The following is a 109,786-nucleotide window of genomic DNA, read 5'->3' on the forward strand; positions in this document are numbered from 1 at the left end:
ATATTTAAGGACCTGAGTTCCATTCCCAATACTGCACCCACCCCGGCAGCCTCAACACACACACACACACACACACACACACACACACACACACTCAGAACCTCACTGACATTTTTGTTTGCAGCTGACTGGTTACCAGAAGGGGGAATTTCCTCATAATTATGTATATGCTTCATTAGTCTCATTAAACATGAATACTGCCATGTTTGAAAAAAAAAAAAAACGCTCAGGTTTTCTCAGGGAGGTAGCTCACACTGTAAATGACCCATCATAAAGACCCACACCTTTCCACTCCTGATAAGGGAAAGGTGAAGGTCCAGCTGTGTCACACATTTCCTCTAAGTCTGAATAATGTTGGAACCAATTGTTTCCTCCCTCGGCTGGTTCAAAGGACACTGTATTTTTTTTCACAGTGTCAAATGCTCAAATTGTACACCAAGTAGATGACCAATAAATAGCTATTAATGATCATGACTCAACCATTCTGGAAGTTATTAAGGTAAGGCCAGTCACCCCACAGACCCTTGTTACCATATTCTCCCAGAGAGTGCTCTTTCCATCCCCCACTACCAAGGTTGCCACCAACATGTCCTCTGCAGGGGAGAACAGTCATTTATTAGCCCCTTAATCTTTCCACTAACTTTCCAAAATTCGCACCAGTTAGGCTGATTTCCCTTTTCTCTCTGACAGCCCCCCAGGCTAATTCCATGGTGCCCTGTATTTCCATTAGCCTCAGTCAGTCCTAGAAGAAGGAACTTCTCGGTCATCCAAGATCATCACTGGAAACCCTTCCTGCCACCTGTGTCTGTCCTCAAATCTGCCCAAAGCCCTCTCCCTTCCCTTTCCAAAGTCTTTCACTGCGCGCTTTGCAGCTCTGTATCTGTAACTGTCAAACATCCTTGCTGTCTACATCTGCTTCTTTGGATGTTTCTCTGAAGCTTTTTTTTTTTTTTTTTTTTTTTAACTTTTCTCCTCATATCACAAGCACCTGAGGGCCAGAGGTGGTATAGCAGAAGTATAGTAGATTTTTCACTTGCCATTTCTTTTCTTTCTTTCTTTCTTTCTTTCTTTTTTTTTTTTTTTTTTTTTTTTTGGTACTGGGTATTAAACTCAGGGGCACTTCACCATTGAGCTATGTCCCTGGCCCCCCCCTTTTTTTTTTTTTTGAAATAAGGTGTCACTAAGTTGCTGAGGCTGGCCCTGAACCTGCGATCCTCCTGCCTCAGTACCCTGCTTGCCATTTCTTTTTTTTTTTTTTAATATTTATTTTTAGTTGTAGATGGACACAATACCTTTATTTTACTTATTTTTATGTGGTGCTGAGGATCAAACCCAGGATCTCAGACATGCTAGTCGAGCACTCTATCCCTGAGCCACAACCTCAGCCCCCACCCCCTGCTTGCCATTTCTAAACTATTTCTTCACTTTGAACACCCAGCTCCTTTGAAAGTCCCTGTTACCACTTCCCATCCTTTTGGCTCTCCTACTCAAGGACCACAGTTCTTCAACCTCCTCTGACAACTACTACTCTCAACCTTGTCCTCTTCCCTTCCACCCTCTGCTTAGGTTCCACGGCACATCATTTTCATCCCACTTTTGCAAACACCTTCCTTGATGATTATGCCCCTGTTATGATAGAAATATCATAATGACCTTGAATGTCCCATTCGGGTTGAATCCCAATAACTACCCTATGGAAAGCTGCCCCTAGCCAGATGCAGTGGTGCACTCCTGTAATCCCAGCGGCTCAGGAGGCCAAGACAAGAGGATCATGAGTTCAAAGCCAGCCTCAGCAAAAAACAAGGTTCTAAACAACTCAGTGAGACCCTGTCTCTAAATAAAATACAAAATAGGGCTGGGGCTCAGTGATTAAGTGCCCTTGAGTTAAATTCCTGGTACAAAAAAATAAAGAAAAAAAAAAAGGAAATTAAACAGTGGAAAAATCTGGCAGATATGACCTTTTCCAAGTGATCAAGGTTAACATCACCAGTAATAAACCACATTGATATCATGTATCTGCTGATATGACTTGATGAGAAGGGTGTCACATGGCTGGGCATTCTTTCCCCAAACTCACAACCTCAGTTTACCCAGGGGAAAAAAAAATTTGTGGGACATTCTACAAAACACCTGACTCATACTCTTCAAAAGTGTCAAGGTCATGAAAGATAGGAAAAGACTGAGAATAGATTAGAGAAGACTAATGGGATGACTAAATACAATGTAAGATCCTGGATTACATCCTAAAAGAATGAAAAGACAACAGTGGGAAAACTGGGAAATTCCAAATAAAGTTTGTAGCTTAGTAACGCCATACCAATGTTAAGGTACCAAGGTCATACAAAGTGTCATTAGGAGCGACTTGGTAAAGGGCCTGTACTATATTTGCAACTCTGATAAATATAAAATTATTTCAAAATAAATAAAAAATAAAAGCCCCTTGGACTAGAGGTATAGGGAAGTCAAAGAGCACTTGCCTAGCAAGCACAAGGTCCTGGGCTCCATCCCCAGCACCATCTTCTCAGGGCCAGCCTCTTTTCTCTGTGGCAGTATGTGGGGTATTTTGAAACCCTCTTCTAGTTTATTCCGACTTTATTTGGCCAACTGCCCTTCCATCTTCTTTCTTTCCTCCTCCACCCCGCCCCACTTTTTTTTTTTTTCCTGGTTGCTGGAGATTGAACCCAAGGCCTTGTGCTTGCTAGGCAAGCACTCTACCAACTGAACTATGTCCCCAGACCCCTCCTGTTTTTAAGAGGGAGTACCTCAGGGTTTAATCCTGAAACTCCTCTTTTTCCTATCTACACCATCTCCCTAATTATTCTATTCTTCCTTAGCTTTAAAGTACCATCTGTATTGGGCTGGGGATGTGGCTCAAGTGGTAGCGGGCTCGCCTGGCATGCGTGCGGCCCGGGTTCGATCCTCAGCACCACATACCAACAAAGATCTTGTGTCTGCCGAGAACTGAAAAATAAATATTAAAAAATTCTCTCTCTCTCTTTAAAAAAAATAAATAAATAAAGTACCATCTACAGTGGCTGGGTTCAGTGATAGAGGTCTTACCCAGCATGTATAAGGCCCTGTGTTCTAACCCCAGCACCACAAAATAAAATAGGTAGGTAGGTAGGAAGGAAGGAAGGATGGATACTACATATGTGAAGATGACTCCCACTTCCATACTCTACTTTGACATCGCTATATAATTTTGGGGGGAGGGTTGCTAAGGATAACCCAGGGACACTCTACCACTGAACTACATTCCCAGTGCTTTTTAGTTTTTATTTTGAAATAAGAGTCTCACTGAGTTGCTGAGGGTCTTGCTAAATTATCCAGGTTGGCCTTGAATTTTTGATCCTCCTGCCTCTACCTCCTGAGTTGCTGGGATTACAGGCATGTGACATTATGTCTGGCTGTGTATATCATTGAAGGGACAAAAGAACTTCCCTCGAGTCCTTTCCGCCTGAAATCCTCCCCATGTCAGCAAATGGTACTGTCATTCTCCCACAGCTGCTCAAGCTAAAAATCCTGAAAATCTTTGATTCTTCTCTTTTTCTTATACCCACACATGAGTATTAGAAATCCTATTTGCTCTAACTCCCAAAATTCATCCCTTCTATATTGATACTTCTCACCATTGTCACACTGTTCTTGCCCAAGTTAACATTACTTCTCACTTAGTGCAACAGCCTCTTCATCTCCATCCTTGCACTTACAATCCATTTTCTACAAAGCGCCCAGAAAAAGTGTTCTATTTACAGTATAAATCATGTCTGGCCCCTGCCTCTCTCCCTAGTTAGAATAATAACCTTGATATTCCTTACCTTTCAAACTTGGCCTGAGCTTACTCCTGCCTCAAGCCCCTCCTCCCTTGGTCATCAAATTCCAGCTCCATTGACCTCCTTTCTGTTCTTCCAGTGTTCTGTGTATATACTATACTTTTTCTATCTTATCAATAGCTATGTTGAGACATTTTGTTGAATGTGTTCCTGAATCGAGGTACCGCTATCATTTAAGGAAGTGGCTCTCAAGCAGAAGTAATACTGCCTGCTCTGGAAGGTAGGAGATGTGTAGAGGCTTTTTGAGATTGTTGAAGTGACTGAACGCATTGAGATGCGAATCTTGAAATTCTATGAAGAATATCCTGTCGAAAATTCCCTTACTGCTCCATGCGGTGACACCCATCTAAGGTAATCTTATATCCAGAAAACCATGTAGGCAAGGATATGCACAGGAACTTTTATTTATCAGAGTCCCAAAGTGGAAACAAGCTGATGTTCACCACGAGAGAAGGAAAAAAAAAAAAAAAAAAAAAAAGTGGTATGTTCGTATAATGGAATGCTGTTCAGTAATTAAACAACAAAAAAGACTGGGGGAGGTGGACCACGCCTGTAATCCCAATGGCTCAGGAGACTGAGACAGGAGGATTGAGAGTTCAAAAGCCAGCCTCAGCAATAGCATGGGGCACAGTCTCTAAATAAAATACAAAATGGGGGCGGGGGTGGGGGTGGGCTGGGGTTGTGGCTCAGTGGGAGAGCACTTGCCTAGCATGTGTGACACACTGGGTTTGATATTCAGCACCACATAGAAATAAATACATAAAATAAAGGCATTGTGCCCATTCATAACTAAAAAAAAATAAATACAAAAATACAAAATAGGGCTGGTGATGTGGCTAATAACATCATGAATTTCAAAAGCATTTTGCAATATTTTTGTTCAATCCCAGTACCAACCAACCAACCAACAGGGGCACAAAGTTAAGTAACTTGCTCAAGCTTTTTCCAGGACAAGAATTAGGATCCTGTCTTTGAGTCCCTCTGCCACGTGGGCAGGGCAGACTCTTCCCCTGCTGGGATCATACAAGAGTCCCACAAAGGCAAGATGCTGCAGATCTTCCTATGTGTGTTTGGTTAAATTCTGTTTCAACATCTTATGTTTTAAACACTGACCTTACATCTCCCTCCACTGCCCATCCATGTGAAGTGGATCCTTGGGCAATGAATCATTCTATAAAAGCAAAAATTGGGGGGGGGGTGCTGGAGATTGAACCTAGGAGGGCTTAACCACTGAGCCACATTCCAGCCCTTCTATTTATTTATGTATTTGTTTGCTTATTTATTTTTAAAACATCAAATTGTATACTTTATTTATTTATTTTTTTGTGGTGTTGAGAATCAAACCCAGTGCCTTGCACACGCCAGGCAAGTACTCTACCACTGAGCCACAACTCCAGCCCTATTTTTTATTTTTTGATGGTGCTGGGGATCAATCCCAGGACTTTATGTATGCTAGACAAACACTCTACCAAATGACCTATACCCCCAACCCTTTATTTTTTATTTTGAAACAGGATCTTGCAAAGTTACTTAGGGCCTTGCTAAATTTCTGAGCTGGCTTCAGACTTGCAATCCTGCCTCAGCCTCCAGAATTGCTGGGATTACAGGCGTACACAACTGTGCTTGGCAAAATAAAACAATTTTAGGGTGGGGTTTGAACTCAGGGACACTCAATCATTGAGCTACATCCCCAGCACTATTTTGTATTTTATTTAGAGACAGAGTTTCACTGAGTTGCTTAGCTCCTTGCTTTTGCTGAGGCTGGCTTTGAACTCGGGATCCTTCTGCTTTAGCCTCCCGAGGTGCTGGGATTACAGATGTGCACCACTTCGCCTGGCAAAATAAAACAAAGCTGGAAAAGCTGGGTGTGGTGGCACACGCCTGTAATCCCAGCAGCTCAGGAGGCTGAGGCAGGAGGATCCCGAATTCAAAGCCAGCCTCAGTCATCAACTTAACGAGGCACTTAGCAACTCAGTGAGACCCTGTCTTTAAATAAAATACTTAAAAGAACTGAGGATGTAGCTAAGTGGGTTAAACCTCCCTGGGTTCAATCCCCAGTACCAAAAAAAAAAAAAAAAAGGTGTGTCCGGTGGGGGACTGGAGATAAAGCTCAAAGCACCCTGGGTTTACTCCTCAGCACACAAAAAAGGAAAACTCTGAGATGGTGACAATAGGGCATTAAGTGCAGGACCCTTCTACCCATGGGGTCCTATGAGACTGCCCAGGTTGTACATCACGCAGTCATCCTTGAATTCTAGAACAGGCAAACTAACTGACAATGGTGGTGGAATCAGAATTGGGGCAGGAACTGGAGAAGGCAGGGATTGACTGAGAAGTGGAGAATGGAACTTTCTGAATGGAACTTTCTGAAGTTATGTTTACCTGGGTAGAATCTGGATCACAAGAATATGCATTTGTCAAATTCATTTATGTGGGGCTGGGAATGTGGCTCAGGCAGTAGCTCGCTCGTCTGGCATGCATGCGGCCCGGGTTCGATCCTCAGCACCACATACAAAGATGTTGTGTCTGCCAATAACTAAAAAATAAATATTAAAATTCTGTCTCTCGCTTTAAAAAAATGAATCATTTAAAAAAATTCATTTATGTTACACTTAAAATTTTCCTTTTGGGGCTAGAATGTAGCTCAATGGCAGAATGTTTATCTCACCCGCACAGGGCACTGGGTTTGATCCCTAGCACTGAAAAAAAATTTTTTCTTTCTTACAAATTTTATCTCAAAGGGAAAAAAAAAAGATTCTAAACAAATACTGTTCTCTAGGTGATGATCTATATACTATGTATTTAGGGAGAAGTATACTGAAGTCTACAACTGACTTTGTTTTTTGGGTTTGTTTTTTGGGGCACTTAACCACTGAGACACATCCCAGCCCTTTTTAAAAAATTATTATTATTATATTTTTAGTCGTAGTTGTCAGTATATTTATTTATTTATTTATGTGGTGCTGAGGATCAAACCCAGGGCATTGCACTTGCTAGGCAGTGCTCTACCGCTGAGCCACAACCCCAGCCCCTTTTTTTTGTTTTCTTAGGAACAAGGCCTAAGTTGCTGAGGCTGGCTTTGAACTCACAATCCTCCTACCTCAGCCTCCTGAGCTGCTGGGATTATAGGTGGGCACCACTGCACCCAGTTTACAATTGAGTTTTTTTTTTTTTGTTTAATTTTTTAAAATTTTGTTTTTTTAAAACAAAAATATGGACAACATGCCTTTATTTTATTTGTTTACTTTCATGGGGTGGTAGGCAAGCACTCTTCCATTGAGCTGCAGCCTCAGCTCTACAACTGACTTTTGTTTTGTCTTTGTGTTGGTGGGGATTGAACCCAGGGCCTTGTGCATGTGAGGCAAGCACTCTACCAACTGAGCTATGTCCCCAGCCCTACAATTGACTTTTAAATGCATCAAAATAATAAGACAGACAGATAGGTACATGATAAAGCAAGTGTAGGAAACATTATTGGTATAAAAACTGGGTAGGTATACAATTTCATTGTAAAATGTTTTCAAATTTTATCTACGTTTGAAAATTTTCATATTAAATAGTGAAAACATGTATACATCTAATAGAGTTTTCAACTACATGAAACAAAAATTGACAGAACTGAAAGGAAATAATATAATGATAAAAAATTTGGCCACAATATCCCCAATTACACTTGAATATTTTAATGTTCCACCATTCAATTCTAGTAATTGACATAAGTGGGCAGAAAGTTAAAAGAACTGAACAATACTTCTAACCAATTTGACCTAGTTGATAATTTACTGAACACATCACCTACCAAAATACTCATTCTTGTCAAGTATATATAAAACATTAAACAACATGTACCATATGGTGGGTTATAAAACACTTTTTTTTGGTGTTAGGGCTGGAACACAGGTCCTCAAGCAAGCTAAGCATGTACTCTGCTGAGCTATACCCAAAGCCCCATAAAACAAGTTTTGGTAAATTTAGAAGGATTAAAATCACCCAGTTTGTTGTTGAAATTAATAGCAAAAATATATATGGACAATCCCTAAATATTTGGAAATTAAACAACATATTAAGTGATCTATGGATCAATGAAAAAATCATAAAAGAAACTAGAAACCATTTGGAACTGGATGATAATTACAAAACAACATACCAAAATTTATAGGCAACAGTTAAAGTGGTGACTAAGCTTAAATGGCTATGATATGGGGAAGAAAGATCTAAAATCATCTAAGTTTTTACCTTAGAAAGTTAGAAAAAGAAGTTAAGTCCAAAGTAAATAAACGATAGAAATAATAAAAATAAGATTGAGGACTGAGGGTGGTCAGTGATAGAGTGCTTGCTTAGCATGTATGAGGCCATGGGTTAAATTCCCAGCACTAAAATAAATAAAAAAGCAAAAAAATCAATGAAATAAAAAATAAAAAAGTAAACAAAAATCAATAAAACCCCAAATTAATTCTTTTTAAAAATATATAAACTTATAAATCTCTAACCAGACTGACAATATAAAAAGGAGGGGTGGTACAAATTACTCATAAAAGGAATAAAGTAAAGCACATATGTACTTATTCTACAGATATTCAAAACACAGAGGGGAATATGACAAACAACTTTATCTCAATAAATATGTCAATTTAGACACAATTAAAAAAAAATTTTTTAAACACAGACTGCGGACTGTAGCTCTGTGGTAGCATACACACGCTTAGCATGCTCAAGGGTCCTGGGTTCAATTCCCAGAACCAAAAAAATAAATAAACAAATAAAATTCAAGCAAGATTTTTTGCAGAAATTGATAAGATGATTCTAAAATTAATATGGAAATACAAAGGAGCAAGGATAGTCAAAACAGCTTTGAAAAACCACCACAAAAGGAAAAGATTTCTGGGCTGGGGTTGTAACTTTGTGGAAGAGAGCTTGCCTACTGTGTGTGAGGCACTGGGTTCGATTCTACAAATAAATAAAATAAAGGTGCATCCACAACTAAAAAAATATTTGAAAAACAAAAGGATTTCTATTATTAGATTATAAGACTCAGTAATCAACATAGCATAGTACTAGAGCAAGGGCAGACACATAATGTGCATGAAACAGAATTCAGAATTCAGAAACAGACTTTATATATGGTTAATTTTTTTTTTTTTTTGAAGTGGGTATTGAACCCAGGGTCGCTTAACCACTGAACTACATTTAATTTTGAGACAGGGTCTCGATAAGTTGCTGAGTGTGGGCTTTGAAATTGTGATCCTCCTCCCTCATTCTCCTAAGCAGCTGGGATCACAGGTGAGCACCACTGCAAAAGGCTAAAAGCATTCTTTAATAGTAAAGAGAAAGTCATTATTAATATCTCCAGTCTATTGCCACCACGCCCAGTTGGCTATCTTTTCTTTTTTCTTTTGGTACTAGGGATTGAATCCAGGGAACTTTACTACTGAGCAACATTCCCAGTTCTTTTTATTTATTTATTTGTTCGAGACAGGATCTCACTATGTTGCCCTCAAACTTTCAGTCCCTCTCCTCAGTCTCCTAAGTGGATTACAGGTGAGATTACAGGTGTGCACTGGGCTGGCTTTCTGCTTGGGTTCTTAGTCGATAGGATGCAGAAGCTGAAAAAGCTTAACTACAAATTTTAATCTTGTCATATTTCTTTCTTAGTCAAGTACTATTTATCAAACTGACTCTTTACAAAATTAAAAAAAAAACAACTACCCATAAAATTGAGAATAATTTTAAGAGTATTATTGGGTGCAAAAATCCTACAAAAATATTAATAAACGTTTTAAAATATGGTGCTGGAATTACAAAATGTTCAAAATGAAAGCATAAAATGGTAGTAATTTTCAGCAGTGAATGACAAATTGAGAAGGCATTAAAGAGCTAAAAAAAAAATAAACAATACCTAGGATGTTGCGAATCAGAGATTGGTGATTGGTTTTGTCATTTAATAATCATGTTTACTCAGTTCACTTTATTGAAATGAATAATTTAGTAAACAGCTGTCAAATTTTAAGAGAGTGAGTTCCTCCTTGATTAGGTAATTGATTTAGCCCTGACAATGGAACACTGTGCAAATAGAGCCACAATAACCAGTTACATTATTCTTGAGAAAAGCATGTGTAGTTAGGGGAGGGAGGTTCAACTTCCTGAAATCATCCCAAACTCAGCAGGCAACAAAAATCTGGTTAATTGGTTCCTGATTTATTAGTAATATTCTTTTCATGGAAACAAGTTGCTCAACAGATCACAACGTACCAAAACCAGATCTGGCAGCTCAAATTTAGATTTAAAAGGCTGACAGGGTTTTCTTAAGATGTCAACCATGGCTGGGGTGGTAGCAAATAAATGCCTGTAGTCTCAGCTACTTGGGAGCTGAGAGGAGAGGATAACTTGAGCCCACCATTTAGGAACCTAGACAGTGAGACCCAGATGGGGTGGGGTGTGGGGTGTGGGGTGGCTTGAGATGCCAATCATTAAATAATTAAATAGTTTATTTAATGTACCAAGTAAAATTCAAATTATAGAGGTACTTATAGCTATGATTATTTACATTAATCAATTTTCTTACACTTAAACAGGAGAGTAAAACTTAAGTTATTGTTCAATAAAAGCATAATCTTTGACTTAACATAGATTATGTAAAAACTAATCAAATTTAGTTGAATCTTTAAATTGCTTTTTTGTCTCTCCTCTCGAGAATTCTTACTCCCAGGATTTAAGCAGATAAAAAGTCTCTTTTCAACAGGTTATAACGATAGTACAGCTTTAAAAAAAAAAGCATTAAAACAATTATGCTTTAATAGTTATTAAAAACTTAAAATATTACAATTATTTTAAGACTAATAATACAGTTTGAATTCATTTGCATTGAAATATCTTTTGTGTCCACTTGCCTACATTTAGCTTTCTCTAATATTAATCAAAACTAGCCAGGCGCGATGGCACACACCTGTAATTCCAGCGGCTGGGGAGGCTGAGAATGAAGAGTTCAAAGCCAGCCTCGGCGATGATAAGAATCTAAGCAGCTCAGTGAGACCCTGTCTCTAAAGAAAATACAAAATAGGGCCGGGGATGTGGCTCAGTGGTGGAATGCCCCAGAGCTCAATCCTGGTAATAAACAAACAAACAAACTGAAGCAAATTTAATTTCCCAGCATTTGCCTCCAAGGGAAAACCTTTTCATCAAGATCCCAAAATGTTTATATGAAAAAGGATTATTGATAATTTTAAAGAACACACGAATCTGTCATCGTCAGGGAGCCAGGGAAACTCTGTCTTGTTTCGAAAAAAGTATAATAAACTGCCCGGTAAAGCTCAAAGGTCATCTTTTTTATTGTGCTCCGGGTGGTTCCCGGTTCTTAGTTTCTCTGCCACTCTCCCCGCCCCCGCGTCCCCCCACCCACCCCCTTTCCCGTGTACACTTTGGTAGCGTTCCTTCGGAGGAAAGGAAGCCTCAGTATTTTCAAACCTACTCTGGAGCCACCAAGAGTCCTATCTTCTTTCCCAGGGAGCAAGCACCTGGCAGCCACACGCGAGCGCGCACCTGGAGTGGGGGCGCCCCCCCCGCCCCACGGCCGCGGTGGGGATGGGGGATGGGAGCCTGTCCCTTGCCCCGCCCCCCAGGAGGTGACTCACTCCCGGCCCCCGCGGGCAGAGTCGAGCGGCCCCGGGAAGGGGCCGAGGGGCGGGGCCGCCAGGTGCCGCAAGTCTGCGCTCCACCCCGCCGCGTCCAGAGCGCTCACTCCTCAGGCGAGTTCGCACCTAAGTCCGGTCCACCGACGCGGATCCGCGCGCCCCAGGCCTCGCGCGCCCGGCTTTCTGAGCCCTAGTCCCTCCACCGAGTCGCGGGACGCCGCCGCACCCCTCTTTTCGACGCGCGCGCAGTATGGCGCGCCCCCAGGTCCTAGCGTTCGGACTCCTGCTCGCAGCGGCGACGGCAGCGGTGGCCGCGGCTCAGAAAGGTGAGATGCGCACCTGGAGCGGAGTTGCGCAGTTGGGCCGAGCCGGGCCGGGCCCGCCGGGACCTGGCGGCTTTCGGCGCCGGAGTCGAGAATAACGAGGAAGGGACCGAGAGCCCACGCTTTGCCGCCTGAAGACCGGACGGCGCGGGCAGCGCGCGGGTCCCGGTCCTCCGCACCGTGGAGGCGGTGAGAAGGCGCCCGCCCACTCGCTGCGGACGGAGGGAGCAGCCGCCCTTTGCACTTGTCTCTAGAGAAAGCAGCCGGGTTGGGGCGAAGGGGCCGGCGGGGATCCGAGTGAGTAGGTTGGATCGCTCCTAAGGCCTCAGTACCTGAACCTCAAGCTGGGGCGCGCCCACCTCCCCGGCCCCAGCCGACTTTGGATTTGAAACCAGTCGGGTCCGGTAGCGGAGCCTTTGTGGCCGCTGCTATTCCGCCCGCCTCCTCCCGAGGCACCTGCAGCGGGCCCCGGATGTGGGCCTCGGGCGGGGACAGGTAACTGAGAGCCGCTATGCACCTGCGCGCGGGAGACGAGCCTTCTGGGACTTGACCACCAAACGTGTTTTCCCTTTTCTAAAAATAATACGAGCATAAACCAAGTTTGTTGTAGGGAACGCAGAAATAAAGATAATTGCACAGGGTAAAAATCCCGTAATCCCACCACCTCGAAAATCCCATAATTAATAATTGGGTATATGTCTATATATCTAAAGGCCCCTCCTTTAGATGTTGCTCTAAACACTGCCCTAAATCTAGACATGTAGGTTTATATCTCCCCACGCCCCTCATAGTATCCAGAGTTTTCCATTTCCTTTAGTCTTTAAAAGCAAGATTTAAATGGTGGGTGAACATTAGGATGGTCAGTATCCAAATGTTAGAATATAGTTTAGTTTGATTCCAGTTCTTCTTGCTCTGAAATAGCTTGGCTGTGGTTGTTTGATTTATCTGTAAGATAGTATCTAGAAGTAGGGAGAATTGGACAAAGCTCTTAAGTAATGTTTTTCTACCTTGAATCTTGAGCTGAATAGTTAATCTTAATTGCAACTTAAATGGGAAAATTAAAACCAATTGGAAACATGGGATATGAAGTGCTGATATAAAAATTATTTTATTTGTCATGTGTTTTAAATGTTTGCACTATCTTAACTAGACAGATAAAAGGATTGGATGGGCTAGATGTAGTATCACAGCACGGAGATCACAAACTGGAGACTGGCCTGGGCAATTTAGTAGATCCTGTCTCAAAATAAAAAGGGAGGATATAGCTTAGTTCTAGAGCATCCGTGGGTTCAAACCCCAATACTGTGCCAAGAGGAAATGGTGGAGGGGCCAATTTGAAGTTAAAATGAACTTTCCAGGTAGTCAAGGATAAAACAATTAAACTGACATCCCTACCTCAATGGGTGCTTAGTATCACTTTGAGAATGGGATACTAGGGTTTGATGTAGTTAGGAAACAAACAAAGATGCACCCACATTCAATCTAAAGTGTAATTTTTCCAAGATAGAAAATGTTCTAGCTGGGCTTGGTGGCACATGTCTATAATTCCAAGGACTCAGGAGGCTGAAGCAGGAGCATCACAAAGCCAATCTTGGCAATTTAGTGAGACCCTGTCTCAAAAAAAAGGAAAAAAAGGAAATGCTCTGAATGTTAAATATGTTTCTATCGAAGCAAGCATCCCTTAAGAAAATGGGGTAGAAGCCAGGTGTGGTGTTGCACACTGTAATCCCAGTGACTCTGGAGGCTGAGGCTGGAAAATCACAAGTTCAAGGCCAGCCTCAGCAATTTAATGAGACCCTTAAATAATTTAGGGAGAATCTGTCTCAAAAAGGGGTAGGGATGTAGTTCAGTGTTAAATTGACCCTGAGTTTAAAAAAAAAAGGCAGTAACTGAAAGGCAGGGATTAACAGGATAGAAGAAGGGACAGAGCTGAAAATAAAAGTATAGCAAAGGCAGAGCTGATAATGACCTTTGGCGAGCTGTTTACCAGCATTGTGTAGCTCAGTGATAGAGTGTATGCTTGGAATCCTGGATTCAATCCCAAGCACTGCAAAAACAAAAATAAAAACAAAAAACAATTGTTTAAAAAATTGAAATGGGGATCCCAGGATGTACTCAGCGTTAGAGGGCTTGCATCGTGTGTGAAAGGCCTTGGGTTCTATCCTTAGTACTACAAAAAAGAAAAGAAAAAATTGAAATGAGATGGAGTACAGATTAGGCTATCTGTGTGTGTGTAATGTATACAAACTGTGTAGCAGGTGCCAGGCAGTTAGGAAGCACTTAAATTATAGCTGAAAAAACATTTAGGACCACTTTTTTTTTTTTTTTTTAAGAGAGTGAGAGAGGAGAGAGAGAGAGAGAATGAGAGAGAGAGAGAGGATTTTTAATATTTATTTTTTAGTTCTCGGCGGACACAACATCTTTTGTTGGTATGTGGTGCTGAGGATCGAACCCGGGCCGCACGCACGCCAGGCGAGCGCCCTACCGCTTGAGCCACATCCCCAGCCCTAGGACCACTTTTTAAGATTTTGTGTCCCTGTCACTTGGGCATTACTGTCGGAACATTTAGCAAGGACATCAGAGTTGATAGTTGGATTGGATGCTGAGGCTGGCTTTGAACTCATGATGCCCCTGCCTCAGCCTCCTGAGCCACGCTGGATCCACATTTTAAATTACATTTGTGGGACTGGGGTTGTGGCTCAGTGGTAGAATGCTCACCTAGCATGTCCAAGACCCTGGGTTCTATTCTCAGCACCACATAAAAATAAATAAGTAAAAGGTATCATGTCCAACCACAACTAAAAAAATAAAATTAAATTTAAAAAATTATATTTGTTTGTATATGTGTGTGTCTGTCTGTATGTATGTAATATTTATTTTTATTTTCTAGAATGTATCTGTGAAAACTATAAGCTCGCTACAGACTGCTATAAGAATGAAAATGATGAATGCCAGTGTACATCCATTGGTACAAAAAATACTGTCATTTGTTCCAAATGTGAGTAAAATACTTTTACTACTGCCTTTAAGCATATCTTTTTTTTTTTTTTTTTTTTGGTCCCAGGTATTGAACTCAGGGGCACTCGGCCACTGAGCCACATCTCTAGCCCTATTTTTGTATTTTATTTAGAGACTGGGTCTCACTGTGTTCTTAGTGCCTTGCCATTGCTGAGGCTGACTTTAAACTCTCAATCCTCCTGTCTCAGCCTCCCAAGCTGCTGGGGTCACAGGTGTGCTCTTTAAGCTTATCTTGATAAGAGGTTTTTTTTTTTTTTTTTTTTTAATTGATATGCTTCAAATTGGAAAGGGTTTTATTGGCTCAAATCTGAATTGTTTTATTTTGTCATAATTATTCTACATCTGAAGCTTCTTATCTTCAGCAAGTAATTAAGTGTGGGAAAATGGAAATATGAAATAATCTTTGGCCTGGGAGTTTAGTGTTAGATTAAAAAGCGTTTTTTTCCCTGGGCATGTAAAACTATAGTTATTTTTCAATTTGACTTTCAACTTTCTTTTCAGTGGCATCCAAATGTTTGGTGATGAAGGCAGAAATGAATTCCTCAAAGTCTGGGAGAAGAGGGAAACCGGAAGGGGCGATCCAGAACAATGACGGGCTGTATGACCCTGACTGTGACGAGAAAGGGCTCTTTAAAGCCAAGCAGTGCAATGGCACTGCCACGTGCTGGTGTGTGAACACTGCTGGGGTCCGAAGAACTGACAAGGACACTGAAATTACCTGCTCCGAACGAGTGAGGACCTTGTAAGTGGAGCTGCCCATATTACTGGTTTTTTGCTTTTCAGATTTATTAAGTTTGTTTTTGTATGTAAATATGATTTCATGGTTTAGAATTCAAAATATAGGAAAGGGTGTATCCCTTTCCATCCCATCCCAGGCCCCCATTTACCCAGTATACCTGCCTAGAACTGTGTCATCAGTTTATTCCATCACCTTCCAAAGAGAATATATGAATTTAATATGTAGACAAATATATATATATACATTTGTGTGTGTGTGTGTGTGTGTGTGTGTACACCAGGGATTGAACTCAGGGGTGCTTAACCACTAAGCCACATCCCCAGCCCTTTTGTTTTTTTATGTAAATGGTAGCATACTAGGCATAATTTTCCTTTCTTATTTTCACTTAACACTGTTCAGTATTTTAATGTTGGAATAGTGTTAAATGTATGTAACTTAAGCTATTTCCATATTTGCTCATTTATTGTGTTGTGAAAGTGAGATAGGAGGGCTGAGGCTCAGTGGTAGAAAGACCCTGGGTCTAATCCCCAGCACCAAAACAAAGATTGATGGGGAGTGATGGTTGTCTCCAGGATTATTTAATGGAAAGGAACAGAAACACACTCAAGCTGGCTTAAGCTAACAAAACTTTGTTAGAAGGAGCTGGAAACTGGAAAGGTGTCAAGCCCCAAATCCTGACTCTGTAGTTCTTTCTTGTGGAGACGCATGGTCAATTTTCTCTGGTTCTTTCAGTTCCCTTTTGTCTTTTTTTACTTGAGAAGGGCCCAATACAGCTAGCTTAGCCTTCACTTTCATGTGACTTTATATGTTGTAGCCAGAGGCCAGAGGGTCAATATGAGAAAGGGTGTTCCCTCTGGATTGGTTCTGTATGATGGATGTATGAGAATGAGGGAAAAAATTATGAGCATATTTACTTTCTGCAACAATCCTTGTTCTGTTAGCTCTCTTGTAATTCCACTTGAGAATTTTAGCATTTTTTTGTTTATTAGGAAAATAGTATAAAAGATTGAGTTATAGACCATTGTCACTGTCTTTTCACTTTACAGCTGGATCATGATTGAACTGAAACACAAAGCAAGGGAAAAACCTTACAATGTTCAAAGTTTGCAGACGTAAGTGCAATTACACGGATCCTATTTCCTTTCAGAATTGCTTCTCAAATCTTTTTATTCTGCACCATTAGAAAAACTAAATTTAAATGCCTTTTCTTACTTTCTTGAAATAATTTTTTGAAATAGATTTGCAATAATTGTGCCAGTATTTCCTCACCAGTTAACAATATGCCCCATTGTCTGTTAAGTGAATGCACTTTATATCTATCTGTGCATGTACAGGTATTTTTCCTAGAACTATTTGAGAGCAAGTTGTAGGTGTCATGTCCCTTTCCCCTACTTGAATGTATTGTTTCTTAAGGGAAAAAAAAAAGGCGTTGTCATATATAACCACTGTATGATGATTAAAGTTAGGAAATTAACTGTAATCCCATATCATGCCAGTTTTCCCATTGATGTTCTTTGTAGCAAACTCCTCCACCTCATTACTGGGATTGAATCCCAGGGTGCTTTACCACTGAGTCATATTCCCAGTTTCTTTTATTTTTAAAAATTTTTTGAGACAAGGTCTTAGTAAGTTACTGGGGCTGGCCTTGAACTTGGAATCCTCCTGCCTTAACCTACCTGGTAACTGGGATTACAGGTGCCGCCACACTGGGCAGGGTTTACATTTTTGATATGAAAACTATACAAGTGATCTTGTGTCCTTTACAGTACTCACTTCAGAAGGTCCATAATGTTACCTAGTCCCTTCACTGGTAATGTTAATTGCTTAAAGTGATGTCTACCAGGTTTCTCCACTGGTAGAGTTAACATTTTCCCCTTTGTAATTAATAAACTGGGCAGATTCTTGGATACTGTGTGAATGTTTTCTTTTTCTATTCAGACTGGCTCTCAACAGTTTTGGTAACAATGAATGATGCAGCCTGAACCAATTATTATTATTATTACTTGCAAAGTATCATGAAATTTTTAGCACTTCGGGGCACAGTGGCTTGGGGCTGTAATCTCAGCGATTCAGGCAGCTCAGGCGGCTGAAAAATGAAGATCAGAAGTATGAGGCCTGCCTGGGCAACTTAGCAAGACCATGTCTCAAGAAATAAAAAGGATTAGAAATATATGTAACTCAATGGTAGAGCATCCCTGGATTCAATCCAGTAATAACCAAAATAATAATACCAAGAGTAAAAATAATAAAAATTTTGAAATGATGACTGTAGACTTCAAGCCATCTGCTTGGTTAGAAAGCACAGCTCCTTCTTCTTGCACAAAAGTTTTTAAAAACACAAATTTTTAATTATTTACAGTGCAATTCAAGAAATGATGACCACTCGGTATCTACTGGATCCAAAATTTATCACAAATATTCTGGTATGATTTTTTTTTCTGATAAATGAGATTTAACAGAAAGTTGGTGGGACATAAGGGCAGATGGTGTAGTAGTGGTAAACGCATTTGCGTAGCAACGTAAGTCCTGGATACTTAATGTGAAATTTCTGTTGATATTTACCTTCCGTAGCCTTTGAAAACCCAAGTTTTGCTGTCTTATTCCCTTGGATAATTTTTTCAATTATTAGTGATAAATTTACCTAGTAATGGAAAAGAATATTTCTGCATGTAGATTACAGAAAACCAAACACTGAATATTCTATTGAATGTTGATATTTTCATATGCTTTTGATTACACTAATAATCTGTATTTTCTACTGTTTCCCTCAGTATGAGAATAATGTTATCACTATTGATCTGGTGCAAAATTCTTCTCAGAAAACTCAAAATGATGTGGACATAGCTGATGTGGCTTATTATTTTGAAAAAGATGTAAGTATAAACTTTATTCATGTGTTCAGAAATATAATGTGTGGGGCTGGGGTTGTGGCTCAATGGTAGAGCATTTGCCTCACACGTGTGGGGTACTGGGTTCGATCCTCAGCACCACATAAAAAATATAAAAATAAAGATATTGTTTCTGTCTACAACTAAAAAATAATATTCTTAAAAAAGAAAGAAAATGCTTATTAAAAAAAAGAAATATAATGTGTATCATGCTTCAGTGGAGTCAAGATCTTTTATTACCTTTTTCTCCACATGTAGTTCAACCTTCTCTCTGATTCTTAGAATGAAGTTTGTTTTCCTTGTCATTCATATATTCCTTTCTTACTTGTTTGTATATTTGTATGTCTATCAAATTTTTCTGCCTAGATTATTTCATCTTCTTCCTCCTCTTCCTCTTTTTTTTTTTTTTTTTGTTATAGTGCTGAGATCAAACCCAAGTCCTTGAGCATGCCAGGAAAACAGTCGACCACTGAGCATACCTGCTAGCCCTCTTCTCTCTCATACTTATTATTACCTCCCTAGTAGTTACTTTGGGTGTATATTCTCCCCTATTCAACTAATAATTTACATGGGCCAGAGTTTACATTTCTAAAAAAGCTATGTTAGTTGGTGTGATTGAAATGTTTTATTTACAAAAAGTTTTGTTTAAACTTTTATGATAATGAGATATTTCTGTTGAATCTGAGATTTTTTTTTTTTTAAATCCAGACTTGAGTGGGGTACAGAGATAGAAGGACAAATACATGAAATAAGATTGGTTATATGTTGATATTTTTTAATTTGGGTGTTAGCTTCATTATATGAATCTGATTTATATGTGTTTGAAATTTTCCTGTAATTTTTCAAAGATTTCAGTGGGTCAGATCATTGTTACTGAAACCATAAAGATTTTGGCAGCAGTTCTTTGGTACACAATTGGCATGTAATTTAATTATAAGTGGCTGAAATTGGTTTGCTTAGATGTTTTCGTTTTTCTCCTTTTTGTTATAGGTGAAAGGGGAATCCTTGTTCCGTACATCAAAAATAGACCTGAGAGTAGATGGGGAACAACTAGAACTGGATCCTGGTCAAACTTTAATTTATTATGTTGATGAAAAGGCCCCTGAATTTTCAATGCAGGGCCTAAAAGCTGGTATTATAGCTGTCATTGTGGTTGTGACAATAGCAGTTATTGCTGGTATTGTTGTCCTGGTAAGTACAGAATAAGTAAAAAATTTCATTTAAGGATATAGCTTTTTTTTTTTTTTTTTTTTTTTTTTTAATACTGGGGATTGAACCCAGGGGCACTTAACCACATCCCTAGCCCTTTATTTTTGCATTTTATTTAAAGTCCGGGTCTAACTGAGTTGCTTAGGGTCGCACTAAGTTGCTAAAGCTAGCTTTGAACTTGTAGTCCTCCTGCCTCAGCCTCCTGAGCTGCTGGTATTATTACAGGTGTGCATCGCTGTGCCCAGCAAGGATATATTCTTTTACTTACTTTTTTTGCTCCCAATATTGGGGATTAAACTCAGGACCACATGTATATGTTTAAGAATATATTCCTTTCTTTTTTTTTTTTCTAAGTACTAGAGATTGAACCCAGGGGTATTTTACCACTAAGTTGCTTAGGGTGTTGCTGAGTTGCTGAGTCTGGCCTTGAACTTCTGATCCTCCTGCCTCAACCTCCCAAATTGCTGGGATTACAGATGTGCACCATGTCATGGGTTTTCAAATATATTCTTAAAAGTTAAAGCTGAGGGTGTAGTTCATTAGGAGAGTGCTTGCCTTGCATCCATGGAACACAGGGTTTGATCTCCAGCATGGCAATAAAAGGGAAAAAAAGTTAATTAAAATAACTGCAGGGCTGGGGTTGTGGCTCAGTGATGGAGCACTTGCCTTGCGAGGCACTGGGTTCAATCCTCAGTACCACATAAAAATAAATAAATAAAGATATTGTGTCCACCTACAACTAAAAAAAAATATTTAAAAAAATAAAACAAAAAAATCTGCTGACTGGCCATAGTGCACACACCCATAATCCTAGCGTCTTGGAAGACTAAGGCAAGAGGATTGAGAGTTCAAAGCCAGCCTCAGCAATTTAGTGAGGTTTAAAGCAACTTAGCAAGACCCTGTCTCAAAATAAAAAAGGGGATAGGGATGTGGCTCAGTGTTTAGATGCTCCTGGGTTTGATTCCCTGTTCAACAAACAAGTACCACATTCGTGTTCTAAAACATATTAAATAAAGCAAAATTTTTATCCACCCCCGCTAATTTTATAATTCTGTAGTGAATGAATGTCAAGCAGGGCGGTTCATCAGTAAATTTCATCAACACAACAGAATTCAGAAATAGATTTGAGGATATGTAGGAACCTATATATTTAAATTTTTGAAAAAATTTTTTTCAGTTATAGATAGATACAATACTTTTGTTTTATTTATTTATTTTTATGTGGTGCTGAGGATTGAACCCACTGCCTCTCACATGCTAGGCAAGTGCTCTACCACTGAGCCACAACCGTAGCCCTGTATTTTTAATTCAGTAGAGTAACCCTGCTCCATGTCAATAAAACAAACGTTGAATTCCTATTTCACCCCACCAGGGCACAGGCCATGCCCAACTGTGTGTGACAAGTGTATGCAGAGCCTAGTAATGTAAAAGGAATGGGCAGAAAGATAAATTTCAAGAAAATTTAACTTAGAAAATGTTTCTATAACTTTGTGATAAGGAAAACCATCTAAGGCAAGAAATCTAAAATCCATAAAAGACTATATAAGTTAAACTTTATTTATTTATTTATTTATTTATTTGGTACCAGGAGTGTTAACTACTGAGTTAACCACATCACCATCCTTATTTTTTGAGATAGGGTTTTTTAAGGTGCTTTGGACCTTGATAAGTTACTGAGGCTGGCTTTAAACTTGCCATCCTCTTGTCTCAGCCTCCTGATCTGCTAGGATTATAGGCGTATGCCACTGAACCTGGCTGAGCTGGAACTTTTGATCTTCCTGCCTCAGAATATCCTGAATATCTGGAATTCCAAGCATGTGTCAGCATGATTGACTCAAAATTAAATGTTTGTGACGTTTTATATGTCAAAAAATATTATAAAGTAAAAAGTGTGAAGCTGGGCCCCATGGTCACACCTATAATCCCAGGTACTTGGGAGGCTGAGGTTCCAGACTAGCCTGGGTAATGTAATGAGTTTCTATATTAAAAAAAAAATCAATGATAGACTGGGAAAAATATTTATGATTATTAAAAAATTGATATTATGCATAGTATGCAAAGAGATCCTACAAATTGATGAGGAAAAAAAGGGATGGCAACTGGTATGGATAGACAATTTATCCATAAATAAATTGTTGGCAAAGCCAACATGAAAGATTCATAGAAATCTATTCGTCCTGTAGAAATGAAATTACAAGTTGCAAAAAGGAAGCACAAAGTTTGTCTTGCAGTGCTGTTTGTAAGGCTGAATCTGGAAAATAACCTGAGAGTATATTAGCAGGAAGATGCATGAGTAAATAGCAGTATTCCATGCTATGTTCTGTTGTCAATGAGTTCAGTCTAGCTCTTTTGATCTGGAAGATCAAAAAATCTGTTCCAAGATGGAATTGATATAACAGCCCATATTTAGACCCTCAAACTTACATATATGTGTTTGTTTTAATATGGAAAAAGAAGAATGTACATCACACTCTTGAATTGCACTAAAAGATGATTCACTGTTTTCTCGATATATTTTTTGGTTCGTTTCAATGGTTGTGGTGCACTTTTTTTAGGTTAGTAGTCAATTTTTCACTTAAGAAACATGTTAATAGAGTTTGAAATTGTCGAGATGGGATTATGGTACATTAAAAGCACATACATCAATCTAGACTTTAATGTTTGAGTAGCAATACTAAAGTAGTAATCATTTATCTCCCTTTCAGGTTATTTCCAGAAGGAAGAAAACAACAAAGTATGAGAAGGCTGAGGTAAATGGACTGTCTATGTAATTTTAAAAAAACCCTGTTTAGTCTCTCATTCCTTAGTAGTAATTGTTCTTTCCTAGATACAGATGGATCTCATTTATACTGAAGGTCCTTAGGATCTTAGGGACAATCCTTAGGGTCTGAGAATGAACTCTTACGTCTTAATGTATGAGTTTCATGGCAGACCCCCTTATATTGAATTCTGCTTCACTAGTGTCAACATTTAAAGGAATCTTTTAGAGCCATATTCTAGTGGAGTCATATTAGAAAAGCTCCTTGTGGTTAATGATCTGATTTATTGTGTCTGTATCAATAGGTAATAATAATTTAAGATGAATTTAATTTATCATAGTAAATCTATTACATACTAACTAGTTGTCCACACCAGGGTGAAGTCAGTATCAGATTGTTAGTGTGTTGCAGTCACTTGGAATTGGATGTGAACACATTTGTCCTTGAATTCTATCAATAACATTTTCTGCATATTCACCAATTTTTGTATATTTGCATATTTATTTGTAGTTGTATAGGTGCCACTTACTAATATTTTATAAAATAACAAAAACAAATGTAAAAGAATATTGAAAAAAATCTTAATAAAACCAGAAAGTTCTAACATTTTCTTCCTGTTCTATAATAGATCATCTGGCTTATCTAATTGGCGATCATAGGCCCAGGGGACTGTCCCTCAACTGAATATTGACAGGCAAAATGATATAATATATAATTAAGAGCAATATAGACCTGGGTTTGGCCACTTACTAACTAGACAGTACAACTTCTTTAAACCTCCATGCTTTCTTATCTGAAAAATGGAAATAATAGTACAGACCTGCTATCATTGTTGTTTCAGTTCTACCCCTAATTAATAGTGAGATCTGGGACAGGTCACCTAATTCTGAACTCCAGTTTCCTGCTAGGCACGGTGGCTCTTGCCTGTAATCCCAGCAATTTGGGAGGCTGAGGCAGGATGATTACAAATTTGAGGCCAGCCTCAGCAATTTAATGACACCTTGACACACACACAAAAAAGGAAGGGGCTAGGAACATAGTTCAGTGGTAAAGTGCCCTGGGTTCAGTCCCCAGTACTGCTCTCCCAAAAAAGAACTTCAATTTTCCTCACTTATAAAATGAAAGATCAATAATAGAAAATGATGCTGAGTACAGTGGCACATGCCTGTAATCCCAGTGGTTTTGGAGGCTGAGGCAGAAGGATCTCCATTTCAAAGCCAGCCTCAGCAACAGCAAGGAACTAAGCAATTTAGTGAGATCCTGTCTCTAAATAAAAATAGAAAAAAGGGCTGGGGATGTGACTCAGTGGTCGAGTGCCCTGAGTTCAATCCCTGATACCCCCATCCCACTCCTACCCCCTGCAAAAAAATAATATGATTTGATTCTTCTTTGGTATAAAAATAGCATGCATTTAGTAAAAATCTTGTCTATTCTTAAAGGTCTAGTTTATTCTTTTCCTAGTTAACATTGGCCATTTTGATTCGAATAACAGCTTGGATAATGCCTATAATATGTTTCCTTGTAATATAACTTTCTCTTTTTTATTTACATAAATGAGTCATTCATTTAAAAACCTAAATGAATAGGTTTTTGAAAAACTATTTTACAATGAACAAAATTATTTTAAAATTTCTGTACTTTCCCCCTCTGTTTCAGATAAAGGAGATGGGTGAGATGCATAGAGAACTCAGTACATAACTACTGTAATGTGAAGATTAACCACAAGAAAGGAAGTTATCAAAAGAACTCAGATTACGAACATATGAAGATGGAAAAAAAAGGAAGACCTTTGAGGGTTACTGTTTTGTTGGTTAACATATATTTGTAAAAATTAGCTTGTATTCACAATATAAGCAACTTGAAATTGGCATTATCAATCTTAAAATTTGACCAGTGTCTTACATGTACAAATCTAATAATATAAAACCAGGTACTTTGGCTGAATAGGTAAAATTATTTATGCTTAATATTGAAGAGTGTGCATTAAATATGCTTCCACAGTAGTGTTTGAATGATTTGTGATTGAAACTGCCTTTCTATTTACTTTGACACTTGTACATAAACTTTTTTTATGAATAAAACATTTTGAATTTCCTAACTTTGTTTGAATCAAATTTTCTAGCATTTACCTCTGATAAATAATTGCTGAGGATGTAGCTCAGTGGCAAAGTACATGCTTAGCATGCTCAAGGCCCTGGGTTCAATCCCCAGCACCAGTAACTAAAACAAAACAAAAATGCTCTGAGTGCTAATTACAAGTTAGAATTCTGCATAAATATTTACATGTGTAATATATAACACATGACAATATAGAACTTTTACATAGAAAAATAATTTTATTCAGAATGAATCTTAATGTTCTGTTTTTTGGTCTTGTGTGTTGAGGAAGAATTGATGGAGAATATTGTAAATTATTACTATGGTTGAGTTAGAGCAGCACTCAGTACACGCTGTATCAATCTATCTATTTTTTTTTTTTTTTTCTGGTACCAGGGAGTGCCATATTCCTAGCCCTTTTTATTTTTTGAAATAGGAGGTCACTAAATTGCTTAGGGCCTTGCTAAATTGCTGAGGTTAGCTTTGAACTTTTGATCCTCCTGCCTCAGTCTCTGAGCTGCTGGTGTTACAGGCATGTGCCTCCGCTGCTTGGCCCCATTATCAATATCTTAACATAATAATAAACAATTATGGTTCAAATGCGGGCCTTCACATCAGTACTAGGAAAGGATCCTTTCCTTCTGCAGTGCCTCTCTAGTGCCCTCTGCTGACCAAGCTTCAGATCCACTTTCACAGAGCAGGCAAAAAATAAAAAGGGTGAATTTCATTCAGGCTTGCCCAACTACCTGTAATCTAGGGACTCTGGAGGCTGAGGCAGGAGGATGGAAAATTCAAAGCCAGCCTCAGCAAGAGCAAGGTGCTAAGCAACTCATTGAGACCCTTTCTCTAGATAAAATACAAAGTTGGGCTGGGGTTGTAGCTCAGTGGTTGAATGCCTCTGAGTTCAATCCCTCATACTGCCCCCTCCACCCGCAAAAGGGGAAGTTTGAAAGGGGCAATAAATCACTAACTGGCACATTCTTCAACACATTGCTTTCTAGTCTGTCCTATTTCTTCTGAAGATATTCTTACTAAGGTTGACGCTGACTAATTAGCAATGAATATTCTCCAAGGTCTGTCACTGTGCTGAATGTTCACTGATTTCTTCTGGTTATTTTTCTCTTCCATTGACCATATCGATACTGATGTTCCCAGGATTTGTCCTTATTTCTGTCTTTCCTCCTAGAGGACTTCATCCATTCTCTCGACTTAGTTACCATCTGACTATATGATAACAGATGCACAATTCCCATTTCTGTTCATCTTAAATTTTAGACTGTTTCAATGATGTCACATCTTTCTCCATAAACCTATTTCATCTCTCCCTCTTTTTCCCTCCTTTTTTTGACTTAGATGCATGGAGGGTCTCATGCATCTTAGTCAAAGTGCTGTATCACTGAGCTACATCCTCAGCCCCACTTTATTTATTGTTTTCTCAAAATCAGTTAATGCCCACACCATGAACCAAGTCCAAAGTTCCTTTCCTTTTCACCTCCATTCTTCTAGTTGCCAGACCCTGTGATTCTCCCTCAGAAATGTTTTTTTCTAATGTCTTAAACATTTTCACTGATCTCTGCCACCAATTTATTGCATCTCTCCTGAACAATCTAGTGACCAGAAAATTATTTGCCTAAAGTTGTTTTTTCCCCCCAGTTCTGTATATAGAACCTCATGTATGCTAGGCAAGCATTTTATCACTCAGCTATATCCCTAGTCCCTTGCCAGTTATGTTTATAAATTCAGTTTTCCAAGTGAGATGGGGAATTATATGAAACTTAAGTAAGACACAATTATTTAACATAAGAGTTTATCATCAGCAGTTAATACATCTATATGGTTGAATAAACAGATACTGTTAAAACAACCTCTTATACAAAATGATTACAAGCACATATTCAATTCTAATTTGAAGCTGGTCTTCAAGCATGCCAAATCCTCAATGACATTTTGTAGGAAAAAATATCTGGAATCATCAGCTATCTTCTAAGTCTGGTTAAAGGTCATTGTCCTCTGTCAGGGCTAATAGCCTGCTGGACGAATTTTCTAGACTTTATGCCAGTTAAAGTCTTACCAGAAATGGTAATGACTTCCTCAACAGGAACCATAGGTAAAAAACTTAAAAAGTACCACACAACTTTACTGGGCCTGGTGCATGCCTGAAATCCAGCAACTCAGACGCCGAAGTAGGAGGATCCCAAGTTTGAGGTCAGTCTCAGCAAGTTAGCAAGACCCTGTCTCAAAATTAGAAAAACAAGAACTGGGGCACAGTGGTGCATACTCGTAATCCCAGTAGCTTGGGAGGCTGAGACAGGAGGATAACAAGATCAAACCCAGCCTCAGCAAAAAGCAAAGCTCTAAGCAACTCAGTGAGACTCTGTCTCTAAATAAGATACAAAATAGGGTTGGGGATGTGGTTCAGTGGTCAAGTGTCCCTGAGTTCAACCCCCAGTACTGCCCCCCGCCCCAGCAAAAAAAAAAAAAAAAAAAAAAATGGGGATGTTGCTCAGTGGTTAAGGCTCACTGGGTTAAATCTTAGGTACCAAAAACAAACAAGCAAACAAAAACAACTTAGGAGACGGAAACAGGAGGATCACAAGTTCATGTGCAGCCTGGACAACTTAGCAAAACCCTGTTTCAAAAAATACAAAGAGGCTGGAGATATAGGTCAGTTGGGAGAGTGCTTGCCTTGCATGCACAGGACCTGAGTTCAATCCCCAGCAGCATCAAAAAAAAAAAAAAAAAATAGGGAGCCTGGTGCAGTGGCTCTGGAGGCTGAGGCAGGAGGATCATGAATTCAAAGCCAGCCTCAGCAACAGGGATATGTTAAGTAACTCAGTGAAACCTAGGCTCTAAATAAAATACAAAAAGGCTGGGGATGTGTTTCACCGGTTAAGCACCCCTGGTTTTAATCCCTGGTACCAAAAAAAAAAAAAAAAAAAAGGGCTGGGGATGTAGCTCTTTGATAAAACACACCTGGCCTGAGTTCAAACCTCAATACCACAAAACAAAACAACAACCCCCAAATCAGTAGATGTTGATAAAATGTCTGCCACTATACTTATTATTTTCTGTACTGGTGATTGAACTCAGGGGCACTCAACCACTGAGTTGCTAAGCACTTCACCGTTGCTGAGGCTGGTTATGAACTTGTGATCCTCCTGTCTCAGCCTCCTGAGCCGCTGGGATTACAGGTATGTGCCACCATACCTGGTACCAATATTATTAACTGTGAATAAACATACATAAGTATCATCCCTGTCCTTTTCAGGTGTACAGTAAGAAAGGCAAATATATTCCTAAAACAACATGGTAAATATTGTAATAAAATCTATGAATTAAGTGGGACGTTGGAGGAAAATGCAAATAATTACACTTGTGGAAGCTGAGCAGGCTTTCCTAAGATGTCTGAGTTGAGGACAAGAGGAAAATCCAAAGTGGGCAATACAATGGACTGGGGAGGGCGAAGTGTGTGAGGAACTCACAAGGTGCAAAGGAAAGGAAGTTCTTGGGCGCAGATCAGAGTTAGGGAAAGAAGAGGGGAATGTTGTTGCCAAGTTAGCCACGTTGCTGGGAAGGTCACATGCAGTCCAAACTTTCTTCAATTATCCAAAGCATTTGAATTTTAACCTGTAGGCCATTTGTTTCTGAATTGAACTGATTGTCAGGAATACTCAAGAAGCTGATTTATTTTTGTTTTTATACTTAGGGGATAGAATCCAGGGGGCTTTACCCCTGAGTTACATCCCCAGCCCTTTAAAAAATAATAATAATAATTTTTGAGACATTATCTCACTAAGTTTCCCATGCTGGCCTTGAACTTGGGATTTTCTTTCCTACTAGAAATTCTAAACCTCCTAGAATTGCAGGGAGTATAGGCATTCACCATCACTCCTCCAGACCACAGAAACTTTTTTAAAAAGACTGAAAGGCCCTTTCTCCAGACATTACAACTCATTATAGGTGAGTGGGACTCAGATATGTGTTTGAAAAGCTCCTAGGGTGATTTTGCTGCAGAATATTTTGGGGCCCCTTCTTTGGGGGAAGAGTGACCACTTAAGAGTGCGATACCTGTAAGTATGGCCTTAGGCCTTAGCCTGAGCAATTCCATTTTAAAACTCCATTTTAAAATAAACCTTCAGTCTCACTAGGCAAGCCTACAAAGCTCTCCAATATGTCAACAGGTATAGCCTGATAAAAGCAAGTCACTTTTCACAACCCTGGTAAGAGTCAGGATGAAGTCACATGTCATTTGTTGTAACCCTGGTAAGAGTCAAAAGTGTAATATCAGGGCAGAAATCACCAAACCATATGTCCTGACTCTAAATGCAAGATATCACTAAGAAACCTGGTGAGGGCTGGGGATGTGGCTCAAGCTGTAGCGCGCTTGCCTGGCATGCGAGGGTCACTGGGCTCTATCCTCAGCACCACATAAAAACAAAATAAAGATGTTGTGTCCACCGAAAACTAAAAATAAATAAATAAATATTTAAAAATTCTAAAAAAAAAAAAAAAAAAAAAGAAAGAGACCTGGTGATAGGGACCCAAAGGGCGACCAGGAGCTCCCAAAATTTAGTATAAATGATGGAACAAATGAACAGACTCTGGAGCCAGCTGACACTGATGCACACAAGCTTGAGCCTGATGAGGACCTAGACTGACATCCCAACTCTTATCATCTGCCTAATCCTCTGCATTGTCCTCACAACTCTCAAAACTCTACAGCAGCCTCTTGACCCTGGTAAGGACAGCGACATTGTCTTACAACAGTGTCCTCAGCTAGCCACCAACTCCACACCAGGAGAAGCCTCTACGGGTTCCTGACCTGGTTGCTGCAGTCCGAGGGAGTGTGCATCTGCTGGACTTATGATCTAAGACTTAAGACTCTAAACCTAGCACTTAAGCTTAGCATGCAGAGGGAATGTCTGTAATAGGTCTGTCATGATTAAGTGTTTGCAGTGCTTAAAAATTAACTTAGAATTTTTCCCTTTGAATTGATCATGTCTATTGCAGTACCCAGCATTAAGTGTTATTTCTTGATTAAGAACCTATAGAGCGAAAGTGTATTGAGTGATTTTCAATAAAGCATTGAAAAAGGGCATAGCACTTGGACATTCTTTCTCTCTCCCCTTGACTGCAGATGTTACACCTTTGCCTACAGCGACAATACCTTTCTAAGGTATTAAGTCAGCAGAAGGAATACTGACTTCCTCCAGGTCATTGCTTAAGGTTTAAAAATATTTCAACCCCCTCACCTTCTGAATTTTTTCTTGCCCAAACACTTGGCAACATTTAGGTTATCTACTACATTACCTGAAACCATTCATTAGAAGGTAAGCAGAACAAATGTTTTGAGTTTTCTACTTGCTGGTGATCCCAGAACCAAGAACACTATGACATCTTTCAGGCCTTATAAATGTTTTTCCTTTTTTCTCCCCTTCCTTTCCGGGGAAGAGCACTGAACCCAGAACCTCCCACATGCTAAGCATTCTACCACGGAAAGATAGCCCCCAGGCCCAACTTAATTTTGAGGGGGAGTGGCTACTGGGGATTGAACTCAGGGCGCTTAACCACAGACCTTTTTTATTTTTTGAGACACGGCCTAGCTAAATTGCTGAGGCTAGCCTCCAATTTTGTGATCCTGATCCTCCTGCTTTAGCCTCTAGAGGCACAGGGATTAAGGGCGTGAGCCACCATGCCCCGCTAAATCAATGTTTTCCAATGAATTCAACGGATGGGACAATGGAAAAAAAAATCTGGCTAACAGGGAGCAGTAAAAAGGCTGTGGAGTATAAACCTGAAATATTGACGTTGGCAGTTTGCTTAGAAAGGAAAAGGGAGAAAGTCCCGGGAACAAGTTTAAGAAACATACTGAGAGAAGGAAGACTAGGTTTTGTTTTCAAGCTTCTTAGTGATTTTATTACCAAGCTTCAAGGCACAAAATAAACTCAATAGCTTCCCATCTGGTCACCGCCTACCCCAGCTGCCCGCCCACCTGGGCTGCTAGGGGCGCACCCAGGAAAACCCGGAGAACTGTTCTATTTTAAGGATTCGCGTCCGAGGGTCTGCGGGTGACCCCGCAGGCATGCGCAGTAAGCAGAGTCCTCAGCGTGCGCGGGAAGCTGGACGGCGTCCGTTTATGATTGGCTACCGCGGCGGACTCCCACCCACCGAGGTGCAACACTGGATGCTGATTGGACGCGGCCTCAGAGGCCGGACGCCGCCGGGGGGCGAGGGAGGGGAGGCGGGAAACATCCTGGTGGGTGCTGGGTCGTGCTGCTGCCTCCGTTCGCCTGTAGATAGGTTCCGAAATGGCGGTGCAACCGAAGGAAACGCTGCAGTTGGAAAGCGCGGCCGAGGTCGGCTTCGTGCGCTTCTTCCAGAGCATGCCGGAGAAGCCGACCACCACCGTACGCCTCTTCGACCGGGGCGACTTCTACACGGCTCACGGCGAGGACGCGCTGCTGGCTGCCCGAGAGGTGTTCAAGACCCAGGGGGTGATCAAGTACTTGGGTCCTGCAGGTGAGACTGGGCGGCGCGGGTTCGAGAGGACCGGGCTCCCGGGGCCTGTGGGCGGCTCCCGTGCCCCGTCGGGAAGTGGGCGGCGGGCAGCTTTCCTGCGCCGAGCTCCGGGGGTGCGAACGTTGCTTCCCCCAAAGGGAATTCCGCTTTCTCCGGTGCCTGCACCGCCAGGGAGGCGCGGCCGCGCACCTGGGCTCCCAGCGAACCCTCCTGGAATGTTTCTGGAGCCAGGTGCTCGGTTGCATCTTCCCGCAGTCTCGCGTCGGCGGGATGGATGTCTGTAACTGCAGCCAGCAGCCCAGGAATGCGACTTACAATGGTGGAGGTGTTGATAACACTTCATTGTGTTGCCCACTTCATTTTGCTCACAACGACACGCCATTTTTATCGTTAGTCCCGCTCGGGGACCTGTAATGGACCGCTTCAGGTGAGGGGAAGTGTGGAGAAGCGGTCACCACTGCGAGCTCGTGCTGGAGTCGGGCTCCTTGGATCTGGTTGAGGCGCTCTCGCTTTATTTATGGCTGTGTGATCTTGAGGTGGTCCTGGAAGCTGTGTGCTTCAGTTCAGGATTCAGTTCTCTCTCTCTCTCTCTCCTCCCTCCCTCCCTCCCCCCCCCCTCTCTCTCTCTCTCTCTCTCTCTCTCTCTCTCTCTCTCTCTCTCTCTGTCACCTGGCCTTACCTGTGCAGCATCATTTCTTCCTGAAGGGCTACAAACTTTTCACTGTGTGTGGCTGGAAGTTCTAGATGGTTAATCTTTTCTCCCTTGTTTCTTTGCTATTTCTTGGAGTTATGATAACGGAAAGAACATTCTGGGAGAATTAAGGAGTTCTGTGCTGATCCTTATGCTGCTACGTGGAAATGGGATGTGGCTGGAAAATGTTTTATTCATTAGATAGCAATTTGTTGTCAGGGTTATGGACGCTAGGTGAAAAGACCGTCTTCGCTCTCACAGAGCTCCCTTGAGCGGCCAGAGAGGCAGAAATAATCGCAGTTCAAAGTGAAGCTAAGATGGAAGTGGAGGTGAAGCCCATAACATGTTGGTCAGCAGACATAGAAGCAGGATCACCAAAGACTGGAGACACCAGAAGAGGCATTACCCAAGATGCCAAATTTCACTTTAGACTTGGTTGACTGGGAGTTTGCTGGGGAAGAGGGCCCTGAAACGTTGATTGGTATTACTGGTGTAGGAAATTATGGGTGCAGGTAGATGGGATCAAGATCATGGACTGGGGATGTGCCTCAGTGGTGGAGCTGTTGCTTGGCAAGTTTAAGGCCCTGAGTTTGATTCCCAGCACGGGCCGGGGTGGGGGGGGGGGATCACAAAAAGCTTTTTCTTTTTCGTGTGTGTGTGTGTGTGTGTGTGTGTGTTGCTGAGAATGGAATCCAGGGCCTCTTGCATGCTAAGTAGGTGCTCTAACAGTGAACTATATCCCCAGTCCATGAAAGGGTTTTTTATGTTGTAGGCAATGAGAGATCTGAAGACTTAATACCCAGTAGAGTGTTGGATCTCTTTGGCTATAGTTTGGAGGATGGGTCAGAAGGGGGCAAGTGTAGAAGCATACAAGGAGTTAAAAGACCACCCAGGAATAGTTTATGGGTTGCTTCATAATTAATTAATGATGGTCTAAATTGCTTTTTAATTTTAAATTAGCTATGTTGGAGTTAGAGTAGTTTTTAGCATTTGATGTAAAAAGTCTCTCTCTTTTTTAGAACAGGGGATTGAACCTAAGGGGTGCTTACCTATAGAGTCATGTCCCTGGCCTTTTTTATTTTTAATTTCCGTTTATCTATCTATCTATTTATTTATTGGTACTGGGGATTGAACTCTGGGGCACTAGAACACTGAGCCATATTCCCAGCCCTTTTTTGTATTTTATTTAGATACAGGGTCTCACAAAGTTGCTTAAGACCTCACTAAGTTGCTGAGGCTGGCTTTGAATTTGCAATCTTCCTACTTCAGCCTCTCAAGTTGCTGGCATTATAGGCATGCTGTACCACGCCTAGCTGATGTGAAAAGTTCTAAACTTACTCCTATAATTTGGATCACTGATTTTTCTAAATACCTATTCTAATGCTTGGCTTTTTATTTTTTTTTTTCTCCCTTCTCTTTACTGGGGATTGAGCTCCGGGCACTTTTCCACTGAGCCAAATTTCTAGCCCTTTTTATATTTTATTTTGAGACAAGGTCTTACTAAATTGCTGAGGCTGGCCTTGAACTTGGAATCCTCCTGCCTCAGCCTCCCAAGTGCCTGGGATTACAGGCGTGGTTTTTCTGATTTACATTATGAAAGGAATTATGGGTGCTGAGTATTACATCTGTTTATTGGGAAGAAAATGTAGTATGAACATTCAGAAATCTTATTTTGAAGCATAGATTTTTTTTTTTAACAAAATGCTTTTATTTTGTTGCCCTTGAAGATTAAAATGTTTTTTTTTTTTTTTTTTTTTTTTTTTTTTTGCTGGGATATAGCTAGGTGGCAACAGTGCTTGCCTGGTATGCCTAAGGCCCTCAGTTTAGTCCCCAGTGCTGCCAAAAACCAACCAAACAAAAAACAGTGTTTTGCAGGGATGTTTTCTTAGACTAACCTAGATGGTCCCTTCATCTTAATCATGTTGAGAATATGGCAGGAGGTGAATTTAACTTTCCAAAGAGGTCAGCAAAGAAGTGTGTGTTATTCTCAAGGATCTCTTTCTTACATTAGAGACTAAATTCTGCAGGCATATTTAAATATTGTTCTAGTCTTTATTTGGGCAGTATAATAAGAATTATAAAATGATTTGGAACTTTATTACTAGAAGTTGACAAAAGTAATTGAAAAAGGGAGGAAGTCCAGCCCAAAAAAGTCCATTGTTTCCCAAAGCTGGTAAATTGTCCGAAGTGAAATGTAAGGTTGGAATATTATTCAGGCTTAAAAATGAAGACCCTAGCTAGGTGCGGTGGTGCACAACTGTAATCCCATTGGCTTGTATGGGGCAGAGGCAGGAGGATCAGAGTTTAAAGCCAGCCTCAGCAATTTAGCAGGTGTGCTAAGCAACTCAGACCCTGTCTCTAAATAAAATACAAAAATAGGGCTGGGGGTGTGGCTCGTTGATCAAGTGCCCCTGAGTTCAATCCCCAGTACCAAAAAAAGAAAAAGAAGACCCTGAATTTTTTGACATGTATGAAACTTAAGTACATTATGCTAAGTGAAATAAGCCAGGCACAGAAAAAAAATACTGCATGATCTCATTTACATATGGACTCTCAAAACAGTCAACTACATAGAAACAGTGGAATGATGATTACCAGGAGCAGAAAGGAAATGGGGAGTCAGAGGGTACAGAGTTGTAGTTATACAGAATTAACAACTAGAGATCTAATTTGCTATCTCTAGTGATCCTAGAGGACTATAGTTAATGTTGTATCTTGCAGATTTACCAAGAGAGTAGATTTTAGGTGCTTTCCCCACAAAAGTAACTGTGAATTAATGGTTGTGTTAGTTTGCTTGACTATAATAATAATTTCACTATGCATATGTATGTTAAAATGTGTTGAGACACCTGTTTGTAGTCCCTGTAATCCCAGCTACTCCAAATTCAAGGCCATCCTGGACAACTCAGTCTCAATATACAAAAGGGCCAGAGATATAATTCAGTTTTAAAGTACCCCCTGAGTTCAGTCCCCAGTACCACGAAACAATGTGTTGTATACAGTTTAAGATAATGAACAGAAGGAAATAGTTCTTTAAATTATTGCACTGAATACTTAAAATCCATCCGTATCTGTCCTACCAGGAGATTGACTTCCCATATTATTTTTGCAACCCTTAATGCATCTAAATTTTCTGCCCCAAAGTCTTCATACTACTTTGTTCTCTCTGTTCTCCCTCCTTTGACTCATAACAATTGTTCCTCTTTTTTTTTTTTCTAAACTTTTCTGCTGTTTATTCTTAGTTCCATTCCATGGAAAACAATTTTCTGTTTGTTTCTGGTCTCCTCATCTGCCCAAACCTAAAATCCAATACTCTTTTGAGAAATCTTATTCAGATTTGTATACAAACCAGAGCATTGGTATCACTTGGGTGTTTGTTAGAGTTTTGGAATATGAGGCCCCACTCCAGACTTGCCAAATTGGAATTTTCATTTGAGGATATCCTCAGTGATTTCTATACATCCCACTTTTTGAGGAGCCTTTTAGAGTAGAATGATTTCCTGGTTGAGGCTGTACTTCCAGTTTTGACAAATCTTAGACCTGTCATTCCTCCTTATTTTTTTTTAATGCATTTTTCTTTTGTTGCCCAGGCTGACCTGTAACTCAAGATCTTCCTGCCTCAATTCTAGAGTAGCTGGAATTACAGGTGCATGCCAAAACATCCAGCTCTTTTCCCTATTTTCTCTTTCAAATGGTACTGAGGATTGAACCTAGGGCCTGGCTATGTAAGTGTTTTTTCACTAAGTCATGTCCCCAGCCTCATAGTAAATTTTAGAATATTTTCATCTCTTTAAAAGAAACCCATACCCTTTGTTAGTTAGTCCCTGTTTCCCCCCAAAATCTTTCCAGCCCTAAGCAGCCAGTATTTACTTGGCATGTAAATGGAATCATATAGTATGTGGTATTTTGTTTCAAGGTTCATACATGTTATAATTATATTTCATTCCTTGTGTGTGAGGGTACTGGGGATTGCACTCAGGGACTCTCTATCACTGAACTACATATACCCCCAGCCCTTTTTTATTTTTTACTTTGAGACAGGGTCTTGTTAAGTTGTTCCAGCTGGTCTTGAACTTGGGATCCTCCTGTCTTAGACTCTGGAGTAGCAAACATGTGCCAGCACACCTTATGGATTTTTTAAAAATGATTTTTTGTCACAAGCACAAGAAAACTTAGATGGAGTTCAACTAGTTGGATTAATGGAACAATCAGTCAGTCTGGTTTGCCTGGGACTGATGGGTTCCTGAAACAGGACTTTTCAGTAGTGAAGTTGGGGAAGGCTTGGGCAAATTCAAATGAGTTGTTACCTTCTGTGCTATGCAAAAGTGGGAAATAATTTAAATGGGGCCTGCCATTGCACGCTGAGGTTCTGATGCATAGTGAATGCTGGTTAGGATATTTAAATCTGCTGCAGCCTAGATAGGCCTCTGAGAATTTGAGTATTGGTTTTGCTGAATGATAATCTAGAAAAGATATTTGTAATTTTCATGCAACTTGCTTTCTAAATGCAAACTACGGAAACAGCAGATCTGTTCAATTCCAAGAAAATGTGGGTTTGTTGAACTTACTGAGATGAAAACTGAGGCCTGAAAAGTGCTTTGATAAGAATTTGAATTAGTTGATTGTTATTTTTTAAATTGGGAGATTTCATGAAAAAAATTCATATTGTAAGAGTCTTTTGAAAAATCTGGGGCTGGGGTATGGTTAAGTGGTAGAGTGCTTGCCTAGTGTGCTTAAGGCCCAGGGCCCAGCACTGCAAAACAAAAATAAAAATCCGCCAAGTTGGAAACTTTGGACAGAAATATTCCTGTACTTCAGCAGTAAAATGGTACTGAATAGCTAGCTGTTCCCTCTGACCTAAAGAGTCCAGAGTCTTCCTTTATCACCTTTTTGTTACAGGTCCCATGTTACTTAGGTCTTTGTTGAAGCTATATGCCACCTATCAGATCTGTTATCTTGGATCTCTGTTGCTCATTTGTTATCTGCCTGGTCTGTAGATATTGCAGTTTGGATTAGATTATAAGAAATGTTTTAAGGGACCAACCTAGAGATTTGAGATTTGAGTGAATTTTAGGATGTCTGTTGGCAGTAGGGATTTCTGTCTGGTATGTAAAATTAATTACCTGATTGGGGCCTAAGCTATGTCCCAAATTTTGAGTACAAATCTTTTCCTTTCCTTTTCTTTTTTTCGGGTCCTCATTCTTTCTCCCTCTCACTAGAGATTGAACTCAAGGAAACTCAACCATTCTATTCCCTGCCACAGTCTGTCTGGATTGCATACAGCTTTACTAGATTCTAAGGCTGATTTTGAACTTGTAGCCCTCCTTTTTCAGCCTCCGGAGCCTCTGGGATTACAGGCATGTGCCACTATGCTCTGCTGCCATTTATTTATTTATATTTGTATTTGTATATTACCCCCAGTCCTGCCATTATCTTTTCATTTTTGGTGGTGATGGTGGGGCTACAGAAATTGAACCCAGGGAAGCTTACCACTGAGCCACATCCCGAGCCCTTTTTATGTTGAGATAGATGGCCTTGGAACTTGTGATCCTTCTGCCTCAGCCTCCCCAGTCACTAGGATTAGAGGTGTGAGCCATCAGACCCAGCAGCAAGTGTATACTCTAATAATTCATGCTATCTGTATTTGAAAAAAACTGAACATCCCTCCTTAGCATTGAACCAGGGTCTCTCTACCACTGAGCTACAATCCTAGCCATTTTTATTTTTTATTTTGAGACATGGTTTCACTAAGTTGCCCATGGTGGCTTGGAATTTGTGATCCTCTTGCCTCAGCCTTCCAAGGCAAGGATTATAGGCATGGGATACCTTGTCTGGAGAAAATTTAGTATTCTACTTGACAGTGTGGGTGGTTTTATTTATTTTACAAAGAAATTGATATCTGCCAATCAAACATAGCTGAAACACTTATTTTTCATGTAAGACTGTGTCTCCACTGTGGAACTATTAACATTTTGGACTAAACAAATAACTTGATATTGTGAAGAGTGTCATTTTAAATTTTTTTGTGGTTGTGAAACTGGAGTTTCTCTACTTCTAAGCTGACTGGTGGGTCTGCCTAAGCTGTAAGCCTCTGCAGCTCAGAAAGTCTGTTTCTTCTCTATTACCATTAAGTGACATGTTGCAGCTCTTAATGGCAGACTGTGACTTCCAGTGTTTCAGCAGACCCCAGTAGCTCACTGCCAATTTCTTCTTTCTGGGTTCTTATCTCACGAATCGGAAGAATGAAATCCTCAGGCAAGGATGAATGAGTGTAAGAGTAGGACTTATGCAAGTGTAAATAGAAACAGAACTCTAACAGGGCAATAGGGATCTGATAGGGGTTGCTGCTTGAGTGTGCTAATCTGGGGGTTTATATTAGCACTTGGGACACTGCTATTAGTCCATATTTTTGCTAATCAGGGTTTAGAAAAGTACTGATACTATTGGTTAACCATTGAGTTTGAACTTGCTTTCCGGTCTGCCCCATTTCTGTGGCTGCTCACCTGCAATCCCAGCTTCCTGGGGGTTTGAGGTTGGCGGATCATGGATGCTTGGGGTAGCTCCAGTGCTGGGTGGAGCAGGTAATAAATTGATTGGTGACCTGGATGTGTAGGGGACAATAGTGAAAGAAAGACTTTGCAGTACTCCTTTGAACCTTTGAATTTTGAGCTATGTGAATGAATAATGACTTTTGGGGGTGGTGGGGGTGGCTTTGCACATGCTAGACAAGTGCCCTATCAGTGAGCTACATTCCCAGCTCTTTTTAAAATTAAAATTTTTTAATTTTGAGAAATAGACTAGTACTGAACTTGGAATCTGTTTGTCTCAACCTCTGAAGTAGCTGGGATTTCAGTTGTGGGCCACCATGCCCAGCCAGCTTTTGGTGTTTTTGTTTTTGTTATAATACTTGGGTTTGAACCCAGGAGCACTTCACCACTGAGCCTTATCCCTAGACCTTTTTATGTTTTATTTTGAGACAGGGTCTTGCCAAGGCTGGCTTTGAACTCGTGACCATCCTGCCTCAGCCTCTTGTCACTGTTCCTGTTTCATAAAAGGGCCAGGGACGCTCTCCTGGGTTCAGTCCCCCCATACCAAAATAAAACCACAACTACAAAAAGTTGGCTATATGCACGTACTGATTCTTTCGTCTTTATATTTCTTCCAGAATTTTAATTTGTAGACTCCACAGGACCAGGGGAGTTAAGTCTTTTCACCATTTTATACCCTTTATCTGCTGTAGCTCCTGGGACATACAGTAGTTCCTCCAGAAACAATTAATTGAGTGAGTTAGTTACCCAGGGCTGGAAAGATTGTTAGGTGCTTGAACACTTATCAAAATTATAAAAATTTATTTATTTATTTGTTTGTTTTTTAGGAGCAAAGACTCTGCAGAGTGTTGTGCTTAGTAAAATGAATTTTGAATCTTTTGTAAAAGATCTTCTACTTGTTCGTCAGTATAGAGTTGAAGTTTATAAAAACAGAGCTGGAAATAAGGCATCCAAGGAGAATGATTGGTATTTGGCATTTAAGGTAATTATCTTCCTTTTTAATAAACCCTTTTTATTAAGGGTAGAAAAAATTGTGAAGTATTTAACTAGATGTTTAATATGTTAGCCAGGTTGTGATGATAAAATGCTTTGAGAAACTTTCATATAATTTAGCATGTGGTTGTTAAAAGGTTACAGTTCATGTGTTTGGAAATTTAGTAGCTCTCCATTATAAGATGTTTTTGAATGCTCTGAACCTTGTCATAGTTCCTTAAAACTATTGATAATATCCTGTACATAAAGTTGAATTCCAGCATTAAACAAGGATTTTATTTTACTGTAATTAAAGAATAGCAAATAATTTGCATTGTCTCACTTATGTACACTTGTTACACATTTGTATCTTTGTATTTACTCTGTTAGAATGTATATTTATATAAACATGGAAATTTTGAACGTTGATCATATTTGAGCACTGTCACCATGCTTCTAATGCCTTCAAGGAAATTAGTGCAACTGATCTTCCTTACTTATCTGAAAGTATTGTGCACACACAATACTTATATAAAGTGTTTTCTCAAATACTGGAATAAATTAATGTTAAAATTTGGGGAAGGTGAGGTTTATTCTTGAAAGGAATGAATGTGTAGTAAGAGGGACAGTGCTCTGGATTATAGCAGATTTCATTTCCTCTGTCCCTAATGTCTAATGTATGGCAAGTCCTTCAAACTTCTCCTATATCTGTACCTCATAAATGGTAAAATTACAAGTTTTTTAAAGATATTTTATGGTTTTAAATTTCTGTGAGCCCCCCCCACACACACACACATTGTGTCATATAATATTCAGTATATTGATGAAGCTGCTTCAAATATAGTGTAGTTCAATCTTCATTCCATATGGAAAAACTTAGCATCCCACATTGTAGACTTTGCTAGGAATTTTTATTTTTTTTTTTATTTTTAAGTTTTGAGGTATTGGGGATTGAACCCAAGGGCCCTTTACCACTGAACTACATCCCTAACCCTTTTTATTTTTTATTTTGAGACAGGGCCTCACTAAGTTGCTTAAGCTAGCCTCAAATTTATTGTCCTCTTGCTTTAATCTCCTGAGATTATAGTTATGTACTACCATGTCCAGCTTGGTCCAGATTTAATCAGCAATCCATAATTATAAAGAATTAAGAAATATGAGAAGATAAATGAGCATCCTGATTATGATGCAAAAGAAATTAAAAGACTATTTGTGGCTACTGATTGCTTAAATTTGGCTGTTACTGTGCTTATTTGAAGAATTGTGATTATCGCATGTGTAATACATATTGAGTATCCCTTATCTGGATGTTTAAGACGTGAAATGTTTTAGATTTTGAAATATTTTCATATAATATATTTTTGGAATAAGACCTAACTCTAAACACAATTTGTTTGTCTTTCATACGTGTATACTTTTTACACAGAGTCTGAAGGTAATTTTATACAAAATTTTAAATAATTTTTTTAAGTATTTTTTTTAAAGAGAGAGAATTTTTTAATATTTATTGTTTAGTTTTCGGTGGACAAAACATCTTTATTTTATTTGTTTGTGGTGCTGAGGATCGAACCCAGCGCCGCGCGCATGCCAGGCAAATACTCTACCGCTTGAGCCATATCCCCAGCCCTTAAATAATTTTTTGTGTAAACAGTTTTATGGTATGGAATTTTCCATTTAAGGCACCATGACAGTGCTCAAAAAATTAACAGCAACCTAGGTTTAGATATGTAGACGCTTCCACTGGCAATTAAATCAGACCATTAGTTAGCTAGTACAGTCTTAAGGAGATATTTTTTAACCTTTTTGAAATATTGAAAATAAATCAAGGATCCTTTATTTGGAAATCATTGATCTAGGAAAATCTCTGCCTTTTACAGATAGATAAACTGATCTAGTGAGGTGACTTTCCAAGGTCAATACTTAAGCTGGTTATACTGCTCTTATATATTATATAACTATTGTGTGAAAATATGAGTATATGTATATGAGTATATATATGGGTAGTTTGGCAGAGTGTAGAAATTTAAGCAGAATTAAAAGGTTACTGGTTTGAGTACCTTTACAACTTTGTGTATATAAATCCAGTGGCCACACTTAAAATTGAAAATCACTTTTGAAAGAATTATTTTTAAATGTGCCCAGTTGTTGTGAAAACAGCTGAAAAGGGGGGGATGTTACTTTATAAAAAGTGTAACAATAATTTGAATATGTGGTGATGAGCAATTTTTAAAAAATTAATAAAATTAATTAAGGTTGGACAATCCTTGTTTGCAAGTAAGATTTTAAAAGTATTGAACAGCTTCTTAAAATTTTTCTTTATTTTTGCATAGGCTTCTCCTGGCAATCTTTCTCAGTTTGAAGACATTCTGTTTGGTAACAATGATATGTCAGCTTCCATTGGTGTTGTGGGTGTTAAAATGTCCACAGTTGATGGTCAAAGACAGGTTGGAGTTGGGTATGTTGATACCATACAGAGGAAGCTAGGACTGTGTGAATTCCCTGATAATGATCAGTTTTCCAATCTGGAGGCTCTCCTGATTCAGATTGGACCAAAGGAATGTATTTTACCAGGAGGAGAGACTGCTGGAGATATGGGGAAACTGAGGCAGGTAAGGAATTGGGTCTTAGTGACAGGGAATCTAAGTCTAGGAAATGTTCTTTGGTTCACAATTTGCTGTTTTATTTTTCAAAAAACATAATTTAAAAGTCTCCTTTTTTTTTTTTTTTTTTTCTTTAATGGTTTGAGACAGGATCTTGCTAGTCCTTAGGGACCTCATTAAGTTGTTGAGGTTGGTGTCGAACCTATAATCCTAGCCTCCTGAGTTGCTGGGATTATGGGCATGTGCCACCCTGTTTGGCCTTGATGTTTATCTTTGAAAAAAATTTAGTTACCTTTAAGAAGATATCAGGCCAATATGGAAATCTTTAGAAAAGAAAAAAATGACAAAGTTTAAGAAAAGGATATCAAGCTAGGTACCATGGAGTATGCCTGTTATCCCAGTGATTTGGAAGCTGAGACAGGAGGATCACAATCTCAAGGCACAGTAAAAAAAAAAAAAAAGGCTGGGGGCCGATGGGGATGTAGCTCCGTGGTTAGTGCTTGTCTAGCATGAGGCTCTGGGTTCTATTTCCAGCACCCAGAATAAGCTCTTGTAAGACTCGTTCTACCTAACATCTTTTCCCTTTTTCATGTCCTTTCTGCCTTCCTTCATTCCGAAAAAGTAACCATTACAGTAACTATTATTGCATGATATATTAAATAAATAGCATGTAGTTCTTTAGGATTTTTTTGCTTTTAGTAAAGCTGGGATTCTAATCCATTCCCTGGAACTTGTTAAACAAGAGCTAAACATGAGTTACACCCTCAGACCTAGTATTACATTTTGATATTTCATGTAGGACTTTTAGTCTTTTATTTTACTGATTCTTTTTATTTTAACCAAATTTTGATCGTTCCATTTACATAGACATAATTGTTTAGTTTTTTTTCAGTTCTGGGAATTGAACCCAGTGGCTTTTTTCACTAAGCTACATCCTAAGCTCTTTATTTATGTACACATATATGTGCACATACATGCATACTGTGTTTTGAGACAGGTTCTCCTTAAGTTGTTGATTTACTGATGCTTACCTTGAACTTGTGATCTTCCTGCCCCAGCCTCCCCAGTAGCTGAGATTGTAGGTGTGTGCCACTGTGCCTAGCCATTTAGATATTTTTATTTTATTTTAATTAATTAATTTTATTTAATTTTTGTGATACTGGAGATTGAAACTAGGGGTGCTCTACCACTTAGCTATACCCCCAACTCTTTTTTTTTTTTTTTTTTTTTTTAATATATCTGGGATTGAACCCAGGGGCACTTAACCACTGAGCCACATCTCCAGCCCTTTTTATTCAATTATCTGTTTATTGGTTGGTTGGTTTTTTAAGATCTATTCTTAAGTTTTAGGTGGACACAATATCTTTATTTTACATTTACGTGGTGCTGAGGATCGAACCCAGTGCGTCGTGCATGCTAGGCGAGCACTCTACCACTGAGCTGCAACTCCAGCCTCCCTCCAGCCCTTTTTAATATTTTAAGACAAGGTCTTGTTAAGTTGCTTAAGCTGGGTTTGAATTCGTGATCCTCCTGCCTCAGCTCCAAAACCACTGGTATTACAGACTTGTGCCACATTGCCTGGCCGGTTTAGATATTTTTAAAAGGCTTAAGGAATTTTTTTTAGTTTGTAGGCCTCAAATACCATAAGAACTTCTACAGTATAGCAAATCTATGTTAAACATTTTTAGCACAGATAATATCTAATGCAGTTTTCCATGAGTAATTATATCGTACTTTGGGTCTGTAATTTTGAAAGTGTTATAGCCACATTTCTTCAAATTTCCATTAAACTTTGTATATTAAAAAAAGTATTATTAAGTAATAATGCCAATGGCTATCACATGTGTAAAAGTTAATATGGGGCTGGGAATCTAGCTTAGCTGTATTGTGCTTGCCTAGCATGAGCAAGGTGCCAGGTTTGCCCCAGTACTCTACCCCCCAAATTAATATGGATTAATATCTATTAAACGGTTGTCACTTTATATTTGTCAGTGTTAACAGCTTTTCTTTTATCATAGTATTTTATAGTATTTCTTATAAAATAGGTTATTCAGAGAGGAGGAATTCTGATCACAGAAAGAAAAAGAGCTGACTTTTCCACAAAAGACATTTATCAGGATCTAAATCGGTTGTTGAAAGGCAAAAAGGGAGAACAGATGAACAGTGCTGTCTTGCCAGAAATGGAGAATCAGGTATGTTGATTATAAATGTAAATTTATTCTTAAATTATAATAGTCACTTTTTAGAATGTTAACTCTGTGCACTTGTATCAAAACCTAAACTGTATATCATTGATATTTAAGCTAATTTCCAAGGAAATGACTGGAAAAATTTAAACATAACCCTAAATATAAGTTAATTATATTTAAATGACGCATATCCCTGGGGTATGGAGGGATTTTAGTAGTTTCACATGAGAGAGCTTGATCACTATGACTTGAGGGCAAAAGGGGTAATATTTCCCATCTCAGCTTTATTATTTACCAGCTCTTGGTGTCTTCAGTAAATTACTTCACCTTTCTGAGAGAGCAGTTTCATTATCTGTTAAATTAGTTTATGGAGATTAGTAGGTAATAAAACTGGAAGTTTGTACAGTACATAACAATTGGATAATAAATGCTGCATTTAAGCAATTGAACTGAAAAATTGGCTTGAGTTGTATATGTTCATTGGTGAAATTGAAGATGCTACAATGTAACTTTCAGTTGGAGTTTCTGTTGCTGGTCAAATCTTAGAGGTGTGCATGGCTTTAGAGATGTATTTTTAAGGTAAAATATTGGAAAGTCTTGACTGGATATTTGTGGATTCCTTGTAACAGCCCATGCGTTAGTTATAAACTTTAGCAAATAGAGATAGATAAATGTTATTAAGTAGGAAAAATGGGTACATTAACAATGAAGCTGATCAGTTTGATGTATTCAACTTTTTGTTTTCTGTTATAGTGATAACTTGGGCAAAAGGATATATATAAATAATTTAAACTTACTTTGTTTAAATATACATATGGGGGGGTTAGGGTTGTGGCTCAGTGGCAGAGCACTTGCCTAGCATGTGTGAGGCACTGGGTTCTATTCTCAGCACTTCGTATAAGTAAATAAAGGTCCATTGATAACTATAAAATATTTTTAAAATAAATGAATATCCATATAAGAAAGTACTTATACCATAAGTATATAACTGAATTTTCTTAAAACTGAGCATACCTGTACATGAAACAGAATAATAGTAGAACCCTAGAAGCTCTTCTTATGCTTCCTTTCCCTACCAGGGATAACTCTGGTTCTGATCCTTAATGGAATAGATTAGTTTTGCTTTTTTTTTTGAACCTAGGAGTGCTTAACTGCTGAGCCACAACCACATACCTTTTTATTTTTATTGAGAACAGGGTCTCACTAAGTTGCTGAGGCTGGCTGTGAACTTTTGATCATCCTGCCTCACAGTCTACCAAGTCACTGGGACACCACACCTGACAGTTTCTCCTTACCCTCCAAAGGCATAGAGAAGTTTATTTAGGAAAGTAGATACATATTCAAGAAGAATGGGGCAATCTCAAGAGAGACGCCTTTGGGGCAAAACAAGGAATACACCTTCTTGAGTGCTGGCTATCTCCAGAGGGAGAGAGCCCACGCTGGCAGTTTTGCCTATTTTTGTAGTCTATATAAAGGGAATCATGACTTTCTTTCAAGTCTATTTTTTTTCCAGTCAGTATTAAGTTTGTAAGATTTATTCATACTGTTGAGTGCAATGGATGTGTTCAGCAATTTTGGGGGGGTGGGGGTGGTGGTTACTGGGGAATGAACTCAAGGGTACTTGACAATTGAGCCACATCCCCAGCCCTATTTTGTATTAAAAAAAAAATTTTTTTTTTTTTTTTTTTTTTTTTAGAGACAGGGTCTCACTGAGTTGCTTAGTGCCTTGCTTTTTGCTGAGAATCAGAGGGTGTGCCACTGTGCTTGGCTTATGTTCAGTTTTATTGTTTTGTACTTCATACTGGAAACTTGCCAGCGTTTATCCGTTTTAGTGTTGATGGGCATTTGAGTAATTTCCATCTTTTACTGTTTTATTATTTATGGTACTCTGGCTCATGCATTTTAGGCAAGTGCTCTACCACTGAGCTACATCCCCAGCCCTTAGCTATTTTAAATAATGCTGGTATTTCAAGTAATTTTCACTTTCTAAAAACTGCTTTCTAATCTTCAGAGATGTATTTAAACTTTTTAAAATATTTATGTTTTAGTTGTAGTTAGACACAACATCCTTATTTTATTTATTTATTTATGTATGTATGTATGTATGTATGTATGTATGTATGTATGTGGTGCTGAGGATGGAACCCAGGGCCTCGTGTGCTAGGGGAGTGCTCTACTGCTGAGCCACAACCCCAGCCCCATATTTAAACTTTGATTTTCTTGGTTCATATGGGGGAGGAACACCAAGGAAAATGATAATATTCAGAGTTTATTTTCATTCTTCATTTTTTTTTTCTTTTTTTTACTCTCTAGAATTAGTCCTACTTGTAAAGGAATCTTTCATTTTTAATTCTTAATTTTAGGTTGCAGTTTCATCATTGTCTGCAATAATTAAGTTTTTAGAACTCTTATCAGATGATTCAAATTTTGGACAGTTTGAACTGACTACTTTTGACTTCAGCCAGTACATGAAACTGGATATTGCAGCAGTGAGAGCTCTTAACCTTTTCCAGGTAAAACGTGTGTGTTAAAATTATTGAATAGCTATAAAATGTTTTCCTTTTGTAAATACTGAAAAATCTTATTAAGGAATGTGAATGTTTTGAAATATTATTATACTTAGAATATATAGGTAATTTTAAATTGCTCTAATTTATTTTTCTACTTCCTAGCTATATGTAGATATTTGTCCTGGCATTATGAGTCATTTTGTATATTAACGGAAGTTCTTTAACATTACATTTTGAGATGTTTTTATGTCTAAAATTGCAGTAATTATAAGTGATTTTAGTTTGAGGGGAAATGTATAGCTGAAAATACACAAAAACAGGTTGAAAGTTGATCTCAGTAGAAGGAATTTTTGTTGAAATTTCTCATTTTATATTTGAAGAGTATTATATGTTCTTTCTCCAAAATTGTTGAATTATTTTTCATGGCATAGTTTATTTTTCATTAATGGAGTGTGGCATTATTTTATTTTTTGTTCATAAGGGTTCTGTTGAAGATACTACTGGCTCTCAGTCTCTGGCTGCATTGCTGAATAAATGCAAGACTCCTCAAGGACAAAGACTGGTTAACCAGTGGATTAAGCAGCCTCTCATGGATAAGAAGAGAATAGAAGAAAGGTATAACTGGTGTGCACTTGTGTCACCTTCAAGTAATTGCAGTTATTTCATATGAAGCCACTTCTCATGTGTAATTTTGCCCCTGTATTTTATCATTTAACTGCACAGAAAGCTATTTATCAATAGAATATTAATCACTTAGATTAATTAAAGAACTTATTTCCTTAAATAAGGTTTTTTAAACTCTAAAAACATAAAAATTTATTAGGTTTTTTTTTTTTTTTTTTTAAGCATAAGAGCCAGTTTGGTTCAAACTGAATTTTAGGCAGGTTACTCAATGTGTACTTCATAGGGTCGTTAGGATGTGTATAGAAGACTTTCTTTTAAAAAAATTTTTAAAAAATTTTTATTATGGGGGGTAGAGTACCAGAGAGTGAACTCACATCCCAGCCCTATTTCGTATTTTAGAGACAGGGTCTCACTGAGTTGCTTTGCGCCTTGCTGTTACTGAGGCTGGCTTTGAATTCACAATCCTCTTGCCTCAGCCTCCAGAGCCAATGGGATTGCAGGCATGAGCCACCATGCCGGGCTTATTCTTTTTAGTTATACACCATAGTAGAATGTATTTGACCTATGAATTTTCAATAGGGTCTGACACATGGGAAGCATTTACTCTTCTTTATTCTAGAAAGGATTGAAGGTGTCCTAAACATATATTTGAAAAAATCTTTGAGGCTAGGGATATAAGTTCAGTGGTATAGTACCTAGCATTTGGCCTAGAGTTTGATCCCTAGCACTGGGGTTGAGGGTGGGAAGAAGTCTTTGAAAATGAAGAAATAAAAAGATGATTCCATGGGGCTGGAGTTGTAGCTCAGTGGTAGAGCGCTTGCCTAGCATGTGTGAGGTACTGGGTTCGAATCTCAACACCAACATTTAAAAAAATAATAATAAATAAAAGATTAAAAGAAAGAGGCGAGGGGTGTCTGCAGAGCCGTGGAACAGCCTTCAGTCACTGCTGCCATGGGAATGCAGGTGGAGACCACCTCCCCTGAGTCGGGTGCACCTTCCCGAAGCGTGGCCAGACCTGCGTGGTGCTTGAAGATGGAAAGAAATTTGATTCTTCCCAGGACTGAAATAAGCCCTTTAAGTTTATGCTAAGCAAGCAGGAGGTGATCCGATGCTGGGAAGAAGGGGTGGCCCAGATGAGTGTGGGTCAGAGAGCCAAACTAACCATCTCCCCAGACTATGCCTACGGGGCCACTGGGCACCCGGGCATCATCCCACCACATGCCACTCTGGTCTTCGAAGTTGAGCTTCTAAAACTAGAGTGACAGAGTGGGCTCTTCTCTCAGCTCCCTGTTCTTGGATCTGCCTTGGAGGCATCCAGTCGTGCAGGTGAATCCTTGGGGAACTTTCCTTGGCATCCTACAACACTTTGTATAAACATCTACCCTGACTGAATATGTTCTGTCATGTTCTGTCACTCAGCTTTGCTTCTGACACCTCCATTTCCTCTTCCCCTTTATCCTTGTATGTGTGTTTGCCTAAACTATATGCCATAAACTTCAAGTTAGTCGTTTTGTTTTTATTTTGGGGTGAAGATTCAGTCTTTTGGATCTAGGTTTCCATTTAAGTACCTTGACAGGTATTAACAGCACAAGTGATGGGTTAACTTTAGGATAGGAATTGGTGTTAGGGGGGATGAGGTTTGCAAGAATATTTTATTTTGGGGCATGAAATTTTTATCTATTATATACAAAACATTCTTGCTGCTGCGCTGCAGAGCCATAGTAGATTTGAGACGCTGTGGAGGGCTGAGCTACTCTCCAATGCGAGAAGTGTCCTAGTTGAAGTTGGACACAGTATCTTTGTTTTATTTATTTATTTTTATACAGTGCCGAGGGTCGAACCCAGGGCCTGGCACGCACTAGGCAAGCACTCTACCGCTGAGCCACAACCCCAGCCCCTGGTTTTGGGTTTTTTAGGTCCCCCCACTTCTTTCTTTCCTCCATCTTGTGGTTTTTCTAATGGATTTTAGAACTTTTGTAATAACGAAGTTATTCAAGTTCCACTTTGTAAATTTTAAGAACTTTAATTGAAAGTTTAAATTGAAGGTATTATTTATAGGCTTCAACACCCAATGGAAGCCCAGCCTTTGTGACACATCCTCGAGTGTTCTCAGAAAACGCTGCTGGCCACTGCAGCTTCAGCATCCCCTCTCTTTTGATAGTTTGCTCTCTGCCAATCTCCAGGTTTCCTGTCTTTTTGTCCCTCAGCCTCTTACCCTTCTCTGTCCAGTGTAATGATTTGGTGAGAGAAATTGTTGCTTTGTCCTGGCTTCCCCCACATCATATATGAGTTTCAAATTTTGCTATTGCAATAAAATTACTTTATGCTGGCTTTTCTGAAGGAAAAAAAAAAGATGAATATGCTACTCTAATATGACTAGTGCTTGGATACAGTTTAGTACAGTTTAGTCTTTGTTTAGATATTTAAAAACTTTTAAATGAAGTATAATACACATAAGAGCACAAATCCTAAGTGTATATATTGAATTTTCACAAAGTGAACATATCTGTGTAACAAGCCAGGTCAAGAAAAAACATAACTAGCACCCCCAATCTGCCCATTTTTCATGTTAATTACCATCCCTCCTTATTCTAAGAGTAACCACAGTCCTTACTTCTGGTATCACAGATTGATTATTTTTGTCTGTTTTCTTTAAATAATGTAAAGTTTCTTTTCTCTCTTTTTAAAATTGTTTTTAAAGGACATGAACGGTAATTAATTTCCAAGGTAATGGTCGTTGTATTTAAAAAGTGGTTTTCTTCTGGCTTAAACTATAGACATGGCTAGTAAACCTGAGATGTCACTCACATATTACTACTATAGTAACATTATTTAGAAGGCAAGCTATGAAAATCTGATCCCTCCCCCCCATAAGTAAAGTTACTTTTGTAGAACAAAGTAATAATTTCCAAAATCTGATTGTCTTGTTTTGCCATGCTGAGGATTAAACCCAGGGCCTCATGCATGGTGGCAAACATTCTACCTTTGAGCTATACCCTCTGGTACACATACCAAATCTGGTAGTCTTGACAAGTGGAGGAGACTTATTTATTAGAAATAACATCTATGAGGGTAGCTTTATAAGTTAGAATTTTATCTGCTAACTCAAGTGTATGGTAAAAGAAATACTTTTTTTTCCTTCTTGGTGAGAATTTTTTTTTTTTTAACCAGCAAATAGGAAAGCCTGTGATTTTTCAAGGCCAAGTATGGAAATTCCACAGAGTAGGAAGATCAAGTTACATTCTTGTTGTTTGGACAATTTCCTTATTTTTATCACCCTTTCATAACTCTACTTGATGTGGTAACCCCATATTTCTTAGTTTAAGCCATTCTGGTAATCCTCAAATCTGTTTTGTCTCTAAATCTCTTGATCTTCCTTTAGGAATACAGGGGGGAAAATCAGATTTCTCTTTTCTTTCCTCGCTCTCTCACAATCCCTCCCTCCCTCCTTTCCTTTCTCATCTGACCCAAGGCCTTGCACAAGTTTTTGTTTCTTACTGTCATTGTTTGGGGTGATTTTTCAGGAGGGAAGGTACTGGGGATTGAACCCAAGGGCACTTTACCCACTGAGCCACATCCCTAGCCCTTCTTTTTTGGGGGGTGGGGGTATTGGGGATTGAACTCAGGGGCACTAGACTACTAAGCCACACCCCCAGCCCTATTTTCTATTTTATTTAGAGAGAGGGTCTCACTGAGTTGCTTAGCGTCTTGCTTTTTGCTGAGGCTTATTTTGGACTCAAGATTCTTCTATCTCAGCCTCCTGAGCCACTAGGATTACAGGTGTGCGTCACAGTGCCTGGCCCTTTTATTTTTTATTTTGAGACAGGGTCTTGCTAAGTTGCCAAGGGCCTTGCCACGTTGCTGAGACTGGTTTGAACTTGGGAACCTCCTGTCTTAGCCTCCTGAGTGACTGGGATTACAGGTGTGCGCCACTTTATATGACTTTTTAATTACTGTAAAGAGGTTAGGATTTAGCAAGGGACCCTGTCTTAAAATAAAAATTTAAATGGGCTGGGGATGTAGCTCAGTGATTAATCACCCCTGAGTTCAATCCCTGGTACCAAAAAAAAAAAAAAAGACTAAGAGAAGGTGGAGAGTGATTGATACTGGTGTTTACTATGTCCCTGATACTTTGTAAGCAACCTACATTTGGTTTTAATATGGTGGAGAGTAGGTTTAAATTTCCTGGCTGATTCTAGAGCCAGCCTATTCCCTTTTTTTTTTTTTTTTTTTTTTTCAGTTGTTGATAGACATTTATTTATTCTTATGTGGTGCTGAGGATTGAGCCAGTGCCTCACACGTGCTAGGCAAGTACTCTACCACTGAGCTACAACCCTGGCCTTCATCCCATTATCTTTGTACTATATTACTCCTATCAGTTCTATTTAATTTGATTCCAATTGTATTTTTTTTCCTTACAGCCTTATAAATATGTTGTCCTACATTTTCAGTAAACTCTTCTAAAGATAAACCAGGTATACTGGTTTTAAAGAAATGACAGAACATTGGCTTTAAAAATATCTAAAATTTCATGGTTAATTTCATAATTAGTTGAAATTTCAGGGATTAACTGATCTTAAAATCTTACCTTGTATACCAGTCAATTTGTAGGTGAGTATTGTTTCAGTTTGTATACAGCTGAGATATTTCATTCAAATTGATAGGTATAGGATGTTATGTCAGTTGTAACTTTGACACTTCTGAAATTGTGATTTGCAAGTGGCATTGTCATGGAAACAGCTGAGCAGTCTTCTTTTTTCTTTTAGCTAGAAACATAAACTGACACTGTAATTATTTCTGAAATGGTATACTGAATAAACTTGTGAAACTAGCAATTTATTACATGATATCTGAACCAAAGACTGAAGGGGAGTGTATATTGCTTTGAGGGTTTTTTTTTTAAAGAAGCTTCCACAGTTTCTTTGCTTAAGGGCTGGAGATATAGCTTAGTCGCAGAGTGTATGTGTGGCCTTGGGTTCAATCCCCAGCATTGCAAATAAACAAATTAAAAAAAAAATTCTTTGTTCATTTTACTTTTTTCTTAGTGCTCTTATTGGAACTTTATAAATGAAAATTGGGAAATAACTTGAAGTTCATTTTTTAAGTTAGAAATTGCCCAATTTAAGGCTGACATATTCCTTTGGATATTATAATTACTATATGGCTTTTTAATTTGGTGGCTTAGGAAAGAAAGGAGGAGGATGGTTGTGAAATTTTGAAAATTGTTAGAAAATGAGTGTGTAAAGTCAATTTTAGAGAATTTGTCCATGGCAAAGACTTAATTCATGATAAAGATTTGTTCAGGATAAAACATTTTGAATCATTTGGAAGTGGTTTGAATGCCTTTAAGATCAGTTAGCATAAGCTAGAGATATCACCTTTATTCATGGGCTTTGGGGAAATAACACAGAGGAAAAAGATTATGTATCTTCAGTGTAGGAAGTTTTTGTTCTCAGAAGTACTTGTCAATGGTGCATCTCTTTGTTGGTTTTTTAATTTGTTTAATCTTCATATTCCCTGTCTTCCGGTTCACAATACCATCATCCTGGGGTTTTTTAGAACCCCTCTCCCACTGGTTTTCTGTTATTCAAGTTTGCTTATAGTTTTTGGCTATTTTTAAGATTCAAATGAGAAGTTATATTGTTGCTGTTTGAGAGAAAGAAGTTTATAACATTGTTGGCAAACAGATTTGTAAAAGTATAAAAGTACATTTGTGGTTCTTTGTTAATGGCTCCTTATCATTGCTGTCTCAGAATTTAATTATGATTTTTTGGAGCAGGGATCAAACCCAGTGGTGCTTAGTCACTGAGCTATATACCCAGCCCTTTTACAGAATATTTTATTTTGAGATGGGGTCTTCTTGAATTGCCTGGGCTGTCCTTGGGATCCTCTTGCCTCAGTCTCAAAATGGGATTACAGTTGTGTGCCACCACACCCAGCATTTAACTTTTTATTTACTTAAAAATGTCTGCATGGTCATTGTTTTTTTTTAAAAAAAAAAGACAAATAAGAAAAGCATTCACTCTACTTGCTCCATGGTGGTAGTCACTTTTAACAGTTTAGTATATCTCCTTATCATCTAGGTCATGCACATGTGCGTACACAGAAAAAATAGAAACCTTAAATAATATCGGGTCATGTAAATACAACTTGCTTTTCTTTCTTATCTTTTTTTGTCATCCTGGACATTGAACCCAGAGAATAACCCTGAGAATGTCCAAGGGTTATAGGAGTTTAGAGAAGGAAGAGAGAAAACAGATGAGGGTGTAGGTCAGCCAGCAACGGGTTTCTTTCATTCTTTTTTTTTTTTTAAACCTCCCCTTGCTTTATTTAATATTTATTTTTTAGTTGTAGTTGGACACATTAATTAATTAATTATGTGGTGCTGAGGCTTGAATCCAGGGCTTTGCATGTGCTAGGTGAGTGCTATAGTGCTGAAGCACAACCCCAGCCCCTCGAAATAATTTTGATGCTGGTGATCCTTGAATCAAACTTGGAGAAACCCAGTTAAAGGCCGTGACTTAGCTAGGAATTGGATTGTGTGACTTAATTACATCCATTATTTGCTCTTTTTGTTTTTTAAAAATATCTAGATGCCATTGAAATCTTTTGGAGAACTGGATGTGGTGGTACATATCTCTGATCCCAGATACTAGAGAATCTAAGACACGAAAATCTAAGTTCAGGGCCAGGCTTGCAGCTTAGCAAGACCCTGTGTCAAAATAAAAAGATGAAAGTTGTAACTCAGTGGCATAGCGCTTGACTAGCATGTACAAGGCCCTGGGTTTGATCCTCAGTGTTATAAAAACAGAAAAGAAAAAGAAAAGCTTTTTGGTTTTTGGTTTTGGTACCAGGGATTGAACCTAGGGGTTTAACCACTGAGTCACATCTCCAGCCCTCTGTTACATTTTATTTAAAGAAAGGGTCTTGTTGAGTTGCTTTAGCATCTGACTAAGTTGCTGAGGGCTGGCTTTGAACTGATGATCCTCCTACCTTAGCCTTCCAAGTCACTGGGATTACAGGCATGTGGCATCACTCCTGGCTCAAGTTCCTTAAACTAGTGGTTCTCAAAGTGGAACAGTTTTCTCCCCATACTCCAGGAGATGTTCATAAATGTCTAAGATAGAAGCCAAGGATACTGTTAAATAAGCACAGAATAGGCTGTTACAACAAAGAACTAACTAGTCTGAATTGTCAGTATTACTGAGAGTCAGAAACCGTGCTTTCAGATATATGGTCATTATATGATTACTCTGAGGATAGAATATTTTTTCCCTCAAATAACAAGCTGGCGTGAACATTTTGATGCATGAATTATAAACTCTGATGGAGAGATCAATAAATAGTTTAGAGGTTAGAAAGCTGATTTGTTTCCTTTTCCTGTAGTTGTTCATCAGACAGCATTCAGAATCAAATAATTCATTGTACCCATGGTCTCCAGAAAGCTTCTCTAAAGCTATTGCTAGAGATATATAACATGTACAGGAATTTTTTATTTTTTTAATTTTTTTCTCTTCTCAGTACCAGAGACTGAACCCAGGGACATTTAACCACTGAGCCACATCACCGGCCCCTTTTTATATTTTATTAGAGACAGGGCCTCACTGAGTTGCTTAGGGCCTTGCTAAGTTGCTGAGGCTGGGTTTGAACTCAAATCCTCCTGCCTCAGTCTCCTGAGTCACTGGGATTATATGTATTCGCCACCACACTGGGTGTTTTTCTTATTCTTTTTCCCTTTGTTCTTGAGTTTGAACCCCGGTCCCCTTGTATGACTAACCAATTGCTCTACCACTGAGCCCAGTCCCAGGAATAATTTTTCCTATCTTGTGTTAACAATTTGCGTTTCATCTGTTAGTTAAGTAATACATACAACAAAGTAATACATACAACATTGTTTTTCAAATGGCAAGTTGTGACTCAGAGGTGGGTTGGAAATTTAGCATTGTAGGTGATAAAACAAGTTTTTTTCTTTCTTTGAGTCCTGGAATCAACTCAAGGTCTTCAGTATGTCACTAACACTGAGCTACACTTTCAACCCTGAAGAGCATTTTTGACAAGAAAATGAAAATAACAGCACATTACAGTAGAAGTAGCACATTACAGTACAAGTAGAAGTGGAAAGCCTCTGATTTCTGACAGATTTCAAAAGCAGTATGTACTACATATTCTAGTTTTTGAAACAGACATGTTATTTATTGACTTTGTCTGACAAGAGATAATTTTAAAAAGTATTCTAAAAATTAAAAAGCTTCTGATAAAAAATAGGATTTGACAGTACTGCTGAACTGTAATTTTCTTTAAGTATCACTGTTTACATGTAAAACAATGTGTTAGCAACAGTCTTGTCCCAGTAATGAAATTCATCAATTTAAGAAATATCAGTTCGAAACTGTGTGTGTTGGTTCATGCTGTAGTCCCAGAGTCTCAGGAGGCTGAAGCAGGAGGGTTGCATGTTTGAGGCCAGCCTTGGCAATAGAGAGACCTGTCTCAGAATTTTAAAAAGGGCTGGAGTTGTAGCTCAGTGCTCCAGGGTTCAATCTCCAATACCTGTGGGGGGGATGGAAGATGTGGGGGGGGGTAGTAAATTGGATGAAAGTAAAAAAAAAAAAATTGGGTATATCTCAGTATCTTATGGTACTACTTGATGATTTGTTATCTAACCAGGAAATTTTTGACTCAGCCCTATGGAGCCTTTTTACCCTCTTTTAAAAAAGCTAACATTTTAGAATATATTCAGGCTTTTTACAAATGGGATTTTTGAGTTTATTTAATTTGGACTTAAGAGCCTAGTTGACAGATTTTTTTTTTTTTTTTTGGGGGGGGGATGCTTAGGATTGAACCCAGGGCTTCACACATGGTAGGCAGGCAATCTACCACTGAGCTACATCCTCAACCCTAGGTGACAGGTTTAACTTTACATTAAAATATTTACTATTTATTTTCATGTAATTAATTTCAGATTAAACTTAGTGGAAGCTTTTGTAGAAGATGCAGAATTGAGACAAAGTTTACAAGAAGATTTACTTCGTCGATTCCCAGATCTTAACCGACTTGCCAAGAAATTTCAGAGACAAGCAGCAAACCTTCAAGATTGTTACCGACTCTATCAGGGCATAAACCAACTCCCTAATGTTATTCAGGCTCTGGAAAAATACGAAGGTAACATGATTTTGTTTTTTGTTTTCCTTCACTCTTACCTGGCAGATGTTGGTGCTAGTGACTCCCACTTACCACACATTGTTTTTCTGATAGTTTTGTATTAATATATGCTTCGTGGCAGGAGATATCATGGGGCATCCAGCACCCACCAGGATAATTTTCCTGCTCAGGAGTGATGAGCCACCTGAGAAAAGAAAGTCTGAGATAATTAATGGAGAATTAAGAGCCAAAGCCAAATATTAAGTTCAAAGGGGCGGGGGGTGCCTGATAGTTTCTCCAGTCCACATAGGAGCTAGAACAGAACAACTAGAAAATGGCTCTGGTCCTTTATTTAAGGGAGAATACATCAAAGGCAGGGATAGTGTTTCAGCAGGTGGAGTCTTGTTTCATGATGGCTTTCAATCAACAGGTTGATTGGCATCTTGGAAAGCCACACCCATCTCTGAGAGGCTGTGTGTCTATGTGGCTCCAGCAGATTACTCAAACTCCAGTGCAATGCTGAACCTGGCAAGGCTAGGTAGAATATCACGTGTATTGGATAGTCTCAAACCAGCAGGAGTGCCACTGAAAGTTCCCAGATACTAGGCTTCCCTACCAAGTGGCTTCCATGCTAATTTGGTTCATACAGAGTTCACTGATGTCTTCCGACAATGAGACAAGTTAGAATTTTTGTTGTTTTAAAAATAAATTTTAAGATTACTGCATTTATTATTAATGGGTTAATTGCACTAGTAGTGGCAGTTAAATAGGATTTGATTACTAAAGAAAACTCAGGACTCATAATGACAGTACTTAGAATTATATAGTTTACAATATTATAGGGAAAGGAGAAAGTCCAGCAGCACCATTAAAGTAAAGATGTATATCATGGCCAAAAGCTGTCACAGTCAATGTCTTTCCTTTTGAAAAGTTCATGGTGGTGTGCACTTTTTCAAGATATGGGTGCAGAACACCTTGAAACCAGGGATCCCAAAGTAGAGTCTTGGGTAGACTATATTTTTTGCTGGTCAAGGGGGTATATTGCCATTTGGTAGCTAGCCTGTGCAGCAGAGCCCTCTGAGGGGAGCCTTTATTGAGAGCAGGTGCAAATCATTTATCACAATAAACAATGCTGATAAACCAAACAAACCGTCCCAAATATCCCTGGACGCATAATTATAAAATAGCCACATTAATCAGTGTTTCATCCCTTGGCCAGCAGTCCTTGCCATGAAAGAATCTTAACAATATAGAGCAGGCAGAGCCAGGCAGAGTGGTATATATATGCCTGTTGTCCTGCTACTTGGGAGGCTGAGGTGGATCACTTAAGTTCTGGGATCAGCAACACAGTGAGGACCCATCTCAAATCTCTATCCCATCAAAAGCCCAGCAGACTTTATTTCAGACCTGCCAGAATTAACCCCCACAGCACACCTATGACAGAAAGTATGGCAAAAAAGTCATGGTGCTCTCTTAGCAGTAGAGGTTGAAACGAATTCAAGTAAAGTGATCAATGTCACTCACTTTAATCAACATACAGTTGATTAATATATTATTGGTTAATAAAATGAAAGTTGCTTGACAAATGTAGCTCCCCCAACCTCCTTAGTACTGGGCATCAAACCCTGGTGCTTTACCATTGAGCTATATCCACAACCCTTTTTATTTTTTGAAGCAGAGTCTTGCTAAGTTGCAGAAATTGGCCTCAGACTTGAGATCCTCCTTGACTCGGCCTCCTGAGTCACTGGAATTATAGAAATGACCACTACATCCAGCCAAATAATTTTAATTAAGTAAATGTGAGTTTCTGTAACAACTTTAGTTATTATTGTGTTATTATATTTAATATATAAAGCATTTTAAGCTTTAGTTAAAAGTCTGCATCCATTTGAACTATTAAAACATACCTTAGGGGCTGGGGATATAGCTGAGAGGTAAAGTGCTTACTAGCATATGTGAGGCCCTGGGTTCATTTCCCAAAGCCACAAAACAAAAATATATCTTTTAAGTGTTATGGGAACTTTATTTATTTATTTGTTTGTTTGTTTGTTTGTTTGTTTATTTACTTAATTTCTTTTGGTGCTGGGGATTGGTCCCAGGGCTTTGTGCATGCCAGGCAAGCACTCTCTATCAACTGAGCTATATCCCAGCCTTACATTTTGTTTTTATTTTGCAGACAGATTTAAAGAAATTGAACTTTATGATGACAGAATACATAACTATAGATTCAACTTAAATTTTATGGTGACCCTTTTCCCTATCTAACATAAAAGGTAGCTAAGTGCTTATCCTCTCATAGTACCTGTGTTATAAAGAATATTATCATTCTGGTCAAGAATCTTTGTTAGACTGGTAAGACTTTGAGCCCTTGCATTTAGTTGTACCAGAGTTGAATTAGATAAAATGGGTGTTGAAACTTTCCTGCTCCACACTTCTTTAGTTTTGGCTTAGCCAGTCACTTATTTTCTTTTCCTCTATCCTATAAATGAATATCTTTTACTTTGCTTTTTTTTTCTTTTTTGATTTTACTTTGCTTTTTTGATTTCATGATCTTTCATCTGATTGCAATAGATTACTGAAAATGAGTTTATTGTCAAGTACTAGATTGACAATTCAAGATTGAACTTGTGTATAATGAAGATAGCTCTCTAGACAATGCAGTCTCACAACTTAAATCAGCTAATTTGGATCTTTTCTTGTCTCATATATCTCCTTCCTCACACAGTAAATAACTATCTTTTTGTTACTGAGAAAGTACTGGCCTTGAGTGAAGAACTCTCTTAATTTCCTGTCTCCCCTCCTGCAACCACCTGCACAGCATCAATAAGGGATTCTGAAGTAGGGGCAGCTGGAGATGAAAAAACATTGAGACAAAGAAAACACAGACATTATCAAGTAAAGCTGGGGCCAGGTGGGACACTGCACTCTGGAGAAATAGTGACCCAGAACTAGCTCTGCACGTTTATTATATAGGGTCTCATAATCAGGAAGTCAAACTATAGGGGCATTGTAAATTGTTTAAGGATTATGAATTGTCTGAGGCTTCTTTGTGCACTAAAAAGTTATAGAACTAGAAACATTTTTTGCAACTCTACTGTTGCAGTGCTAGGAACATTCTACTGCTCCAGGAAACCCATGGTCCTGGGACATCTGATAACTGTTAGTGTCTGTGCTGAGAGTCAAAGTTAATAATCCTCGCCTTTGGCAAGGAATATTTCCCAGGTTTGGCTTTTGCCAATGCTGAAGACCAGGGACTCATTTGCTCTCCACACTCTCCCTATTCCTTTCCTTCTGTATTAGTCAACTCTTTCATCACTGTGACCAAAAGACCAGATAAGAACAATAGAAAAGGAAAAGTTTATTCACACACACATACACACACACAAATCTCAACATTTTCATTTTTTATAGCAAGCAGATTGACTTCTATTTTTTTCCCCCCAGTACTAGGATTGAACCCAGGGGTGCTTAACTGCCCAGCCACATCTCCAATTCTTTTTTTTTTTTAATTGAGACAGGGTCTTTCTAAGTTGCTGAGGTTGCCCTTAAACTTGGGAATCTCCTGCCTCAGCCTCCTGAGTTGCTGGGATTACAGGCATGTGCCACCACACCCAGCTGCATTGACTTTAAATCCCAACTCTTCCTCTTCCAATTATATATACTCTTCTGGAATGAAGCATTGGTAGAACTATTTTGTAAATAAGATGGATGTTCTCATGCTTTCTGATTATGTTGATAGAACATGGATAAATAACTTACTTTTAGAACCTGGCTTTACCACATGCCTTGTAGCATTGCTATGTAGTACCAGGGTTAACCTGTCCTTTCATGTTTTATGCTTTAGGGCCTCTGTTATACTTCTATGAACATAGGTTCTGTTGTGCATTTTCGATGCAGTTGAAGACCATCTTTGAACATTATTCTGTTCTTCAGCTTCTTCAACTCTGTCAGCAGTGTGGTAGCAGCTTTTTCATCAGCAGATGTGGCCTCTTCATTTTCTTTCCAAATTTATCCCTTTATCCATAACCATCCCTTACTTGTAGTTAAGTGGTTCAGTATCCTTTCAGAGGATCCCTTTCTGAAGTCTCTGTATATGCTTAGTGCTTTCTCAGTAATGTGGTGCTGTCATTTGAAGCATGTTTTGTCCGTGTCTTCCACCCAAAAATTTAGTGCTTTTTCATTCCTAAGTGCTTCCCATACAGTGCGGCCATGCTTTTGCAGTTTGAGGTAAAAATAATCATTTTATGGCTTCTCTTTGGCATATATGAATTGCGAGCATCACTACTCTTAGGTTTTGGAGCCTTAGAATTGTAAAATAAATAAGTTGTAAAATAAAAAGTACTTGAACATCACAAGTTGATCTGATAACTGAGATGACTAGTAAGTGACTAATGGGCAAGTAGTTTCTACAGTGTAGTTAAGTGGTACAAGAGGATGATTCACACCAAGGATGGACTGGCACAGATTTCACACTACTCAGAATACTGTGCGATTTAATTTTCTGTATTATTTCTGGAATTATCCATTTAATGTTTTTGGACCATGGTTGAACATGGGTAACTGAAACAAGCCAAATAAACAAAACCACAGATAGAGGAGAACTGCTGTATAAAAAAGCATACATAAACCCTCCCCACAACTCCCAAAGGGAAAAAGTACTGCTCTGCATGTTTGGGTGATTTTCCTTGCCCTCTGGGAAAGTTAATAGGAGTTAGGAATTGGGGGCTGGGGATGTGGCTCAAGCGGTAGCGCGCTCGCCTCGCATGCGTGCGGCCCGGGTTCGATCCTCAGCACCACATACCAACAAAGATGTTGTGTCCGCCGAGAACTAAATAAAATAAATATTAAAAATTCTCTCTCTCTCTCCCCTCTCTCCTCTCTCACTCTCTCTTTAAAAAAAAAAAAAAAAAAAAAAGGAATTGGGGCTGAGGGTAACTTGGCTTTCTTCCTTATGTTCCTGAACACATGCATGTCTTAATATACCCAATGAAAGTTTTCTAACAGGTCAATAATTCCCTTCTTTTTGGCATTACACTTAAGTTATACAAAACCTATGAGAGCTCATAACATTTAAATCGAGTGCTGCCCATTGTGGGTTTGGCAGCTGATGTTCAATTAAGGTATTTGAAACCACTTAGGCGGGGAGGTATTAGAGGGGGTTATGGTGTTAGAGCTCTCTTCTTCCTCTTGCACAGAATATTTGAGAATTAGGTATATACCCTAGTCATTGGGAAATTAACTCTCAAGTTCTTTTGAAAAAACATGGAGTGACATGAACTCAGCATATTGATTTCATAGAAAAAAACAAAAGTGGGACTGATTAATAAAGAAAATAAAGCATAGGATTGCGAGATCAAAGCCAGCCTCAGCAAAAGCGAGGTGCTAAGCAACTCAGTGAGACCCTGTCTCTAAATAAAATACAAAATAGGGCTGGGAATGTGGCTTAGTGGTCAAGTGCCCTTGAGTTCCATCCTTGGTATCAAAAAAAGAAAAGAAAGCAAATGTACTATCTTTAAAAGTAAAATCATGATTAAAAGTTTTTAATACATATTATATAGGGATTGCTGTGATGTTCTTGGTTTTTGACTATCTCTAGGTTTAATGTTATTTTTAAAAAAGACCCAAAACAAAAAAACCTGAAAGCAAGGTAGATTTGCAGGCAGCAGAGGGCAGCAACAGTATTGAAAGTGGATTTGCATTGAGGTACAAAGATTGATAGGAGAGCTTTAGTCATTTCTCTTAAGTTTAAAGCACATTCATTCCATAATTTGTAGGAAAACGCCCCGTTTCTTCACGTGGCCAGGCTTCTGCTACTCTGTTCAGTCTTCCCTGTATTCTCTTTTCCTCCCTTGTATTCCTTCTTCTATACCCTTTGTCTTAGTACAGTATTATCAGTCTCCAGATATGTCCCCTCTTTTATGCTTTTGTATGTCTTAAAGGTCCTATACTACTTTTGTCACCTTGATACCCGCTTCCCCCCCCCCCCCAGTAAACTTTGTAAGATTGAACCATTCTGTCTTATGAGGCTGTTCCCATGCAGAGTTAAAGATTTCTTTCTCCAGTTTTCTTAACACTCTATGCTTATCTCCAGTGCTTTTCCTCCTTTCCCTCTCTTTCTTTCTCTCCTTTATTATGGGGGGGTTGTATGGGGGTGTTGTTATTGGGGATTGGACCCAGGGCCTAGTGCCCTATACTGAGCTACATCCCCAGACCTTATCTCTGTTATTTCTTAAACCCTAAAAAAAACAAAGATAAGGTACTATCACATATTTACTTGAATGCTAGGAAATAAACATAAAAGTGAATTGTTTGGCATTTCTGGAATGTAGGTATTAAAAGGAATCTGCTTTATTTACTTAGCACTTTTTAAATTTTAGCCAATGGATTTTGTATTTTGGAAATATTGTCTTTAAATTTCATCTTTTTCAGTTTATGAAAAGTGGCATAAGGTTAGGTGGTACATGCCTGTAATTCCAGCATCTCTGGAGGCTGAGGCAGGAGGATCATGAGTTCAAAGCCAGCCTCAGCAACTGTGAGGCACTAAGCAACTCAGTGAGACCCTGTCTCTAAATAAAGTACAAAATAGGGCTAGGGATGTGACTCAAGTGCCCTTTAACCCAGTAGCCCCCCCCCCCCAATGGCATAAATTCTTTGATACCATCCAAAGGGGTAGTCATTATAAATATTTTAGTGTGTTGTTTCAGTCCTTTTTTTTTTTTTTTTTTAAGTATTACTGAGGACTGAACCAAAGAGACCTCTATCGTTGCGGGTACATCCCCAACTTTTTTCTTTCTTTCTCTCTTTATTTATTGGTATTAAATATTGAATCCAAAGGTGCTTAACCACCGAGCCACGTTCCCAACCCTTTTTACTTTTTATTCTAAATCAGGGTCTTGCTAAGTTGCTGAGGCTGGCCTGGAACTTGGGATCCTCCTGCCTGAGCCGCTGGGATTATAGATGTGTACTACTATGCCAGCTGTTTCAGACTTTAAGCAAAAAAAGTCCAATATGGTTGATACATTAGAGAACAACTTGAGCATAATGTGAATTTCATGTTTTTTTATCGTGATTTCAGCCTGGGATATACTAGATGAATGCAGAAAATTGCATCCAGCTATGTACAAAACATAGACATGTACACCCTCAGTTCATTGTATGCTATGAGTCACATCACAAATGTCCTTTTACCGTCGCAAAATAATTCAAGCTGTAGACCTTCAGAAGTTCCACCTCTAAAAGCAAACCTCACATCTTTTGCAGGGTACATTATTTATTGTAATAGTTATAAATTTCTTATCCATTTAACTTATATGAAACTATACTGCCACTTTTATTAAATTCCTGTTTCTCTCTCTTGGGGATGGGGGGATTGGACCCTGGGGTACTTTATCACTGAACTACATCTCCAGCCTTTTTATTTTGAGAGGTGTCAAAATAGAAGTTTCTATAGCTGGCTTTGAATTTGCATTCCTTTTGCCTCAACACCATACCTGGCTCCAATTGCAATTTTTTTTAAGTTGTTGATGGGCTTTTATTATTTATTTGTTTGTTTGTTAATATGTGGTGCTGAGAATCGAACCCAGTACCTCACATATGCTAGGCAAGCGCTCTACCACTGAACTATAACTCCAGCCCCTCCAATTGTAATTTATGTTCAGCTAACACTAACACTATTGTTCTTTTTCATATCCCAGGAAATTGTTATACAGAAACATTAAAGGTTTGTTTTTGACCTTTGGTGTTCTGATTTTGATTTATTTCTTATAGTAGTAAATTATTAAAACTAGACTTTCTAGGCCAAGTAAGTTCTAATTATAAAACTTAAAATTGTCAATATTCAGTTTAACTCTAGAATATTAAACTGTTATTTTCTTTCTAGACTTCCCCCTCTATGGTCTACATTTTGAAGGCAACTATGTGTTAATAAAACTAGTTTGTCATGAAGCTTTAATAACAGGGTTTACAATTCCTTTGTGTCCTCACTGACAGTTTGCTTTTATTTTGGTGACTGATTCTTTTTTTGGGGAATGTTTGATGAAATTGGTTGCAGGGCCACTTGAATGAAGTGGTAGTGATTCAGGGATATCTTTTGGCCCAAGAATATTAGTATAATGTGAAAGTGTGTATCTTTTAAGATGAAGATTGAAGATAGTGAATGAGAGGAGAGGAAACATGACATTTGAATTATAAGATTTTAGGTAAGAAAGGAAGGAGAATAATTTTGTAGTATTGAGACTAACGAGTGATAACTACACAAAAAAGCAATAGAAGCAGCAGGAAAAGTTAGCTTAGGGAAAACAGTGCTATTTTTTGTTAGAATGACAAAGCAATAAATAAAAATGAATGGTGGTGTCACTGAAACATTACTTGCAACCCAGGAAACTTGACAAGTGCCTGGGATTAATAAAAAATATGACATTACCATACAAGAAAGATAAAGGAAGAAGGAAAGAGAGATGAGAACAGATAAAGAGGATGGTACTACACAGTGTCTAACAGAGAAAGAACAGACAACCTATGTTGAAGGTCATTACTCAAAGTGATTGAATTATTAGGTTTTTCCCTTTTTTTTATTTTTTATTTTTTTGTGGCGCTGGGGATTGAACTCAGGGCCTAGTGCATGCAAGGCAAGTACTCTACCAATTGAGCTATATCCCCAGCCTATGACTGAATTATTTTGATACTTTATCATGATTCAGCTGCACTAGTACTGTTCACTTCTTTGCTAATTTGGCAATTTGTTAGATTAGGCCCCATATTCTTGCAATTATTTATCAGTAACCCAAGTGCACTTATGCCATAAACTTTTATTACTGGTATTTTACTAGCCTTTTTTCTTCTTGGAGTGGATTTTAAAATTTATACCATAAATGCACACAAGGTCAAAGTTTAATTATACTTAAGACTTCTGGGGGTGGGAGGGAAGGGGAGGGGGCAGGGGATTAGCAAGGATGGTGGAATGTGATGGACATCATTATCCAAAGTACATGTATGAAGACACGAATTGGGTGTCAATATACTTTATATACAAACAGAGATATGAAAAATTGTGGTATATATATATATGTAATAAGAATTGTAATGCAAAAAAACAAAACAAAACAAAGTACATGTATAAAGACATAAATTGGCATGAACATACTATATACAAAGATATGAAAAATTATGCTCTGTGTGTAATAAGAATTGTGATGCATTCTGCCTCTCAAGTTGCTGGGATTATAGATGTATGCCATCCACCCAGCCACCACCCTTCTTTATAATTACTTGTTTAATGATTGTGGCTTCCCTGATCCACAACAGTGTAGTAGCATATGCATGAGAAGTGAGTATTTCATCCCAGTTGCTGGCATGTAGGAAGACGCTCAGTAACTTATTTTGGGAGAATGAGGAGGTATCACTTAATATAGGAGGGAATGTGATCGGACATATGAGAGCAGAAAATGAAATTTGACCAGTTCAATAATGGGAAACTAGTTTGTTGATGGTGAATAGTTGCACCAGGAGTTCAAGATGCTATGTTTTGTCATTGTAAAAGATTGTGAAAGCTTGCACGTTTCTTTTTTACTTTAGTCTCTTTATAGATAAAAGTACATCAACAAAAATTTATTTAATTCATTACTTGTGTTGTTCCAAAAGACTAGTATTCAGAGGTGTTACAGAAGATAAATAAAGAGAGCTATGGATACAACTCAGGAGCTCTGGTTTAATTCTTAGCACTGAAAAGAAAAGACAAGCAGAAATGTGAAGAGATTCAATGAACATTTGGCATATTTACCACGTTCCAGACATAGCTAATTACTGAGCTGTGGTAAGAAGCAAAAATAATCTCACCTCTGCCCTTAAGAAGTCTAAGGGAGCCGGGCACAAGTGGCACACGCCTGTAATCTCAGGAGCTGGAGAGGTTGAGGCAGGATTGCGAGTTCAAAGCCAGTCTCAGCAATGGCAGGGCACTAAACAACTCAGTGAGACCCTGTCTCTAAATAAAATACAAAATAGGGCTGGGGATGTGGCTGAGTGGTTGAGTGCCCCTGAGTTCAATCCCTGGTACCACCCCCCCCCAAAAAAAAAAAAAAGAAAAAGAAAAAGAAGTCTAAGGGAAGCCAGGCACCGTGTTGCATACCTGTAATCCCAGCAATTTGTGAGGCTGAGTCAGGAGGATTGCCAGTTCAAAGCTGCTCCAGCGATTTAGCAAGGCCCTGCCTCAAAATAAAAGGCTGGGGATGTGGCTCAGTGGTTAAGTGTTCAATCCCTAGTACCCCCATGCCCTCCCCAAAAAAAGTCTTAAGGGAAATAGAATTACAGTACTCACAGGAATAAATATAGAGGGTGTTTGGGGAGTGCTGGAGATCAAACCTAGGGCTTCCTGCAGAAGGGGTTCTTGTATCACTGGACTATATCCCCAGTCCAAAATAGTTTTGGTAGTTGTTATGAAGGGAAAATTCTGAAGTGGTATAGCAAGAAAATGCATTTATTTATTTTATTTTTAATTTTTAAATTTTTTTTGGTAATGTACATGCCAAAGTAGTTTTCATTGGTATTTTGGTCAATTGCAAGGTAATCTTTCTAAATTCACTAGAAGCTGGCCTGGACAGCATTCCAGCAGTGTACCTTAATGAATCACTTATTCTTGATAGCTCATGGGTTTTAAATTTATCCTGAAATTTGTTAGAGTTTTTCTCTTTGTAAGTGATGGTGAAATTTTTAATAGTGATCAAATTGTGCTTTAGATTGTTACAGAAATGTTACTACTTATGCTTATTGTCTTAAATAGTTTATAAAGCACACAGCTGCATTTTCCTCCCCCTGCAGTGTTAGGGGTCAAACCCAGGGTGTTATACATACTAGTCAAGGCTTCTATCATTAGGTTATACCCCAGCAACTGCATTTTAAAAAATTGAATCTTTAAGGAGTTATAAATTACTCTTTCTGGGAGAGAATCTGGAATTCTTAACAAAAATTAGTTATTAACTTGATTACTTGGACTTTTCATATTTTGATGCATTTAAGAAGCAAACCATTATCTCTGTGTTATCTTTGAAGTCCATACTAGATAAATGTGGTACATACAAAGTGAACACCAGTGATTGCTTAAAGTTGTTCATTCAACAACTTCAAGAACTCTTTTTCCGGGGCTGGGGTTGTGGCTCAGTGGTAGAGAGCTCGCCTAGCACTTGAGAGTTCGATCCTCAGCATCACATAAAAACAAATAAACAAAATAAAGGTATTGTGTCCAACTACAACTAAAAAATGAATTTTTTTTTTTTAACACCTCTTTTTCCTTCTTTGTGCCAGACTTTATTCTAGGGATAGAATGGTGCATCTGACAGTTGAGGTCCCTGTTTTGAGGAGATTCTGTAATAGTAGAAGCATAGAGAGGGAGACTGTAAGGAAACAAATGAGCAGGAATTTCAAATATGTTGTTAAAAAGTGAAATGAAGAAACTATACTCCACTGGGGTGATGGAGTAACTTGGCAGAGAACCAGGTAGACACAGATGGGATGGTCAAGGAGGGCCTCTCTAAGGATTGCTGTCTTTTTCTTTTTTTGGTATCTGAGATTGAACTCAGGAGCACTGGACCACTGAGCCACATCCCCAGCGCTGTTTCATGTTTTATTTAGAGACAGGGTCTCACTGAGTTGATTAGTGCCTCGCTTTTGCTGAGGCTGGCTTTGAACTTGTGATCCTCTTGTCTCAGCTTCCCAATCCACTGGGATTATAGGCATGTGCCACCATGCCCAGCTGGATTGTTGTCTTAAGATAAGTCTTGAATGATGAGAAGGAGCCAGCTGTTAAGATGTGAGGGGTGGAGCAGGCTAGTATGATCCAGCCAGTTCAAGTACCTAAGGCTGATGAGGGTCTTAACTTGTTGAGGCAGTGAAGAAAAGCTGGAGTGTCAAGCATATAGTGATAGAAAATAAGGGGGAGAGACTATTGGCAGTTAGAGGTGTGGACAGAGAGGTGAGGCCTATCTGATATTTTTAATCTTGTGAGTGGGTGTACACGTGCGTGTACCATGTATCATTTTGGCTTCTAATATAGCCTGTGAACTCTTTCTGAGAATAGTGTTTAAATACATGAAACATATGGAATTATAAAGGACATCAGTTATGTTGAAATCTGCTTATCTAAATGTAAGACAAACAGAGAGAGAGAGAGAGTAAGAGCACTCTACCCTTCAGCTACATCCTGTCATTTTTATTTCTGATTTTGAGACAGCCTTGCTAAGTTACCTAGGCTGGCCTCCAACTTGCTATCCTCCTGCCTTGGCCTTCTGAATAGCTGCAGTTACAAGTGTTCAACACTATGCTCAGCTAAAACAAACTCTTGATATAGAAATATGTCCTTTGTATTATTCATTTAAAAACCCACAGCCTAGCTGGGTGCAATGGTGCATGCCTGTAATCACAGCAGCTCTGGAGGCTATGGCAGAGGATGATGAGTTCAAAGCCAGCCTCAGGAAAAGCAAGACACTAAGCAACTCAGTGAGACCCTGTCTCTAGATAAAATACAAAATAGGGCTGGGGATGTGGCTCAGAGGTCAAGTGCCCCTGATTTCAATCCCTGGGCCCCATCTCCCCCCCGCAAAAAAAGAAAAACCTGACAACCTGGGCATGGTAGTAGAGTATGCATCTAGTTCCAGCTGCTTGGGAGGCTAAGGCAGGAAAATCACTTGGACCCAGGAGATTGAGGCCAGTCTGGACAACATACAAGACCCTATATCTTAAAAAAAAAAAAAAAAAAAAAAAATTGACAGAAGGTCTTCTATCCAGGGATGCTTTACCACTGAGCTACACCCCCAACCCTTTTTATTTATTTTGAGGCAGGGTCTCTGTGTTGCCCAGGCTGGTCTCAAATTTGCAGTCCTCCTACCTCAGATTCCTCAGTCTTGGATTATAGGTGTTCATCATTGCACGTGGCTAATTCTTTGAGTTTTGAAGTAATAATGAGCTTAAATGATACTTTAAGATATCTCCAAAAACTATGATATGAAAATATAGGTTTATTTTTATTAGAAACAAAGGCTCAGATACTGGTAGTACTACTGATGTTTATTGCCTACATTAATAATGGAAGGAAATGCTAAATTTTAGTTAGAGATTAGGAAAATAAAGGTGTAATTGACTTCTCTTCTATGCTCATGGTACTACCCTGAATTCAAGGAGTCCATGGATCTTGTTAGCTTACATAGTGCTTTGTAGGCTCTGGTAACTAGTGGAGAATATAGTTTTCAAAGCATCTAGTGGATAGCTGAATGCAGTGGTTCATTCCTGTAATCCCAGCGGCTTGAGAGGCTGAGGCAGGAGGATCTTGAGTTCAAAGCCAGCCTCAGCAAAAGTGAAGGGCTAAGCAATTCAGTGAGACCCTGTTTCTAAATGAAATACAAAATGGGGCTTGGATGGGGCTCAGTGGTAGAGTTCCCCTGAGTTTGGTCCCCAGGGCCCCCAACAAACAAATAAAAACCCCAGGTGGAAATTGGTAGCCAAGGTTCAGTAGAAGTTAACAGTTAAAAGAAGGGCTCTCTCAAGATGCTAGTGAAAGCTTGCAGGTTAGGAGGCTGGTGAACTCAGAAGGGGAGACATAGACTCTATGAAGAGCTACATAAAGTGGGCCTAGGTGTTTGAGGGGCTAGAGGACATGGTGAGAGTGACAGATTTTAATATTTATACAGGCATTTCTGTAATAGTAACCATGTGTGTTTTCTTGGAAAACCTACAGTCATGAGCTAGAAAAATAACAGAGCTTATGGGAAAAACAGGGTTGAAGCAGACCTCAAAATACACAAAAATTTTAAAACCATTACTAACACATGTGTCAACAAACTTCAATAGAAACATGGCCTCCACTGCATTTATACCCAACATTAGTCAACCCTTTGTAGCCTTAGAATCTAAGGATCTTGTTTCATCCTGTGTAAGTTCTTGAGGGCATTTACTTCTAATGGAGATCAGTTTCATCAGAACTGTAAATCTGTACCAGGGATAGAATTCGTTTTTGTTATTATTGAGAAACAATTTTGCACATTTCCCCTACACTTTCACAGTAAAAACGCAGTGGCCATTAAGCCGACCCTTTTGAAGTCTTCATTGCTACAGCTTATTCTTTGTGTGAGCTTGTCCTTGATGGTTTGAAAACATTAATGGGCTGGGGGAAAAGAAATCATTCGTGAACCAATGACACCCCTGCTATTTGTTGCCAGCATTCTATTTACCAATAGTGCTTAAGCTAACTAGGAATAAAGGACCAGACATTGTAGCACAACAGACATTGTGTGGGCAAAGTGTTGTTTATAATCTGTCTGAGTGTTTCACACATGTGTATTCTTTTTTCAGTATGTGTAGATGGTGTTGTGATTAATAATAAAACATGAATTTAAAAAATAATTTTACTGACTTTGTGGTAGCTTTTTCTCATTCAAGAGGTACTGACATTTCTAGAAATTTGAAGATAATTTCTTTGGTGCGACATGTAGTATGTTAGAGATTACTTTCAGAATTCCTATATAGGTGGGGGAAGTACTTGTGTTGTAATAGTAATAATGCATAGTAACTGTTTTTGAGGTGCTTTTAAATGTCTGGCACTGTACTAGGTGTTGTATATCCATCTTCTGGGTAACTTATTATTCTGTTGTACAGAGAAGGAAAGGCGGACTAAGAGTAACCTGTTATAGAGGACAAAGACAGAGGGCAGCAAAGCTGGTACTGGCACTTGGGTCTCTACTCCTTTACACACCATCTACTCTGTTGCTTCTCTTCTGTTCCTCCTCACATCATTCCCTAGCATGTACTTTTAAATAGCATTAAGCAAAGTTCCAGTATTTAAATATTTGATTTGATTTAACCTCTGTTAATTGGAATATACTGTGTTAATTATGGAAATTAGGAATATAGTTGTTAAGGGTCTTATTTTAAAGGCTTTGATTTTGGGTTATTAGATCTATAAAAAATAAAATGAAATTTAGTTGTAATTGATGTTGCATTTCTGCATCACTAGTACTCCTTTGAAGGAGATGGCAGACATGCAGAGGAGGCATTGATTTATTAGTGGGAAGCTTTGGGTGCTAGATCACATCATTTCCCTCTCTATAAAATAAACTTAATACTAATTTTTGAGTTAAAACACCTAAATAAATAGTAACTTTGGAGACCTACTGCACTATTCATGCTTTTCGATCAAATGATGTTCACTATCTAAAATTTTTATGATCAGTGGTCTTGTGTTTTTAATAATGAGACCTTTTTATTTCTTTCTTTTTGTTTCTTTCAGGAAAACACCAGGTATTGTTGTTGGCAGTTTTTGTGACTCCTCTTATTGATCTTCGGTCTGATTTCTCCAAGTTTCAGGAAATGATCGAAACAACTTTAGATATGGATCAGGTATGCAATATACATTTAATTTAAGCAAAAATATTCCTGAAAAGTAAAGGACAACCAAAAACAAAAGTTCAAGCACATTAGAAAATATTTCAGGTTTCTCTTTTAGTACCTAGTTTGGGCACAGTTGTGGCATCTTTGCAGGCAGTGGATGTAAGTTAAGTGACAGAAGAGGATTTTGAGCAGGGGCAGGGGGAGGTGGCTGTGCTGTGGATTTAATGGAGGGCCTTGCACCTGCTAGGCATGGCTGCTTCACTGTGCACCAGGGTTTTTCTTTTGAACAGTGTTTCAGTGGATGAAAATAAATATTAACAGAAGAGATTATTGAGTGAGTATGTGTGGCCTGGTTGAAGAAAATCTTATATAAGTAAGTGATTTTACATATGCAGCTGAATTTTACTTTAATTCCAATAGAGAAAGAAAATTATAGTCACTGGAAAGGAGGTAAAGGTAGGACCCAAGAAAACTTCCCTTGTTTATTTTCTATGTAGGGAAGTTCTTTGGGGAAATGGCTAATTTATTATAAATGTAAAATGGAAATAGTTTCTCAAGTAGGAAATATCCTTACGTGAAAAATGAATTTCAAAGCAAAATTTATAAAATTCGTAACAAGTTTTATTTTTAAAAAGTTGTTTATGAACAAGTTAATATACAGGAACCCTATAATGCCTCCAAATTGCATGACTTTAAAAATAGTACTTTGAAGGGCTGGAGATATAGCTCAATTGGTAGAGTACTTGCTTCACATGCACAGGCCTTGGGTTCAATCCCCAGTACCACAAAAAAAAAAAAAAAAAAAAAAAAAAAAACGTATTTTATTTTGAAAACTTTCTTAATTTCCTGTTGAAATTATAATGTAGGGAATAAGTGCTTGAATTATATTAAGGTTAACAGTTTAGTATCTGTGTTTGTGTTAATATTTGCCTTTTATGACTTTGACTTGTTTTGTTTTTACTGTATCATTATTTGAGACTTTAAAAAGTTAGATCCCATTTGCTGTGTGTTCTCTGGATTTTAAAAGTACACGTGTGTGTATGCACATGTGTGCGTGCTTGTGTGTGGGTATAAAATATTTCCGATTTTTAATATATTTTAGTTTACTTGTCAGTTAAGAAACCAAAAAACTTACAGAGGTTACTTATTATTTAGGGTAACTTATATTTGATTACTGTTTCCTTTGTAATATTGCGATTAGTGGAATGGTTTTAGGTGCTCAACTTTTAGATCAACGGGAGTTAGAAATGCTATTGAAAGCCATCTGGGTTCTAAATGTGTTTTACTTTCCTTGCTGAGGACTTGGCCTTCCTTTCAATTGGATAAAACTGGATATTTGTAAACATTCCTTTAAATGGAAAATGTAAAGATACTTCTTGATGGTTAACAGAAACTCTGACTATAATAGGGCTTAATAGGGAAGTAAACAGTAAGTATTAGCTTTTTAGTGTCATTGTAGCTAGCGTTAACGCGCTCTTGGGCAAGAACCCATGCACACACTCTCTCCATACACACATACACACACACACACACACACACACACACACATACACATTTGAAACAGAGTCAGAGCCCAGGTGAAGCTCTGCTGAAATGCTGCAGTTATTTTGCCACTCTTAGCTACCTTTATTCTTTAAAAAAAAAAAAATTTGCCGGGGAGGAGGGTACTGGGAATTGAACTTGGGCACTCAACCACTAGCCACACCCCCAGCCCCATTTTGTATTTTATTTAGAGACAGAGTCTCACTGAGTTGCTTAAGGCCTCACTTTTGTGGAGGGAGGCTTTAAACTCTCGATTCTCCGGCCTCAGGCATGCGCCATAGCACCCGGCTATTCTTAAAATTTGCTATAATATTACCTCAGTATTATGGGTCTCAAACTTAAGCTGGTTTTAGAATCCCCTGGAGGTCTTAATTGCTAGACTCCAGGCTTTTAATCAGATTCTTTAGGTCTAGGGTTTCAGTAGAAAACTTGCATTTTTAACGCATACCCCTATTTGTTGATGCTGTTTTTCTTGGCTTTGTACTTTGAGAACTACTTGTTTTTAATAAATAATGCAGTTGACTTCAGTGATAATGAATGCAATTTCTTTCCACCAGTTGGTAGCCTTTATGAAATGCTGCACACTTAGCTAGTCAGTGGGCAGTTTATACCCCAAAATTACTTTATGTATTGAGAATGTTCAAAAGCTTGTTAACATTTGTAGAAAGCGTGTGTTTTGCATTCTTGAGGCTCTGGATCCATCCCCAGCAACACCAATCCCCTCACCCCGCCACCCCCAATTAGATGGGTATAGTTTGAAAAGCATAGGGTATTTGTCTTAATTTTATTATTGCCACTTTAGACATGATAAACCTCAGTTTCTTTTTTTTTATTTTTTTATTAGTTGCTCAAAACATTACAATGATCTTGACATATCATACATTTGATTCAAATGGTGTACGTAATCTTAATCTTATTTTTCCACGTGTACAGATTGCAGGATCACATTGGTTATACAGCCACATTTATATATAAGGCCATACTAGTGTCTATTGTATTGTGCTGCCCTTCCTATCCCCCCTCCCCTCCCCTCTTTCTACCCAATCTACTGTGACATGTTTGTCTCTCTCTCTTTTTCCTTCCCCCTCACACCATCTTATATGTAATTTTGCATAACAATGAGGGTCTCCTACCGTCTTCCTACAATTCTCCTTCTCTCTCCCATTCCCATGCACCTCCCGTCCCTATTTAATGGTAATCTTCTTCTCATGCTCTTCCTCCCTGCTGTGTTTTGAGTATATCAAAGAAAACATTCTGCATTTGTTTTTTAGGGATTGGCTAGCTTCACTTAGCATAATCTGCTCTAATGCCATCCATTTCCCTGCAAATGCCATGATTTTGTTGTTTTTTAATGCTGAGTAATATTCCATTGTGTATAAATGCCACATTTTTTTAATCCATTCATCTATAGAAGGGCATCTGGGTTGGTTCCACAGTCTAGCTATTGTGAATTGTGCTGCTATGAACATTGATGTATAAGGGACCGGCGAAACGTCGGAGGAAGAGACCACCAAGAGACCACTCATGCAATTGGCAGAAGGGGATTTATTGAGATTCCAGCATGCTGGGGCTCCGTGCCCACTCAAGAAGGGAGAGCAGCCCAGAGCCCCGGGCAGGGGTTGAGCAGTGCTTAAGTACACTTTTTGGGGAGGGCGGGGTCTTTATACACATCACAGGCAGGAACTTTACACACATCACAGTCTCCTTTAACAAATCACCTTACACCGCGGAAAAATCAAACAATAATTCTTAGACTTGATTCATTGGCGGGAACAGGTCCGGCGGGGGTGATTGGTCACTCCTAAGCGGAGTACACATTTAAACTGATTGGTTTGGGCCCTGAATGCCTACGTGCCAGGCTACACAGGGTCCTAGGTTATTAAACAACCAGAGGGTCAGTGGGGCATTGTCTTAACTGCCTCAGGAATTTCAGGTTCTGTGTGCAGTTCAGAAACTTTACAATACCTAGTCCTTTACATTTTAACTCAGGCTTTGCAGCTTAGAAACTTTACCCTTTCAGATGTAGCTGTGTCCCTGTTGATTGCTCTTTTTAGGTCTTTCGGGTATAGTCTGAGAAGGGGAATAGCTGGGTCAAATGGTGGTTCCATTCCCAGCTTTCCAAGGAATCTCCATACTGCTTTCCAAATTGGCTGAACCAATTTGCAGTCCCACCAGCAATATGCAAGTGTACCCTTTTCCCAACATCCTCCCCAGCACTTGTTACTGTTTAACTTCATAATGGCTGCCATTCTTACTGGAGTGAGATGGTATCTTAGAGTGGTTTTAATTTGCATTTCTCTGATTGCTAGAGATGGTGATCATTTTTTTGTGTATTTGTTGATTGATTATATATCCTCCTCTGAAAAGTGTCTGTTCAGATCCTTGGCCCATTTGTTGATTGGGTTATTTGTTTTCTTGTTGTTTAATTTTTTGAGTTCTTTGTATACTCTGGAGATTAGAGCTCTATCTGAAGTGTGACGGGTAAATATTTGTTCCTAGGATGTAGGCTCCCTATTTACCTCTCTTATTGTTTCTCTTGCTGAGAAAAAACTTGAGTATGTCCCATTTGTTGATTCTTGATTTTAACTCTTGTGCTATAGGTGTAAACCTCAGTTTCTTAATCTGAAAGTAGGACATTAGTATTTAATGGTGTCAGGAAAGTAAAGGTTTTCTTTTTTCAGTTTTAGTGATTGGGTGCAAATTAAATTGACAAAAGATAATTAGCAAGATAAATGGCTTTTGGAATTTGGGGCTTATATACTGTCAATAGGGAAAATAAAGAGGGAGAAAGGGCAAAAATGACTTAGGAAAGGCAAATAACCCTTAAGAGAATGCAAGAGAGAGAATAGTTTTGAGGCAGTGTCTGTTTAAGTGTGGTGGTTACCTCTTTCCTGATGAGGAGAGCCAGTTTTCTGTGGTCATTGGAGATGATTTCTGACAAGTTAGTTTTTTCAGTAGACTCTTACGCCGATCTGGGAATTGGGGGAATGGTGGTATTCTTAGATAATTGCAAAATAAATTTTGTGCCATCATGATATGTTCTAGATGCCTTCAGCCTTAACATTGTGACAATAAGATGTAAGTTGTAGGTCCTTCTCCCAAAAAATAATAGATTAACTATCTGAGATTAAACTTTTTATAGTTAGGACTTTATTTTGTAGAACCCAAAACTCAGTCTATTCTGAATCATGTACTTAAGAGTTACTAAATGGCTTTCTTGTTTTGGATTGCTTGGATCCAACCATTTAGTGATGCCATTCAGGAGATATGATTTCTTAATCTTGTCTATCTTTTGGGATTTTATTCTCAGTTACAAACTTTTAAACTTGTTTGAGGTTATAAGGTGAATTCAACCCTTCACTGTCATCATAGGTACTTGTGATGAATTTAGGCATTTAAATTACATGATTCAGAACCATTTTGAGGAGATCTCCAGGGAATATCAATTTTTTCATGTATAATTTCTGAAAGCGTCATTGTTTTCCAGCTGTGCACTTAGGAGTCATGTGAAGGATCACTCATGTACATGGGTGGTTTAGTCTTCCACCCTCTGGGTTCAAAGAGGGAAGGGAGGAAGGAAGGGAACCACTGAGCTTTCTCAGTAAATAGTCCTGGCTGGCTTAGAACTTGGGATCTTCCTGCCCTAAACTCCTGAATTGCTGGGATTATAGGCATTCACTACCATTCTTGGCAAAATTTTAACATTTTACATAGTTTAGTCTTTTATTTTGATGGTTTAAATATTTTATTTCCTTTTTTGCTAGCTTTCTGTAATTTGATTTTAATTCCTTGTTTATGTGTAGTTCACTTTGGGTGTTTGAAGATGTGTTCTGATTAAGTGGAGAACAGAATCAGTTTATTTCAACCTCATTTATTAAAGATGTTTTTGTCATTTTGTTTTAGAAAACTGACTCACTCTCTTGAACTTTTATATATAATTATCTGTTCAATAGTTTCTAATGCCAAGTAAGAATAGTCTGAATTTTCCCACTAATGTTTTTTATAATTTTGTAAGGGTAAAATTTCTAAGCTGTTTCTAAACTGCAAAGCCTAAGTTAAAGTGTAAAAGACTGGGCATTGTAAAGTGTCTAAGCTGCAAGGCCTGAGTTAAAAAGTAAAGGACCAGGTATTGTTAAATCCCTCTGCTACCTCTAAAAAAAACCTGAAATTCCTGTAGCTGTTAGGACAATACCTGAGCTGCCCCGTAAATATTTCTCCTGACTCCCTGGTTGTCTAATAACCTGGGACTCTGTGTAGTTTGTCACGTAGTTATTTAGGAGACCTAAAACCAATCAGTTTGAATGTGTATCCCACTTAGAAGTGACCAATCACCCCTGCCCAATCTGTTCCCGTCAATGGATGTACTAATCATGTCTCAGAGTTGTTCAATTTTCCCGCGCCTCATGATGATTTGTTCTGATGTATGCAAAGCCCCCCCGCCCTCCCCAAGAAGTGTACTTAAGCTCTGCTTGACCACTGCTCTGGGCTCTGGGCCGCTCTCCCTTCCTGAGTGAGCCTTGGGCCTCAGCGCGCTGAATTAGGATCCAATAAACTCCCTCCTGCCTATTGCATGAAGCCAGTCTCTTGTGGTCACTTCCTCCGATGCTTCGCCGGACCCTTACAATTTCATTAGAATTTTAGTCATTCTGTTTTGTTTCAAAAACAGATTCCTAATGAACAATCACTAGGTATGAAGAGCTATTACTATTTGATTTAGTTTTCTCAGAGTTTGACTCTTCACTTACCAGTTCTTTTAAAATTTCTAGTAGATTGTCTTAATAAAAGTTCTGTATTATAAAGAATTTATTCTAAATATTTTATGTATGTTTTTGCTATTTTAAGTAAGATCTACTTTTCATTTTGGTTTCTTGTTGGTTAACACTGGTAAGAATTTAGTAAAACAAAGTACTTTAGGAGTATGTTTAGAGGGGCTGAGGCTATAGTGTTATGCTCGAATTCGGGACCACCAGAGACCCAAGGTAGATGCTAGCTGCAAAGAGGTGTTTATTGCGAGCTAGCTCGGTCCTCCGCACGCACACACAGCAACTGGTGATGCTGAGAGGCCCCGAGCCCAGGGTTTGCAGCAGTTTTATACATTCTTTGGAGAGGGCAGGGACTTCACATACATCATAGCAAATCATCACACACCTCGGGAAAATCAAATAACAACTCTAAAACATGATTAGCACATTCACTGGCGGGAACAAGTTGGGTAGGGGGGATTGGTCAGAACAAAAGGGGTATTGGTTTGAACTGATTGGTTTAAGCCAAGAGGGGTGTTCGTGCTGAACTACATGGTTTCCCAACTTGTTATCAACCACCATAAACCACTGGGAGGGTTATCTGGCATCCCAGGTATTTCCCTGTCTCATGCTGATTGGTGGCTGCTAGGGGGTTGCTATGGATCTCCACCTAGCCTGACTGAGTCAGGGACACCTGGCACAGCAGATCTCTCCTGTTATTTGTAGATAAACAACTTAGCAGGGTGGGAATGTGCTTAGGAGGGCTCTGTGGGTTTTTCCAAGGACTAAGGTCATGTCCCTTCCTTGGACAGGCTTTGCTCTGAGATAGAGGCTGGTTTTTCAATAGCTCAGCTGATAGAGTGCTTCCCTTGCATGCACAAGGCCCTGGGTTCAATCCCCAGCAACACACAGACACACACACACACACACAAAATATTAAAAAAAAAAAAAAAAAGAGTATGTTAACTTTTTGAGATTCCTAGGATGGATTTTTTATTTGAGTAAAGCCACACTTTTTATTATAGGTTTTGAACACTGAACATTGTTTAGTAATGTTTAGGGAAGATTTAAGAAAAAGTGAAGACTACTGATGGGGTTATTTGGATCATTAGTTCTGTATTTACTTCATGTGATTCATTTTCATATATCTAGAACCCTAAGCTTCTAATAATAGAACTTTACATCCCTTAATAGGTACTTCTTAATAATTGTGACTCAGCAACATTTAGATAGAGAACCATTCAACTGAAAACATTAGCTGAATTTTTAAATAGAAGAAAATATATGCTTTATGATTTCTGTCTTTACCCATTATTTATATAATGTAGCTACTCTTTATTTTTAGGTGGAAAACCATGAATTTCTTGTAAAACCTTCATTTGATCCTAATCTGAGTGAATTAAGAGAAGTAATGGATGACTTGGAAAAGAAGATGCAGTCCACATTAATAAGTGCAGCCCGAGATCTTGGTAAGAATGGAAGTTCAAAAAAAATTTTTTTTTTTATACTGGGGATTGAACCTGGGAGCATTTTACTACTGAGCTACATCCCCAGTCCTGTTTCTTTTTTATTTTAAGACAGAGTCTCGGGCTGGGGATGTGGTTCAAGCGGTAGCTCGCTCACCTGGCATGCATGTGGCCCGGGTTCGATCCTCAGCACCACATACAAACAAAGATGTGTGTCTGCCAAGAACTTAAAAATAAATATTAAAAAAAAAAAAATCTTTAAAAAAAAAAAAGACAGTCTCACTAAGTTGCTGAGGTTTGCCTTAAACTTGTGATCCTCCTGCCTCAGCGTCTGGAGTCAACACTGCACCTGGCTTGAATGATTGTTTTGTCTACACAGTGGTGCCAGAAGTATCTTACTTACTTCCCCCAGTATTACCCTACATTCCTGCCAAAAGGCCCTTATTTTTATTTTATTTTTTTATTTTTAATATTTATTTTTTAGTTGGAGGTAAATACAATATCTTTATTTCATTTTTATGTGGTGCTGAGGATCAAACCCAGTGCCCCGCGCATGCCAGGCAAGGGCGCTACCGCTTGAACCACATCTCCAGCCCAAGGCCCTTATTTTTAAATGTCAGCTCCACCATAAGCCTTATTCTCCTAGGAATAATAGCTTATTGATTTGGCTTGAAATTTACAAGCACTTTATTAATTCTTTCTTTCTTTTTTTTTTTAAAGCACACTGAGCACAGTGGCCTTAATTCCACTTGCTTGGAGACTAAATAAAGCAGGGGGAGCATAAGTTCAATGCTAGCCTGGGCAATTTAGCAAGACCCTTTCTCAAAATAAAGAGAATTAGGGATGTAAACATCTCAGTAGACTACCCCTAGGTTTAATCCCCAGTACTACAAAAAATATGAAAAATAAAAATAAAAATAAAATCAATGTCTATCTTCCACATTAGTCTGTTAATTCCCAAGGGTTCACTCTGCTTTACTCTGGATATTAAAATCTCTTTGTGCTGAGCATCTTGTGCATGTTTGTTGAATAACTAAATGAATCCCAGACTTAGAATGAGAAAACCTCTCAGGACATAGTTTAATACTTAAACTTTATGGAGAACCTGATGAAATTTACTGATCCTTTTCCCAGATACAGATTATAGACACAGAAAAATTTGCACATAGTTTTCATGAAGAGTAATATATGAATTAGATCCCAAAATAAGAGCCTTTAACTTAAAGCTATTGAGGTCTACTTTATTCATTTCAAAGGTAAGGATATTGAGACTCTTAAGTAATTAGAGTTGACATTATTATATTGACTTACTAGAAGGATAAAGTACCCGTGACTTTCTGTGTTTCACAGTATGTTAATTTGGTTGGTTGGACATTTTTCTGATTGACATATATATCTGAGGGGTTAAGTGCCCCTGGGTTCAGTCCTTGGTACCAAAAGGAAAGGAAAAGGAAACACTGCAAATGTAGGTTAAGGAGCTGGGAAAATGGAAATGGAAAACATAAATTCATGTTTTGATTTGAATACTTTTTTTTATTATTTGAAAACTTTTCTTTGGGGAGCTTTTTACCAAGTTATTTAATTTTTCTGGTCTTCAACTTTTTTGCCCCCCTCTCTATAAAATTAACAGGTCAGATTTAGTGCTTTGGGTTTTTAAACATACATGCCATCAGAAATACCTCTACACTTTGAGGTTGTAAGCCATTAAATAAAGTTGTGATCTTTGTGGTGTTACAAATATGCAAGTGTTAAGTCAATATAGCATTTATTCCATAAATACCATTGTCTTTCATATTAAGGGATATGCTACTAGCACTACACTGAAATATATACGTGAGCAGCAAACAGTATCACATCTTCTTATGGTCCTTTGGTTTGAGACTTTGATCACTGAATGATAACACTTTTCACTGGAACAACCACTTCCCTTTGAACATTTTGAGACATTCTTTATTCAAAGCAGATTTTATTTTGGCATAGGTCTCTACTATCTTTTTTCTCCCTGGTCAAGTGAAGTCTGCTCTTAGTTATTTGCCACAGTAACATTTAATTGCTGTTTTTCAATAAATACATTTGTAGATACTATTTTTCTCTTCTAGTTTGAAGTCTAAAGTTGAATGAAATTATGAAGAGAGGGTATTTAATTATAAAAATTAAAACTTAGGTTCATAAAATCTGATTAAGCACATTACTTGCTTTGTGAAGTTTTCTATATTTAACAAAATATATAAATTTCAGTATTCCTGGAGTTTTGTTGTCAAGAGTCCTAGATTTGTTTGGAAATTGCCTTTGGGCACCTTAATTAATTTTATTTTACTGTAATACTGAGAATTGAATCCTGGGCCTTGTACATGCTAGGCCAACACTCTACTGCTGAGCTCTATCCCTAGTCCCCCCTACACTACCCACTTTTATTCTTTATTTTGAGACAGGATCTCACTAAGTTGACCAGGCTAGACTCAGACTTGCTATTCTCCTGCTCACTTACCAGGTAACTAGGATTACAGGCATGTACTGTTGCTTATGGCAGTATCTGATCACTTTAATTATACTAATTAATTTTAAAGAAATGATTTGGTTAAGAAAAGAATTCATGTATAATTTGTCCTGGGTGGGCCAGTCCTTACACATCTTCATATGCCCAAAACGTCGGGTACAGTGTGTGCTACCTCATGCTGATGGTCTGCACCCTTTGAGGATTTACCCTGCAAACAACTTCCATCAGAAGCCAGCATTTATGAGGGACTTTAAGGATTTTTATAGATATCCTTATTTCTTTTTTTTTTTTTTTCCTTTCTTTAGGTAACGGGAATTGAACCCAGGGTCACTTAATCACTGGACCACATCCCCAGCCCTTTTAATTTTTTATCTTGAGACAGAATCTTGCAAAATTGCTTAGACTGATCTTTTTTTGGCGGGGGCGGGTACCAGGATTGAACTTGGGCACTCAACCACTGAGCCACATCCCCAACCCTATTTTGTGTTTCTTATTTAGAGACAGGGTCTCACTGAGTTGCTTAGTGTCTTGCCATTGCTGAGGCTGGCTTTGAACTTGTGATCTTCCTGTCTCAGCCTCCCGAGCTGCTAGGATTACAGGCGTGAGCCACCATACCTCGCTTAGACTGGCTTTGAATTTGGCAATCCTCCTGCCTCAGCCTTCTAAGCCACTGGGATTAAAAGGCATACACCACCATGCCCAGCTAGGTATCCTTATTTCGTGTAGTTTCTTGAGTGAAGTGAAATTTTTATCTTTTCCAGGATGCTAATACTAATAATTCCAGAATGCTATCACATAATAAAAGTGTATATTTTACTAATTAGATTTAATGATTTTAAGCACTTACACTGATAAATGGCTGCAGGTATTTATGACATACTATTCTTTTTTTTTTTTTTTTTTTTTTTTTTTTTTTTATCTTAAAGGATTGGACCCTGGCAAACAGATTAAATTGGATTCCAGTGCACAGTTTGGATACTACTTTCGTGTAACCTGTAAGGAAGAAAAGGTCCTTCGTAATAATAAAAACTTTAGTACAGTAGATATCCAGAAGAATGGTGTTAAATTTACTAACAGGTTTGCACATCTATATTATATTTTTAAGCCTTCAATACTTGCATGGATTCTCTAGTGAAATGTGAATTATCTGTAATCAGGAGATTTTACCTTAGTTATTATTTATTGGTATAAAGCATTAGGTAAGAGTCAAGTTTTACTTTCTTCCAAGAGGCTAGTCAAATGTCCCAACACTATTTGTTAAGTAATCCTCTCCCTCCTTGACTGAAGTGGAACTTTGACTCTATTTAAGGCTATTTTTTTTCTCTTAACTGTCTCACCATTCTTTTGTCATACTCTATAGTTTGAATCCTTATTTATATTATGTTTTCATATCCATTGGAGCTAGTTCCTCCTAATGCCTCTGCTTTAGTTATTTTGTTATTTTTTTCCTAAGAAAACTTTACTATCATTTATCAAATTAAAAATTTTCCGTATTTCAACTGAATGTATAAATTAGTTTAGGGAGCCTTCACGAGGCCATTCACTAAATTACAGCTTTTTTATTATGTTTTGTGTTGAAAAAATTCCTTACCAGTTTCTATTGCCTTTTCACTTGCTAATTTTGGAAAATTCCTGATGCAAATCATTCATAGAAGAATATTAAGAAATCTTCTAGGTGGGCTTGGTGACACACACCTGTAGTCCCAGCAGTTCAGGAGGCTGAGATAGGAACACAAGTTCAAAGCCAGCCTCACCAAAAGCAAGGTGCTAAACAACTCAGTGAGACCCTGTTTCTTAGTAATACAAAATAGGGCTGGGGATGTGGCTCAGTGGCCAAGTGACCCTGGGTTCAATCCCTGGTAACCCCCAATCTATTAAGTTTGTTTTTTATAACACCTTTCTGAAGTAAATGGAACATGAATATTACTTTCATAGATTCCAGTTCCCCCAGGTTAGATGGCTAATATTAATGGATATGAAACTCAGGTCTTCTGTTGCCAAGTCTAGTTCTGTTGTTTTCCCAACACACTGTATTCCTCCTGATTTAAGGAATATATATATTTTAGCTTACATAAGACTGAACTTTTAGCCGAGCCTGATGGTGCACACCTGTAATCCCAGCGGCTTGGGAGGTGAGACAGGAGGATCACGAGTTCAAAGACAGCCTCAGCACTTTAGTGAGGTGCTAAGCAGCTCAGTGAGACCCTGTCTCCAAATAAAATACAAAATAGGGCTGGGGGATATGGCTCAGTGGTCGGGTGTCCCTGAGTTCAATCCCTGGTACCGAAAGGGAGGGAGGAAGGAAGGACTTTTGGTGTTATAATCATCTTTAGATCAACATGGGTTAGTTACATAAAAGAAATTAAACTGGATGACCTCATGGTACCAAAAGTTGCAGAAAAATTTTTCACTTGTAAGGAGTGAGCAGTTGAATACTTCCTTTGTGTGACTCTGTGATCATATCATTTTTCTCCTTAAAACCTACAGTGCCGGGCCTGGGGTTGGGGTCAAGTGGTAGTGCGCTCACCTGGCATGCGTGAGGCACTGGGTTTGATCCTCAGCACCACATAAAAAAATAAAATAAAGATATTGTGTCCACCTAAAACTGAAAACAAACAAACAAAAAAACTTCCAGTGCCTATTGATTATTCAGAATAAAATCTAAAAATCCTCATATGGGCTATGTAATCTGGTCTCTGTCTACTTCTGCTTTCCTATCTTTCAGTTCACTTCTTCACTCAGTGTTCTGTTTTTACAATGTGTTTGCCTCTTGCTTTTCTTCCTTTAATTATTTCCATTTACCCTTTCAGAGAGAGAGAGAGAGTGTGTGTGTGTGTGTTTTCCTACTTGCTCATTCTCGAGCTATACTGTGCTGTGCTATTGACCAAGTACACAGTCGCTGCCCTAACCCTTCCACTTCAGATGCTTACTTCCCTCTCTCTTCTAGGTCCCTTCTTTTGGTAATTTCATTCCCTTTCTTTGATGCCAGTGAATATTTTTCCTCTTTCTCATCTTCATTTTTTGTTATTTTAATTTCTAGTTTTATATTCACATTTTTCAATTAATAAGATATAGTTTTCAAAGCATTTTCCTTATTTTTAGAACTTTGGTAGCAAAAGATAGTTATATATAGTCAAAATGAGAAGAAACATATTTGTGTGTTAAAATGGGAATGGCCCTCTTCTTAAGTAAGGATTCATTTAAGTATTTATAAAAGGTCATAGGTCAGAATTTTAACGGAGTGAAAAATCTTTATAGCCAATGCTGTGCCAATGTGTTATTCTAAACATTGGAGAGGAATGTAAATAAACAGTTCTAGCCACATCTGCACCTTATAGGTTGTCCCACTTTCTACTTGTATTTCCATTTTAATGATCAGTTTTGATGTTTCATTAGACAGATACTCTGGATATGTTTTAGGTAATGTACATTACTTCTAGTAAATATTTTGGTGTTTTTAATGATGCCATTATCTTGATTTGCAGTAAGTTGTCTTCTTTAAATGAAGAATATACTAAAAATAAAGCTGAATACGAAGAGGCCCAGGATGCCATTGTCAAAGAAATTGTCAATATTTCTTCAGGTAAATTTAAGAGAACCATTATATTGACTGTTCTGAATGTGACCTAGGTTTTGCTAATAAAAAAGAATCAGGATGTTTGAAGAATGTTTTGTTTTACAAAAATTGTTTTAACCCACTATCTATGGGTTCAACAGATTAGGTTGTAGAAATATAAATCAGAAATGAAGCAAGACATTTTGAGTTCTGTGTGCCATTTTGTAGATGTTCAGAATCTGGTCCACTCTGGATCCACTGTTTGAAATGATTTTTTTAATTAAAGCGATAGCATGACTTGGCATTATGTTGTTGCCTTTAGAACAGAATTCAACCTATGTTACAGGTGACAGTGTATTCCACTGAAAGGTTTGACCACCACTGTGTGTATATTGACCTTTATTGTACCTTTCAGAAATGTGCAAGCAACCGAGTGATCAAAGTTAGCATCACCAGTCATGGGACAAATGACATTAAGTGCTTCCTGATATCGTACAGAGAGGATATATAGTCACCTAGTATTTCCCCACCACCACCACCCAGCGCCCCAAATGCTTGGGATCAAACCCACGGCCTTGTACACACTAGGCAGGTACCCCACCACTGAGCTACATCCCTGGGCCTCTTTGAGTCAGGATCTTGCTAAATTGTAAGGCTAACTTCAAAACTCAAGATTTGCCTGCCTTAGCCTCCAGAATAGCTGGGATTACAGACATGTAATCCCATGTATATGAGATTACATGGCCATGTATATAGTATTCTTAACCAAAAAATATTTAATTCAGCTATAATTAAGGAGAAAAATTGTGGGACTTTCTTTTTTAGGTCTAAACTCTTTAAAAATGTCATGATCATGAAGTAAAAAGAGGAACGGACATATCTGTTTTACATTAAAGGAGATATTTCTGGGCAAGGTGGCACGTGACTATAATCCCAGTGAGGCTGAGGATGGAGGCTTGTGAGTTCAAATCCAGCTCAGCAATTTAGCAAAGCCCTAATCAACTTAAAAAGGGCGGAAGATGTGGCTAAATAGTTAAGTGCCCCTGGGTTCACTCCCTGGTACCAAAAAAAAAAAAAAAAAAAAGAGAGAGATATAAAAAGACAGGACAACCAAATGCAGTGGGGCCTATAGTCATTTACTAGATTAGGTTAGAGTTGGGGAATGTCTTAAGAGGACACTTTTGGGACAATTGGGAAAGTTTAATATGAGACCATCTTCTATCAAAATTCAATTTCTTGGATATATTAATGGCATTATGATTAAGTAGGAGGATGTCCTTGTTCTCAGAATATGTATGCTGAATTATTTGAGGGTAAAGAATCTTTTTTTAAAAAATTATTTGGAGGTATAATTTTATAAATTGGGTTCAGTGACACTTGTCTTTATCCCAGCTACTTGGGAGACTAAGGCAAGCAGATCCCAAGTTTGTGGCCAGCCTAGACAACTTGGAGAGACGCTTCTGAAATAAAAAGCACCAAGGGCAGAGGGTATGGCTAGCATGTGTGAGACAGAATTAAATTCCTAGTACTAGTTGTAGATTGTTTTATTGTTACAACATAGTGAGGGAGAAGGAAATGTAAAACTTAAAAGGTTTTATTTTAATATGTTTTATGTATTGGTATTGAGATGAATTGATTTGTAAAATTTGCATTTCTCTTGGTGATATCAGATAACTGTAGCACAATAATTTAGCTGAATTGTGTTCCCAAACTTTGTTTGCATTTTTAAGAACCCATGTAAATACTGTGAATCTTGCTTTAAAAAAAAAAAAAAGAACATTCACCACTTAGCTAGTGAAAGGGTGTAGGTTTTAACATTTAAATGGAAGGTTCTGTATATGGAGTTAACCTGAATTGAAACAGAATCTTCTCTTGTTCTAACATACACATTAAGAACTATTTTTATAGTGTAATGGATCATTTTTTATAGTTTTGTCATATTATTAAACCAGAAAGAGTGATATTATCAATGAGCCACATTTTATGTCGTGCTAAAGACTATATACTTTTTGTTAAGATGCTTTCTAAAAATATATATGTAAAATTATTCTCAGTATGTAAGAAATCTTATGAATTTGAAAATAATTATAGGGGCTGGTGTTGTAGCTCAGTGGTAGGGTGCTTACCTAGCATATACAAGGCCATGGGTTTGATCCCCTGCACTGCTAAAAATAAATAATCATTGTAAATACTCCACTCTTTCCTAGAGGTTTCTAAAGATCTGCTAGAGAAAAATATAATACAATTTTTTTAAAAAAACTGGGTCATTTTAGAGATGAGTTCAACTTTCCTACCCCTTTTTATTTTGAGACAGGCTCTCACTAAGTTGCTTTAAGGCTTTGCTAATTTGCTGAAGCTATCCTTGAACTTCCTATCCTTCTGCCTCAGCCTCCCAATTTGCTAATATTGTGCACCAAAGGTGTACACCAAAAGTATGATAAAACAGAACAGAGTTATTTGTACTCAACCATTCATAAGTAAATGAATTTTAAAAATTTTTTTAAATTTTATTTATTTATTTGTATGTGGTGCTGAGAATCAAACCCAGTGCCTCACATATATTAGGCAAGTGCTCTACGACTGAGCCACAATCCCAGCTCCAATAAGTAAACTTTTATTGTCAAAATATTTTATCACTTTTATGGAAACAATTAAAAATAAGTCAAATTTCTTGCCTTTTGATTAAATTTATAATTTGGGGTTTTCCTAAAATTAAATACTTTACACTTGAATGACTAGTGAGATAGTGTTACATGTGAGTCTGTCATACTGTTGTTATACCACCCCTCCAAACTGTTGACATTTAGAATCTATTCTGAAAATTTGGACCATTGTTACTGTCTTCACATGTTGTCTAGCCTGTGTCAGGGGCTTTTTAATATATGTAATAACTGTTAGTTTGAATGCTCTAGTGAATAGAATCTTGTGTTTTAAGTGGCAATTATGGATTTAAATTTATGCTAAAATTCTCTGCATGTGGTACTGATTGAAAAATATAAAAACTCAGCTAACAATCTTAAGTCGTTGGTTTGTAAATGCAAGTCTTAATAGTCTCCTTACAGCTTGCTACTGAGTGCATGCATATTTCTTGTGATGATTGTGAGGTGTCATCCTGTTTTCAGATTCTTAAAATTCAGGAAAAAGTATGTTTTAAAATTGAGGGTATGATATTTTGTTGGATTTTGGTAAGGAAAAGCATCACACTCTTTTGAAACAGCACTGGACATTGAACCTAGGGCCTTGCAGATGCTAGGCAAGAGCTATGACCTTTGGCCCTTGAGCCATGACCTCAACCTTTTTTGTGTTTGGGTTGTTTTTTGGTGGAACAGTGTCTAGTAAAATTTTGTTAGGGGGCTCGGCTCAGTGGCAGAGCACTTAACCTAGCATGTGTGAGGCACTGGGTTCAATTCTCAGCACTGCAAATAAATAAATTAAATTAAAGTCCTATCAACAACTAAAACATTTAAAAAAAGAAAAGGACTTTATGACTTTGGATCGATCTGGAGATTCTCGTGCTAAATGAAATAAACCAATCCCAAGAACCATATTTCTGATGTGTGGATACTAACACCCAATGAGGGAGCGGGGAATAGAAGTTCATTGGATTAGACAAAGGGGAATGAAGGGAAGGAAGGAGGATGGTGTTAGGAAAGATGAATGAATCACACATGAGTTTCCTATGTTTGTATATGAATACACCACCTGTGAAACTCCGCATCATGTTCAGCCACAAGGATGGGACCTAATTAAGTTTTACTCCATGTATGTATGTCATAATACACTCTACTGTCATATATATCCAAAAAGAACAAATTTAAAAAGAAAAAAATGTTAGAGAAATGGGTTTTTAAACTCCCATATGTGGGAGTTAAATTTATTCTTATAGCTTATATCTTTTTAAAAATTATTTGATATTCCTTTGTACATTTTCTGTTTTTATTTTTATACAGGCTATGTAGAGCCAATGCAGACACTAAATGATGTGTTAGCTCAGCTAGATGCTGTTGTCAGCTTTGCTCATGTGTCAAATGGAGCACCTGTTCCATATGTACGACCAGTCATTTTGGAGAAAGGACAAGGAAGAATTATATTGAAAGCATCCAGACATGCTTGTGTCGAAATTCAAGATGAAGTTGCATTTATTCCTAATGATGTACACTTTGAAAAAGATAAACAGATGTTCCACATCATTACTGGTATTTTAAAAAAAAAAAAAAACAACTTTGGGGCGGGTAACATTTTTCTTTTATGTTAGAATACAAATGTTTTAAATTTACGAAGAAAATCCAACCTTTGACATTGGAAAAAGAACATGTTCATTCTGTTTAGTAAAATATTCACATTTGGATTAAAGGGAAGATTTGGAGGGGAGATTAAGGCTTATGTGAAAATATTGTATTCTGATTCAGTGGTTCACAGCATTTAAAAACCAGCATCACCCTCAAAGCTTGTATTTGAGTCAGTTACTTTCAGAAGTTGAGGTCGTTGAAAGAGAGGCAAAATATGATAGCTAGAAGAACCTCAGCTTAGGTAGCAGTTTCTTTTAAGACATGGCACTATATTCATATTAAACACAGCATAGCCTTGCATATAGACCAATGTAGCATATCTAAGCTGAGGTGTTTTGAGAGATCATAACAAGACTCTAGAGATCAAAAGAGGGAAGTAGGAGTCTTAGGGCAGATATATTTGGGAAACAGGATTGTATTTTATTTCTTCAAATATGTTTCTAAGTTATGTACTTAATCTAAACCTAGCAAATAATTTGATGGTTGCCAAAAGAGGAGTTGTATCTTAGAGCTTTAAGATGAAATTTAAGTGATTTGAAGAATTTGACCAATGCTAATCCATTCAATTAGACTTTGACTACTTTATAAGTAAATAAGGTACAGGCATCTCTGTGAGCTGCAGGGAGATATGTGTATGATCTTTCTAGACCATAGTCAAATTATAGTTGAGATATTTTTCATACTCCTCCTGATGAAGGACCCAGTGCTGGTTTTTCTGAAGAAACAATAGCATTGCCTTAAGGGGTAGGATGGGCAGTGACTTGGTCCATGTCTTTGAGTGGCTTATGGTTCTTCTAATTTGCCATGTGGCTTAGATGAATAATCATCAGTATACAGCTTAGGACTCGCAGTCCACTTATTAGCAGAAAGAAATTAATAATGCTTTTTGATATAATTTGCTTTATAGGTCCCAATATGGGAGGTAAATCAACATATATTCGCCAAACTGGGGTGATAGTACTCATGGCCCAAATTGGATGTTTTGTACCATGTGAATCAGCAGAAGTATCCATTGTGGACTGCATCTTGGCTCGAGTAGGGGCTGGTGACAGTCAGTTAAAAGGAGTCTCCACATTCATGGCTGAAATGCTGGAAACTGCTTCTATCCTCAGGTAATTGCTTGTTCTAGTGCCCTGAAAGTGGAAATGAATGTACATCTCATAAGAAGTACATTAAAAGATTTATCCATAAAATATCTGAAAACATTATCAGAGTCTAATGGTTGTGTTCCTACAAACTTTGTGCACTTTGTATTTTCTTAAAAGGGTGTTTGAAGCTGGGTGCTGTAACTTGTCCCTCTACTCCCACCTACTAGGGAGGCCAGGGCGGTAGGATCACTTGACCCCAGGAAGTTTTGAGACCAGCTTAGGCAACATATGAGACCCTGTCCCAAAAAAATGGGGAAGGTATGATTGGTGATGTTTTTTTGTTTTTTTTTTTAAGTTTTGAGACTGATTCCTTGCTAAGTTGCTGAAACTGTACTCAAACCTGTGATCCTCCTGCCTCAGCCTCCCAAGAAGATGAGATTACTGACATGTACCATCCTGTCTGGCAAAGCTTTGATTAATTTTGAAGTTGTTTCCCTACAGTTTCTGGTAGTAGCCCCTCCTTATAAGTCTCTCTCCCTGTGATGCTTTTGCTTCCACTGTTTATACTACTTGGAATAGTCCTTCTTGCCCTTTATCCAAGTCCTTTCCAGTCTTTTTAAGGCCCTAATGATGAAAATTCTGATGAATTTTCTTTACATAAAAAACTAAGATCATAGGTGTTTCTTTTCAGAAATTCTTTGTCTTTATTTTACTTTCTAGAAGTTTCCTTGAAATCAGGGACTTTACTTTCTGTTTCTTGGTATCTCCTAAAGTACTTTCAATACATTAGGTTTCTAGTAAATTATGTGTTGGTATAATTTCTAGAAGGATCTGTTGTTCGTGAGGAATAATAAAAGCAATACAAATGTTTGGCATAGTAGTTAGATTAATATTCATAATTTGGAAGATTAGAAATAATCTGGTAATTCACAGAAAAAAAGAAATAACCAATGATCACTGAAAGGCTGGCAAATTCACTAATTTTAAAAAAATCCTCATACTTGTTTAAAGATAAGAATAGTAATAACTGGGATTGATGAGACTTTGGCAGACACACAATTTACACAACCACCATCAGGGTATGTGAGTGTTCATGTCATCAAACGCTGCTCCCATCTTTATTCAGTTTTATTTTATTTTTTAAAAATTTGGGGGTGATTTGCCGGGCATGGTGGCACATGCCTGGAATCCCAGCAGCTTGCTGAAACAGGAGGATTCCAAATTCAAAGTCAGCCTCAGCAACAGAAAGGCACTAAGCAACTCAGACCCTGTCTCTAAATAAAATACAAAACAGGACTGGGAATGTGCTCAATGGTTGCGTACCCCTGAGTTCATTGCCCTGTACTTTAAAAAAAAAAAAAAATGATTTAGCTGGGTATGTGATGCATACCTGTAATCTCAATAGTTTAGGAGAATGGTGACTTCTGAGGCTGGCCTCAGCAGTTTTGATTCTGTCTCAAAAAGGGAAGGAGCTCGGGGATTTACCACTCAGTGGTAGAGTGCTCCCAGATTCAGTCCCTAGTACCACACACATAAAATCTTAGAGTGATTTGATTAATCTGAAATGAATGTTTTATTTATAAATTCTTTGATTACAACTGGTAATTAATCTATTATGTTTGTGCTATATATCTTTCCCAATGTATTATCTTAATTTTGGTTTTTGTTTTGTATTACCAAATACTGTGCCATGGCAAATTTTCATGTAATTATGTGTTTCAGGTCTGCAACCAAAGATTCTTTAATAATCATAGATGAATTGGGAAGAGGAACCTCTACCTATGATGGATTTGGACTAGCATGGGCTATATCCGATTACATTGCAACAAAAATTGGTGCTTTTTGCATGTTTGCAACCCATTTTCATGAACTTACTGCCTTAGCCAAACAGATTCCCACTGTTAATAACCTACATGTCACAGCACTAACTACTGAAGAGACCTTAACTATGCTTTATCAAGTGAAGAAAGGTAAGTATGTACCATTGATGTACCTTAAATTCAGAATGTGACAATGGAAAACTAATTGAATTTAAAATAATCAATAAATTGCCTTATTCCTTCTTAGTATCAATCATTGAGATTTTTGTAAAGCACATTTAGTTGTAACTTTCCAGTCTCAGGAGCCAGGAACATTGTATATTATCTATATTTCTGTATCTTGAGATAGGACCTCTTATTCCAAACATAGAATAATCTATAGTCTCACAGAGGGATTTACCCACCTCTGTAGCAGTATTCCTTGTCAGATTAGTTCTAGCTAATAACGATATGCTTTGAAGTTTCAAGGCTCTAGGTTATTTTATTGTTAATAAAATAATTAATTATCTGATTGGGGGAGCAGGTATCAGAGATTGAACTCAGGGCATTCGACCACTGAGCTGCATCTCCAATGTATTTTATTTAGAGACAGGGTCTCACTGAGTTGCTGAGGGCCTTTCTTTTGCTGAGGCTGGCTTTTAACTTGCGATCCTCCTGCCTCCCAAGCTGCTGGATTTCAGGCGTGCGCCACCATGCCCAGCTATTTTTTTTTTTTTTTAAACAGTTGATATATAATTGCGGCAAAAATAGAAAGTCTGTAATAACTTTGTAGTCGTCATTCATATTAAATGTTTGGAAAGACTGTCTTAATTTGCCTTATTTTATATAAATGGGAATGAATATAAGCTACCTACTTGGGTCAAAAATTCCATTATCATTTGTTTTCACTGGTTCAGAATCAGGATGAGAGTGTATGCTGGGCAGCAGCTCCAGAGGCTGAGGCAGGAAGATTGTGAGTTCAAAGCCAGCCTCAGCAATTTATCAAGATGCTAATTAACTCAGTGAGAACCTGTCTCTAAATAAAATAGGGCTGGAGATGTGGCTCAATGGTTGAGTGCCCCCGAGTTCAACCACTGGTGCCCACCATCCTCCCAAAAAGAGAGTGTAGAAGAATGGTGAACAACTTTTCTAAGAAAAAATACTATAAATTCTTCAATACACTCATCTTACTGATTTTCTTGAGTGACTTATCCCTGGAAAATAATAGGACCATTCACTAGTAATGAATCAGTATGTCTTGAATTTAATGCTGTTCTTAACTAGTGACACTTATATATGTAACCCTTTTCTCCTTAGTACTTTTTTCCTCATAAAATGGGAAAACCACAGAGATGGTGGGTTTTTGTTTGTTTCTCTCCCTCTCAACTTTAGATAGTAGGCCTCTGAGGATTCGTCTATCAAGCTTTTCCTCTGCTATTTTTATTTTTCATGCTACATTTGTCAAGGATAAAATACAGCACTAAGTGCCAAGTCATAATCACTTCTCACTTGAAGCTTGATTAAAATCCTTTTATCTAAGTTACTCTGAAACATTTGGCTAATGTATTTGAAATAATCCAAAATTAAGTTTCCTGATGACAAGGTAAGAAGGATAAATTCATTTACATAAATTGCTGTCTTTCACCCTCTTCCCTCACGCACTCTTTCCCTCCCAATTTCTTTTAGGTGCTTGTGATCAGAGTTTTGGGATTCATGTTGCAGAGCTTGCTAATTTCCCTAGGCATGTAATAGAATGTGCCAAACAAAAAGCCCTGGAACTCGAAGAGTTTCAGAATATTGGAGTCTCACAAGGAGGTGATGAAACAGAACCAGCGGCAAAGAAGTGCTATCTGGAAAGAGAGGTTTGTCAGTTTGTTTTTGTAGTTACTTAATGATCTCTGTGTTACATAAACCAAGTCACCAAGATGAATTAGTTTCTTTCCTGTATAAATGATTCCAGTGCTTACTTTCTTTTTTTGCAACCAAGGGTGCTCTATTACTGAACTGCATCCCCAGGCTGCCTCAAACTTGTGATCATTCTGCCTTGGCCTTCTGAGTTATTGGGTTTATAGGCATTTGCCACTGTACCCAGGCTCTGATCATTCTTATTGCCTTTCACATGTTTCTTTGCATGGCCAAGAATACATCTCTGATATTTTGATTTCTGTACCATGTAAATCTGCATGATGAAATGATAGCATTTTCAAGGGGTGGTGGGCCAAAAAAAAAAAAAATTATAGCATTCAGGACTGGGATATAGCTCAGTGGTAGATTACATACTTAGCATGGGCAAGGACCTGGTTTCAATCCCTATTACCAAAAAGAGGGAAAAAAAAAGATTTTAAAATTAGTAATACTAAATCTAGGTTTAAAATTAGTTATTCAAAGGAGCTAAAGATAAAGATGTCCAGTTAAGTTAGATGGTGAAGATATCTAAAGATATTCTTCATTTCTGCCCTCCAATTATTTACACTGTAGTTGAGGAAATAAGAACAATAAATATACCATAGAGTATAAAGTGGTATGAGACAAATGTTTGTTAGTTTGTGGGCAGGATGCTTGTTCTAATGGGAGGAATGGAGCTTATTTTGGGCCTTCTCTAAGTAAAGGGTCAAACTTAGATGTTTACATGGAAAGGTACAACATATGTCTAACTTGTTTTTTGGGTTTTTTTTTTTTAAAGCTAAGTCTTGTATGCCTGTAATCCCAGCAGCTCAGAATACTAAGGCAGGAGGATCACAAGTTTTAAAGCCAGCTTCAGCAACTAGTGAGGCCCTATCTCAAAATAAAATATGAAAAACATCTGGGGATGTAGCTCAGTGGTTGAGTGCCCTGGGTTCAATTCCTGGTACCAAAAAAAACCAAACAATTATTTGAAGATTTCTAAAAAAAAAAATTGTATGCCAGGAAAATATTAAGTAAAGAAAATTAAGCAGTAAATTTTTATAGACACAAAATAAAAGAATTTAATTGATGCACTGCCTAGTCCTGTAACATTTATTGCAGCATTTATTATGACAACTTTTTACTTGGCATTATTTTAACTTTTACCCAGTGAGTTTTTTGTTGTTGGTGTTTTTTTTTCTTCTTACTTGAAGAATAGATGGTTGCTACAATATCAAACTTACTTGCTTTTGGTGATCTGGGATTGGAAAAGTTCTTATATGAAATCGTTGGTTTCCAAGTAGAATAAAAGTCATATGCTTTTGATATTATAATATATCCAAAAGTTTTAAAGCTTTACGCTAAATTGCTGGGGCTTTGAGCTCATGATCCTCCTGCCTCAGCCTACTAAGCCACTGGGATTGCAGGCATGTGCTGCTGCACCCAGCTACCATTTACTTTTTTTTTAATTTTTTTTTTTTTTTTGAGAGAGAGAGAATTTTTTAATATTTATTTCTTAGTTCTCGGCAGACACAACATCTTTGTTTGTATGTGGTGCTGAGGATCGAACCCAGGCCACACGCATGCCAGGCGAGCGCGCTACCGCTTGAGCCACATCCCCAGCCCCCATTTACTTTTAAGATACAATCAACTCCCTGGTATGAAAGCATCCTATTTACTTCTGCTTTATGTGCAGTAATATACATTTATATAGTACTTATGCTTTGTCAGGAACTGTTCTAAACAACTTACACATATTAACTCTTTTTAATTCTCATAACAGATGTATGAGGTAATATTAATATCCCCATTTTATAGGTGAGGAATGGAATGTGAGCTTATGTCCAAGGGTCACATAGCAAATAATAACCACGTTCTTTGGAACAGCAAAAACTGGGTAGTGAAATAAATAAAACAGAAACATTGTGTGCTTGTGTATGAGAGAGAATTTTGATTACTATTTGCCTTAATAATAAACCTTGAATTCTTTTTTTCCCCAGAAGATTGTTTATGTATGAATTATAAAAGCAAAGGGACTTGAGAACTACTAAAAATTCCAATTCCTTTGTCATCAGCAGCTGAAAAAAAAATTAATAAATGTATTTTTTTTAAAGATTTTATTATGTATTCTAGACATTGCATACATACTAATAAAAATGTTCTTTAAATGTAGGTAGTATATTTACATTGAAATTTTTAAAAAACAATTTATTGCTAACTAATGTGACTTAGAAAAGACATCTTAATGACCGTTGGGATGTTCTTATTTTTCAGCAAGGTGAAAAAATTATTCAGGAGTTTCTATCCAAGGTGAAGCAAGTGCCCTTTACTGAAATGTCGGAAGAAAACATTAAAATAAAGTTAAAACAGCTGAAAGCTGAAGTAATAGCAAAGAATAATAGTTTTGTAAATGAAATCATTTCACGAATAAAGGTTACTACATGAAAGAAAACCCAGGAATGGAATGAAAATAGTATTATAAGCTATTGTCTGTAAGACTTTTGTATTGTTTTATAGTAACCCCTTTTCTGTAGTGTTTGACTAGTTGACTATCAATGCCCATTGAATATCAATTTAATAAAATATTTAGTAATAGTACATTTTCAAAGATCTTTATTTTGGAAATTGAGAGCTGTAACTAAGGACTATTTAAATGGACATGGAGCAAAATTTGCTGAATTTTATAAATAAAATCATGTAGTTTGTGGAATATCGAATGTGTTGTATTTCTTTGTACTAAGTTTTATTCATATTTGTTCTAATAAATAAGTGCCCAAAAGTCTTGTAAACTTGAAGAATCTGGAAGGCGCCATTGAAGATCACTTCCAATAGCTGAGCACAGTGGTATACCTGTAATCCTAGTGCCCCAGGAGGCTGAAGCCCCAGGATCACAAGTTCAAAGCCAGCCTCAACAATTTAATTAGCAAGGCCCTAAGCAACTCAGTAAGACCCTGTCTCTAATAAGATATGAAAGGGCTGGGAATATGACTTAAGTGGTTAAGTGCCACTGGCGTTCAATCCCCAGTCTCCACCCCACTTACTCCCCAAATTAATATCCAGTGATTTCTCAGTGTCCATCAGCTGACTGCATGTACTTTAGCCAAGGGATTTATTTATAATATTTATATATATATATATATATATATTAGTTGTAGTTGGATACAATACCTTTATTTACTTATTTATTTTTATGTTGTGCTGAGGATTGAACCCAGTGCCTCACACATGGTAGGCTAGTGTTCTACCACTGAGCCACAACCCCAACTCACCAAGGAATTTATTAATTCAGAGTCTGAGTATGACCTTGCACTCAACCTGCTATTCACTCACCTCTAATCTGTGGTGAGACTTAGAAATCTGGATTTTAACAAAGCATTACTTTGGGAATCTTGATTTAATCTATTATTTTATAGGAAAAAAATGAGAGGTTAAGAGTTAAGGGCTTGGTTGTGCACCATGTGGGGGTTGAAGAACAGTCTTCAGTAAATAAATTGTAGTGAGATGGGGAGGGGGGATATCCATATAGAAACTAATAAAATTGTACTCCATGTAATATATAAAAATCAAATCCAGTGAATTTTAGACTAAATGTACAAAACTATCAAGCCTTTAGTGCTTGGTTTATAGTTCTGTACAAGATAATACTTAAATACTTTTATATCTTTGGGGGAAATTCCTTAAGTCACACATTTAGCTATATTGAAGTACAAAACAAAAGTATCACAAAGTAAAAAGACAAGACCCTTTGTGGAGCCAGTGAGGTGGTCCATGGTTCTAATCCAGCAATTGAGGTAGGATTGTAATTCAAGGCCAGTCTTGGCAACTTAGTGAGACCTTATTTCATAATAAAAAATGGGCTGGGGATGTAGCTCAGTGGTAGAGTGCTTCCCTAGCATGTGAGAGGCCCTCTGTTCAGTCCCTAGTATCAGACGCATACAAAGTCAAAGACCTTGTATTCAGATAAAGAATCAAAATCACTAAGGAAAGAAATATTTAAGGGTCTCCATACAGCCCAATAACAAAAAGAGAACTGGATTTAAAAGTGGGCAAAAAAATTAAATATTTTTCCAATGAAGATAAGTAAATAGTTATAGATGAAAAGAGATAGACAAGGGAAATGCAAGTTAAATCTCTGAAGAACTACCATTTAACAATTAGGATAGTTAAAAAATCAGATGGTAAGCATTGGCGAGGATGTGGGAAAATTGGAACTCTCACACACTAGTGGTGGGAATGTAAATGATGTAACTGCTTTGGAAAACAGGCAGGTCCTCGATTACCTTAAGACCCAGCAATTCCTCACCTAAAGTACTTATCAGAAATAAAAATATTAAGTCCACACAAAAACTCGTACACAAATGTTTATAGTAGAATTGTTTGTGATATTTAAAAGGCAAAAACACCCCAAATGCCTGTCAGTGAGTGAAGATATCAACAAAATGTGGAATACCCATACAGTGGAACATTATTCTACCATAAAAGGAATGGAGAATTAACACATGGTAAAACTTGGATGAACCTTAAAAATTGTGCCAGGTGAAAAAAATCTCACAAGAGACTACATGTTATGTGATTCTGTTTGTACAACAATTCAGAATGGGGAAAGCTAGAGACAAAGTAGATATGTAGTGGTTTGAGGCCAGAGGGGGTAGGGTCACTAAAAGTTCCAGTATTAAAGCTGAGATGAAGGTTCTAAAATTGATGACTCTGTATCCATAAATGTTCCAAAAACCATTGAATTTTTTTGTGTGTATCTTAAATGGATAATCATGGTATATGAATTATAGCAATAAAGCTATTTTTAGTTTTAAGTTTCAGATACTTCACCCCAAAGGAAATAAGTAGTCCATAATCATGAAAAGTTCTTCAGTCCCAAGACAGAAAAATGAAAATAAAAACCATGCCAGGCCACTTCCACAATCTCCTCCTTTACCTCCTCCTCACCCCCCAGCTTGGCAACCATTTTTTTTCCCTCCATTCATATGAAGTTGAAAATAAGTGATGTTCAGGGGTCTGTTCTTGGGGAATGGAAACTATGAAGGAAAATAAAGTGATTAAGTCATGAGAGTGGTTGCTGATGGGAAGAAGGCAAATCAAGTCTCCAGAGGGCTGCTGTATTATTTTTCTACAAAATGTGGACTATCCATACGGTGGAACATGGGTTTGGAACTTTTAAGCTGTGCAAATTTGTTTATACATGTAATCTTTGGTATGAGAACAAGTTGAAATTTAAGCTTAATGCTTTAAAATAACTTACCATGTTATTTTTCTTCATCATCATTGATAATTTTACAGTCAGTCACATTTTGCTTTTCTTTTTTTGGATACCACAAGCTTGGAAAGAAGACAAACTTAAAGAAGAAAATTTAAAATGTGGAAACTCTTAATTGGTTTACAAAATCATTTAATCACAAGTGGGAAACTTTTTCATATAATTCAAAAAGCAATTCCAGTGAAATATTTCATCCCTTGGCTGTGAAAGAGTGTTTTTAGATTGCTGTATAAAAATATTTAAAAATGGAAATCAGTTCGTGGTTTTAGTTGTTAGGGCTACAAGAAATGGGGCGAGTCAATGTTGATTCCAAGGTAACATGTTATCTCTCAAGCTCTAGAAATCAGGCTACTTTCCCTTCTCTTAACAGGCTTAGTGTTTAGTTCTGAGATGTTTTTAAAAATGAAGAAACATAACAGATCTATATTCAACTTGAGCTGTATTTATTACATGAATATGCTAATAGAACAACCAGGCCTTCAATTAAAGAGTCCCCCTTCCTTTTGGAATGGAGCATGTAAAGCAAAATAAACTAATTTCTGACTGTCAAAGGAAGTTATATTTAAAATTTTTAATTGTGATTCTTTTTTGTCCCTCACTCAAGCATTGACATGGGTATCCAGAATAAACCTGAATATATAAATAAATATTCAACGACTTGGAACGCAACCATACTGTTGTCATAAAATCTGCTGGCCACAATTCTATTTTGGAGAAATTACTTGGTTTTTGTATTTTAAAATAGCACTAAGAATCCATCTAAGATGCAATTGTATAAAACAATTAAGAGTTTTCCCCCTTAGAATATTGTTTGGGGTTTAAAGGTTGCAACAAAACAGGAAAGATGTCTCAGGGTAGATATGTTTAAGAATCTTCAGCTCTTCCAACTTAGCTAGCCAGGTGACCAGGGTAGATATATTTAAAGAATAACTTGTTCCCTTTGGCATCTCAGTCTTCCACACACTAAGCACATCCTGTTAGACTTCTTCAGTATTAAATACATCTTCTATCCTTGGTCTTTCTGCATTTAGCTTTTTTGGGGAAGTGTGTTTTTACCCTCAGCATATGGTAAGAGCTGCTGATTCAGTATTGAATGGCTCTTTAAGCTTGTTAGTTACATTCTGTTGATTAAAATGTGTGCAGAATAGTCAGGAAAAACCAGTCCCTGATCTGAAATAAATTAAACATTGTTAATTAGCTTATGGGGAAGAACATATGAATAAAGAGCATTTTCATATACAAAGGAAATCTCTCATTGCCTTGTCAATTCCGTGTGTTTGGGTTAAGGAGCTAGGGTGTGGCTGGAGAAATGATGAAAGTGCCCAGAATGGTCCATGCATTTTTAGACTGAAACTGGAAGTGCAGCCAACTTAAAATAATAGTTTTCTGCCTGTCGTTGTCCCCTCCCTGTGTCCATGCTACTATCCTTGATAGACAGGACAGAAGTACTGCTTTCTCTTACTGCTCTACCTCAGAACGTACCTCTGACCAGTTTTACATTGTGAACATCCTGGTGCAGTGCTGGGCTGTGGCAGGGGAAATAAACCCTGTAGACAGGGTGCAGTGATTGTGATGGGTGCTTCCTGTTCTTTCAGAGAGAAATGGGAAGCCCTTGCCTTACATTTGCCTCAGCAGTTTCCCCAGCCTGGTGACAACAGTAACTATAGTTAATAACTTGTTCCCCTTAAAGTCTCTGTTCTACATACTGAGCACATCCTGATAGACATCTTCAGACGATATTCAGAATATGATCAAATTTAATGTATGTCAGTATATTTTCACTTTGGTGTGTGGTTTGTCTGAACTGGAGTATCCTACACATCTGTCATCTAGCCTAGCTCATCTAGCCGTGCTGTGAACCACGTGGTGATGGTGGGGGTGGGGAGTGACTTGTTTGTGCCTGAGGGCCATACTGGAGGGATCAGTTAGATGTGCCTAGTGAGACTGCAGGTGTGACTGGGCTGCCTGTTTTTTGGTTCTGGGGCTCCAACCCAAGGCCTCTAGCTAGATAAGTGTTCTCCTGGGGAGCTACTGTTACGCTCGAATTCGGGACCTCCAAAAGACCACCAGAGACCAAGATCCATGTAAACAGCAAAGAGGTGTTTATTGCGAGCTAGCTCGGTCCTCCGCACACACACAGCAACTGGTGATGCTGAGAGGCTCCCAAGCCCAGGGTTTGCAGCAGTTTTATACATTCTTTGGAGAAGGCAGGGACCCCCACATACATCATAGCATCTCTTAGCAAATCATCACACACCACGGGAAAATCAAATAACAACTTTAAAACATGATTAGCACATTCACTGGCGGGAACAAGTTGGGTAGGAGTGATTGGTTACTACAAAAGGGGGATACGGGCTAGGGATGTGGCTTAAGTGGTAGCGCACTCGCTTGGCATGCGTGCGGCCCGGGTTCTGTAAGGGTCCGGCGGAACGTTGGAGAAAGAGACCACACAAGAGACTGGCTCCATGAAATTGGCAAAAGGGGATTTTATTGGGGATCCATTCCAGCGCGCTGGGACTCTGTGCTCACTCAAGAAGGGAGAGCAGCCCAGAGCCCAGAGCAGAGGTCAAGAGGAGCTTAAGTACACTTTTTGGAGAGGGCGGTGGGCTTTGCATACATCAGAACAAATCATCATGAGGCGAGGGAAAATTGAACAACATCTCTGAGTCAGGATTAGTACATACATTGGCGGGAACAACCTGGGCAGGGGTGACTGGTCATTTCTAAGCGAGGTACAAATTTAAACTGATTGGTTTTGGAGCCTAGAGGCTTACGTGCCATGTTACCTGGAGCCCTTAGCTATTAAACAACCAGGGAATCAATGGAGATATTTACTGGGCAGTTCCAGCATTGTCCTAACAGCTACAGAGATTACAGGTTCCGGGGATAGCAGAGGAATTTTAACAATACCTAGTCTTTACTTTTTAGCCCAGGCCTTGCCATTTAGAGACCTTACAATGCCCGGTCTTTTACACTTTAACTCAGACTTTTGCAGATTAGAATCAGCTTAGAAATTTTACCTTTACAGTTCGATCCTCAGCACCACATACAAACAAAGATGTTGTGTCTGCCAAAAACTAAAAAATAAATAAATATTAAAAATTTTTTTAAAAAGTGGGGGGGGGGATTCATTTGAACTGATTGGTTCAAGCCAAGAGGGGTGTTCGTGCTGAACTACATGGTTTCCCAACACCTTATCAACCACCATAAACTACTGGGAGGGTCATCTGACATCCCAAGTATTTCCCTGTCTCATGCTGATTGGTGGCTGCTAGGGAGTTACTATGGGTCTCCTCCTAGCCTGACTGAGTCAGGGACACCTGGTGCCTCAGACCTCTCCGGTTCAACTCAGCAGGGTGGGCATGTGCCTAGGAGTGCTCTGTGGGTCTTTCCAAGGACAAAGGTCATGTCTCTTCCTTGGACAGGCTTTGCTCTGAGGTAGAGGCTGGTTTTTCACTACACACCTAGCCCCTCGATTGTCCTAATTTTTATTTCTAAACTTGATGACTAGAAGAGCACACTATGCTGCCTTTAGTTCACTTCAATAAGGTGAAGAGATTAGAAACTCCATTAAATCATTAAATTTAGAAAGAAGCTATTAGTTTCTTCATTCTAGCAAGAGGACAATGGCAGTGGATTCCTTGGTGTATAGAATCCATCAGTAAACACAGCCATTGTAATTAGTCTATGATATCACACTGTTGTGTTTATTTCCTGGAATTAAAAAAATTTTTTTAGTTGAACTTGGACACAATACATTTGTTTTTCTTATTTTATGTGGTGCTGGGGATCCAACCCAGTGCCTCATATGTGCAAAGCAATTGCTCTACCACTGAGCCACAATCCCAGCCCCTATTTCCTGGAATTTTGTTGACACTTAATTGTTAGATAAATTTTATGAATGAGGGGCTGGGGATGTGGCTCGCCTGGTGTGCGTGCGGCCTGGGTTCGATCCTCAGCACCACATACCAACAAAGGATGTTGTGTCCGCCGAGAACAAGAAAATAAATGTTGGAAAATTCTCTCTCTCTCTCTCTGTCTCTCTCTCTCTAAAAAAAAAAAAAAAAAAAAAAAAAAAAAAAAAAATTATGAATGATCTTGAATGGAGATATCTTAAAAGATAAACGCAGCCAATTCCCTCTTAAGATTGGGAGCCATCTCCTCACCAAGGCATGAAAAGTTAATTTCGGCTTGACTAGTAGTTATTATTTACATTGTACAGATGAAATCTAGGTTCAGAAGGTCAGTCATGTACCCAGGTCACACAGCCACTAAGTAACAAAGTTGAGATTTGTACCTCAGCACCCTGTCTCCAGAACCTACATTTTTTTTTAATTTAAAAACTTGAAATATGGTTGGGAATCTGAGATGTACATGTGTGATCTCATCTTTCTAAATAATAAATGTCAAAATGAGTGATGTAGGCAATGCAACTGGAATTAAGAAAAACAGAAGTGTTGTGGTTGTGATGGGCAAAAGGTGTGACTTATGCAGTCCAGGGGGAGAAATAAAGAATGTCCACGTGCTTCTGCCCTTTTCAATGCTGTATTCACTCAAAGCATTCAATATAATTTCACTCTATAGGACAATTCTAGATTAATTAATTCACAGTAAACAATTCTAGATTAATTCTAAACATTGTAAATATAATCATGACAGGCTCATGACAGACATTCCCTCTGTGTGTTAAATTCAGGTGTCTGGGGCTGGGGATGTGGCTCAAGCGGTAGCACGCTCACCTGGCATGCGTGCGGCCCGGTTCGATCCTCAGCACCACATACCAACGGAGATGTTGTGTCTGCCGAGAACTAATTCTCTCTCTCTCTCTCTCTCTCTCTCTCTCTCTCTCTCTCTCTCTCTCTCCTCTCTCACTCTCTCTCAAAAAAAAAATTCAGGTGTCAATCAAAAGTCCCAAGCCTTAGGCTTGAAGTCCAGCAGATGCACACTCAGACCACGGTGATCAGGTCTAGAACCAAGGCAGGCTCCAAGGGTGGAGCTGACAAGTTGTGGCTCTCACCAGGGTCAAGATGTGGCTGTAGAGTTTGAGAGCGGTGAGGAAGATGCAGAGGATCAACAAATGATGAAAAGTATTGAGATGTCAGTCCAGATCCTCATCAGGCTCTCCAGCTTGTGTGCATCAATATTGGCTGGCTGAATGTCTATTCATTTGCTCTATTCTTTGTACTAAATTTGGAGGCTTTTGACACTCCCCCCCCCCTTCAATCCTTATCAGCTGCCACTGGATTTCTAGTGACATCATTTACCCTGGGGTTAAACATTAGGTCTGGTGGTCCCCACCCAGATCTTTTTTGTCTTTCCCTGTAATGGGGCAAGGACAACCTGCAAGAGGCTTCACTTGGAATTTATAGGGGCAGGAGGAAGTGACTTGTTTGTGCCTGAGGACCATACTGGAGGGCTCTGTTAGATGCATCTTCAGGTTTCATTGGAGTTTTTAAAATGGAGTTGCTTAAGCTCAGGCCCAAGGCCATCCTCACAGGTGTGTACCAGAAGATCTGTATGTTCTATTATACACCAAGAATGCTCCCCGAACTGTAAGGAATAACCCTGGTGATTCTTTTTTTTTTTTTTTAAAGAGAGAGAGAGAGAGAGAATTTATTTATTTATTTTCGGCGGACACAACATCTCTGTTTGTACGTGGTGCCAGGGGAGCGCGATACCGCTTGAGCCACATCCCCAGCCACCCTGGTGATTCTTTTTATTACTCTGCTTTGAATATGCACTTACTGAGTAAATTTTGGATGACGAAGTGTTGAAGTGTTCTGGGTTGGATATGTGGTCGGTGTCCCCCAAAAGCTCCTCTGTTAATGCAGAAATGTTCAGAGGTGAAAGGATTGCATTTTGAGAGCTGTGACCTAATCAGCCCATCCTAATTGAATGGACTGACTGGGTGGTAACTCTCATCTCCCCTCCCCTTCCCACCCCTCTTGGCTACCATAAACTGAGCAGCTTCCTTCCACCACGCAGGTTCCCAAAAGCTTGGTCCTTGCCCCTCAAGGCAATCCAATAACAGGACAATGTTTTGAGTAAAAGGAAAGAAGAAGGTTTATTGCTTTGCTAGCAAAGGAGAAACACAGAGGACTCCTGTCCCAAAGGCTGTGATTCTGCCTGTCAGCAGGAACAGGGGACTTTTAAGGAGGTGATTCAAAGGCTCCGTTCTCTGTTGTAATTCACTTGTTAATTTGGGAGATAGTCCTTTCTGAGATCTTTGGGTACCATCCCCAAAGTCTGGATTACTTCCTATGGTGGGTGTGTACTCAGGGACTGATAACTCTGCCTACTTGGGAAAGAAAGGTAATCCTGTGTCCCCCTGAGATTAGGGAGAAGAAGATCAGGGAGGATCAGGGAGAGAGGAAGAGAAAGAATCGTCCATTTTAAGAATCAGTAGCAGTGGCAGAGCAGCAAGGGCTGTATTCAAAGCATAAAGTGAGTCACTGTTAACTTCTGCCATGAAGTTTTGCCTCTCCTTGGACCCAGAGCAATGGAATTGGCTGACCGTGGACTGAATCTCTGAAACGGAGCCAAAATAAACTTTCCCTTCTCTTAAATTGTCTTTTGATCACAGAGATGCAAAGCCGACTAACACAGTGAGCCACTGTGGTCTGGACACACTGGGAATTGAAGTGAGCTCCACTGTGGGTTTTTTTATTTTTATTTTTTTATTTTTTGGTACCGGGGTTTGAATTCAGATTTGTATTTTATTTAGAGACAGGGTCTCACTGAGTTGCTTAGCACCTCTCTTTTGTTGAGGCTGACTTTGAACTTTGATCCTCCTGCCTCAGCCTCCTGAGCTGCTGGGATTACAGGCGTGCGCCACCGCACCCATCACCCAGCGGCACTGTGGTTTATTAAGAAAACTGTTTGCCTTGGGATGAATCCTTGATTCACCATTTAGCTGTATGACTTGTAAATTGGTTACTTCTCTTCCTGTTTTTGTTGTGGTGGTTTTTACCCTCTTCTGTAATTTAAGGGAAGAGGATGATTAGAGTTCTCAAATGCCATACTTGTGTTACCGCTGTTGACCGGTGACGGTGACGAGTCCTGAGTCCTTGCTTCCCCAATGTTGAAGAATAACACCAGTGAACACGCTGAGGCAAGGTCAGAGTAGAAATTAGAAGTTTATTAAAGGACAGCAGAAAAGACTTCTCCCGGAGGAAGAAGGGGACCCAAGAGGTAGAATCCGTGGAAGTGCGGTTGTCTCCCCTTTTTATAGTTTTGGTGATGGAATGTAAGGGGGAAGGGTTGGGACACAGGTGGGCCAAACAAGTAATCTGGGCCAGAAGGACTTCATTAACACTTCTTTGGGATGGGCTATCTCCCAATCTGTTGGGGACTGTTTCCTGGGTTCCATTAACATTCCTTTGGGGTGGACTTTGGCCTAGGGCCTTTCCATTCCATGAGTTGTCCTGCGTTTCCCGGAATCATTATCAGCATGGCCTCCATTTTGTATTTCACTGGATATGATATTAGACCCTATTTACCTAACTACACTGACTACCTAATTTTAAATCTGGCTTCACTTGTAAGGCCAGGAAGGTGCAAGATATAAATAGTGGAATTAAGGTGAGATTCCCAACCTAAAAACAGTGGCTTCTGTTAGGTCGGTGGCAGCAACTTAGAACAAAGCAGCCCGCATGGGAAAAGAACGTCAATCAGGCGCCCAGCGGAAACGCCTGTCAATCAGCAGGTCCCCCTGGCCAATCCTGGAGTTCAGCCAACTTTCCTGACCAACTCCAACGGGACAAGGGACCCTAAGAACACCTTTTCCTGTCCCAAGCCCTTCTATTCCTGCTGGAAGCCCCATAGAAGTCCAGTCCGGTCAAGCTCCAACACGGTTTCTCCTCAGACCCTTCTCCTGTCCCCTCTGTGGGCCTGATCAAGTTCCGCCCAGGAGTTGTAAGGGTTTGGCGAAACGTAGGAGGAAGAGACCACCAAGAGACTGACTCATGCAATTGCAGAAGGGGATTTATTGAGGATCCATTCCATCTCGCTGGGGCTCCGTGCTCACTCAAGAAGGGAGAGCAGCCCAGAGCCCAGAGCAGAGGTTAAGCAGTGCTTAAGTACACTTTTTGGGGAGGGCGGGGGCTTTGCATACATGGGAACAAATCAGCATGAGGCGTGGGAAAATTGAACAACAACTCTCATACATGATTAGCACATTCATTGGTGGGAACAGGTCTGGCGGGGGTGATTGGTCACTCCTAAGTGGGGTACACATTTAAACTGATTGGTTTGGGCCTTGAATGCCTACATGCCAGGCTACACAGGGTCCTAGGTTATTAAACAACCAGAGGGTCAGGGGGAATATTTACTGGGCAGTTCCGGGTATTGTCCTAACAGCTACAGGAATTTCAGGTTCTGTGTGCAGTTCAGAAACTTTACAATACCTAGTCCTTTACATTTTAACTCAGGCTTTGCAGCTTAGAAACTTTACCCTTTCAGAGTGATATCTCAATAAAGCAGCCCTTTTTAAATCTGCCTCCTTTGGTCGCCGCCCACCTCCCTGATCTGACAGCTTTAGGCCTGAATCTGGTTGAAGATGACTAGTTTTGTACCCTCGGATGTTCTCTAATAGTTCACGATTCTGTGAAATGATTTATTTCATTCACAATGAAAAGAAGCTCCAGCTGCAGTCTGTGTCAGCATCCAAATAGCCACCCCAAGGTGGTCTCCCACCTCTGTCCTCCTCTAAGTATTAATATTCCAGGTCATATTTTTCTAATCAGCAATGGAGCACTTTGCTGCTCCATTTGTTGTAATTAGCTGTGATCCTGTAAAGGTAAAATTTCTAAGCTGCAAAAGCCTGAGTTAAAGTGTAAAAGGCTGGGCATTGTAAAGTCTCTAAATTGCAAGGCTTGGGCTAAAAAGTAAAAGACCAGGTATGTTAAAATTCCTCTGCTACCCCCGGAACCTGTAATCCCTGTAGCTATTAGGACAATACCCGGAACTACCCAGTAAATATTTCTCCTGGTTCCCTGGTTGTTTAATAGCTAAGGGCTCCAAGTAGCTCGGCACGTAAGTATCCAGGTCCCAAAACCAATCAGTTTAAATGTGTACCCCGCTTAGGAGTGACCAATCACCCCTGCCCAGACTGTTCCTGCCAATGAATGTACTAATCCTGTCTCAGAGTTGTTGTTCAATTTTCCCTCGCCTCATGATGATTTGTTCTGATGTATGCAAAGCCCCCCCCCCCCGCCCTCTCCAAAAAGTGTACTTAAGCTCTGCTTGACCTCTGCTCTGGGCTCTGGGCTGCTCTCCCTTCTTGAGTGAGCACGGAGCCCCAGCGCGCTGGAATGGATCCCCAATAAATCCCCTTCTGCAATTGCATGAAGCCAGTCTCTTGTGTGGTCTCTCCCTCCAATGCTCTGCCAGACCCTTTACAATCCTAGTGTTACCAATGTTTACCGGTAATGAGTCCTTGCTTCCCCGAATGCTGAAGTACAACGCCAGAGAAGGGCGACAAGGCAGGTGTAGAGTGGAAAGTAGAAGCTTTATTAAAGGACAGCAGAAAAGACTTCTCCCTGGAGGAAGAAGGGGACCCAAAAGGGCGATGTCTTCCTTTTTTTATAGCTAAGGTCTTCTTTCAGCTGTCTCACACTCCTTTTCTTTGTTTCCCTTTATCTTTCAGTGATAGAATGCTGGTGGGAAGGTCCAAAAGGTGGGAGATAGGTGGGCTGGAGGAGTAACAAGGGCAGGAAGGACCTGGGGCAGCTTTTGATTAGCACCTCCTTGTCTTATGAGAGCTGCTTCATTAATATTTCCTTAGGATGGGTTCAAAAGACTTGGGGACATTCAATTTCCCCAAGTGCTGCTTTGCTTTCCTGGACTCCATTCTCTATAATGGCCTCCATTCTTTATTTTATTCATATTTATATTAGACCTGATTTACCTAACTACACTAACTACCTATCTTTAAATCTGGCTTCACTAGCAGCCCTGGTCCATTGAGGCTTAGAAACACTCAGTGTGGGCTGGG

At 38.6% G+C, this 109,786-nt stretch overlaps 2 protein-coding genes and 1 pseudogene across 3 annotated transcripts; all 3 read left to right on the forward strand.

The window, feature by feature from the left end:
• The first annotated feature begins 11,711 nt into the window (after positions 1–11,711).
• Positions 11,712–24,095, forward strand: Epcam (epithelial cell adhesion molecule). Its single transcript, XM_026385761.2, has 9 exons — positions 11,712–11,787; positions 14,675–14,782; positions 15,304–15,544; positions 16,588–16,653; positions 17,901–17,964; positions 18,313–18,414; positions 19,420–19,620; positions 22,344–22,388; positions 24,054–24,095. Exons 1-9 carry the CDS (start codon positions 11,712–11,714, stop codon positions 24,093–24,095), a joined length of 945 nt encoding a protein of 314 aa, XP_026241546.2.
• Positions 24,096–30,716: 6,621 nt separating this feature from the next.
• Msh2 (mutS homolog 2) lies at positions 30,717–97,219 on the forward strand. 2 transcript variants are annotated; one of them, XM_026385753.2, is made up of 16 exons: positions 30,717–31,013; positions 39,080–39,234; positions 41,555–41,833; positions 43,870–44,016; positions 46,377–46,526; positions 47,005–47,138; positions 56,107–56,306; positions 71,554–71,663; positions 79,284–79,407; positions 82,828–82,978; positions 85,387–85,484; positions 89,408–89,653; positions 90,654–90,858; positions 92,557–92,804; positions 94,320–94,495; positions 96,792–97,219. In XM_026385753.2, exons 1-16 carry the CDS (start codon positions 30,803–30,805, stop codon positions 96,960–96,962), a joined length of 2,805 nt encoding a protein of 934 aa, XP_026241538.2. In that variant the 5' UTR covers positions 30,717–30,802; the 3' UTR covers positions 96,963–97,219. The 2 variants fall into 2 exon arrangements, with proteins under 2 accessions (XP_026241538.2, XP_026241539.2); XM_026385754.2 differs by lacking the exon at positions 41,555–41,833.
• Positions 48,099–48,409, forward strand: LOC113180633 (peptidyl-prolyl cis-trans isomerase FKBP1A-like; annotated as a pseudogene).
• Positions 97,220–109,786: the final 12,567 nt, after the last annotated feature.

Source organism: Urocitellus parryii, chromosome 12, assembly GCF_045843805.1.
Source record: "Urocitellus parryii isolate mUroPar1 chromosome 12, mUroPar1.hap1, whole genome shotgun sequence".
NCBI lineage: Eukaryota > Metazoa > Chordata > Mammalia > Rodentia > Sciuridae > Urocitellus > Urocitellus parryii.

What these genes read in the sequence shown, in the direction of transcription:
- Epcam (XM_026385761.2), top strand. Translation starts at nt 11,712, where the DNA reads ATGGCGCGCCCCCAGGTCCTAGCGTTCGGACTCCTGCTCGCAGCGGCG. An exon ending in GGTGGCCGCGGCTCAGAAAG is followed by an intron (nt 11,788 to 14,674) that starts GTGAGATGCGCA and finishes TTTATTTTCTAG; the next exon opens with AATGTATCTGTGAAAACTAT. An exon ending in TTGCTGGTATTGTTGTCCTG is followed by an intron (nt 19,621 to 22,343) that starts GTAAGTACAGAA and finishes TCTCCCTTTCAG; the next exon opens with GTTATTTCCAGAAGGAAGAA.
- Msh2 (XM_026385753.2), top strand. Translation starts at nt 30,803, where the DNA reads ATGGCGGTGCAACCGAAGGAAACGCTGCAGTTGGAAAGCGCGGCCGAG. An exon ending in AAGAAGAGAATAGAAGAAAG is followed by an intron (nt 47,139 to 56,106) that starts GTATAACTGGTG and finishes AATTAATTTCAG; the next exon opens with ATTAAACTTAGTGGAAGCTT. An exon ending in GAAACTGCTTCTATCCTCAG is followed by an intron (nt 90,859 to 92,556) that starts GTAATTGCTTGT and finishes TATGTGTTTCAG; the next exon opens with GTCTGCAACCAAAGATTCTT.